This window comes from Tenrec ecaudatus, chromosome 18, assembly GCF_050624435.1.
Source record: "Tenrec ecaudatus isolate mTenEca1 chromosome 18, mTenEca1.hap1, whole genome shotgun sequence".
NCBI lineage: Eukaryota > Metazoa > Chordata > Mammalia > Afrosoricida > Tenrecidae > Tenrec > Tenrec ecaudatus.
This window is the reverse complement of record NC_134547.1, coordinates 18,487,617-18,616,345: the sequence shown is the minus strand read 5'-3', so window position 1 is coordinate 18,616,345 and position 128,729 is coordinate 18,487,617. Positions and strand designations below refer to the sequence as shown.

The 128,729-nt window shown below is 55.1% G+C and overlaps 5 protein-coding genes and 1 non-coding gene across 9 annotated transcripts; 3 read left to right on the top strand and 3 right to left on the bottom strand.

Annotated features, from left to right (window-relative positions):
* Nucleotides 1-14,956: 14,956 nt before the first annotated feature.
* On the bottom strand, nucleotides 14,957-43,935 carry NUMBL (NUMB like endocytic adaptor protein). 3 transcript variants are annotated; one of them, XM_075536342.1, is made up of 10 exons: nucleotides 43,735-43,935; nucleotides 40,528-40,612; nucleotides 39,042-39,181; nucleotides 35,753-35,827; nucleotides 35,579-35,653; nucleotides 34,226-34,366; nucleotides 26,887-27,076; nucleotides 21,134-21,436; nucleotides 17,153-17,275; nucleotides 14,957-16,333 (listed from the first exon to the last, which is right to left on the bottom strand). In XM_075536342.1, the coding sequence occupies exons 1-10, from the start codon at nucleotides 43,756-43,758 to the stop codon at nucleotides 15,687-15,689; spliced, it is 1,803 nt and encodes a 600-aa protein (XP_075392457.1). In that variant the 5' UTR covers nucleotides 43,759-43,935; the 3' UTR covers nucleotides 14,957-15,686. The 3 variants fall into 3 exon arrangements, with proteins under 3 accessions (XP_075392457.1, XP_075392456.1, XP_075392458.1); XM_075536341.1 differs by having other exon boundaries at nucleotides 21,134-21,439; nucleotides 43,735-43,934; XM_075536343.1 differs by lacking the exon at nucleotides 43,735-43,935 and adding an exon at nucleotides 43,480-43,631 and having other exon boundaries at nucleotides 21,134-21,439.
* An 824-nt stretch (nucleotides 43,936-44,759) lies between these two features.
* On the bottom strand, nucleotides 44,760-59,883 carry COQ8B (coenzyme Q8B). Of its 2 annotated transcripts, none has more exons than XM_075537208.1 (15): nucleotides 59,863-59,883; nucleotides 59,304-59,408; nucleotides 59,065-59,184; nucleotides 58,887-58,953; nucleotides 56,894-56,971; nucleotides 53,913-54,035; nucleotides 53,710-53,795; nucleotides 52,800-52,940; nucleotides 52,628-52,709; nucleotides 51,923-52,016; nucleotides 50,185-50,326; nucleotides 49,963-50,070; nucleotides 48,087-48,152; nucleotides 46,056-46,142; nucleotides 44,760-45,522 (listed from the first exon to the last, which is right to left on the bottom strand). In XM_075537208.1, the coding sequence occupies exons 2-15, from the start codon at nucleotides 59,403-59,405 to the stop codon at nucleotides 45,220-45,222; spliced, it is 1,599 nt and encodes a 532-aa protein (XP_075393323.1). In that variant the 5' UTR covers nucleotides 59,406-59,408; nucleotides 59,863-59,883; the 3' UTR covers nucleotides 44,760-45,219. The 2 variants fall into 2 exon arrangements, with proteins under 2 accessions (XP_075393323.1, XP_075393322.1); XM_075537207.1 differs by lacking the exon at nucleotides 59,863-59,883 and adding an exon at nucleotides 59,724-59,854.
* A 5,236-nt stretch (nucleotides 59,884-65,119) lies between these two features.
* ITPKC (inositol-trisphosphate 3-kinase C) lies at nucleotides 65,120-87,210 on the top strand. Its single transcript, XM_075538039.1, has 7 exons — nucleotides 65,120-66,288; nucleotides 73,714-73,813; nucleotides 78,512-78,725; nucleotides 80,730-80,934; nucleotides 83,578-83,679; nucleotides 84,427-84,498; nucleotides 86,059-87,210. The coding sequence occupies exons 1-7, from the start codon at nucleotides 65,266-65,268 to the stop codon at nucleotides 86,260-86,262; spliced, it is 1,920 nt and encodes a 639-aa protein (XP_075394154.1). The 5' UTR covers nucleotides 65,120-65,265; the 3' UTR covers nucleotides 86,263-87,210.
* LOC142432922 (small nucleolar RNA SNORA13) lies at nucleotides 69,967-70,100 on the top strand. Its single transcript, XR_012781008.1, has one exon. It is a non-coding gene; the product is annotated as a small nucleolar RNA SNORA13 (small nucleolar RNA).
* Nucleotides 85,204-92,619, bottom strand: ACTMAP (actin maturation protease). Its single transcript, XM_075538040.1, has 7 exons — nucleotides 92,396-92,619; nucleotides 91,680-92,010; nucleotides 89,920-89,988; nucleotides 89,534-89,658; nucleotides 89,139-89,268; nucleotides 88,982-89,052; nucleotides 85,204-88,430 (listed from the first exon to the last, which is right to left on the bottom strand). The coding sequence occupies exons 2-7, from the start codon at nucleotides 91,982-91,984 to the stop codon at nucleotides 88,093-88,095; spliced, it is 1,038 nt and encodes a 345-aa protein (XP_075394155.1). The 5' UTR covers nucleotides 91,985-92,010; nucleotides 92,396-92,619; the 3' UTR covers nucleotides 85,204-88,092.
* A 320-nt stretch (nucleotides 92,620-92,939) lies between these two features.
* On the top strand, nucleotides 92,940-104,114 carry SNRPA (small nuclear ribonucleoprotein polypeptide A). The gene is made up of 7 exons (XM_075538041.1): nucleotides 92,940-93,019; nucleotides 93,463-93,567; nucleotides 97,741-97,913; nucleotides 99,890-100,069; nucleotides 101,988-102,161; nucleotides 102,663-102,751; nucleotides 103,736-104,114. Exons 2-7 carry the CDS (start codon nucleotides 93,495-93,497, stop codon nucleotides 103,893-103,895), a joined length of 849 nt encoding a protein of 282 aa, XP_075394156.1. The 5' UTR covers nucleotides 92,940-93,019; nucleotides 93,463-93,494; the 3' UTR covers nucleotides 103,896-104,114.
* The last annotated feature ends 24,615 nt before the right edge of the window (nucleotides 104,115-128,729 follow it).

Below are 128,729 nucleotides of genomic sequence, written 5' to 3'. Positions count from 1 at the left end.
GTGAGTTTCTGAGAACGTCACTCTTCAGGAGTAGAAAGCCTCATTGGTTGCCCACTGCACAGCCACGGTGCCGCGGGGGCGCCTCCTCCGTGATGGCAGCACTAGGTAATTAAGACGCGCAAAGTCCCTTCTGCCGCCCACTCTCAGGAGTGAGTCCGAAGCCCACTCCGGTGCCAGGAGAGAAGACACAGAGCCCATTTCTCATGGGAAGGGCATCTAGGGTCCTAGAAGACCTAGTTGGAAAACAACCTGGTACCTGTTGGCGCTCAGTAAGCCTTCCTCCCACATCAGTGCCCTGCCCACCTGCCACAGCCTCCAGGCCCCGATTCTAAAGAGAGTTTATGGAGAAGTCTCAATTCCTTGGGATGGATAGCAGGATCGCTTTTCATGACTGCCCTGGTTCCCACTCGCCCTCAGGGTGCCCGCCTGAGGCTACAGGGAACCTTAGTGCCAATTTACCCACGTCCCTATTGGCTCATTTTAGGTCGCAGCCTCGGAGACTAGGTCCTAATGTTCGGCTTCTGGAGTGGCTCATGGCTCAGTTCTTGCTTCTCCACGTTGAAAGAATTCACACGGCAGCAGCATTTTTGAAAATCCAAGTGACTTTTATGAGGGAATGTGGGGGGAAATGCCAGCCCCCCACAACTAATCGTGGGTTCGATAGGCACAATTGTACGGTTGAGATATATAAAGATTATAATAAAGTCATTGAGAGCATGAGCGACTAAAGAGAGATTGAAATAATGGAGTCAGACACATTTCATGGCAGCATGCTCACCTCAGCCCAGCATGATGGTCCACGTGGAGAGAGGGGGAAGGGAAGGAGGACAAAGGGAAAGGGTACAGGGGAGAGGAGATGAGGGGAGGGGAGTGGAGTGGAGAGGGGAGAGGGGAGGAGAGAGGAGAGGAGGAGAGAGGAGAGGAGAGGAGGAGAGAGGAGAGGAGAGGGGAGGAGAGGAGGAGAAAAGAGAGAGGAGAGGGGAGGGGAGGAGAGAGGGGAGAGGAGAGGAGAGGGGAGGAGAGCAGGAGAGAGGAGAGGAGAGGAGGAGAGAGGAGAGGAGAGGGGAGGAGAGGAGGAGAAAAGAGAGAGGAGAGGGGAGGGGAGGAGAGAGGGGAGAGGAGAGGAGAGGGGAGGAGAGGAGGAGAGAGGAGAGGAGAGGAGAGGAAGGGAGGGGAGAGGAGAGGGGAGGAGAGGAAGGGAGGGGAGAGGAGAGGGGAGGAGAGGAAGGGAGAGGGGAAACCGATTAGAGGCCAAGAGGGAAGAGCCTGAGAGAACTCGTTATGGCTAACCCAGGACTATATACCTCTGGTGGGGGAGTGGCAGGCAAGCCCCCTAATTACAGGTAAAGACACCCTTCACAGGAAAGGACTGCACCATAGGTTATGCAACAATGAGAGGGGGACAATCTAGGGATATACACACAATAGGAAGAGGAGGGATTTGGGATGTACATGTGACAAGATGGACGGATCCTAGATTCAGGATGGCAGCCTAACTGGATGTCACTGAGCAGGTTTGACCTGTTCTCTGGCTCTCCATAGGAACCATGATCAATAGGGTGTGAACCCCACCTACTGGAGGAGCCAAGCTAATGGTCGCAAGCCTTCAGGGAGAAGTAACCCCTTGCCCTTAACAGCAGGAAGCAGGGCCTACCTTAGTCTGGGGACTGACTGCCTTCAGGGAGGATGGCTAAGCATCTGACCTCCCCCCACATGCTGGCAAAGAGCCCCTAATGTTTGGCATGTCTTTGGGGGAGACAAAGTTGGGGAAAAGTCTCTTTATAATCCCACAGGGCAAAGGGAAGTTTCAGGTGCCACAGTCTCAGAAAGTACAACCATCCCTGGAAGGGGTGCAAGGCTGCGTGGCAGGCCGTGGGCAAGTTTGCCACTGAAAGTGGCCATTTCATGAGGGAGGGGGACAGAACAGGAGCGTGGGCCCAGCATGTGGAGCCCAGGGAGAGAGGGCGGGGCCTGAGAGCTGGAATCTGGAGAGTGTGCCACGGGCGCTGGGGTGCTTGTGTGCCCCTCCCCCTCTGACCTGCAAGAGAACCCCCATCAAGCGAAGAGAGGGAGTCCTTCCCTTGGCCTGCTTTGATCCCCTCCTATGCCCCCTGCATGGGGAGGTGCGGTTGAGTTACTGACTGGCCTGATTGGTGGAGTTTAGGCGCACCTGGGTGATGTAATATTGTTGGTGCCTAACCTTGTGCCCAGGTTTCCCTTCACCTGGGCCTGGGTGACTTGGACCTGAGCATGCTCAGTTCTGGACTTTCCCATGGGGGTCTGAAGGGTGCCTGATTTCCTTCCAAACCCCGTAATATGGCCCTGGCAGCCTGTATCACTAGCGCAGGCATTCAGGGAGACAGCACCCCTTTACCCCTCATCCAGTGACCTTTCACGGAGTGATTGTTGATATTTGGGTGGTTTGGGGGCTGGTGGTGATGGAACAGAAGGTCCCTGGAGAAGGACATCATGCTTGGTCAAGTAGAGGGGCAGCAAAAAGAAGACCCTTGAACAGATGGATTAACACAGGGGCTGCCAGGATGGGCACAAACCAAAGAACAGTTGTGAAGATGGCATGGACCTAGCGGTGTTTTATTGTTGTCCACAGGGTCCCTGTGAATCAGAACCGACTCAACTGCCCTTAACAATAACAACAACAACAAGAGCATATCCTTATTCCTGAGGGTAAAGTGTCTCGGGAAGAGCGTTGGGATGTGAGGTAGTTACATAATCTGGTGTCAACTTGAGACTATTAGAGGTGAAGGGGGGGCGTTTAGCCTGTCAATCAGGTCACAGCTTGATGACCTAATTTACAGGCACTACGGAGATAAATAGCTCACTGGAGGCCAGACCCACCTCTTTGCTTCGTCTTCCTGTTGACAAGACCCATGGAGCTATGCTGATGGAAACAGTCCTGGAGCTGGAGGAGCCACGTGGAGACCCAGGCCAGTGCTGAGATGCTTCCCCCGCCACTGGATCCATAAGACTTTTCACCCACCGGCCTGTGATCTTCTTGAATTCAGTCTCATTGCATGGGCTGTGTGAGTCTGAAGAAGACTTAATAGACTAGTATCAGCCATACGGACTAATATCAGACTTAGGGACTTGATCTGGACTGGGCTGGGATGTTTTCTCAACATGCAATTGCTCTGTGAGATAAAGTTCTCTCTTACACTTACATGAGTGTCCCTGGATTTGTTTCTCTGGTCAACCCGATTAACACACGATGAGTTGGCATCAACTTGATGGCAGTGTATTTGGAGCTTGAAGATCTTTTTTCTCTATCTCTTATCTCTATCTCTAAATTTATCTTTCTCTCTAACTCTCTTTCTTTCTCTTTCTTCCTCACAACCAACAGAGCGCTGGAGGGTCTACACTGATGGTGAATCCAGTGGGCAGCTTCCTCTTCTGGGCCCACTGTTCTTACCCTATAACGCCGAGCGTGATGTTTTCATAACATTTAATTAAATGTATACATTAATATATATTGATAACTATCAAAGTAAAGAATAAAAACAAATTTTTCCTGAAATTAAAGATTCAGGCATTATAGGACTAATTGTACTCATTTCTCATTTCTCTTGTGGGGAAGGGTCGAATGGGCTGCTACACGAATAACAGGTGGTCTCCTGAGATTTGGAGGGGATTCCAGGTGTCCCCACAAGCCTTGCCCATTCTCATTATCATCCACTGCTCCTCATACAGCTGGCCACCTACAGGCTACCACCCAACTATTTGTACAGATCCTTTAAGAACCAGGACTCATGGGCGACCCTTAACCAGCCCATTGACTGCTTTGCCTTGAGTTGGTTTTAAACCAAATAGTATCCGTGAGGGTTGATACAGCCACGACAGCCCACCGTCTCCACCTGGCCTACCTTGGCAAGAACCATCTGTGTACCAGGTATCCGTGGGCAGCAGGCCTGCTCTTCTCTCAGTGGAGAGGGGACAGCGGCCTGCTTGCCTGGGCCGGGGGGGGGAGGGGTGTCACTGAACCAAGTACAGCTTGTAACTCTTGGGACACCGGACTGGCAGAAGGGGCACTGGGCTGTAGCTGTCTTGGGTGGTAGCTGATGGTGGCTGGGAAAACAGCGCATGAGGGCATCCATTCCTGGGAGAAGCCGTGCAAAGCCTAGTTCGTGGACCTACTTGACAGAAAGCATCATGGGTCAGTACCTGTTTCTAGAAGGGACGGTACCAATTTTCGGTTCCCTCCACAATTTGGGACCAGAGCCTTAGGGAGACTTAGTTCCATCCCGATCTTTCCACTAGGCCTAACCAAAGCAATCCTCAGTGCTTCCCACCTCTAACAAGGGTAGCCTTCTCATATGGTACCCTGCGTTCACAGGTTCGAGCAACACCCCTGCTGTCTCAAAAGCTTGCTGATGTTCTTTGCCCCCGTCTCAAGAGCCATCCTTTGTACCTCATTTTCTTTTTATTAAACCAGTTGGTAACGTGATCTCAAGCACTGGGCTGAGTGAGGTCTGAATCGCCTACACCACTCTCAAAGACCCACGAAGACCTGAGCTTCTTTTAAGGACAGCAGCGTGGGGTAAGCTCGTGTCTTTTTTTTTTTTTTGGGGGGGGGACAGTTTTATTAACCCTTCATCCACACGACATACAATTCAATAATCCAATCAGCCATATCAAGAAGAGTTGTACGATCGTCACCATATTCAGCTCTAGCACATTTTCTTCTTCTTCTTGTTATTCAATGTCGTTTTCTTTCTTTCTCATTGTGGCAGAAATGTACATGACGAAGCGTTCTCCAATTCCACAACTTCTATTTGTATAATTCAGGGCCATGGATTACGCTCTCATTTGGTACAACTGTTATTGATTCCCTTTCCTGAATTATTCCACCACCATTGACACAGACCCCACGCCCCCTAAGCAACAACTGTTTCCCCTTCACCCATGGGGACCACTGGTCGAGTTTGGCTTCCTCTTCCTGCTCCGCCTCCTTCCTTTTTAGTAGTTTTTGTGATATAGTATTCACATAGCATCTGCTTCCGTGGTTAAATTGATTTAAAAATAAGTTGTGTATACATCATCTCAATCAGCTCTAGTACTCTTCCTCTGGCCCCTTCCCCATAAACTCGTGTCTTATTGACTATGGTTTCAGGAAACATATGACTCTTACCTACCCAGATGAACCTTAGCTGTTGCCACTTTGGGGAGGTGTATGACTCATCTTCTGCCCTTTAGGTGGGTGATTTAGGAATTTAGACAATCCCATCATAGAAAAATATCTTCAGCAGTTATCACGATATCATCAATATGAAGAACCCCAAAGAGTAGCAGGGGAGGAAACAGAATTAGGTTTCTATCAGCCACATTCTGATATATGGTGGGGCTATGAAGATATCCTTGAGGCAGCATCTGAAACACCCATCGCTGTTCTTCTCAGGTAAAGACAAACTGGTCCTGCGGGGACAAGGCTAGAGGAATGCTAAAGAATACATTGCTCCATTCTAACAGCATGATGCATGCCCAGATCTCTACTAAAGGTTTACAACAGGGATGTTATGTTTGGGGGGAATCATTTAAGTTCCCTGTAGTCCATCCTGTAGTCCATGATCATATGCCAGGACCCATCTGGTTTCCTCTCTGACCACCCAAGGCAAGGAAAAGCAGTGTCGACCTCACAAACATGAGTCCCCATAGTCCTGGCAGCAGAAGCACTAGGTGGTGCCCCGCTACTGCTACCAACTGTCCTGAAAAGATTCATATTAGAAAGTCCTGGATAAAGTGGGAGAAAACTGTACAACAAAACCCCTAATCATAAAACAGACCAGGTTTGCTGGTCAGATAGAGACAGGTGAGACTCCCCTCCCCCCAAGACTATGGCCCTTAGTCACCTTTCAGGTCTAGAACTGAATAACCACTTAAAATCAAAAGGGCAGCCTTTATTCGAGGGCAAAGTCCAGAGGGCCAGGAAAGGAGGATGGATGGAAACAGGAAGCAAAAGGCCAAAGTGGGGTAAGGGATGGTACTTTGGAGAGGATGGCGATGAAAGAGTTGAAACAAAATGTGTGTGAACTGTGACATGTCAAACTGATGATCTTCACACTAAAAAGTTACAGACAAAAAAAAAGAACCGTGGGTTTCCTCATCTTCTGGGCACTTACGATGTCCGATATTTGCCATTCTTTGTAGTGGGGGTAGGGTCTGTGGTTCCCATGTATCACCCCCACCCCCTCAGGACTGCTTGCGTCCCTCCCATCTAGTTGGAATTCCCTCTCAGACAGAGTCAGAATCAGTCCTGTGAGGGCATAGGACCCTTAGAATATACTCCAGTGTTGGAGATCTATACACCTGGTCTGGTTTAGGGGTGTTTGTCCTATGTGTAGGGTCAGGAGTGCCTGATGTCTGTGGGTGGACTTGCTGTTGCACCCAGCAGTTGCCAAGAGGTGCAACCACCAGGATTTCCAAGCTAAGAGTGATTCTGTCCCTAGATCAAACAGAGCTAGCACCTAATGCTTATTCGTGACCAATGTATTTACTAGAGACCCTCTGCAGGGCCTTGACCTGTGAGTGAATGCCGGCCCCACCCCTCATCCCTAGGGACTGGTGGGGTCCACCTGGAAGCATGGGGGCACATCCTCCTGGGGGCCTTCGGATTCCTCCAAACTTTGACTAAAACCACAGTTGGTTATTTACCTATCTTTTCTACTGCTGACCTAGCAGCCACAAAGTCCAAATCCACAGATGCTTCCAGGTGGCTCTCAAAGTGCGTTAGGATGGTCATCCGACGGGATTTTCAGGGCTCTTTTATGCACCCCATCCCTCAGCCCCACAGCTTACACCAGCTTCTCTCTAGCCCTCTGTTCCACTTTGGTCAGCTCTCGTTTGCCACACCTGGTTGAGTATCTGGTCCAGGAAGAGACTTTTTAAGGCTACCAATGTGCCATCGGAGGAGCCCTGGCAGCTTAGGGGTTACATGTTGGGCTGCTAATTGAAAGGTCAGCCGTTCGAAACCACCAGTCACTCCAAGTGAGAAAGATGAGGCTTTCCGTCTACCCTGTCCTCGAGGGTGGCTGTGAGTTGGAATCGACTCAACAACAGTGCGTTTGAGTGTGTCAGCCCAGTCCAACAGAGTTGCCTGGATGATCTGCATTAAAATAATAATAATATAACAATAAAATCACTGTATGGCTCCATGAAGTTGTTGGCATAATGATGTGGGGCATACCACTTCCTGTATCAATTGCTGGAGCACCTTTATGGAGCCCCAAAGGCTCCACCCCCACAAATCCCTCGCTTGACCAGCCTTTTCTACAACACAGCATGAGCCAATTCACGAAGACGTTTAGACTCGCTGTGTTCCAAACCATGTGGAGATGTTGTTGGAAAGCCGGGTGGGGCATGATGTCATGCTATTGCCCATGATCTGAGCCTTGGCCTGTGGTCGTTACATAATCTGGTGTCCATTTGAGGATTAAGAGTGAAGGGGTGGAGTCTGTCTATCAGGTCGCAGCTTGATGACCTCATTTGGAGGCACTAAGGAGATAAATAGCTCACTGGAGGCAGGACGCATGCTCACTCTCTGGGAGACATCCCTGAGGAAAAGCCACATGGGCCTACCCTGATGCAGCCTGGGAGCTGGAGGAACCACGTGGAGACCCACACCAGCGCTGAGATGCTTACACTGCCACTGGATCCACAAGACTTTCCATTCACTAGTATCATTACATGTGTTGGGTGAGTCTGAAGAGGACTTTATTGATTGGTATCGGGCAGATGGGCTAATATCAGACTCATGGACTTGATCTGGACTGGGCTGGGGTGGTTTCGCAATATTCAATTGTTCTTGTACATAGCTCTTTCCTATATACATATGCATGTTTATGGATTTGTTTCTCTGGTCTACCTGGACGAACACATGGCCCTATGTGAAGAGACTCCCACTCCATCCCTGTCCTAAATCTATAACAGCCTCACTGCCATGGTCCCCTTTCCTGCAGTTGGAATTCCCCACCCAGCTCTCTCACCCAGTGGGGGTTTGGTCCCGGGTGGTCATGGAAGTGGCAGGCAGGAGACCCCATCTGCAGTCATCACACTCTCAGCAAGCTTTCATCAGTGGGCTTCCCTGCAAAGGTGGCCTCCTCGACAGTCACCCCCACATCTGAGCCGCTCCCAGACCAGCTCTCCCCAGGACTCAGGTTGTCTAACTTCAGTCAGCTTGCACCCACAGGACCCTGGACTTTACTTCTGGCATGTGCCTCTTTCCAGTTTTTCGCCCTCCGGGGTGGCTCAGAGTGCTGACAGAGACAGCAATTCAGAGCATGAGTGGATTCAAAACCACATGGCTGTCACACGTCTCTTTTCAGCGGTTGTCCCTCCTGCGATGTTCGTAGCCAGCCTTCCGTGCCCAACGGGGCCTGGATGGTCAGCCAAATGGTCCAGAGCCACGTCCCAACCATCAAGCCTTTCCTAGCCTCCTTTCCACACTTCTAAAGGGGCCCCTTGTTTTCTCAGTGGCCCCCGATTATTCCACCACTAATCTGTCAGCCGAGGCAGAACCGAGGACTGTCTTGATGGATGCGCTGTCTCCTGGGTTGTTGCTGCTACTTCCAAGTTGATCTTGAGCCGTAGATGTAGGCTGTGTGTGCCCCCCAAAAACCACATAGTCATGAGGGGAGGGGGGTTAAAAACACAATGAGATATCCCCTGGTCTCCATTAGAATAGGTATGCTCAATCACTGGAAATGGCCGGTGTTGGTGAGCTGGTGGAGAAACTGTAGACCCCATCTGGTGCTGTGGGAATTCACTGCGGTGCTGCCCTGTGGAACACACCTGGTGGTCCTCACAAAGTTGAACAGAGGATGAGCTCATAAGCCGGTCACCTCAACCCTCGGCATCTCCCCGGAAGAAGGGTGGGCGGGGACACCAACACAAACCTATATGCTTGTTGTATTTTCACCATAGCCCAAAGGTGGAAACAACTGGAATGTCTGTCAGCAGGTGAAGGGATGAGTAGAATGTGGTGTATACACCTGTGATAGTTAAGGTGTATTGTACCAACCTAGCCGATGAGCGCATGTAAGGTTAATTGAAGGGTGGAGAGATAAATGGCTCGGTGAACCTCGCTTTTCTTGTCTCTTGCTCTCTGATGGTCGGAGCAGGATGCGGCTGCCTTAGCTAGTTCCCTGCCTCAGCTGGCAAGGCTCACTTCCTGCAAGACATCCCTGAGAAGCCACATGGACCTACCCCGATGCAGCCCTGGGTGCTGGAGAAGCTGCATCCGCGTGGAGACCCCTGCCAGTGCTGAGATGCTCACACACTCACTGATTCAGCTTTCCTCCTGCATTCGGCATCATTGAGTGTGTTTTGTGAGTTTGAGGAGGACATTGTAGATTGGTGTCAGACATATGGGCTAATGTCAGACTCATGGGCTTGGACTGGACCAGGTTGGGATGCTTTCTTAATGTACACTTACCCTTTATATAAAACTCTTATAAACTATGAGTGTCTATGAATTTTGTTTCTCTCGTCTACCCAGACTATCACAACGCCCATGGAAGAATAGTCTTCCACTGTAAAAAGACATCAAGTTCTGACGGCTGCCACAACGCAAATGAACCTGGAAAGCATTGCGGAGTGAAATAGGCCAGTCACAAAGGACAACTACCGTAATCCCCTCACTTCCACGAACCAGCAACCACACTCTTGGTGAGCGCCATGGGGAGGGGGGAAGAGAGCCAGGCCAGGGCACTGAGCTGGGGTGAATGAACGCTGGGGGAGGGGTGGGATGAGGAGAGCAGCAACAGTGCCACAAAAGGAAAAGAAAATTAATGTCAATCAGTTGTGAATGTGGAAGTTGTTGTGTTGGGGTGCGTCTTTACCACAACACACACACACACACACACACACACACACACACACACACACACACACACGAGAGAGAGAGAGAGAGAGAGAGAGAGAGAGAGAGAAACAAAGCACCGGAGAGAGATGATGAAAACACTAATTGCAGGAAACCTGGGGTTGCTACCCTAATTTCAGACAAAGCTCGTGACCTTAATTGAATTAAACTATAATCAATAACAGAAAGACAGCTCGAAAAAAAATCTCTAAACATTTGGAGATTAAAGGACTTTAACAAACGCCCTGTGTGTGTGTGTGTGTGTGTGTGCAAAAATCATATGCACCAAAACATTCGCCAGGATAATTTTGATGTCTACAATTCGATGACGTCATTAAACAACACATTTTATGATAAGACATTTTTCTTTTCTTTTTAAAAAAATCACTTTATTGGGGGCTTCTACAACTCTTATCACAACCCATCCATCCATCCATTGTGTCCAGCACATTTGTACATTTGTTGCCATCATCGTTCTCAAAACATTTGCTTTCTACTTGAGCCCTTGGTATCAGCTCATTTTTCCCCTCCCTTCCACCTTCCCCCTTGATAATTTATAAATTATTGTTTTGTCATGTCTTACACTGTGTGATGTCTCCCTTCACCCACTTTTCTGTTGTCCACCCCCAGGGAAGGGGTTACATGTAGATCATTGTGATCGGGTTCCCCTTTCTCCTCCCACATTCCCCTTACCCTCCTGGTATCGCTACTCTCATTACTGGTCCTGAGGGGTTTATCTGTCCTGCATCCCTGTGTTTCCAGCTCTTTTCTGTACCAGTGTACTTCCTTGGGTCTAGCCATATTTATAGACTTGGGATCATGATAGCAGTGGGGAGGAAGCACTAAAGAACTAGAGGAAAGTTGTATGTTTCATCGTTGCTACACTGCACCCAGACTGGCTCATCTCCTCCCCAACGCCCTTCTGTAAGGGGATGTCCAGTTGCCTACAGATGGGCTTTGGGTCTCCACTCCACCCTACCCCTCATTCACAATATGATTTTTTGTTCTTTGATGCCTGGTGGCTGATCCTATTGACACCTCGTGATTGTACAGGCTGATGTGCTTCTTCCATGTGGGCTTTGTTGCTTCTCAGCTAGATGGCCACTTGTTTAATAAGACATTTTTCAATAATGAGGATCAAATAAGTGTCAAAGAAAAAATTTTAAAAATAATTTGAACTAATAAAGATGAAAATACAAACTATTAACATTGTGGGATTCAGCCAAAGCAGTATTCGAGGTAAATTTATAACATCAAATGCATACATTAGAAAACAAGAGAGATCTAAAATCAATATGAGTCCTGAGGAAACTTGAAAAAGGAGAGCCAATTAAATCTGAAGAAAGTGAACTCTCTTTCTCTCTGCCAGGAAGGTGCCCTGTCTTGTTTCTCTGTTGGTCAAGCCTCCCTGCCCTTGGGTCTCTCCATCAGGAGCTATTACAACGAGCCCTATTTGTTTTACTAACTGTAATTGCAGCCTCGGGAATTTCCTAAATTCCCAAGGGTTAAGAATTAGGATCAATATAAAATTGACTTCTGTGAATTAGAGAGCTGCCTTTCTACTCCTCTATACTTTCTGGCTCCAGTTAACCGTCAAATCGATTTCAGCTTACCCAGGCAATGTCAATCAATTAGGGGAATCCCCTACACAAAAACAACAAGCCCTCTGGGGTGACCAACAACCTGCCTTCTCCCCACCCCACCCTAGTTGCTCTTCTGAAGAACTATGGCAAAGGGAACTCCTCAGGGTGTAGGGGCAATATCTCCTAAACTGTCTTTCCAAAGAACCAAAGCCAAAGGCCACATAAAGGAACTAATTTCACCACAGTGGAATGCAGCAAAAGTGGTGTTTATAGGGCAATTTATAGCACCGAATGCATGTAATTGGAAAACCACCCACAACCCACCTACTGCCATTGAATTCATTCCAAGTCATAAGGCCCCTGCAGGGAATTTTTGACACTGTACATTCTTATGGGAGGAGACAGCCTCATCTGTGGGCCAAGAAGATTTGGGTGGGTTTGAACCGTTGACCTGGTGGTTGGTAGCACCACGTTCACCCGAGGAAACGTCAAGCAAGAACATATTAGATCCAAAGGCGGTGGACTCTCCTCTCTGCAGCTCCATCTTCCTCACATTGCTCCTCCCGCTGCCCATCCTTCTTTGTCCCCTGTCCTTGGGCTAGGCCCAATCTCTCCTCGAATTCCACCTTCACACCTCAACATCTTCAAGGTTCTGTTGTATGTTGGGTTGCTAGGAGTCGGAACGGATTGGATGGCACCTAACGGCTAACAACCCCAATGATCGCTGCCGCCTCCATCACGGCCACGGCACTGGACACTGACCACTGGCCACCTGCGGACCGTGAACCAGGGTGCTGTCAACGACGGGGCGCTAAGGGGCGCTGTTGTGCTGTGCTCGTGGAGCAGCTCCGTTGACCGCTGGGCATCCAAGGACTTGGGTATGGCGTCGGCGCGCGTGTGCGTGACTTGCGTGCGCGTGCATGGCTGTGCGTGCGCGCACGCGGTTGTGCGTGCGCGTGCGCGTTGCTCCAGGCTCCGCAGTTAACCGAGGTGCTGAGGAGGGACCAGTGTGGGGCAAGGGCAGCCGGGGCCCTGGGGAGCATCGTCCTATTGCGCGGCGGCGGCGGGGGCGGCACTGGAATTGTTGGGGACACCCTGCGGCTTCTAGGGGGCGGGGCTCCCGGGCTGAACGCACAAGGGGGTGGCGCGCTCCTGTGCGTGCAGCCCGAGGCTTGTGAGGCCCAGGTGCAGCGGGGCGGAGTTTTCCTAAGGGATGGGGCCTTCACTGGGGGGCGAGGGGAGTGTCCGCCTGGTGGCGGGGTGCACTGGCATATGTGCACCTTGTGGGGGTGGGGGTGGGCGGGGTGCGTCTTGTGGTGGGTGGTGAGCTGAGGTCATGGTGGGGGGACTTTAATTTTGCAAGGGCTCAGAGGCTGGAGGAGGTGGGGGGCTGGAGGTTCACCCAGATCTAATAGCTAACGGGAGGAACCTTGGGAAATTGGCTAAGTGGTGTCTGTCTGTCTGTCTGTCTTTGGCGGGAAACCAAAATGACCCAGACAACCCTAGCCCTGACCTCCCAGGGGGTAGACAGACATGCCATCCGAGTGACCCGCTTAGCACAGCGGTCCTCCACCTTCCTCATGCTGCCACCCTTTCACAGTTTCTCCTGTGGTGGTGACCCCCTCAAACCATAACATTATTTTCGTTGCTACTTCATCACTGTCGTTTTGCTACTGTGATGAATCCGGCGACCCCTGTGAAAGGGTCGTTAGACCCCCAAAGGCCTAGAATGACCAGGGCTCATTCCAGGACCAGCCGTGGGTAGGGATCCAAAGTGGGGAGAGTAGGCAACTGCCGCCTCAGCTGGAGGCATCAGAGAGATCTTCACGTGGACTGAAGGGTGCCGGGTGGGGCAGAGGAGCCTTGGGAAGCTTTGCCTTCTAAGAAGAGGCCTGAATGACAGGCACCTGTCAGAAAAGGGTGTTCTAGACAAAAACAACTCACTGGCACCGAGTCGATGCTGACTCAGGAACCCCATTCGACAGGGCAGAGCTGTCCCTGGGGGTGTCAGACTGCCATGCTGTACAGGAGCGGGAAGCTGCATCTTTTTCCTCATGGAGAGAGTGGTGGGTTCCAACAGCTGCCCTGCTCCACCAGGGACCCTCGGAGCTAGACAAAGCGACTGGCATATGTGAAGGCTTGGAGATGAGAGTGTGAGATCCATCTTTCCCAGAGACCTTTGCTCCCTCCTGGAGCCCGGGTGGTGTCGTCGTTAAGCATTGGGCTGCACTCGGCATGGTCAGCAGTTCGAAACCACCATCGGCTCTGCGGGGAGAAAGACCCCCTACTACTTCCATTACTCCCAGCAGAAATCCACTGACTGGATGGCCAGCGAGTGGTGCCCTGGCAGGGCCCTCAGTCACAGGCCTCTTGAATATGGGAAGCCAGAGGCCCAGTAATGTCTGCTAGTACCACCTGGCAGACCTCTTCAGGATGAGTTCTCCCACAGGACTGGCCGGAGGCCACCAGACACCAAGTCTGAATCCCTGCTGCCCCCTCTCTGGCTGACTTCCCCATCTATCAACCCCATCTGTCAAATGGGGATGGAATGTTAGCTACCACGAGCCTCACTTTAAAGCACTTAAAGTACTATATAGACTCGTGTACAAGCCGAGTTTTCCCAGCACATTTTTAATGCAGTTTTTGTGGTAAGATTAGGCGCCTTGGCTGATATTCGAGTTGAGTATATGGGTACGTAACCTATTGTATAAACTATATATGTAGTCTATACAATGTGTACATAAAACTAAAAACAAAAACAAAACACCCATTTCTGTAAAGCTGATGCCGAATCATGTGACCCTACAGGATAGAGCAGAGCTCTTCCACTGGGTTCCCAAGACTATTAATCCTTACGGGTAAAGGACCTCATCCTCCTCCCAAGGAGAGACTGGCAGGTTTGAACCCCCAGCCTTGCAGTTTTAGGTGACCAGATTTTAACATTGGTAAAGCGGGACACCATTGATAAAACTCATATCCTGGCGAAATAGCCACCTGGCAGCTGAAAACTATATCCTAGCTTGTCGTGCATTCTTTCAAAAAATCGGAACTTTTTAAAAACGCCACGGGACTTGGGAAAAATTGTTAAAAATCGGGACGTCTAGTCACCTTATCCTGGGTTTCAAGGAGTCAACAAACTGCCAGCTGCCCTGCCGGGTGGCCTTCTAGCCCAAGTCTCGGAAAAGGTAACGAAATTGCCAGCGCAATGATAGGCTACTGTAAGCCTGGTTATTTAAGATTTTCCAACGGAAAGAATTAGCAGCAATGTCTAATTTTTGCTTTTAAAAAAATTCCTTGCTTCAAAATTGGTAAGAAACAGACAGTGATCCCTTTTTTGCACTGTTTCGATTCAAGTGCTGAGCAGGCACGATCTGCTCCCCTGTCCCCATGCCCGTTTCTGACTCGGAGGGGATTCTGCAGAGCCACCCCCCCACCATCCCCCACTGCTGTAGTTGGCTTGAAGAAAGGCCTGTGCCCCCAGAAACACAGCCAGTCTCCCCGGGTCTGCATTATATTCTTCCTTTATTGGCTATCCTTGTATAATACAAACCCGCCAGTAGATAAAAAAAAATCTGGAAATCAAAGATAGAAAAGTACCTGCCAGGGACTCCTCCCCTTCTGACCGGACCCGCCCACCAAGTGGGTACAGACGTGAGGTAAGTGAGCATCTTCTTCCCCTCCCCCTCCCCGGCTTCCTAGGCCCCCAACTTGGCCCCTGCCCCTCATGTGATCTTGACCCAAGAGAATGGGGCGGCAGGAGGGGTGAGCACAACCTTGGCAGTGAACGCAGCGAGTGGGCAGGGGGAGCCCTTAGCTTGTGCTGTGTATGTGGGGACATGAATACACTCGTGTGGGCACCCTCCTCCATCCAGCCGGGCACTGGAAAGGGAGGAGGGGGAACAACAGAAACCGGGACTGTCGTGGGAACCGAGGGTGTCCAGGGGGTTGTGGTCACCCCTGTGTCTGGGGTTGGGGGAAGGGGCACTGCCAGGTGAAGTCTGGCAGTGAAATGAGTCCCTTAGCCAGGCAGGGCGTGTCCTGAATCCCATCCTGTCACACCCTGTGCATCCCAGTGTGGGTTCCGTAGTGATGGGGTGGGGGGGTGGCGGTAGAAGTGGCTAGAGAGACTGTGGAGGGGGGTGCAGCCCCGGCGAGCAGGATGTGGGGGGAGGGCTTGGCTTCCCCTCCCAGGAGTGGGGCACCTGGAGGTACTGGGTGAGCAGGGGCGGCTTGGGCTACAGTTCAATCTCAAAGGTCTTCTGCAGGTCGCCAGAGAAGGGGTTGGAAGGTTTCTCGGTGGTAGACTTGCCTTCTAACGCGGCCCACTGGGCCTCAAAGGGGTCCAGCTCAGGGGCCGAGGCAGGTGCTGGCTCTGGGGGCCAGGGCGCCCCATTGGGGCGTGGGAGGGCCTGGCCTCCAGGGGCACCGGGCACGACAGGGGGCGGGAAGGCCCCAGCTTTCCCAAGCAGGGTGGCAGGCTGGGGCTGGAGCTGGGCTGCGGAGCAGAAGGCGTTGGCCACCATCTGTGAGGGTGTGATGCCCACCACGGGCACCCGGGGCATGGGCGGGTACCCTAGGCCTGGGTACGGGGGCACAAAGGGAGGCTGCATATGTGGGGGCGGCAGGAACAGTGCCACCTGGGCAGGCGCTGCGTCAAAGGGCCCCACAGGGGCGGGGAAGGGCTGCAGGGCAGGCAGCATGGGCACCGGGGGACCCGAGGCTCCTTGCAGCTGCAGCTGCTGCTGCTGCTGCTGCTGCTGCTGCGCCTTGGCCACCTGCGACACCTCCTCCAGCCACCGCTCGGCCTCCGAGGGTGTCCGCTTGTGCCCGGGCTGGAAGGCAGCTGCAGGGGGTATGGAGGGCTCGCCCCAGGCAGAGGTCCCTGGAGAGGGGAAAGAGGCATGAGTAGTATGGACAGAAGCCCAGTTGATGCTGAGGTTCCAGAACGGCTCTAAGAAGATCTCAGAGTTCCAGGATGATTCCATAACTCTAAGATCTCATAGCTCTAGGACAATCCTTGGTTCTAAGAGGATCCCCTGGGTCTCAGATGATTTCGTAGCTCTAAGAAGATCCATCAGCTCTAAGCTGATCCTGTGGTTCTCATCTAAGGCCATCCCCTGGCCTAAGGTGATCCTATGATTCTAAGATGATCTTATTTATGGCTTTAGAATGATTCCATTTGACCTCAAGTAATCTCTTGGTTCTAAGACGATTCAATTGGACTAAGATGGTCTATAGCAGTGGTTCTCAACCTTCCTAATGCCCGTGACCTTTTAATACAGTTCCTCATGTTGTGGTTACCCCGTTGTGTGGGCGTATCTGCATGTGGGCAGACCCACCTGCAGATAGAGGAGCCGTGTCTCAGTTCCTAAGACCATAGGAAATATGGTCTTAGGCGACCTCTGTGAAAGGGTCGTTGGACACACGTCTGGTCTATAGTCTTAAGAGGGTCCCATCACCCTGTGCCTTGGTTCTACGACGGTTCCATGGTGCTAAGCCAGGCCCTAGCTCTGAGGTCATCTCCTGATTCTGAGGGGTTCCGATGGTGCTCGGAGGGCACCGGAGATGTAAAGTGACCCCATGGCTCAGAGCCCATGGGAGGCTAAGCTGTCTGGAGTCTCTGAGACCGCCCTGATTGGAGAAGGGGAGCGTACAGGAGGGACCCTGCAGGGGGCTCACCCAGGAGGAGGGTCCGGCTTACCTGTTGTGGCCGGAGGTGGCCCCGGTGCTGCCGCTCCGGCCCTGGCAAAGGACGAGCTGATCTGTGTGCACAGAGCATTGATGCCATCACTGTCACTGGGGGCAGGAGGCTCCATCTCAGGCACTGGGGGGAGTCAGGGGAGGGAAGGTCAGTGCCCCGTACCCGACGCCCCCCGAAACCCTCCCTCACAACCTGGGGGCCTTTCCTCACCAGGTGTCTAGGTTGGGGGACCCACTCCTACAGTAACCAAATAGCCATGGCCACAGAAATGAGCATTCCGTGTGTGTGTGTGTGTGTGTGTGTGTGTGTGTGAGAGAGAGAGAGAGAGAGAGAGAGAGAGAGAGAGAGAGAGAGAGAGAGAGAGAGAGAGAGAGACAGAGACACACCTGAGCGACACCACAGTCAAGTCTGGCGGGTGACATCTGGTGGCCGACTGTGACGGGTGAAGTAGGTGGGACCCAGAAGCAAGGCCCTTCAGGTCCGTGTTGGCCACAATGCGGAAGAAATACTGAGAATGGCTACAGACTGAATTGCGCCCTGCCAATGTGTCAGACATGCTACCCCCTCTCCCTGTGGCTCGCAGCCCTGCTGGCATCATGGTGGCACAGTGGACTGCTAACTGCATGGTCAGCAGCTCGAAATCACCAGCCACTCCGAGAGAGAAAGACGAGGCTTTCTACCGCCGGGAAGAGTCAGGCTCAGAAACCCACAGGACAGTCCATCCCGGTCCTCCAGGGTCACGATGAGTCAGACTGGACTCCTGGCAGTGCGTTTGGGGCTTTGGATGCCTGTGGCTAAAGTCTCATTTGGGAAACGGGTTTGTGAGGTTCACGACAGTATCCGTGTTGGGTGTGTCTTAAATCAATCTCCTTTGAAGCACAGAAGAGATGGCACAAACAAGTGAGCAAGCAGAGATGGGGGAAGGGAGCTGCCAGGAAGGCCACCCAGGAGGCAAGACACAGAAAGCAGCTAAAACAGAGACAAAAACACACGCCCTCCAGCCCGCCCACCAAAGCCTTCCCCTCAAGCCGGCAGCCAAGTGTCCACTTCCAAACTGTGAGAAACTGTTTAACTGTTTGTTAAAGCTACCCCTGTGTGTGGCTTGCGTTATAGCAGACAGAAATGAACCAGCCAGAGTGGACAGTGTGTGTGTGTGTGTGTGTGTGTGTGTGTGAGGGGGGTGGGATGCTACTCTGTTGTTTCCTGGCCCAGGATGTTTACTCTTCCTTCGGACTGGGCCCTGTGCACCCGACTTGGCCTGGCCTGCATGTCAGGAGCACAGAGCGCCCTGCCACACAGACAGCTCGGAGGTGGCCGCAGAAAGGGTTGGGGCCGGCAAAGAAACCGTCCAATCAGCCATCAGTAGCCAAGCGTGGTGTGTGATGCAGGCCCACGCAAATGGGACCTCCAAGGGACCGGGCTCCAGGGGTTGACAGGTGTGAGGAGGGCCCGCCAAGGGGGCCGGATCTGAGAGTGGCTGAAATCCAGGTGTGTCTGCCTGGTGGTACTCAGCTTCTAACGCCTCAGGGAATGAGAGGTTGGGATTTGCAAGCGTGATGCATGGGTGTGAAAGGAGTTATGGGGGTTGTGACTGTGGATGAGCTGGTGAGAAGTTGTGTGTGTGACATCGGAGAGGGCTCGTTCTGAGTGTCCATGTGCAGCGATGGCCTGTCTGGGTGAGTCTCCAGTGGGACACCTGGCACTGTGCCACCAAGTGCGTGCGAGACTGTAACAGCTGCTCGTGTGACTGTGTGTGTGTGTGTGTGTGTGTGTGTGTGTGTGATCTCTGGGTGGACATGACACTTGGACACCGGGTGTGTGACATCTCTGGGTGGACATGACACGGCGTGGGGTGTGACATCTGAGTGGAAGATTCCTGGGTGTACAAGACACTGGGTGTGTGATGACTTCCGAGTATGGATGTCACCTCTGGGGTGTCCATGACTCGGAGAAGGTGGCTTCCCAGTGTGTGTGGCCTGTTTGAGTGTGACAGCCGTCAGTCTGAAACCCCGGGCCCAGTCACCTCAGACTACAGGAGTGTGAAATTTCCCGAGAGAGCCTGGGGCCTGCCACCTCTCCAGAGGCTTGTGGGCCGGGCCTGCGCACGTCCTTGCTGTCAGGCTGCGATGAGTGTGATGTTGGTGTGAGGGTGGGTAGCAGCCGAGGGATGCTGCAGGGCAGGAGTGAGCAAGCATCTGTCATTCTCAGCCGGCGCTGGCAGCTGCTCGGTGGCTACCTCGGGGAGCAGCCCTGCCTCCTGGGTACAGACCGACACCTCCCGCCCTGCCGCTAAGTGTGGGTGTACCAGAATGGGTGGATGGCAGCAGGGGAGGCAGTCAGACCACAGGATGTCCCCGACTGCTGAGTCTCCCTTGAGCACAAACACGGTCCCATGCCAACTCTCCCTTGTCCCTTACCCATGACAGGCACTGCCTGTAGTGTATGACAGATACTACTTCTGAGAAGTGACTTCTCTCATGCGTGAGACTCCACCAATAGCAACAGGCTCGGAATGAGTGGCACACATGTTGATGCTGGGGGGTGGGGGGGGAGGCCTGGCAATCAAGAAAGCCCCCGGGGCCCTCTATTCATTGGTGCTGGGAGTCGGAAAGGACTTAAAAGCAGAGTTTGGTTTCCCTTCCTTTGCTGATGGCTGACATCACTGATATCAAACATGCTCCTTTTCCCTGTGAGCTCTCTGCTCACTTTCCTGGTCTCCTCGCCAGACGCCCACAGCTCCGCATGGCCAAATCCTCAAAGGGAGGGCAGGTGCTTGTAATGCCACGGCTCCTTCAAGCCAAGCAGGGCACTTGCTGCCTTTCCCAAGCCCCTGCCACATAGTGCTAATCAATCACTAAGTGCCACCTCTCCTGGAAGACGTGGCTAATCAACTACCACGTAGACCGCCTTTGCCTAACCCCTTGCTCACAACAGACATGGCAAATCCATCACAGTGCTCCTGGATCCTTGTGTAAGGCCACTGGTCCCCTTCAGTTCTTGCTTCCACTGGCCAGTTATGGACTCTTGCTGTTGACTCTTCAGCCTGGCCCATGGCAAACTACTAATTAGTCCTGAGGCCAGCAGCTGCTCTTCTGAGTCTTGCTCATGACAGACATTACTGGGATCACAAGATAAGCCAAGGCTCTATCTCAATCGCACTGCTCCAGGCAGACATCATGATTCCATTACAATCCTTCTTGACTTGACGGCCCTGTAGACTGTGCCTCACCCTTTTCAGAGGCAAAAACATCACATCTGTGCTGTCCGTCGTCCTTCCTGTACCCACGGCAGCCCACTCTGCCATAGCAGACATTGCTAATTGGTCATGAATTGCCCTACTTCTCCTCTTTGACACGTGCACAGCAGACATTGCTAATCGGTCATGATTTACCCTACTTCTCCTCTTTGACGTGTGCACAGCAGACATTGCTAATCGGTCATGATTTACCCTACCTCTCCTCTTTGCCGTGTGCACAGCAGACATTGCTAATCGGTCATGATTTACCCTACCTCTCCTCTTTGACGTGTGCACAGCAGACATTGCTAATCGGTCATGAATTGCCCTACCTCTCCTCTTTGACGTGTGCACAGCAGACATTGCTAATCGGTCATGAATTGCCCTACCTCTCCTCTTTGACGTGTGCACAGCAGACATTGCTAATCGGTCATGAATTGTCCTACCTCTCCTCTTTGACACGTGCACAGCAGACATTGCTAATCGGTCATGAATTGCCCTACCTCTCCTCTTTGACGTGTGCACAGCAGACATTGCTAATCGGTCATGAATTTCCCTACCTCTCCTCTTTGATGGGTGCACAGCAGACATTGCTAATTGATCGCAATGCCTTCCCGCGCTCAAGCTTTGGCTCGTGGCAGACAGCACCAATCGATCGCGGTGCATCCACCTCTTCAGTCGTCCTGGCCCAGAACAGACCGTGCGAATCGATCCCAGCGCTCCTTCCCCATGAGCTCGGGGCTCACCTGTGCCCTTCACCTGGAAGTCGGTGCGGCGCTGCAGCGTGGAAGGCAGCTCGTTCAGCCGCAGGCTCAGCTGCCGCTTGAAAGGTGAGTTTTTCTGGCTAAGGGCCGGGAACCCGCGGAAGGAGCCCTGGCGCACTAACTGCTCCAGCGGGGCGTGGCGCCGGGGGATGGCGGCGGCAGAGGTGCCCGCAGCCACCGGGGTGCCGGCTTCGCCTTTCTCGCCAGGGGACGTGGTGGCTGGCGTCGGGGATACGTGTCCAGGCTGGGCAGGGCCTGGCGCCACGGCGGGGGCAGCTGCTGCCTCTGCTGGGGACGTGGAGAGACAAGCGGTTAGAGACTCACGCTGGCACTGCCACCTCGCCCCCCCCCCCCCCCGGCGCCCTGGGTGGTCCCCCAGGCTCCTTTCTCACCTCAGCACCAGCTGATCCGCCCCAACCGCCCCTGCCCCGTTCACGCCGTCCAGGTCAGTGGTTCCCCACCTTCCCCGTGCCGCGACCAGTTCCTCAGGTGGCGGTGACCCCCCAACCATAACGTTAGTTTCGTTGCTACTTCATCACGATAACTTTGCTACTGGTATGAATCGGGCGACCCCCCCAAAAGGGCCGCAAGCCCCAGGTTGAGAGCTGCTGCTTTAGGAGGTCCCTGAGGGCCCTTCCCTCTGCCTCTCCCTTCAGCCTCTGAGTCCCTCTGGTCACAGGCTGGCGCCCTGCTGGCTTAGCTGTTATGTGCCAGGCTGCTGGACCGCAGGGTCAGCTGTTCGAAACCACCAGCCGCTCTGCGAAAGACAGACCAGACTTTTCACTACGGTCCAGGAAGCCCACAGGGCAGTTCTGCCCTGTCCTCTAGGGTCGCTCTGAGTCAGCGCGGGCACCGCTGTGCAGCCCTGTCCCGAGTGTTCTCCAAGCCGGCGCGCATCCCTCTGCCAGCTGCGGCGAGGTCAATACATTGTTGTCCTCCCAGGTGAGGGGTGTGGACCGAGCGGTGCGGGGACGCGAACTCACTAGCCCACCACACGGTTGGAAGAAGGAAGCTTACGGCCCTCAAGTTTTCCTAGGCCCTCAGCAGACCGGAGGGGGCCGGCTTAGCATCGCCCCCCTTTCCTCGGGGCTTCTCCTCCCCACCCTGGGGTCCACTCTCCCTTCTGACTCATAGCGCCATGGTGTGTTCAGGGTGGCACTGTGCTCCCTAGGGTCCTCAATGCCATTTTTTGGGGGGTGGGGGGGAATTGCCAGAGGTGCCACGGGAGAAAGGTCTGGCTGAACTCAAACCTCCATGTTCTCACTTAGCAGCCTAGGCGTGCCTTCCCAAGTATAATCCTGGGGAGAGCCGCCCCGTGGTGCAACTGCCGAGGGGCCCTGGTGGCACTGTTGGTTAAGTGGTGGACTGCTAACCTCAGAGTCAGTGGTTCAAACCTACGGGTTGCTCTGAAGTAGAAGGATGAGGCTGTCTGCTTCCCTGGTGATTCACAAACTATCAGTAAACTCTAGAGCAGGGGTCCTCAAACTTTTTAAACAGGGGGCCAGTTCACTGTCCCTCAGACTGCTGGAGGGCTGGACTATAGTTATTAAAAAAACCCAACAAACTATGAACAAATTCCTATGCACAATGCACATTATCTTATTTTGAAGTGAAAAAACAAAACGGACAAAAACACCCGGTGGGCCGGATAAATGTCCTCAACAGGTCGCATGTGTGTGGCCCGCGGGCTGTAGTTTGAGGACCCCTGCTCTAGAGAAACGTTTTTCAACCTGTGAGTCGGACCCCGTTGCGGGTTGAACGACCCTTTCACAGGATTCGCCTAAGACCGTAATTCTGATGACTTTGGGAACCAAGACACCGCTCCTCTATCTGTCTCCAGACGGTCCGCCCACATGCAGATATGCCCATCTATGGGGTCACCACCACATGAGGAACCGTCTGAAAGGGTCGCGGCATGAGGAAGGTTGAGAACCCCTGCCCTAGAGGGTTGCTGTGACTCAGAATCAACCCAATGGCAGTAGGTTTGGGGTTTTTTTTTGGGGGGGGGAGGGATTGGTATAAACTGGGGGCCTCTGGAGAGGGTCAGTTGAGGTTGTGAATGTTAAATGCTTTGGGATCTGTCAAAGAAAGAGGGAGGGGAGGGGAAGGGAATGGAAGGAGAGGGAGAAAGAAAAGTCTAGAAAGCAAATCCCTGCTTTTGTCAGTCACCCCAGAGTGAACCTTGTGAGAGCCGACACACCGCGCGACACCCTGCCGGTCCCGGCTCACTGGGCGAAGCGCCCCTGGGGGCTCCGTGTGAGGCAAAGCCCCTGGAGCGACAACGGCCTTTTGGAAACAGTGGCAACCGGTGCAGGTGACAGCGCTCCTCAGCGAAGTGTGACAGCCTGCGCAGCGGCGAAAAGCAGGTCTGAATGTGGGAAAGCTGTGTGGCAAAGAGCCCGGCCCACGGCGCCCTCGGTCAGCTTTGTCCCCGTTGGTGGTAGCGGCTGGGGAGTCGGCTACGACCCAGGTGACCCATGAGAGGACAGAGTGAAACGCTGCCAGCTGGTTGGTCCTGGGCCGTCGTCATGAACGTTGGCACATTGGCATCCGTTAGTCTGTGCTGCCAGGGATGAAATCAGTCACACGTGTCTGTGGCCACGTTACGTAGACGGCGCTCCGTGCGCTCCCAAGAATCGTGCCTTTGGAATCGTGTCACGTAATGGGCGAGTGGAAATCTACTTCGCCAACACGGGTCTTCTAGGACGCAATCAAAGCGCGTTGTCCTCACTTTTGATTTAGGGGAGGAAGATGAAGCCTCCCCTCTCAGAGCATTCAGACGGCCCCCGAGTTAGCAGGTTCGTGCGTTTACCTGCCCAGGGCTGCTTCCGGTTGGTGCCCCTGAGAATCTTGCAGACAGCTGACCCGGCGGGTGCCAGAATGGAGCTATGCATCGGCAAATTCTCAGTGGGTGATTTCGGGGCGGGGGGGGGGGGGAGTAGATCAATTCACAGCTCTGAATTGACCACCTTTTGGTCCAAGGTCAAGCCCTTAGCCGCCTGGGCCACTCAGAAGTCGACGTCACGCACTGCCGTTGGCGGATTCCGACGCCTACAGTCCCCGCGTAGGGTTGACCAGGCCGTCATTCTTCACGGGAGCAGCGAGCCTCCCGTGTCTCCTACAGCACGGCTGGTAGGTTTGAACGCACTAAACTCTTCCTTCTGTCCCTCCTGAGAACTGGGCCATCCTCCGACAGAATCCCACAATCCCGATCTCATCCAAGGCCACATTCCAGCTTCCCCGGTTGATTATATCCTCCATCAAGATCCAGGTCAGGATCCCACCGGCAGGGGTCTCTCAAACTACAGCCCACGGGCCACATACGGCCCGCCGAGGACATTTATCCAGCCCGCCAGGTGTTTTTCCCCCTTTTGTTTTTTTACTTCAAAGTAAGATATGTGCAGTGTGCATAGGAATTTGTTCGTAGTTTTTTTTAAAAAAAACCTCTAGTCCAACCGTCCAATGGGTCTGAGGGACAGGGAACTGGGCCCCTGTCTAAAAAGTTTGAGGACCCCTGCCTTAGAGTTTGTCAGACCTCTCTAACTCGCTCCCTGCCACGGAATCTGTGCCGACTCCTAGGGACCCGACAGGACAGGGTAGACCTGCACCTGTGGGTTTCCGAGACGGGGTAACCCTTTCCGGCAGAATCTGGATCAGTTCCCAAAAGTAAACTCTTTGTAAATGGGCACTGGCGTTTCCCCAGTGTTAAAGAAATGGCCGTGTACAGTTGAAAATAAAAACTGTATTAGTTACTCAGCCCCTACATGTTAAGGCGCACAGGCATGATTTCAGAGTTCACAGAGGACTGACCATGTATGGAGGAGCCTGGGCATGTGCTTGGCCCCTAACTGAGAGATGGGGGTTTGAGCCCACTAGCCGGGCCCTGGGAGAAAGGAGACTTTGTGCTTCTGTAAGGACGACAGCCTTGGAAACCCCCGGGGGCAGGTCTCCTCTGTCCTCCAGCGTTGAGGTGGGTCAGAATTGGCTTGCCAGTAACAAGTTTGGTTATGTTAATTTTGGATGGGTTCATTTACATAGCATTAGCATTTACCAGGAGTGTTTCAGACATTTTGCTGGGAACCCAGAATAAGGAAAGCTTTTGACATGGTGAACTGGTCCACCCTAGACATCAATCTCCCTGCCGTGGACTCGATGCCCACACAGAGGGAGCCGACCCTCTAGGAGAGGGTAGAACAGGGCAAACGGCCTCGCCTGTCTCGCGAGGAACAGCTGTTGGGTTCAAACTAATGACCTTGAGGTTAGCAGCTCAACACGCAGGAGCCCGCAGCACCTCCAGAGCTCCTACATATTTCACATGGGCACACCACTGTGAGGGGCTTCAACGAGTAATGGGAAAGTGGAACGAAACAATCAAGGGAAACTGTCGTGTGTGTAGTTGTACATTGACTAAAAGCATCGTTTAAACTCCAGCGACCACCTGCTCCATTTGACCAACGCTGATATTTTCTACCCCCGTGTCTTTTTTTCAAGGCGGCAATCCAGTGAGCTGACTTTACAGCACACGGCATCCCTCTTGATACCCAAAAAATAAATAAAATCCAAGTCCGGCTGACCCGGGTGCTATGGAGTAGGGCTGCTCCGTGGGATTTTCCTGGCCATGTTTCATGGCCACGATCTTCAGGGAGCCTGGATGGCCGGCTATGCCAGGGAAGAAACCCTGGCCACCGGCTTCGTCAAGGTCACAGGAAGCTCTATGGAGACCCTGAGATCAGAAGAACTAGATGGTGCCTGGCTACCATCGCCAATGGCTCTGAAAAGGTGAACACTAGACATACCTGGGCAGAGCGAGAGGCACAGGTGGGAAAACTCAAAATTGTTGCACTAAACAAAAACACAAACCAGGTTTACTGGTTCAAGAAAGGCGAGTGGGCCCCCAAGACTATGGCCCGTAGTCACCCTTTCGGGCCCTGGACTGAACTCACTCACCCCCAGGGCTCAACGTTCATCCAAACAACAGGCAGGTCTACAAGGGGGGCACTAGCACCAGGGAGGTGCATGCTCCTTAGGAGAACCAGCCATTTGAGATCTAAAGGGCAGCGGGTACCCATGGATAGCACTCAGACGGGCTGGGAAAGGGAGAGGAACGGAAACTGGGAATACCAGGAGGAAGGGCAGTCAGGACGGGCGCTGAGGGGCTGACAACAGATGGCCTGTTGACTATCAAACGGATGAAACACTTGTACCCAAACTCACAATCAAACCGTTAACACAGAAACAGCCCCCCTGTCGCCCACAGAGCAGTTCTACCTTTGTCCTTTGAGCCGGGGTGGGGGGGTGGGGGGTGGGGGTTGGCTGACTAGATGGGAACGCACAACACGGATCTTTCCAGAAGCAAATCACCAAGCCTCTCCTTCAAGGAGCCCCTGGGCGGGTCTGAACCCCCAGAAAACCACTTATGCCACCCGCACCCCCACACCCCTCCCACCTTAACACCCCTACAGTGACTCCCCTTATGGTTTGGAAATCCCAGGACCCTCTCGGACTCAACAAGTGCTTGGAGATTTGCGATCCGGGGACTATTCCGCAAAGAATTCCCAAGCTGTAACGTGTTGTACCGGAAGTAGCAGTAGCAGAACCTTGAAGTCATGCCCCGCTTTATAAGTTGGGGGGGGTCCCTGTTCCCCTTGCAGCTCACCTCACCCTCCTAAAATGGATCCCCGGGGCCCACCACCACCCACTCAGGCCCAGCACCCCCTCCTCCGGGCAGCACCCACCTTTCTTTTTATCTGAGGCCTCACGCTCAGCGGGCCGCCCACCTCCAGAGAGACGGAAGGAGCCCTCACGGGAGAAGCTGGTGCGGCTGGCATCGAAGGCAGCTGTGACCCCGCATTCCTTCTCCCGCCTCTGTTTTCGTTCCAGGCAGGCAGCGAAGGCACAGCCCACTGCGTGGCTCAGCCTCTCGCCCTGTGGGAAGGTGCCAAGCAGGAATCAGCAATGTGAGCTGCATCCCCCGCCCTACACACACACACACACACACACACTCACACTCCACCCCCATGCAGGGTGGCTCCAAACAAGCCTTGTCACCGGGCTGGCCTCACTACTGTCACCTTTCTCTTTCAGAGCATCTAGTGGGGTTTGAACTGCCAACCTGGAAGTTGGCACACAGCCCAATGCTTAACCCACTACGTCACCCAGGAGCCTTTAGAGTTAAAACACACTCAATGGGGGAGAGAAGCTGAATGCTTTCTCCCCAAGATGGGGAATCAGGTCAAGGTGCCCCTTTCTCAATGCTTTCAGTTGGCACCTTACCCGATGTTCTAGCCAGAGTCATTGTCAAGAAATAGCATCCAACCAATCACAGTGATCGACGCAGAACCCCCGCCCCTGCTCCCAGGGGGATGAACAACAGAAACGTGGGTGAAGGGGACAGTGGTCAGTGTAAGACATAAAAATAATAATTTACAGTTTATCCAGGGTGGGGGAAGGTAGAAAAGAGAGGAGCTGATACCAAGGGCTCAAATAGAAAGTCGAATGTTTAGAAAATGATGATGGCAACGCACGGACAGATATATTTGATACAATTGAGGCACGGATTGTTACAAGTGCTGTGAGAGCCCTCCATAAAGTGACCTTGGTTTTCAAAAAAGAAAACACGTCCAACTTGGAAAGGCACAAGTAAAACACTCACAGATGTTATGTGTGACCTTGTGGTCATCGCTAGGAACTCCTCAGTCCGAGAAGACACTGTTCGCACCAACATCTGTGCAGTCACGTTTCGACATTCAGGACCAACACGCGAAGATCTGTTGTGTTTCTACATTACTAGCAACAGACGACCCCCAGAGCAAGTGAAGACGACGCTTCCATTTACCACAGCACCCAAAGCAATACAATACTTAGGAGTAAAGCTAACCCAGGAGGTGGCACACTTGTCCATCGAAACTGCAGTGTTCCCAAAAGAAACGAGAGGCTTGAAGAAATGGAACCAGAAGGCTGACTCTTGCGGAGGGAAGGCAGTATTCCACAGAGCAATCTAGAGGATCCGTGACAGCCCTGTCACTAGCCCAAAGGCATTTGGGGCAGAAATGGTAGCGCTCATCCAAAACTTCATGCGGAATTGCAAGGGAACCCCAAGTAGCCATCATCTTGGAAAAGAAGCGCAAAGAAGGTGTCTCGGACTGCCTTCTCGAGAGTCGCAAAACCAGAGGCTTCTGTACACACACAGATGGAGATGTATCTCAGAGATGCCTCACATGACTACCAAGCAGGGCAAGTTCCAAATCCAAGAGTCAAACAGCTGGCTGGAGCCAGGCTTCTTCCAACTCATGGCTGTAAGGGCTGACCAACTCAAGAGTAGCAGGTTAGAGGACAGGCTGCTGGCTCACAGGCTATGGATGCTGGTGAATCATAAGATTAATGGGTCCGTTGGCTCAAGTCCCCCAACCCGGAGGTTAAATGTTGAGCCAGGGGCAGGATCCAAAGTGAGCAAAAGGCTAGAGAGTTTTGCCGGCACGTCCTCAGCAGTCAGATGCAGGCCAGTACCTGAAGGACCTCCCTTTCATTGGTGGGCTGCTCACAGCCTACCTCATCATAGAAGTGATACATTGTATCAGATCTCATAAGGGGAGCCGACAACACTGTTACAGAACTACCAGATTACATCCTAGGAGGCAAATCATGGAGCATCTTGAACCAGCCAAGTTGACACACAACCCTAACCCTCCCAGGAGACCCCAACCTTTGTTTCCAAAACATACTAACAGTCATCAAAACCGTGTGGTCTTGGTATAAGGATAGACAGATTGAACCATGAGATAGAATTGAGGACCCAGAAATAAACCTCTCACCTTGTGGTGAGAGCAGTCCCTTTATGTGGTCTTTTGCCTGTTCTTTGGTCAAACCAAGCCAAACTCACTGCCATCAAGTTGATGCCGACTCATAGCAACCTTATAGGACAGGGTAGAACTGTCCCCGTGAGCGTCCGAGACTGTAAGTGTTTACAGGAGCAGAAAGCCTCACCTATGGAGAAGCTAGGGAAAGAAACACTCATCTTTTCAACAAATGGATTTTCATACGAAGAAAAATAAAAGTTGTAAGTAGTTGGGATCCCTACCTTACACCATCTATACAAATATACTCAATACGGGTTAAAGTCCTAGGTATAAGAGCTAAAACTACGCCACTCTCCTAAGAAAACCGAGGGGTACATCTTCAGGACCTTGGATCTGACGCTGGGTGATGTGCATGCCGTGAAAGCAGGTATGCGTGATGCTGGTACGACACCTGTGAATGTCCTAAAGCTGCTGAAGCACTAGAGTCAGATGGTTAATTTTACGTTGGGTGAGTTTCACCTCCATTTAAAAAAAATTTTTTTTAAGCTAAGTTTGGAAATTCCACTGCTTACTACTTAAAACCAGAAGTGGGAAAGTGGGCAGAGGCTCCCCATCCAGAGTCCCTCGCTTTCCCCCAGAGATGCGCTTGCTGTCCCCTAGCTGTTGATTCTCCTCCCCGTGGAGTTTTCGGATGGCCACCACTGTTCCTAGGTGTCCACACTTACTGTCCGACGCTGCTGAGAACTTCCGTGTGCCAGCCCAATACCTCCCACAACACCGGGAGGCCACTGCTTTCTCATCCGCATTTCACAGAAGAGGGGAGCAGTCCCTCGCGCCTGAGGTACCCCTGGGCCATTTGGTGTCACATGAGCCTGGCGGCAGAATGTCTTTTCCAAAAATGGTGGCAGTCGACGTCAGGCCCCAGGTGCTCTTCCAGAATGCTGGTACTCCCCGCCACCCCATCAAGAGGCAGAGTGTGTGTCCCCTCCACCTAGCCTGGGAGGGGAGGACCTTGTATTCCCTCAGGTTTGCTTGCACCAGGAGGCTTCATCTGGAGCCTGAGTCACCAAGTGGGAAGCCCATCTATCTTGAAACTGCAGCACGGGACAGATCAGAGACGCCCGAGACTACAAGGAGCCAGCTAACTGGCCAGCCGCTCCCTGTTTCTGCTCCTCGCACAGTCTGAGTGCCACCCTGCAGCCAGACCCCAGAGTCAAGCCCTTCTGAGACATTATGCATGTCTGCATATTAAGGCCAGTAGGCTTAGGGGCAGGAGCCCTCATGGCGCTGTGGTTCCGAGTTAGGCTGCCAACCGCAAAGCCAGCAGTTTGAAACCACCAGCTGCTCCTAGGGAGAGAGGTGAGACTGTCTACTCCCATAGAGTGACGGTCTTTGAAAGTCACCAGGGCCGTTCTACCCTGTCCTAGGAGTTGGCATGGGCACCACAGCGGTGAGTCTGAGTTTTTTTTGACGGCTTAGGGGCAGTTTGTTACATAGAGATTGGTAGCTGATGCAGTCATCATACTGTGGTCATAAAAGGTTCGGTTGTTATGGGTTCTGGAGTCCCTATGGGAATTCCAACGGTGATGGTGCTTGACTGCTAACCGGAAGGCTGAAGGTTCAAGCCTGCCCAGGGGACTGTCGGGAGAGAGGGCTGCAGGTCTACTTCCCAGCACTTCGCCAGCCCCCCGGAGACGCCGAGGGACACCGCTCTCTGCTGACAGGCATGGAGATGGTGTCGCTGGAGCCGACCTGGCAGCAACGGGTTGGGGGGGGTGTTACCAGTCCCTCCACACCAGTCCCTGCGAATCCAACCTGACCTTTGTGTGTTACCTATAACTTCACATCTGGAGTTGGGGTGCAAGGAGGGGGTCCTGACCAGTGTTGAAGGCTCAGGGCCATCTGGGGTGGAAACTTCTGAATGACGAAGGGCAGGGGGAGAAGCCCTTGAGAGGAGACTCGGTGTCTGCTTCCCTTCTCCAGGAGCCACTGCCCCCCCTGTGCTCCCCACTTCGACAGCAGCACCTCACTTTCTCTTTCGGAACTCCTCCTCAACAGGGTGTAGGACAGACAGGGGCCCCTCCTTCCCTGCCCAGTGGCCTCAACCCAAGGGAGGCTAGCTCCCTGTGAGGCTGTGAAGCCGGAGGGTGTGGAGGGGGAGCTGTACTTGTCCCCAGCGGGGGCCTTCGGGGGCTGCCCTGCTCACTGCCCTTTCTGATCCAACTGCCCTTCAATTGTGTGAGATTCTGCAGACCCTTCCAGGGAGCTCCTGTCCTGTTCAAATTAGCTGGATTCATTTTGATCCTGGGGACCAAAGAACATGGGCCGACGTACGTACGTGAGGGCTTGAAGCTTCCTACCGGAGTAGGGAGGTGTGAGATGTGGGGAGGTGTGAGTGGGCGGGATAAAAATGACACTTCATAGTGTCTTTTGTGGGTGGGTCTGACCAGGCAACCTGGTTTCTGGCCAAGGAGATGTAAGGGGAGGTGCTGTGACCGTCCCCCAAAGGGAGGGCATGCTCCTGAGTATGCCTCCTTCCTTTGAGCTGGCTGGAATGAAGATGCCAAGGCTGGGGCAACCGCGGCCCTCCTGGGTCGTGGAGTGGAAGCCCCAGGCTGGGAGGATGGCAGTAAAGCACCAAACACGAGGATCGGTAGAACCTGGCGAGCCCAGAGACGCCACTCCAGTGCTGCCAGCGCTGGACTGCCCACCTCTGGTTCCCTCCCCCACGAAGGAGAAATGAATTTCTATCTTACTCAAACCGCGGTTGCCTGCGGGGTTTGCTGTCGCCAGCCTTGGCGTGGACGGCCGCAGAGCCAATGCTTCTGAGAAGCAAGCAGGTCCGTCGAGGACCCACATCAGATTGTCAGAGGGGACTCTGACCCTGGGCCACAGGCAAAATGGACAATGGCCTGAGACGGCTGGAGAAGGGTCTTGGGAGAGGGCTGGAGGGAATCTGCCAGGGGCTTGCTCTGAGTGGGATCCGTCTGCAGACAGAGGTTCACCTGCGAGGCTCAGAGGCCTTTGGACTTGATGGTGGGTCCCTGCCACTCAATGGGAAAAAAAAAAGAGGAACCCCTTAATTGATTGAGAACGAGGAGGAGGAGGAGGAGGAGGAGGAGTACTGTCGTGAGTGCTTCACTGTTTGAAATATTCGCCAACTCTGGATGAACTATCTGGAGGAAAAACAACAGGACCGACAGTTCCGGGGGGACTTGGGGTGGGGGGGTAGGGGGGGTAAGGAAGTGGTGTTAACAAACACAGGGACAAGGGAAAAACATGGGACCCCAAATGGTAGAGAGGGGGGAGTGGCAGGCCTGGTGGGAAATGATCAAGGGTAAGGTTGCTTAGAGAAGAGGTATACTCTAGCCCAGGTGGCGATGAAGCATGGTAGTAGGGCAAGAGGAAAGTCAAGGGAGATGGAGGAAAGAGCTAGGAGTCAAAGGGCATTCATGGAGGTCTAGACAAAGACATGTACATGCAAATATATATGGAGGATGGGGAAATAGATCTATGTGTCTGTATTTATAGGTTAAGTATTAAGGTGGCAGAAGGACCTTGGGCCTCTACTCAAACACTCCCTCAATGCATGAATACCTTCTTTTATTAAATTGGAACTCTATGATGCTCACTCTCCCGACACAACGGCTGGAGCCAAAGTGGGTGAACAAGTAAATGTGGTGAAGAAAGCTGATGGTGCCCGGCTATCAAAAGAGATAGTGACTGGGGTCTTAAAGGCTTGAAGATAAACAAGCGGCCATCTAGCTCAGAAGCAACAAAGTCCACATGGAAGAACACACCAGCCTGTGTGATCGAGTGGTCCCGAAGGGATCAGTTACCAGGCATCAAAGAACAAAAAATCATATCATTGACTGCACACCTCCATGATAGGATCGCTGAAGACAAATGGGTGCATAAGCAAATGTGGTGAAGAGAGCTGATGGTGCCCGGCTATCAAAAGAGATAGTGTCTGGGGTCTTAAAGGCTTGAAGGTGAACAAGCGGCCATCTAGCTCAGAAGCAAAAAAGCCCACATGGAAGAAGCACACCGGCCAGTGCGATCACGAGGTGCCCAAGGGACCAGGTATAAGGCATCATGCAAAAAAAAAGAAAAAGATATAAGTGTGTGTATGTATGTGTATATGTATATATGTATATGTATATATATACCATATTAAATGAAGGGGGAAGTGCAGAGTGGAGACCCAAGGCCCAAGTGTCGGCCAATGGAGATCCCCTCATAGAGGGGTTTAGGAGAGGAGATGGGTTAATTAGGGTGCGAGGTAGTACCGATGAAGAACACAGCTTTCCCCCAGATCCTGGATGCTTCCCCCCCCCAACTACCATGATCCGAATTCTGCCTTGCAGGGCTGGATAGGGCAGAGGCTGTACACTGGTACATATGAGGGCTGGAGGTACAGGGAATCCAGGGTGGATGATACCTTCAGGACCAAGGGTGTGAGGGGCGATGCTGGGAGAGTGGAGGGTGAGTGGGTTGGAAAGGGGGAACTGATTACAAGGATCCACATGTGACCTCTTCCCTGGGAGAGGGACAGCAGAGAAGGGGGGAAGGGAGACTCCGGATAGGGCAAGATATGACAAAATAACGATGTATAAATTACCAGGGGCACATGAGGGAGGGGGGAAAGGGGAGGGAGGGGAAAAAAAAGAGGACCTGATGCAAGGGGCTTAAGTGGAGAGAAAATGCTTTGAGAATGATTGGGGCAGGGAATGTATGGATGTGCTTTATACAATTGATGTATGTATATGTATGGATTGTGATAAGAGTTGTATGAGTCCCTAATAAAATGTAAAAAAAGAAAAGAGGAGAAAAAAATTAGGGCAAAAACTGTACAGATGTGCTTTATACAATTGATGTATGTATATGTATGAACTGTGATAAGAATTGTATGAGCCCCAATAAATTGTTTAAAAAAAAGTTAAAAAAAAAAAAGAAATATTTGCCAACTCAAGACTCGGAATCATCTTCTCAATCAGTACCCAAGATGACCAGTCATCTGTGGCCACTGACTGGACTCCTGGTGCCCCAGGTGTCCCACGAAAGCAGAACTGGGCCCCCTCGGGGTTTCCATTGCGGCTTTGAAGGGGCAAGTAGCTCGCCATGTGGACCTGCCTTCCAACGTGTCTTCAAACCCCCATTCGTTCCGCCAGCAGCGGAGCCCAGGACCAACACGCTCCTCCCAGGGTCTCCGGGAACAAAGGCCGGGGGCTGGGATGACACCCCTGTGGGGGACGCGGGCCTGCCCTGGGGTACTCACAGAGTCCTTGAGGGCCAGGAAGCAGTGGCAGATCCAGCGGCGTGTGGTGCCGTCGCGGCAGATGTAGGAGAAAGCCTTGTCCAGGCTGCGGTCGGGGGCACAAAAGGAAACCTTCTCGATGGTCTGGTCGACTAGCAGGTCCTGGAGGAGGGCCAGGGGGGCCGGGGAGGCACGTCAGCCCTCTCTGCCGTAGCCACCCAGCGTCCCCTCAGTCTCTTCTCAAAGGCCAACCTGGTGTGGGGCGGGGGACTGGGCCTTCACGGAGCGTGGGGCTGCCCACATGGGCCTGCTACACAGGGCAGCCCAGGGTCAGAGCAGGCCACAAGGGACCAGGCAGGGGTGTGAAGCCGGCCTCGGGGAGGCTCAGGCAGCAGGGTGGGGCTCTGCGGGGGACAGAAAGGTCAAAGTCAGGATGGGGAAAGTGCAGGCAGCGTGTGAGAGTTGGGATAGGGAGATGTAGGGGCTGGAAGAAGTAACCAAGCAATGCTTCCCGGAGGAGGAATTAACTAAGCAAAAAGTAGGGAGCAGTTGTTCCGGGGAAGAGGGCTTCCTGTGCAGATGTTTCTTCGTGAGCCCCACTGCCAGCACCTCCTCTGGGAGGCATTGAGCAAACAGGCCTCCTGGATGGTAGCCCCAGGGACGGGCCGGTCCTCTAGGTCCAGCTGAACAGCCTGGCCCCCACTGAGCTGCAGGCGTACGAGACGCTACACACCGATCTATACATGTGTTTTTCTCATGAATGGCCGGGTCTCTCTCTCCCCATTTCATAGATGAGGCAACTGAGGCATGGAGGGATGAACCCTTACGCCCAGGGTCGCCCAAAGAATAGACAGGTGAGCTCTCCCTCACAGGAGTCACCTCTGAGCGAGGACTGAGGTGGGCTCAGAAGGTGTCACAAGAGAACAGGGCTCAGTCTAGGGCAGGCAGGGGAATGAACGCGGCGCTGTCGAAGGCCAGCTCCCATCCCACATGGTACCAAAGAGAAGCCTCTCCATCCTCCCTAGTGAAATGCTGGGCCAAGTACAGCAGCTCATGTTGAAGGGGGTCGTTTTGTACGGCCTGGTACAAAGGTAACAGGCATCCAGATGGCTCTTTGCAGCAAAGGGCCCCACCAGCCCTGTACCAGAACACAGGTTCCCAAGCTCATTTGGCCTAAAGCTCCTTATCAGGAAAACCAAAAAAACAAGACCCCACCCACCCCTCCCACAATGAAAATCGTCTGTCCTGCAGCCATCACATCCAGGATAAAGTGTAGGCATCTGCTTCTACAGCGCCACCCCCATCCTTCCCGTGCCCACCAGGGGGCAGGATCACCCACTTCAGAAGCTCCCCCACCCCCTGCAAGCCCCCTACCTTGGTCTTGTCATCCACCACGCGCAGTCCATCGGCTGACACCCACAGGACAGACTTCACAGACTTGCGGCCCATCTGGGGTGGAGGGGCGGGGGGCATGCAGAGGCCTGGTCAGAGCTGCCTGGATGGGCCTGAGCTTGCTCCCCCCACCCCTGGCTCCAGCCCTCAACTCACCGCCTTCAGCTTCTTCACAGCGTCTTCACACACGTGCATCCCCCGAGACTCCTCCACCTCCACGTGGCCCAGGTACTGAGGGAGGGAGAGTGGGGGAGAGAGGACCAGGAATCGGCCGTTATCAATGATGCCTGCCTTCCCTGAGCACAGGCAATGCACAAAGCCCACTGAACACGCGAGCTGATCGGCTGCCTACTTGACCTCTAAGGTCAGGGTTCCGTTTGGGGCCCCGTGACACAGATGAGCCCCAGTGGCTCAGTAGCAAACTGCTTTGCTGAAGACAGAAAGGCTAATGGTTGGAACCACCTGGTCCTGCACAAGAGAAAGAGGTGATGGCGACCAGCTCTTGTAGCGACCACTTCTTGGAGACCCTTGGGGGCTCTGCCCTACATGGGTGTCGCCCTGGGAACCAACCCAACGGCGATGCGTTTGGTTTTCTTCATCATCTAGAGGAAACTGAGGTGCACGATGAAGCCGCGGGCCCCTGTGCCCTGTCCGATTCCCAGCCCTGTGACAATTACTGCTGTCCCTCAGGAGCCCGACCTGTGCCAGGGTGTCAGGCCCACCTTTGCAGCAGCCAGGTCCCCAAGCGGAGCGATGATGGCTGATGGGATTGTGCTCTGGCTCCCTCAGCCAGTGGGATGGCCCAGGTGTGTGGTCTATGGTGTTTCTCAGTGTTCTTCACCCATCCCCCCAAAAATCTCCCTACCGTCGAGTAGAGGCCAAACTCTACGGGCCAGGGTGGAAAGGCCTGTGGGTTCCCAGGACGGTCACTCTCGGCAGGAGTGGAAAGCCCGGTCCTTCTGCAGAGCAGGGGGGGGATGATTTGTGGATTGCAGTCCGATGCGTAACCGCTGCACTTCCGGGGTTCCTCGTGGGATTACGTGCCCGTTGTTCACGGCAGCCCTAGTGGCGGGGCGGTGGCACTCCGATCCGTAAGGTCAGCAGTTCGAACACACTGGCTGCTCCCCGGGAGAACAATTCCACTCTCCCCTCTCAAATAGTTCCGGTTTCGGAAACTCACGAGGCAGTTCTGCCCTGCTCTACGACAGGGTCACTGTGCGTCAGCATGAACTCGAGGGGAGGGCAGGGAGTTCGGTTGGGGTTTGGTCCACAATTTCAGCTTTGGTAACACAACAGAATGCCAGCCTTCCCTCACACCAGCATTTCCGGCCCCTCCCAAGCGAACCCCTCACACTCAGGGGCTACTTCTAGGGGGGACGGGTATGAAGGCAGATGGGCTATGATGGTCATTTGTTTTCACACAGCCAGGAAGGGGCTGAGTTGGGGGTTGAACCCACATCTGCTGAGCCCCTCAGCCCTGAATCCTGCTCTCTCATATGTACAAGTGCATGCTGGTTGTAAAGGATAAAGGTTGCCACAAACAGGAAAGCATTAATGTTGCAGAATTGTTGTGTCTTTGGGAATGTGGGGGACTTCTTGTTCCACAGGTGACACCGTCTCTGCCCCGATGTCTCCCGGTATTATTTCTGTGGTACAAGAGAATGCCTCTTCAGTTCACCTAATACAAAAACTCAGAGCCAGCAGTCAATGCCGGCTCACCGTGACCCACCCCCTCGAGGGCAGGGCAGAGCTGCCGCTGTGAGTTTCCGAGACCGTGGCTCCCTAAGGGAGCAGAAAGCCTCGCCTCTCTCCCGAGGAGCAGCTGGTGGTGTTGAACTGCTGATGCTGTGGTGTGCAGCCCAGTGTGTGCACCACGATGCCACCAGGGCCCCATCTCACCTAACATGACATCCCAATCAACAAACACATGAGGAAATGCTCAGGGTCACTCGCCACCTGGGCGATGCCAATCAAGACGACGAGGAGAGACCAGGCCTTACCCCTACCGGGACAGCTGAGTTTACACAACAACCAGGCGGTAACAAATGCTGGAGAGCCCGCCGGAGCCCTCACACCTGGCTGGTGGGACTGCCAATCTGCACAACCACGGCGGAAGGTGAGAGGGGGTCGCCTCAAACAACTGGGAATAGAAATTCCACAGGACCCAGCAATCCTGCTGGAGAGCCACCCTGAAGTCAGAGCCATACCATGAACAGAGAGATGCGCCCCGCGTTCATGGCAGCGCTGTTCACAGGCTGGAGCAGACTGGGTGAACGCTGGTCCGCACACGCACGGGACAAGTACGCGTCACAGAAAAGTAACCACCGAACCACAGGGCACCCCACCGCACAACGTGCCTGGGAACGTTACGCGGAGAGAAGCCAGCCACTCACAAAAGGATCATGCTTACACGAGACACCACTGCTCTAAAGGCAGACAAATAAAAGCAAGGACTTTCATACCAAAAAAAAGAAGCAGCAGCAGAGTGGGTGAAGGGAGACAGCGGCCGGTGCACGAAAAGAAATTATCAAGGGTCTGTGGGGGAGGGGAAAAGAGGATGCCACGGCTCAAGTAGGAAGAAAAAGTTTGGAAAATGACGATGGCAGCGCAGGGACAAATGTGCTTGACACAGTGGACGTGTATGTGGATTGTGACCAGAGCTGAAAGAGCCCCCAATAAAATGACCAAAAAAATAAAGAGTATCTCTTTCACATTTTCTTATACCATCTTCAAAAGCCTGTGAGGAGTCCTGCACAAGTCGGGTTCCACAGTTCTTTCAGAATGTAAGTCTCCTGTGGGTCGCAACCCCTTTGGGGGTCCAGTGACCCTTTCACAGGGGGTCGCCCGATTCATAACAGTTGCAAAACGACAGTGATGAAGTAGCAACAAAAATAATCTTGTGGTTGGGGGTTCGCCACCACACAAGGAACTGTATTCAGGGTCTCGGCAAGAGGAAGGTGGAGAACCACTGCTCAATGAGACTTCTCCAGCACGCTGGGCCAGGTGTATGAGCGCCTCAGGCCCCGCCCACATGGAGCAGCCCCGCCCTCTGCCCAGGACCCGCCCTTGCACAACCGCCCCGCCCACACGGAGCAGCCCCGCCCTCTGCCCAGGTCCCGCCCATGCGTCCCCGCCCCGCCCACATGAAGCAGTCCCGCCCTCTGCCCAGGTCCCGCCCATGAACGACCGCCCCGCCCACACGTAGCAGCCCCGCCCTCTGCCAGGTCCCGCCCTTGCACGACCGCCCCGCCCATATGAAGCAGCCCCGCCCTCTGCCCAGGTCCCGCCCACGTGCGATCGCCCCGCCCACAGTAGCAGCCCCGCCCTCTGCCCAGATGCCGCCCTTGCACGACCACCCCGCCCACAGTAGCAGCCCCGCCCTCTGCCCAGGTCCCGCCCATGCACGACCAGGCTCCGCCCCTCCTCTCTGGCCCCGCCCACTCACCCTGACCGGGAAGCTGCACGTGCCTTTGCGCACCGCGTCCTCATCAGCCTGCCACTGGTGCGGGCGCGAAGCCTCTGGGACGTAGGCTGGCTTCCTCCGCCGCAGGCTCTGGCGCAGCTTGTTCATGGTGCCCGCACCGTCTGGGGACCCAAGGCAGGGGCGTGGGGATCAGAGGTCGAGAGGGCACCGCCACTCGCTCATGACTGTCTGCTCTGAGATGGAGCCTGTGTGTGTGCGTGTGTGTGCACCTGCCCGTCAGAGGCATGGCTCTGTGTGCGCGCGCACATGTGTGTATGAGGTGACCTGTCACCAGGCCCGCCAACACACCGGCCTCCCTTTTGACTGATAAGCCACACTGAAGCGTCCTGTGAGGAGGGTGGGGGACACCCAGCACTGGAAGCTCAAGCGGCAGCAGAGGACCGTGTGTCCCAGTGCAGGCGGGCGTGTGGCTGTGGTCCCGACGTGTGTCATCTCAAACGGTGTCTGCGAGGGTGTCCTGTGAAGGCCGTACATCGGATTTACGGTGTGCCTCCAGTGTGGCCCACAAGGGGGTCTGGACCCTAACGTGAGGCTGCTGTGTGTGCCTGAAGACCATCTATGTCCATGAGAGCTTGTGGGCCAGCGAATGCTGTCCGTGACAGGTGTCTGTGTCAGCACCAGGCTGTTGTCTTTGCATGTACACATCCATCACCACTGTCTGGGACACCGTCTTCGGGTGAGTGTGGAACTCCCGTCTTTGATGGATGTAGCCTGCGAGGGTGCTCAGTCCCTGAGAGGCGGTGTCTGTGTCCAGGGGTGCGGCTGTTGGTGGCGAGACTGTCGGGAAGGTGATCTGTGGGGTGTGTCCGCGTCTGGGGTTGTGGAGGGGCTGCCCTGCGTGGCAGGACGCCCCTGTGCGGCTGTCTGAGAACATGTCTTTGAGAGTGTCCACGAGACTCGTACGTGACGCCGTGGCGGTGTGAGAATGCGGCTGCCGTCGACGGGTGTGTGCGGCTGCATCTGCGCGCACAAGCAGAGCTGTTGGTGAGAGCGGGTTCCCGGGGCTGGCAGTGCGGCTGGGCGTGTGAGGCCGTGAGACTTTCGCGGGTCACCTGTGAGTCTGGCTGTGGTCTGGCAAGGCGTGTCTGTTTGGGAAGCGTGTCTCCCATTGCGCCTGTCATCCCTGCCAGTGTCTGACTGGCGGTTTGTGGGTGTGCCTGGGCCCTGGGGCTATGCGGTGGTGGTGGTGTCTGGGTGCTCCAGGTGTGTGTGTCTGTGAATGAGTGTGCCTTTGAGGGCCAGTGGACGGGCACATGGGTGTGAATACCCTTACGTCATTACATGGGCACTCGACCCCAGCAACCACACCATCAAGGCAGTCAGTCCATTTGGTCATGAGCGTGCTCAAGCCTGTGTGCTGATAGGGACACTCCCTCCAGTCCTGCTCGGCCGACCGACCCCCCTACCCACTCGGCCCTCCCTGAACTATCCCAAGCTGGTCACTCACCAGGCTCCGTCCTGGACGTTGCAGGGGGCCCCGGGGCCCCGCAGGGGGCTGGGGGCAGATGCTGCTCGGGCCTCCTGGGTCCACCCTGCCCAAGTGAGGAAGAAAGTGGAACGCTTGCTTGGGGTGGGGCTGAGTCCCCTTCTCCACCCCACCTTGGACAGCAGCCAACCCCCTCTATCTTAGGCTTCCTGAGATGAAGACTCTGGCTGCCATGGCAACCGTAACCAGGGAGATCAGCCACCTGGTTCCAAGAGCCCAGGAAAGAGTAGGTGTGCCTGGGGCGGGGGGGACATTTGTTGGGGATCTCCTGGCCTCAGGAGGCCTTCTGTGCCCAAGGGGATGATGTAAGGATGGAGGCGCCTTGCCTTCTAGACATACATCCCCGGGGCTGTGCCTGCACTTGCTCACACGTGCCTCCAGCCATCAGCACGCAGGCACGGCTAGTCACACTCAGTCCCACACAAACACAGCAACACACAAGGATGCGCACGCACACACGCCTAACAGTTCCAGCCTCAGAGTTACCACTGCAAACGCCTGGTCCCATGTCCACATGCCACAGTGTCTGCTACAGGCGTTGTTCAAACACGTGTCCACACACGTGTCACCTGTAAGAGGAGTCACCGCCCACCCAGGTACGGCCACGCACATTGGGCACATCGGCTACTTCTCCATTTGGTCACTCCCATCTTCGCAGTCAGAAGAGCTGGGCCCAGGCACACCCACCCGAGCTGCCCCACCCCGCGGGGCTCCCGCTCCAGGCCCACCCAACAGAATCACACCCAATCCCCGCTTGCCCATGTGGTCACCCATAACCACCTGGTCACACCTAGATGCGGCTACACGTGTCATACGTGCCCACCGGCACACGCTTGCCCGTAGCTGAGGGCATGCTCAAAGACACGTGCCTGCAGTCATCCGGAGCCACATCCGGGCACAGGCACATGCGTGTGCGAGCGCCCACACAGTGATCCGTGGACAGTCACAGCAGCACACACTCGTTGCTCACCGTGCCGGTCACACACAGTCGTGGAGGGCGGCCACACTCACGAAGGCGGTCATCTACGCACCAGCACCCAGGGTGCCAGTGGCTGAAGGCGGGTGTGGCTCGGAGGAAGGGGGGGTCACTCTGACCCGGCCAGCTGTTCAGTCACAGCTGCGCACGACACCAGCTTGGTCTTCAGAAAGACGGTGTGACGTGTGCCCACTCCCAGTGTCAGCGTCCACATGACCCAGACAGATCGGCCCTGCTGCCACCACACGATGCCCCGCCCCCTGCCCCCGCCCCCCCACGTCACGTCCTTACAGAGGCACACGTGCTCCTCTTCACGCAGACACACGGAGAAGGAGGGGGCACCTGGCAGCACGGCACACAAGGTCACACCTGGCAGCCACGCGCAGCGTCTCCCACCTGGAGGCTTCCACACTTGGTTTCCCTTTCACGCGTCATGAGGCAGTCAGGTGCGGGCACAGAGCACAGACACCTGGGGGTGGCGCACACGCTGGCTGGGTTTACCCGGCAGACGCAGTGCCTGACAGAGGCACGCACATCATCAGGGTCCTGTCAGCCTGGCACCGAATCACACAGATTCAAACACACGTTGCCCCACGCGCACACGGAAGCACATACAACAATCACAGCCATGCAGTGACACATGTATATTCAGCTACCCAGGGGCACAGACACGCCAGTCACACGGACATCGAGAAGCCGCTGTCCCCCGTAGTAGCCCTGGCATGCACAGAGTCCACAATGACACACATGTTGCCTTAGCACCACATAATCCAGCATGCCACACGGTTGTCAGGGTTTCGGACACTCAGTCGAAGACTTGACCAGAGGCCCACAGTGACAACTTACACACGCCATCATTCCGCGCAGGCACACACAGATGGACTGAGTTGTTTATCTGACCCCAGTCTCACACACACACACAGTACCCCCCCTCCCGTCACGTAGCCCAGCACGACTTCACACACTGGTGTATCAGACATGTGTGACACACAGCACCATGGATGGGCACTCCCCCGGGGAAGGGGGAGTCACACAGGGACAGGGTCCAGGCCTTGTTATCTCCCGTGAGGGACATGCCCAGCCTAGACTTCACATCCACTGTCACAGTCCTGGTTCTGATTAGCAGGACACACACGCGCACACACACAGAGGCCACAGAAGACAACATCACAGACCTCCCCACACACAGTCACACAGAGACCAACAGAACCACCACAGGCCCCCACACAGTGAGCAGCTGTCACAGATAGACACACACAACCATGCACATGCACACGCTCAGTCACCAGCTGCAGGGCGTGCAAGCACACGCACACACACACGGACCCTGGGTCATGCTCCCAGCCACCTCCCCATCCATCGCACGCCAGCCCCCCACCCCCAGGTACCACACACAAAGCCACCATCACCGCAAAGGCACACCAGATACACGGGGTTCCCTGGGGAGCCGACCCTCCCACCCCCACCCCCGCCCTAGTCTGGATTCTGGGAGGGAGGGAGAGGCAAAGCATTGTCTGCGGGTGGGGCTGCTCCTGGACAGCTGGGCAGCCCTGGGGACAAAGGGGGTGGCCCAGGGAACCTGTGCCCTGGAGCCCTTGACCAAGCCCTGGGGGTAGAGCGGGTGTGTCTAAAATCCCCCTGACTCAGGCCTGGGGGCTGGCGGGGATGTCAGGCGAGGGACTGGGGGGGGTCTTGCTTGATGAGGGGGCTGTGCCTGGGACACCGCCCAAGCTTTGGGAGGGGATGTTACGCCCTGGATGTCCCTGAGGCCCGGGGTGGGGGTGAAACTGTGCCTGGAAGCGCCCCAGGCCTTGGGTTGGTGAAGACCCTTCAGGACCTTCCTAGCCCCCTCGGGTGGGGAGCGGCGGGGAAGGGAGAGATGCTGCCGAGAGGCGGGGGTGACTCCATCCCGAGAACCTTGCCTTGGGGCGCTGTACCTCAAATGCCTATCCCGCTGTCCTTGGCTTCTGGGGGGCGGTGTGTCCTCGACCCCTGCCCCCGGGTCTGGGCAAGGGAGGGCCAGTCCCCGAGACCTTCATCGCCTACGCTCTGGCTTGTGGGGCTCCCGGACCACCCTCCCTCCGCGTTGGCACCCTCTCCCCACCCGGCCGCCCGCGGCCGCCTCCCATCCTCCGCCACATCAGCAGCGGCGCCGCCGCCCACCCCGAGCCCCCCTCTCCCGCCCAGCTCACGCTGGCCGCTGCGCTGCGGGACATCCAGGGCCCGGGCGCCCCCGCCTCCCGCGGCCCGGGCCGGGCCCCGATCCCCCAGTGCGGCGGCGGCGGCGGCGGCGGCTCGGTCGGACGCGGGCCGGGGCCGGTGCGGGATGCACACGCGCGCGCCTGCTCCGCTCCCCGGAGGATTCCGTTCCGGGGGCGGGGGAGCGTCCCTCCTGCCTCGGCTCCCGCCCCGGCCACGCCCCCCGGCCTGCTGGAATCGCGGGAGGCCCCGCCCCCGCGGCAGGACACGCCCCCGCCGGGCGGCCCCGCCTCCTGGGTGCGGCCACCGCCCCGCCACGCCCGCCGGCCACTCAGTCGCTGAGTAGGCGAGGAGCCTGGCCGGTGTCCACCCAGCCGTGGGTTCGCTTCGCCTCCGTGACCCCTCGCCTCAGGTCCCCTCCGTCCCGCGCCCAAAATAGTTGCTTCGAGAGGCGCCCCGTCTTCCCTTACCCCCAAGCCTCCCAGCTAACCCCGAGGTGCCCCCGGCGCGGCGGGGGCGGGGGCGGGCAGGAGCGGTGACGAGGCACTTTTGCAAGGAAGGGGCGGCGGGGGGCGGGGGGGATGAGCAGACCCCGGCGGCTGCGGGGCGCGGTGGGCTCGGCTTTGTCGGGCGGAGACCCGCCGAGGTGCTGGCCGAGCCGGGGCAGCCGCGCCCGGGCTCCCCCTTCCCGCCCCCCCAATCCTGTGGGCTTGGCGAAGCAGCTGGCCGGGACATTAAGGCCCATTAGCGAAGCGAGGTTGCTGGAGCCGAGGCGGCGTGGGGGCAGTCGGCCTGCTCAGCTGCCGTGGTCCTCCGAGCAGGTGGTCAGCACGTGGGGGGGAGGGGCAGAGGGGAGCAGGAGGTCCCGTCAACAGATGGCGCAGGCAGGACGGGGGCTTTCAGACTAGGGAGCTAGGGGCGGGCGGAGGGGGGGGCAGCGGCGGCCATCTGCACCTGGAGGCCGCCCACTAACTCCTCCTCCCCCAGCACACAGAAAAGAGCTGGGGGAAGGGGCGGGCCGGTTTTATTCAGACTGAAGGCTCAAACCCCTCCCCAACGCGGAGTGGGGGCAGCAGCAGCTGGTGGCAGAGGGAAGGGGTGAAGGTGAGAGTCCCCTCCGCCCAGCACCGCTCCTCCCCTTCGGCTAGAGTCTGGGAGACCGGACACTCCCAGGGGCCCCCTCCTTCTGGACCCCCCTAGAGGCAGTTCTGGATCTTCATGGGGAGGGCTTGTCCAGGGGCTCAGGTTCCTTCCCCCGGAGGCAGAAATCAGCTCATCGGTTGCCAGCGGCTCAGGTCTCCAGGATGCCCACTCTGGCGTGGGGCGTGATCTGGAACAGGAGGGTTCCCCGATCCCAGGGTTCGAGAGCCTGGAGGGATGGAGGCGCCACAAGGGCGGGCTTCCCAGGAGAGCCCCCCTGATGGAGGCTGTTGTCCTGGGTCCATGGGGACTCGTTGGTGCCCAGAGGTCTGCTGTGGTCAGCAGGCTGCGGGCTGTGGCTCTCCTTGGCGACTGGCCCAGTAGCGGCGGTAGGTGTCCTGGAAAAGGTCTCTGCAGTCGATTTGGGCACCCAGGCGGGAGCAGGCCAGGAATGCCCCCGCCAGCTTCCGGTGCAGGGCATAGGTCTCCTCGGGCGGGGGGCGCAGCCGGTGCTGCAGCAGCACGGGGATGAGCCCCTGAACGCGCCGGGCGGTGTCCCCGGCCCCAAAGTCGTAGGGGCTCCGGCTGGCGAAGGGCTCTCCCAGGATCATCACTGCCTTCACATGGGCATCGGAGAATGTCTGGGGGTGGGGGACACACAGCCTTCTACCCAGCCCCAGCTCAGCTGCCCCTAAACCTTCAAGCATAAGAGTGTCTCCACGCCAACCCCCACCCCGAGACCCCCAGAGAAATAAGCTGGACCCCTTCTTACAGAACTTCTCTGAGCTCACAGAGCCCCTTTGGTGTTTGTGGATGCTACCCAGTGATTCTGATCGCACCCTGCCTGACAGAGTTGAACTGGCCAGACTGCCACATTTTCTTCCCGGGGAAATCCTTCCCTCAAGCACGTGAGTGCTCCAACCACTGGGCCAGAAGGCCTCCTTTGCAGCCCCGACTCTTCCCAGGATAACCCCTCTACTTCTCCCCCAGTACCTACTCCAAAGACAGCATTCTAGAACAGACCAGCAGCACCCACTCCTCCCTCCTCAGCCCCTCCCACAGCCCCCTGACGTACCCCCAGTATAGACACAGAGGATCGCCTCCCTCAAGTAGAAACAAGCAGCTCCCACCCTGCCACCCCCAGGAGTCCCAAGGGCAGACCCTGGCCCCCAACCTTGGTTTCAAAGCCTGTGAGGAACTTGAGGTCTCGGGATTTCTGCAGGACACGGTCTTGGTCCCCCTCGGCTGCTGCCTTCACCACCTGTGGTGACAGAGTGTGGGTACAGGGTAAAGCTCAGGAGGGGGCTTGGTAGGGTGGACTGGGGAGCTGGCCTACTGCCCTGGTACCCACCCCCATTCTGAACCCACTCACCTGAGCCCACACTCAGAAGCCTCCCCTTGCCTGCTCAGCTGTCTTTCCCTGTCCCCCACCGACAGTGTCCCCAAGTCTGGGGTAGATGGCTGGGGGTTCTGCCCATATGCCTAGGTACACCATAGTGAAACAACACAGGGAAAGCACAAGCCAGGTGCTGCTCCCCTCATCCAAATACCCATCCTGAAGGTGATGTGACCTCCACACCCCCGCCGCGCACCGGCATGCCACTCAGCCATATGGAGTCCTTTGGTTGGGACTGTCCCACCCTCACTCCAAGTTCCAAGGAGGCAGGAAGCCCTGCGGGTGGAGTCCTACGGCATGGGGCCTGCCACTCAGAAGGCCCTCGGGGGACCTGACCTATGAGTGGACCCAGGTCCCCTCTGTAACCCCACACTCCTTTAGCGGAGCAGACACCTCTCCGGGACTGCCATAGTCCTGTCTCCCCCATCCCAACCCTGACCCACCCCGGGCCATCCCTGTGCGTCCTTGACTGGACAGTGAACTCCGTGACAGCAGAGTGCCTGCAGGACTGCCCCGGACAGGTCTGGGCGCAGAGGGCACCCCGGCTCCCGGGGAAACCCAAGCTGAATGTTCATTCCTGACAAGTTACCGAGATAGTGTTCTCTGAGGCAAGGGCCACCCAGGTGCCGGTGAGTGACCAGGCAATGCAGGTGCAGCAGCACTTCCATGGGTGGGGTGGGGTGGGGGAAGCAAGCCCTGGGGGAGCACCCTGTACATGTGGGGAGGATTGGGGTGGGGGAGCTGATCAGCTGGCCACGGTGAGGCTTTCTCTTAGGAAGGGAGGTGAGGGCTCCCGACCCAGACTACTGTAGTTTGAACCCCAGCTCAGCCAGTTACCTAACCTCTCTGCCCACCAACTACTTCACTCACAGCAGGAGGCTAACTACGGTCCCCACAGTGGCTGGCGGCATCACGGTGAAAGCCTGCAGCCCTGGTGGCACAGAGGCTCACCACCACCAGCTGCTCCTCGGGAGAGGGCAGGATTTCTATGCCCTGTGCACAGGGTGGCCGCAGAGTCAGTGTTGACTCGATAGCCGTGACCGTCAACATCTCAAGGGGAGACTCTGCTCCTCGATTCAAAGTGCTCACAGAATGCCGGCCTCAAGATGAAGTGCGGGCAACTACTGGGGGCGTAGTGGGTTTCCAGTTGGGCTGCTATCTACGAGGTCAGCAGTTTGAAACCACCAGCTGCTCTGTGGGAGAAAGAGGAGGCTTTCTAATCCCGTAAGATTGACAGTCTTGGAAACCCACCGGGGCAGTGCTACCCGCTCCCATGGGGTCCCCAAGTCCGAACAGACTCAAGGTCAGTGACTTTGGTTTCTTTGATGGGAGCAAGTTTGATTTTTTTTTTTTTTGAGAAGGCTGCCTGGCGGCACTGTGCAATAAGCCTGGGCCCGCTGATCTCTGGGTCAGTGGTTCAAGCCCACCGACTGCTCTGAGGGAAGAGGAGGCTACAGGGATCGACAGTCTATAGAAGATCATTAGGAGTCAGAATCAACCACGTTGCTGTGCTTCGATTGCTGGGGGCCGTAGGACGGAGTAGAATGCCCCCCAAACCCCCCCATCCCAGGCTTTCCTAAACTGACAGTGCCCAGGGACAGATGGGCAGGCCTTTTCTCCTGCAGTGGGAGCTGCTGCTAGGGGGGTTAGCGGCTGGGCACTTCACTACGGGGTCACCAAGGGTCCTCTTAACACCACTACCACTGTCACTCCTCACTGGCAGCCACTGTGTGTCTCTCTCCCTCCCCAGCCGACCCCAGTGTCCGGCCTGGGCCTTGGCCTTTCAGGGGTCCTGCAGCTGGGGCTTACCTCGATGTAATGGTCTGTGAACTCAGTCTGAAACTCCCGGCTTGCCCCAAAGTCCAGCAGAGTCACCTGGGAATGGGGATGAAGAAATAAATACTGGGGGTCCACCTCCATGCCCCCATCCCTGTGACCTTGCCTGTCCTGCCAAGGCCCCCGCCCACCCCCCCCCCAGGCTTTTAGTCTGTGTCCTAACCCACTCCTTCCGCTTCCCCCTGACCGCCCCCCCCCCACACACACACAGTGTAGTCGGGCGGATATGTCTTTGATCTTCTGGCCCTAATAGGTTTTTCAAAAATATATTCTAGGTGTGCAAATTCCAGAGAATAACAAAAGTAGGAGGGGGCGTCAGAAGGCTTGTACGCAAACACAATGAGGAGAAAGGGGTTTTCCCAGAAACCTCCTAACACCCCTTCGTACCTACGTGAGTGGGCGTCATCGCAAATAGACACACACAAGGGGGCAGCCCCAAGTTCACGGAAAATGGGATGGAAAGATGATGGAATTTCAACCACCCCCCTTTCCCCTGCCCTTCCCCCCCCCCACACACACACACATGCTCTCTCTTTTGGAATAAAAACCAAGCAAAAGTGTCCTCAGATCTTGAAACCTTAACCCCGGAATATCCCCTCAAGTCATCCTAAAAAGGAACCGCGACGGAGCCAGTTCAGAAAGCCTGCCTGCAGTGGGCTGCTCCTCTAAGAACAGCCCCGGGGTGTAAGGCCAGGCAGTTCTCAGAGGGTCACAGTGGGGGGGGGGGGGGTGATGACAAAAACGCATTGAAGGAAAAAGAACTAGTGTCCCGACGCCTGAACCCCACGAAACTGGTGCTTGCCATTCTGTTCGTGTTTTTACGGGGGTGGGAGGTGGGGCCACGCTACTTTTGGGACCCAGTGAATTCGGGTCAGGATTTCGGTCACTTCTGGGTGTTAGAAAACCTGGAGAACACAGGATCCAAGCCTTTGCCAGGCCTCCGAAACTGTCCGGAGGCGTCAGGAGCAGGGAACCTGATGCTGCTGCCGGCTGTGAGTTTTGTTTCCCGGTGTTTCCGCGGGGGCGGGGCCGCAGGGAGAGTGGGGCATGCTGGGAGGAAGGGGTAAAGGGGTGGCGAGGGGCTGAGGGTGGCCAAGAAAGGGCTCTGCTTTGGGGTGGTGGAGCGGGTGCTGCGGGGGCCCTGGAAGGGGCTTCTGGGCCAGGCTGTCCTTGAGAATGACCCCTGGGCAGGCCACTGTGGAGCACTGCCTGGCATCCCTGGTAACGTGGGAGATGTGGGCAGCAGGCTGGAGGCCTGCCAGGCCTGGCCCTGCACCTGCCAGTCTCGAGAAGGCTATCGCCGTCTCCTCCTCTGCTATCACGGAATCTCGGCAAGGACGACGGACCCGGTCCCTGCCTGAGTCTCCCCCACCCTGCCCGCTTTGGCCAGTGTTCCCGGGCACCAGACTAACAGCGTTAAGACATCATCGCCTCGTGATGCGTCCGGGCGCTGCTGATGGCCAGGAGCGCTAGTCTGTCGGGGGCAGAGTGGCTGCTTGGTGCTAAGTGCAGGGAAGCAGTGGGCCGGATGGCTCCCTGCCTTATGATGGGTGGGCTCCCGCTTCCATGGGGTCGCATAGCCACTAGGAAGCCGCTACCCAGCCAGGGAGCGCATTTCCCAGCATCCCTTGCACCAGGTCACTAGTCTGCCTCACCGGAAAGAAAGGTAAAGGAAACGATGGGTCACTTCTGACAGGGGCAGGGGCCAGAAGTGGACAGTGTGAGGCGAGTCAGCCCAGCGGGGCACCCCTGGGAGTATTAAACCACGACTGCTGTCAGGCTCCGGAGACACCAGGGGCTGTTTGTTACAGCGGCTCACACACTCCCATGCACACAGCAAGGGGCCAACCTGGTGGCTGGCTGCCTCATACAGGAAGTTGGCCCAGTTGGGGTCCGTCTGCATAAACCGGAACTCAAACAGCTCTCGTAGACAGAGTTTCAGGAGTTGGAAGCAGATCTGGGGCGGGGAGAGAACATGGCAGCTCAGCCTGCCACCCAAGGGGCCTCTCTGGGCCAAGAGGGGCCACACTTGGGGGCAGCACCCTCCCTCCAGTCCCTGGGGACCCTGTACCTCATTCCGGATGTCCTGGCTCAGGCCTTTGCACTGGTCCAGAGGGACCCCCTGGGCCAGCTCCATGCCCAGCACCCGCGCCGTGCTCAGCTCCGGGATCACGGCCGGCACCCGGAAGAAGGGGTCATCGGCCAACAGCTGCCTGGGGCAGGAGCGGGAATAAGAATGAGGGCAGCTGGCACTGCCAGCTCGAAGCCTGTTGGGGAAAGCCCTCCAAGCAGGCCCCGCAAGCCTAGCCTGCCTACTTTTCTTGCTTGGCTGGAACCGACGGCCGGGCCCATGGTCCCTCAGCTGCCCCTGAAGGCATCTCTGCCAGAACGGGGCACGGGGGAGACCCAGCTCCCACTCGAAGGCCACCTCAGGCATTTCGGAGGCTGCTGGCTGCCCCTGGAGCCCAGAGCGCTTGACCTGATGTGTGTGCAGGACTGGTCTCCCCAACTGACTAGCCCATCCAGCGTCCACAGTGATGTGCACAGGTTGCTCCTCAGGGCTCTCTGGACAGTGGGCAACCCTGAAAGGGAGAGTCCTTTCATCTCAGGACCTCCTTCCCTGTGCGGGACGACTAGGAGGTAGGGAAGGGCAGAGGCGTCGACTGGCTGGTTTCAGGGCACAGCTGTTGCGAGCCTGATACTGTAGAAGACACTGCTGCCTCCGACTCCCAGGGACACTCCAGGGCAGAGGGTTCCGAGACGGTAAGCCTCTATGGCAACAGCCGGCTTCATCTTTTCCCCTGAGAGTGGCTGGTGGGTTTGAACCGCTGGCCTTGGGGTGAACAGTCCATGGTTTAGTTCTCACTGCCACCAGGGGCTGGGTGGTAGGGTAAGTGAATAATGAGCCTTTTAAGACGATGCCAAACTGCTTTTCCAGAGCGGTCACAGCCACGTCCCTCGTGTCTGCGTGACATGCGCGTCTGGATCTCTGCAGCTCGCACACCACCGAGGGAATAATGCTATCTCACTGCCTAATTAACCCCTTGTTGCTAAGTCCATCACCCCCTTCAAACCAGGTGGTCACGAGTCCCATTTGTCAGGAAACAGATACAGAAATGAAGCGACCTGCCCAAGCTCACAGAGGATACAAGGGAATTCAAGAGGAGAAGGATGGATGGATGGATGGATGGATGGATGGGTGAGTGGATAGGTGGGTAGGTGGGTAGGTGGGTGTGTGGGTAGACGGATAGATGAACAGATGGGTGAATGGGTAGATGGATAGATGGACAGATGAATTGAGTGGGTAGGTGGGTGGATGGATGGACAGATAAGTGGGTGGGTGGGTGGACAGACAGACGGATGGGTGGGTGGGTAGATGGATGGATGAACAAACGGGCGAATGGGTAGATAGATGGATGAATGGATGAGTGGGTGGGTGGATGGATGGACAGATAAAGGAGAGGGTGGATGGATGGACAGATGGGTGGGTGGGTAGATGATGGATGGATGAATAGATGAGTGAACGGGTAGACGGATGGATGGACCAGTGGGTGGGTGGGTGGATGAATGGGTGGAGGGATATGTGTGGGTGGTTGGATGGACAGATGGATAGATGATGAGATGGGGAGGAAGAAAGGAAGGAGGGATGATGAAACAAACCAATGGAGCAAGAACAGGAGCTGCCGTCCACCCCAGGGCTCCAGCTGTTAGACTGAGGGGCCTCCACTTCCCACTTGGCCTGGGAGGGAAGGACGTGGGAAACAGAAAGGAAGGGGTCCCCGGGGCCCCCCTCCGGAGGCTCAGCTCACCGGAAGTTCTGGGCACAAGCTGCCTCCCGACGGTAGTCACACTCCCAGGCCAGCTCCTGCTGCATGGCCTGCAGGCTCTGCTCAGCGAAGAGGCCTGAGAGAAGCAGCCCTGTCAGCCGGGCGGCCTGCTCCCCAGCCCCACGCAGGTGTCTGCACTCGGCAAGTCCCTTGCTTTCTACACACGCGCGCACACATGCACACACGAACACACGCTCCCGCTCTATTGTTCTCGGGCACTGTCTCCCGCCCTCTCGCAAACATGCTAGCCTGCTGCAGGCCCCTTCTGACTCTGTGGCTTTTCCCCACTCCTGCAAGTCCACTCGGCCCTGCTCACCCTCTGTGTCTGCTTCTGAGCTCTGGCCGAGGCGCGTCTCTGACTCGCTCTGAAGCTCTGCGTTGTCCCCTTCCCTGCTACGGACTCTCTGCCTGGATACCTCTCTCTCTCTCTTACAACATGTGCACGCACATTTCCACACACCCAGCCCACGCACAAACAATACTTCTCACGTGCATACAGGCTTCCTCATATGCATGTGTGGAAACACCCCACGCACACACTTCTCCCGTGCACCCATGTGTATGCATACCAAGCACACACTTCCTCACACCTACACTCACACCCCTCATGCACGCACGCAGACCCCCTGCGGTGCGAGGGCGGGGAAGCTCTCCCCGCGTCAGTCCCGTGGGAGGGGGGCGCCTCACCCTCCGGCAGGGCCACACTCATCTTGAGCACAGCCAGCAGGTTCTGCACGTCACTCTCGATGCTCTGGGCAACACCCGGGTACTGCAGGGGAGGACGCGGGCGGAGAAGGCTTCAGTCCTTCCCACCGGGAGCGCGGGGCCCTGTCCACTCCCGCCTCGCTGACCCCCTCACCTGGATCTTCACAGCCACTTCCGTTCCATCCCTCAGTGTGCCATGGTGCACCTGCCCAATTGAAGCGGCGGCAAAGGGCACCTCCTCCAAAGAAGCCACCTTCGTCCGCCAGTCGCTGCCCAGCTCCTCTTCCAGAACTCGCTGGAGGGGGGAAGTGGGGAGCCCTCCGTGTCAGGCAGGGGCAGCTGCCTTTGTCCAGGACCCCAGTCCTCATGATGGGATCCACATGGGGTCCTAGTGAGAGCTCTTCCCTGCGACCCCACTTTACAGAGGAGGAAACCAAGGCTCAGAGTCACCTCTAGCCCAGGTGACTGACCAGCCAGGGGCGGCCTAGAGGCCCAGACCAGCTCGGGTCTCTTAGTGTGCACCATGCAGGTTACTATCTATGGCAGACCAGCGACAAGGCTTCACGATACTTGGACATCTGGAGGAAAGGGGGCGAGGGTGAATTGGCAGCCCTGGGTGGAGGGGCTTACCCATGGCTCCACCAAGGCAGGTAAAAAGAATTCTGAGTGCATCCTGAGACCGGGAGGGTTCAGAGGAAGCAGAGCACAGACTCGCCAGACACTGGGATGGCAGGGCCGCCCAAGGCCTAGGGGCAGGGACTGAACCTGCCGCTGGCTCACACAGTGTCCAGGCTGCTCCCAGGGCCCTCCCAAGACAGTGCTCTCAGCTCTACCACGGGGGCCAGTGGCTCTAACTGCCCCTAGTTTGCAGATGGGGAAACAGGATAGGAGGGACTGGAGCCCACCCTGCCTAGCCCCACACCAGGTGCCCCTGCCCTTCACAATACTCGGCCTAGAGTCATGAGGTCTGTGTGGCAGTCATTTCCGGCGAACAGCTGGGACAAGGGAGGAGGAGGCCGAGTCGGGCATGGATCCACGAGGCCCAGGGGCCCGTGGGCACTCACCATCATCTGCCAGCGGGGCATGAAGTCCGCACTCTGGCGGACCCGCTCAAAGACATGCTGTATCTGGGGGCTGATGAAGCTGTTATCTTGGGAGACAGCAGAGGACAGGAGTGGTGAGGGGAGGGAAGAGGGTGGCGTGGGGGGGGGCAGGTGGGGGGAGTTTGTGAGGGGGTCTAGAAGCGGGGTCAGGGGTCGTGCTGTACCTTGGATGCTGAGCATCTGGCCGATCTTGAGGGCGGCGCCGCGGACGGTGCACAGCGTCTGCACAATCCGCTCGGCGTTGGCTTCCGACAGGAAGGGGCTCGAGTCTGGCCCGGAGCTGCCCTCTGGGGGAGCAGGGGGGCATCATAGGTATTAGGGTCTGTGGGCTTCCGAGTCTGCAACTGTTACGGGAGCAGAGGCGTCATCTTTCTCCCAGGCAGTGGCTGGTGGTTTCAAACCACTGACCTCGCGGTTAACAGCCCGCCGACACCACCAGAATCTCAACCAAACCAAACTCACTGCCATGCTGACTCATCGTGACAGGTTAGAATGGCCCCTGTGGGTCTCCAAGACTGTACTCTGTATGGGAGTAGAAAGGCTCATTTTTCTCCTGCTCAGAGGCTGGTGGATTTGAACAGCGGACCTCCTGGTTAGCAGCCCGGCCCGTAACCACTATGAGACCAGGGTTCCCAGGACCGCGAGAGTGCGGGACAAGTCGGTACAGTGAGTGGGAGGAGGTGGGCGCAGGCTTGCTAGGGGGTTGTGAATTTCAATGCGTGTGTGTGGGGGGTTGTTTTAGAGGCTTCCAAGTGTCTGTGAGAATGGAGTTATTTTCAGAGAACAGTAAGATGCCCCCCTTCTCCCCTGGGTTTCCCGTGAACTTCTCCAGAGGTTCCCAGGCCTGTCAGACAGCGCTGCTCTGACGCCGGTGGAGCACATGTGTGTGCACGCATGTGCGTGTGGGTTCTTGTGCTGTAAACCCCTCTGTGCTTCCATCTCTAATGTGGCAAACACCAGCGCACACCACCCACATGCCCAGCCATCTCTCTAACCTACAGACCCAGGAGGTCCTCCGGTGCAGCTTCGCCGAGATGTAATTACACATCTACCATTGGGTGGCTTTTAGGACAGCCTGAGTGGTTGGACCACCACACACACACACACACACACACACACACACACGGACCTTGGTCCTTGAAGCCCGTTAGCAATCACTCCCCATCATCGTCTCTCCCTGCATTTTCACATCACCGATCCTAGAAGTCAGGGGAGAACTGCCCACAGGGTCGGCGGTTCGAATCCACCAGCTGCTCCCAGGGAGAAAGACATGTTGCTCTTATAAAGATTTATCACCTTGGGAACCCGGAGGGGTCAGCTCTACCCTGTGCCATGGGGTTGCTATGAGTTGGGATTGGCCGGAACAGGCAGTGGGTGTGTTTGTTGCTCTTGCTTGCTCGCCCCGTGGCAGGCAGCAGCCTCCTCCCTGTGAACACTCTGCTTTGGCAGCTAGAACCACTAATGCCTCGACTTACCAGGAGACCATGGAAGAGACTCAGAGAGGTACAGTGCATGGCCCTGGGTAACACAGCACGTAGGCGGCAGAGCCGGGTGCCGGTTTGGGTCTGCCTCACGCCTCACCAACCAACTTGTCATTTTGAAAGCGTCCAGCCAGGCAGAAAAGGCACCTGCGCAGAACCAGGAACGATGGCCTGGGCCTCTCCCCAGCAACACCACACGCGGCCCCCTCTGCTTCCCGGGGGGTGAGGGGGCTGTGACTGCGGTTATTAAAATTCTTACTGAGCTCAGCCCCTTGAATGTAATTGGACGCCGGGAGTCAAGGCCTGAAATCTTCCCCGGTCTCTTCCTACCAACAGCGGCATTGCATTTGTCCGGACCATCCATCATAGCCCCATGGTCGTGAGCTCAGAAAAATGAGCCTGTGATCCTACATATCATCTTCTATCCAGTCCTAAGGACCCCTGGTGGCACGAGGGGTTAGGCGTTGATGGGACGAACTGCAAGGTCAATGGTTCAAGTCCATGGGAAAAAGCTGTCCATTTCCATGAAGATTACAGCCTGGGAAACCCTGTGGGGCGGCTCCATTTGGTCCTGCAGAGGGCACTGGGAGCCGGGACCACCTGCCCAGCAGCGGGTGGAGGTGGATTCAGCCCTCACTCACATTGCCCCAAGACCCCGCCCCTCCAAGTCTATTCTGATTTTTCTCTGCTTTTCCCCAAACGGGATCCAGTGATGGTTTGCTTACACATTCCACGTCGATCAGTGTCCCTTTAATCTAGAGCAGTGGTTCTCAGCCTTCCTCACGCCGTGACCCTTTCATACAGTTCCTCATGTGGTGCCTCCCCCCCCCCCCAGCCCTAACATTATTTTCGTTGCTACTTCATCACTGTCATTTTGCTACTGTGATGAATCGGGCGACCCCTGTGGAAGGGTCATTCAACCCCCAAAGGGGTCGCGACACACAGGTTGAGAACTGCTGATCTAGAGTGTTGTGACCCAGAAAGAAACACAATAGAACCAAACGCCGGGTCCCCGGGCGCCACTCTCCCAAGTGTAGACCACTGTGGCAGCCCGGGTGTCAGTCCATCTCCTCCAGGGTCTGCCTCTTTTTGGCTGCCCCTCTGCTTTACCAAGCATGGATGGCGTCCTTCGCCAGGGGCTGGTCGCTCCCAAACACATGTCCAAAGCATGTGCAACGAAGTCTCACCATGCTTGCCTCTGAGGAGCATTCCGGCTGTACTTCTTCCGGGACGGATCTGTTGGTTCTTCCGGGTGGCAGCGGTACCTTCGATATTTGTTGCCAGCATTGTAATGCAAATCCACTGCTTGGATCTAAAGCATTTCATTCTCATCCACCTTTTGTGTGAAGGCACGGGCCTCAGAGGACTTTGACCCACCAAGTCCTATCTCCCCACATCTAGCTCCACCTCAGCCAGACCAAAGACACCCCCGGCACCCCTGCTCCACGTGAGAAACTCCGCGTCCGCTGCCTACAAGTCTTTCTCCGGAGACACGTTGCTATTAAGCCTAGCCGCGGCAGCAGCTTAGCACTGGGCACTGGCTCTCAGAGGTGGACACCTTATCGTCACCTTCATTTTCCAGACAAAGCTCGGAAAGAAGCCCCTTGTCCAAGGTCACACAGCAAAGGCAGAGTCAGAAGCCAAGCAGCCTGTGGCTCACTCACCTGACTGGAGGTATCTTCCAGGTAGGGTCTTCTTGGCCACCTCAGCCAGCGCTCCCAGCCCCAAGCCTACAGCCAGTCCTGATGGGGGTTGGGGGGAGTAAGAGAAAAAGCTGACTGATGGTCTGGCAGGACCCTCACCCCCTACCCTCTGTCCCTCCTCAGGCCTCCTCTTAGCACTGATTTCCCCCATTCTCTGCATCCCCTAGTCCCCATCTCTCTCTTATAGCCTCGATCCCTGGGAGGAGGGGGGTTGTCCCTGTTAGCTGAAGTGACTTTTCTCTAGCTCTCGCCTCAGCGTTGGCCCCTGAGCCAGCAGTTCTCAGCCCTAGCTTCACAGTCCGTCATCTGAGAAGCGTCATCTGAGAAGCTTGATATACTATGCCCAGGTTCTCCCACTGAGATGCTGATCTGAGCTAAAGCTTGGTGTTTTTTTTTGTTGTTTTTTTAAGACTTCTGGTGATTCTAGGGTACGCACAGGCAAGGTTAAGGTGGTCCCAGCAGGATGCCCTCGTGTCTCTGTCTACCTGTGACTCCTTTTTCTCCGTCTCCACCTCCTCTACTTCACATTCATTCCCCACCTGGGCCCGAGGCGGCTTTCCCCATCTTGCCCTTCTCTCTACCAGGTCCGTCAGCTTTAGCCTCCAACCCCTCCCTTTCTGCTCCCCCTCCAGCTCTGACTTCCTCTCTCCGTGGCTCTCTCTGCCTTCTTTACTGTCACTACCTCTGGAAACAGAGTACTGCTGGGATGCTTGGGAGAGCTTGCTACATGGCAGGTACTGTTCCCAGGGCCTGGTGGCGTCGTGGCCTGCTAACTGCGAGGTTAGTAGTTCGACTCCACCAGCCGCTCCCAGGGCGGAAGCTGAGACTTTATACTCTGTAAAGACTGGTAGTAGCCTTGGAAACCAACAGGGGCAGTTCTCCTCTGTCCTACAGGGGGCGCTATGAGTTGGCATCGACTCAATGGCAGCGAGTGGGTAGAATGAGTGAGTTTTCAGACCCTGAGTTATGGGCATGGATTCAGCCTGTCTGTGGCAGATGCTTTTTTGTTTTTAACAGGAAAATGTCCACTTCACAGACAGGAAAAAAAAAACCGAGGCTTGGAGCAGCTTGGTGAAGTTGCCCCAGGGCCACAGAGTGGGGCAGGCACCGTGGAGTTAGACCTGGCAAGCAGCCAAGTGCCAAAGCTCTCACCACCGGCCCTCTACTGCCTCTTCAGTTTGAGAATCGCTATCTGCCCAACTTGAACCATGATCCACAGTAAATCTATCTGCATCATCCAACACAGAGAGAGGGGTGTGTGTATGTGTGTGACCAGTATTTTCCATGACTGCCAAGGAGGCAGACTCCCCTTCTCCCGTTTTCAATGCTGGCTGCAGCCCAGAGCTTGAACAATCCAGCTGCGTGGCCTCAAGGCAAATGAGCTGGCCTCTCTTGGCCTCTGTGTCCTCACCGCTAACAAGGGAACAAGCGCTCACAGATTCAGTGCAGCCAAACAAAATGGGCCAAGTACTGGTCCTGATGGTCCAGTAAGCGCTGTGTCTGGTACCGTCCTGTTTCTCAGGTTTGTGGGTCTCACTCGGCCTTTGGCCTCTTTCCCCGCGTCTCTATGTGTCTGCCTCTGCCTCACTCTCTCTATCACCTGCTTCTGTAAATATCAGTCCCTCTCTCCTAGGTCTGGGAGCAACCAGTTCGACCCTGCCCTAGACGGTCCTTATGAGTCAAGGTTGAGTGAGTGGTTTTGAGTGGCGGTTTAGTTTGGGTTTTTGTTGTTGTTGTTGTTCTCCTAGGTCCTGACACCCTACTAAACCCAAACCATACTGCCAATGAGAGTGTCTAGACTCACAGCGACCCTATAGGACGTGGTAGAACCACTCTCCCTGTGAATTTCCTGAGGGGAGCAGAAGACCTCCTAGTTTCCTCCCGAGGTAAGCAACCCAATGGGTAACCTGCTGGTCCACCTGGGTTCCTCTCCCCCCACCCCAGTCACACCTACCCCCAAAGTTGGCCAAGCGGCTGATGCGGGAGGCAGGCACTGTGCGTTCTCGAGCGCGGTCACTCAGCTGGGAAACGAGGGGGAGTCAGGACAGCAGGGGAGGTGCACCATGTCCCAAGTCCAGGGGTCCACCAGCCCCTGTGGAGTGTCACCTGGGGAAGGTGGGAAGCAATGATACCTGGGGCCGAGGTGTCTTTCTGGGCCGGGCCTCCCGTGCCTGGCGAATGTCCTCCTCATTCAGGCCTCTACGAGGCCCATCCTGGTGGACCCTTTGGGCCTGAGAACGCCCGTAAGCCCCCTGGGGGAGAATGTACTTTGGTAAGGACTGGAGGACACAGGATCCTTTGAGGCCTCTCCCCTCTCCTTCTACCCTCCCCCCAACTTTCTCTTAGACTTAGGGACTCCCTTCTCTCTTACCCACCAGTAGGGCCCTGGCTCCAGAGCCCCACAAGGCAAGCCAATGGCCCGGGCCTGCTGCCCACAGGTCCCCCGCAGTAGGACCCCCACCTCCAGCCACATTGCCTGAGGGAAAAGAGGTGGGATTATTATTAGGGTGGGGGAGGGGTTGTGGGTGACCCTCTGTTCTTCCAGGGTCTCAAGTCCTGGACCCATCTTCTGTAAGATCCCCTCCCCCATTACCCTCCACCCACCCAGGACCTCCTTCCCCCTTCGGATTCCCCCTAGTTTCTCCTGACTCCTATTCTCATTGCTGGGAAGCCCCCTAGCTGTCCCTGTCCCTCCTCAAGCCCACTTTCCACCAGCTCCCCCCACCCACCCACCACGTTGCTAAGGTCCTTCCCCCTGGTTGCTAGACACCCACAAGTCCTTCAGGGTCACCTTTGCACTTCTCCGAGACTCTCTCGTTGCTAGGAACTGCCTTTCCCTGTCGCTTGGCACCCACTATCCCTCCCGTGTCCCCCCAACTCTGTGGCTGGGAGGTGGGTGCCCCCGCCCCACCCCGTTGCTAAGTACCCACAGCTCCTTAGCGCCGGCTCCACCACGCATGGGAGCCTTTGTACTTCCGGGAGCCTCCGAACACCCGCCCCCTCCGGTCAGCTAGCCAATGGCGGAGCAGCGGCTCCTTGATTGGCACGAGGCCCGCCCCGCGGCGTCAAGGGGCGGAGCCGAAGCGCCGTTGCCAGACCTCCGAGGGGGTTTGGGGGGCGGTTGGGACTCGTTGGGCCGCGACTCGAGCACGCGCGTGACCTTGCATCTCTGCCCCTGCGGGCAGCGGCTCTTTCCGTTCCCGACTGCTCTCATTTTGCGGCCGTCACCTAAACACCCGTCCCCGCGACCCTAGAGGACAGAGCAGCCTCAACTTTCTCCCGGCGACAGCCCAGCGGGCACCCTCTTCTGTAGAAATCCCTCTCCACACCGCCCCCTGCTCCTTTCCCCTTGTTTGTTCCCCTGGCTTGCTCTACACACACTTCCCGGCAAGCGTTCCTCTTGTAAGCAGCCCCCCACTTGGCACCCCTCCTTTCTGCTTTACACACCCACCTCCTGGCATCCAGCCTCCTTCCTTGGCTTCTCTCCCACCCGTTTCTCCCATACACATGCACCCCGGCGGCCGGGCTCCCTCCTACCACCTCTCCCCGCCCAACAGGGGCTTGGTTGGTGTTTCCTGCAGGCCTCCTATTCCCCACAACACACTCAGAAACCCCCACCCCACCCCCGGGAAGGGAAGGAGACAGGGCGAGGTAGAAGTTGGGAGAGAGGCAGGGATGGAACCTGCTCCTCCAAAGGCTGACTCACCCCTCAGTCTGGAATAGAAGCAGTTGGCTGGGAGAGCAAGGAGGGACAGCTTCCCCAACGTCCTCCCGCTCCTTCTGGGGAATCACTCCCCCTTGCCATGCTTGGACGGGGTGGCCTCAGAGAGAGGAATCCTTAACCCTCTCTGGGCTTCACAGCTACCCAGCCTGTATCATGTGCCAGGTGTGTGTATGTGTGTGTGTGTGTGGGGGGGTATTCCTGCTTCTGAATTCTCACTGGTATGGGGGAGTGGTGACTCATTTCCTAACCTCAGGTGTCCTTTCCTGCCATGACTCAGTCTGAAGACAAACACACCTCCCTTCCCACCACCTGGTGACAATGAGGGTCTGACTCAGGAGTTAGGTGGCAGCTCACCTTTAGGAGAAAAAATAGAGAAGCATCAACGACAATACCCAGCCGCGTAGGGGCGAGGCAGGCTGTATCAAACAGCCCAGTTGCCGAAAGCAAAAAAGCTTGAGGTGGGTCGACCGCTCTGCCTCTGTGGTTCACATCTGTAAAATGGGCTGCGGCATTTCCCTCCTGCTCGGTGTTGGCCAGACAGAGCTGAGCACACAGTATGGGTTCTCCCTGTAGGAGAGAAAGAAAAGGGGTCTTGGTGGTATTGTGGTTACGCATTAGGTTGCTAACTACAGGGTCAGGAGTTTGACTCCACCAACCGCTCTGTGAGAGAAAGAGCAAGGCTTTCTGTTTCTTTACGTATTATGGTCTCAGAAACGCAAAGGAGCAGTTCTTCCCCGTCCTATAGAGTCACTAGGAGTAGCCATCAATTCCATGGCAGTGAGTCCGAAAGAAAACTCCTTTTGAAAACTTGTATTAAGCATTCACTGAGTGCTTTTCTCATTGGAGCCCTGGTGGCATAGCGGGTTCCCGAATTGGGTTGCTAATCACAAGGTCAGCCGTTCAAAATTACCAGCTGCTCCGGAGAAAGACGAGGCTTTCTGCTCCCATAAAGATTCATGACTATGAGGTGTCAAGTCCACATGGAAGAAGCACACCAGCCTGTGGGATCCAGGATTTGTAATGCAAATCCGGAAGGAATGGCGTCAGAGCTGAAATGGTGGACACTTGGTTTGAAGAAGGCTATGAATGACGCTTGAAGCCCCAACTCCATGTACATAGGTTAGGTGTCCAGTGAATCTTTGTTGTCAAAGAGTAGAGAAGATGATAGGTGTGGTTAGGTTAAAATGTAACATCTTCTTTGATGGCCCTTTTGGCCAATTTTACAGTTCTTTCAGTTAAAACAAAGGGAAAAAATGAAGGGGAATTGCAAGTGGATTAGGCCACTGGTGAATCCCTTCTGAACACAGGCCAAGGATGTGGACAGCCTTGCTATCGTGCAGAGTGCATTGGAAAGTGAATTACAACAGATGTAGGTAGGTGAAAATTTAACATTTTATCATTTGATCTCCCTTTTAACCATTTCATTTTTAATTAAAAAATCATTTTATTGGAGGCTCTTACAGCTCTTATAACATTCCATACATCATTTGTATCAAGCGTATTTGTACATAGCGTCATTTCCAATATTTTTTCTACTTGAGCCCTTGGTATAAGCTCATCTTTTTCTCCCCCCCTCCCTCCCATCCTTGTGTGAATCCTTGATTAATTACATATTATTTTGTATCTTACACTGTCTGTTGTCTCCTTCATCCACAGTTCTGTTATTCATCCCCTTGGAGGGACTATATATCCAACTTTATGATGGGTTCCCCTTTTTTCCCCCTTCCCCCTCCCTGGCCATCCCCTTACCCTCATGTTATCCATACTCCCACTACTGTACCTAAGGGGTTTATCTGTCCTGAATTCCATGGGTCCAGAACGCTTATCTGTACCAATGTGTGTATTCCGATATAGCCAGATTTGTAAGGTAGAACTGGGTCATGGTAATGCGGGGGTGGAGGGTGGAGTAATCAGGAACCAAGGAATGATGTGTGTTTCATCGGTGCTATACTCACCATGGTTGAATCATCCCTTCTTTATAACCCTTCTGTAAGGGGGTATCCAATTGTCTACAGATGAATTTTAGGTATCCACTCCAACACTCCCCCGCGCCCCGTTCCCAACGCTATAGTTGTTCGTTTTGAATCTTTTGATACCTGATACTGTCGATACCTTATGATCACACAGGCTTGACCCATTTTAAAGTTGCTTTACTTTTTATCTTGTCTGCTTTCTTTTTGATTGAGGTTTTCTATAATTTTATTTTGTTGTTGTTAGCTTTTTGGTCTCCCGGCTTTGTATGTTTTTCAGTGTATGAAATCCAGGGTGGGTGAATCTACAGACAGTAACTGGATGGTTTCTTGGGTGTATGGCAGGGTTGGGGAGAAATGGGGAGCTAATAACAAGGTGTACAAGAAAGAAAATGTTCTAAAATTGTGGTAATTATTGATATAACTATTGAATTGTATGATACTTGGATTATGTGCCAATAAAGCAGTAGAAAAAAAAGTTGACAGCCTTAGGAACCCCCTGGGGCAGTTCTATTGTCCCACAGGGCCTCTAGGCATTGGACTAGACTCGTTTTTTTGAGTCCTTTTCTAAGGAGCCTTGGTGGTGCGGTGGGTTAGGCACTGGGCTGCTAATGCCAGGTCTGTAATTCAAACCCACTAGCCGTCCTGTAGGAGACACATGAGGCTGGCTGCTCCCATAAAGATTTATAGTCTCAAAAAAAAAGATTCATAGTCTCAGACACCCTATATAGGACCGCTATGAGTCAGAATAGCCTCCGTGGGTTGGGTTTGGTATGCGTCACAGCAGGGAATGAAACCGGTCAAATGCCCTTGCTCTAGTGGTGCTGGCTTCTGGCAAGGGACACACAAGGAGGTACGTCACAAAGTGCATGGAAAAATGGAATGAAGACAGGTTAATGGTATTTTGCCAAAAACTTTTTAAAGCCTTGTGGTATAAAGGAGGTGAAGGGCAGGGCAGGTTGTGAAGCAAAGAGTCAGACTCTGTGTAGTCACCTCACCCAGGTGAACAAAAGCCTGAAGGAGGTGAGGATACCTGGGGGAAAGGCATCCTGGGTAGAGGAAGTGGCCAGTGCAAAGGCCCTGTGGTGAGAAGGTGCTGGATATCTTGGGGGAATAGCAAAAAGATCGGTGAGGGGGAGGAGGTGAGATAAAGGTAGGGAGGTTATTGGATCCAAACCATACTTGTGTGGCTTTTACCCTCAACGGGCTGGGAGCCATGGGAAGGGAGAGGGCAGAAAGAGTTCTCACAGAGAAGGATTGCAAAAGGATTCACAGAAGATACTTGATGTCCTCCACCATGCCTTAGACTCAAAAGCAAACTATCACCCAGTAGGACCCCAAAGCCCAGACTTTTGATCTGATGGAGAAGCCCCTTCAATGAGATGACGCACACACTAGCTGCAGCCGTGCGCTCAAACATAATGATTTTAAGGAGGATGCAGGTCCAGGCAGGGTTTTACCACAGGGTGGGTCCACCTCTTTGGGAGGGGGTGTCTTTCAATGTTTTCCGACCCTCTACTTCCTCTAAAAGCTGGCCCAGCCTGAAAACATTCCCAAAGTATTTACGGGGTAGAATGTCACCAGCCTAATTTCTATGGAGCATTCTCGCTGTCATTCTTCCAACACAGATGTGTTTCTTCTTTTGGAAGTCCACGGGAGTTTCGATACTCTTCATCAACACCTTCGATGCTTCTACGGTCTGCCTTACTCCTTGCCCACCTTCTGCATGCCTAGGAGGTGCTTGAAGACACCATGGCTTCCCAGCAAGAGCTCCTTAGTCCTCCACGTGGCTTCTTTGCTAACACTTCAGAGTTCTCTTGCAGCAGTCTTGCTGTTTCTTCTCATTTGAGCGGAGCCCCCATCTGGGAACGGCAGTCCTGAACTGTGTCTACTCTGAGGCTCCTCCTAAGATTTGGGGGATACAACGGTCAATACAGTCCTTGCCACAACGCGGGAGTCTGAAAGTAAACGAACGAATTTCCCGAGTCAGTTAATATCTGCTAGCCTGTTGTGACAGGCTCAGGCCGAGTCTCCGCGGGGTCAAGTAGTCCGTTGAGGAAGACCTTGGCAGTCGGAGCCGATCTTTGGCGACGATGGAGTCGTGCTCGCGTCTCCCCGCGTTCCGGGTGCGGAGGGGCGGGGCAGAGGGAATCACCTGCCCACAGGTAAGGCGCCCTGCGGGAGCGTGGCCCAGCCGGGACTCCAACTTCCATCCGGGTCTCTGAGGGGGTGCCCCAGGCCGGCGAGAAGGACGGGCGTGCGGTGGGGCGTGGGGAGGTGGAGCCGGTCGCTGGAAGTGGACCGACCCTGTGGTCAGTAGTCACGGGGGCCGGGTCTCCCGGATCCCCTCCTGGTCAGCGCACCCGGGAAGACGCCGCGCCCCACGGCGCGCCGGAGCCTCGGAGCGACGCCGAGAGGCGGGGCCCGCGTTCGCCCCGCCCCCTCCTGCGTCACGTCCGGTGGGCGGGGCCTCGGGGCTTTCCCCACAAGGGGGAGTATCGGTTAACCCCTGCGCGGCCGGCCGGGAGGGCGCAGCTCCGCGGCGGGCCGGAACCCGCGCGTCGGGGCTCCCCCAGCCACACCCCTCGCGGGGCTTAAAGGGGCCGGGTCGGGCCAAAGTCCGGACCGAGCGAGCTGGCATGAGGCGCTGCCGGTGCCGGGAGAGTCTGAGCGAGGCGGAGGCCGGGGCGCTGCCCGCAGCGGCCCGCAGGGGACTGGAGGCGGCGCGAGGGGGGCGGCGGCGGCAGCCGGGGCAGCAGCGACCCGGGCCCGGCGCTGGGGGCCTGGCCAGGCGGCCGGAGGGGGGCGGGCCCCGCGCGGAGGCCGCCGAGTCCGACCCGGAGCCCGAGCCCGAGCCAGCGCCGCGGACAGACGGCCCTGGGACCGAACCCTGGACGGCCACACTGGCGGAATGTGAGGCCACCGGCCTCGGCGTGGAGACGGAGAGGCCCGGCCTCCGGACACATCCAGAAGGGAGCGGCCCCTGGTCGGAGCCCGAGAGAGCCGATGGCTTTTGGACTGACCCACAGACGCGCGACCTCGGAGCCCACCCAGTGAGTGCCAGCCCCCGGGCACAGCCAGGAGCTGCTGAGCCCTGGGCAGAGCTAGACGTAGATGGGCCCCAGGTCCTGCCAGAGACGGACAGGCTCTGTGCTGATGGCCTCACAAGCCACAAGAACTGTCCCAGTGTCCCCCCTCCGCCGTGGTGGGGCTGCCCCGCAACACACCCAAGTACTGATGGCTGCAGGACACCGCAGGAGACGGAAGGCCACTGGACAGAGCCAAACGACCATGGATCCCAGACACCACAAGCCTCAGAAACCGGCTGGCAGCAGCCTGGCCTTGGGGGACCCTGGGCAGGGCCTGGGACAGACTGCAATTGCCAAGAGCCCCACCGAGAGGACTCCGGAGAGGAACCAGAGACTGAAAAGCTGGTGACTCACCTCTGCGCTCACCTGGGGTCTAGCCCCCCTGGGGGCGCCGTGCCCCGCCTCATCATCACCCCTGAGACTCCAGAGCCGGGGGCCCAGCCAAGGGGACCCCCCTCCCAGTTCGAGGGGGGCAGTGGTGGCTTCTCCTCTGCCTCCTCTTTCGACGAGTCTGAGGATGACGTGGTGGTGACTGGGGGCGGAGGTGCCAGCGACCTGGAGGATAGGTCTGGGGTGAGTGGGACCCACCTGCCCCCCTCCTCCCTGAGCCACAGGCCCAGGCTGCTTATCCCCTGTCCTACATGTAATGGAGCTGCCCTCAGCTCCCCAGGAGCAGCCTCCAGCCACTGGCTTCTTCCCTCTGGCTCCCCCTTGGTTACTAACCCTCTACAGTTGGGCCTCTCTCTATGTCTCTCATTGTCTTTTCCCCACCCCTCTAGTCCTGAGTTGGAAAGCGGAGTTCAGGGTGCCTGGGAGATGCTGAGACTGTGTGTGTACTTATGTCTGCAGCAATTCCCTGTGAATTCTCCGTGCGGAGGTCTGTGGCCCCCCAAGTCTGAAGAACACAGTCATGGGGAGACTAAACGCACAGCCATCGAGTTGATTCCGACTCACAGGGACCCTTGGAGGACAGGCTAGAACGGTAACTCTTGACGGGAGTAAAAGGGCTCATCTTTCTTCCTCTGAGCGGATGGTGGCTTCGAACTTCGGACCTTGCGGTTAGCAGACCAATGTGTAACCCTCTACACCATCAGGGCTCCTCATAGGGCAACAGACAGGGTGTACTTGCTGCTCTAAGTTTCTCCACCTGGGGCTTGGGGCTGCCTTCAGGAGTCTGGGAAACTTCTCTCACCATGTAACCCACTTGCACAGTTTTCTAGGGAGCAGGCCCCCAGATGCCATCAGATTCTCAAAGGGCTGTGTGTACCCAAATGCTAAGGGACCCCAGCCTGGCCCTCCTCCCTAGGGACCCCCCTGCAGATGCTCATTTGCGGGCCCCCACCTTGCTCCCAGCGTGGGTGCGGCTCTTCCCTGGTGAAATCAGGAGGGCCAGCCGGGCAGGTTTTTGCCTCACGTGGTCTGGGTGCGCCCTGTCTGCCAGGCTGCCCGCCGGGTCCTCCCATCCTCTGGGACCCCCTTGGTGGAGTTGGCCCTGGGACGTGTTCACACACGTGGCCCTGTGCATGAGAGCCAGAGACCTGCCTCTACTTGCCTGTGCTGTGACACGGGAGCTGATCCAGCGGGGCTTTCTGCCTTTGTTTTTTTCTCTCTCTGTGGATTCACTCCCCACCTTGGCATCTCAGAACAACCCATCACTCCCCCGCCTCCGAGTTCAAAGTGAGTCAGTACCGCGCCTGCTACTCCTGCTAGCAGCTACCAAGCACTCAAGCCCAGCCCGGGGCTGAGAGCTCAGAGCGCATTTCATGCCCCCAGGAACCCCATGAGGGAGACCCCAGCCATAACCACCCCCATTGCACAGATGACGAAACTGCCAGTCCAGGGACACGCACTTTGCAAGACACTGTGGGGATTCGAACCCAGGCCAGCTAGCTCCAGAGTCCACGCTTTGAAATTCAGCATCGCTTTGCCTTAAGGAGCTTTGGGTAGGGTGGTGGGGTACGTATCGAGCAGGGTCAGCAGTTCGAAGCCACCAGCCCCTCCGGAGGGAGCCCGACGGGATGGAGACTGCTCTCATGTACCACCGCAGTAACGCCAAGGGGCAGGTCGACTCTGCCCTAGAAGGTTCATCTGAGTCGGAATCGACTTGAGGGGTTTGTTGGTAGCGCTGCAGGTTAAGCACTGGGCCACTAACTTGAAAGGTTGTGTGCCCCCCTCCCCCAGATGCTCTATAGAAGCAAGGAGTAGACTCCACTTCCTGATGGCATGGCAGCATGCTGCCTGCAAACCTGGGGGTCAATCAACTCACTAGCCAAGGGTAGGATTTTGTTTGGGTTTTTTTTGGGGGGGTGGAGGAGGGTGCTCTTACTACGGAGCCTTGGTGGTGCGGCAGGTTACTCGTTTGGCTGCTAACCGATAGGTCCCCTGTTTGCCCCACTGCTCAGCTGCAGAAAGGCGAGGCCGCTGGCTGGCTCCAAGTGGTGAGAGCCGGCCTCTGAGACCACGTGGAGCTCATCGGCTCTGCGCAGTAGGGCCACCGGGAGCTGGAACCAGCACCAAGGCCATGGGGGTGAGGGTTTGTGTTTGGCTTCTTGGTGCGGATGCCTTTTGCCATGAAGGACCATCGCCAACCCTTCCCGAGCACTCCCGGGTGCGGGCTCGGGCCAGGTCTCTGAGAGGCGCCCTCAGCCACTGTGGGTGTCCCTGCTCAGCGCGAGAGGCTGGGGTGTCTGACCTTGGTCTTCCAGGTGGCGTTGAGGCAGAGAGGGGAGGGCCTCTGCTCCGGATTGGAACTTGGATCTGGCTGCATTGGAGCACCAGATGTGGGTAGCTCAGTCTCATCTCTGCTGTTTCCTTGGTCCTTCCAGGGGCCCCCTCCTTGGCCCAGCCCCCTTCTCCCTCGTGTATCCAGGGCTCCCCAGGGCCTCAGGTAGCCATCAGGAGCTCCTGTCTCTAAGGCCTCTCTTGTCCCCCCTCCACTGCCGTGGAACCAAAGTACATGCTGTCCCTCCTGCCCACAGCCGTCCGCCCCGCCCTGCACACACCATGCCCACTGCCCATTACCCCCTCACCTCCCTGCCCTCTGGCTTTAGTCTGCAACCCTGCTCCGCCTTCCAAGCCTGACCCTCTTCCCGCTTTTCCCCTGCCCACCTCTCTTCTCACAGCCTGGATCAGACCGCATCCCTGGGAATACAGCATGGACCCCCAATAGCCCTTGCTCCGGCCTCTGTGGGGTTCCTAAGCCAGGAACTCTCTGTCTGGACCGAGACAGCTGCAGATAGTGATGGCCCAGAGGAACCAGGGCTGGCCTGGGTGGAGGCCCAGGGGCTTGTGGGGCTTGTGAAGTTGAGTGACCAGTCCCTCGGAACCCAGGAGGGGGCTTCCCTGAGGAGGGGACGGGTGCACAGAGACCATCCTAAAACCACTGGAGAAGGCCCCCATTGACCCCCCCCCCGGTGGGCGTGGTTAGTTACATCCCCCATTGACCCCGTGGACGTGGTTAGTTGCGGTGGAATCACAGGCAGGTGACTTCACCCCTCTGGTCCTGGGCTTGGCCTCTTCTCTTCGTGTGTAACCAGAGACACCCACTGGGAGGAGGGGTTGGAGGAGGTTTTGTGGTTTGAGGGGTAGTTAGGTTATGGCACACAGAGGCTTTGTCCATGGCACCTGGAATGCTCCAGGTGTTTATTAATCACCTGCCCCCCTTCTCAGGGTGGAGGGGGCGGACTAGCCCTTCCGGGATTCTGCAGTCTAGTACCTCCTCGCACCTGCTTGGCAGGCGGGCTCTGAAGGGGTGGGGACAAAGAACACAGAATGTCCCTGGTCCGGGGGAGCAGGAGGGGTATGTGTCGTGGTAAGAGCCACTCAGCTTCCTCCTGGAGCGAAGTGGGGAACCTCTGCTGTCAGGCCTGCCGCGTTCGGCCCCGTAGGAGGGCAGCGCCCCACCAGGTGTGCAAGGGGGCACGGAGCTATGGGAACAGACCGCCACACCTTTCCCCTGAGGAGTGGCCAGTGGGTCCCCCATCAAGGGCTGACCTTTCTGCCGAGCACGTAACCACTGTGCCACCAGGGCTCCTCAGAGGAGAGCGCCCTCCTCAGACTTGCTCAGTGCCTGTTAGGTGCTCAGGATAGAGACCGTGTGGGGGGGGGTTGAGGTGTGAGTGTTTTGGAGGATGAGTGTCTGAGTGTGACTTGTGCATGAGTGTGTGGACTGCGTGTGTGAACTTGAGTTGCCTGTGTGTGGTGCGTGAGAGAGAGTGTGTGTTTTAGAAGTGTGTTTGAGAATGAGTGTGCGGCCTTTGTGTTGCCCGTTCGCTTTTGGAAACTGGTGAACGTGGTGTCAAAAAAGGCGCAAATTGAACACCTGGCAGCAACGTTCTGCCTCTGAGTCCGGTTTCTTTGGCGTTGGAGCTGCATAAGGAACAGTTAAAAAAAAAAAAAGAACGAGTGTGAGTTGTGCATGAGTGTGTGTTAGAGAATGAGAGTCTGAGTGTGAGTTGTGCATGAGTGTGTGTTAGAGAATGAGAGTCTGAGTGTGAGTTGTGCATGAGTGTGTGAGAGAATGAGAGTCTGAGTGTGAGTTGTGCATGAGTGTGTGAGAGAATGAGAGTCTGAGTGTGAGTTGTGCATGAGTGTGTGTGAGAGAATGAGAGTCTGAGTGTGAGTTGTGCATGAGTGTGTGTTAGAGAATGAGAGTCTGAGTGTGAGTTGTGCATGAGTGTGTGTTAGAGAATGAGAGTCTGAGTGTGAGTTGTGCATGAGTGTGTGAGAGAATGAGAGTCTGAGTGTGAGTTGTGCATGAGTGTGTGAGAGAATGAGAGTCTGAGTGTGAGTTGTGCATGAGTGTGTGAGAGAATGAGAGTCTGAGTGTGAGTTGTGCATGAGTGTGTGAGAGAATGAGAGTCTGAGTGTGAGTTGTGCATGAGTGTGTGAGAGAATGAGAGTCTGAGTGTGAGTTGTGCATGAGTGTGTGAGAGAATGAGAGTCTGAGTGTGAGTTGTGCATGAGTGTGTGTTAGAGAATGAGAGTCTGAGTGTGAGTTGTGCATGAGTGTGTGAGAGAATGAGAGTCTGAGTGTGAGTTGTGCATGAGTGTGTGTTAGAGAATGAGAGTCTGAGTGTGAGTTGTGCATGAGTGTGTGTTAGAGAATGAGAGTCTGAGTGTGAGTTGTGCATGAGTATGTGAGAGAATGAGAGTCTGAGTGTGAGTTGTGCATGAGTGTGTGTGAGAGAATGAGAGTCTGAGTCTGAGTTGTGCATGAGTGTGTGAGAGAATGAGAGTCTGAGTGTGAGTTGTGCATGAGTGTGTGAGAGAATGAGAGTCTGAGTGTGAGTTGTGCATGAGTGTGTGTTAGAGAATGAGAGTCTGAGTGTGAGTGTGCATGAGTGTGTGTTAGAGAATGAGAGTCTGAGTGTGAGTTGTGCATGAGTGTGTGTTAGAGAATGAGAGTCTGAGTGTGAGTTGTGCATGAGTGTGAGAGAATGAGAGTCTGAGTGTGAGTTGTGCATGAGTGTGTGTGAGAGAATGAGAGTCTGAGTCTGAGTTGTGCATGAGTGTGTGAGAGAATGAGAGTCTGAGTGTGAGTTGTGCATGAGTGTGTGTGAGAGAATGAGAGTCTGAGTGTGAGTTGTGCATGAGTGTGTGTGAGAGAATGAGAGTCTGAGTGTGAGTTGTGCATGAGTGTGAGAGAATGAGAGTCTGAGTGTGAGTTGTGCATGAGTGTGTGTGAGAGAATGAGAGTCTGAGTGTGAGTTGTGCATGAGTGTGTGAGAGAATGAGAGTCTGAGTGTGAGTTGTGCATGAGTGTGTGTGAGAGAATGAGAGTCTGAGTGTGAGTTGTGCATGAGTGTGTGTGAGAGAATGAGAGTCTGAGTGTGAGTTGTGCATGAGTGTGTGAGAGAATGAGAGTCTGAGTGTGAGTTGTGCATGAGTGTGTGAGAGAATGAGAGTCTGAGTGTGAGTTGTGCATGAGTATGTGTTAGAGAATGAGAGTCTGAGTGTGAGTTGTGCATGAGTGTGTGAGAGAATGAGAGTCTGAGTGTGAGTTGTGCATGAGTGTGTGAGAGAATGAGAGTCTGAGTGTGAGTTGTGCATGAGTGTGTGAGAGAATGAGAGTCTGAGTGTGAGTTGTGCATGAGTATGTGTTAGAGAATGAGAGTCTGAGTGTGAGTGTGCATGAGTGTGTGTGAGAGAATGAGAGTCTGAGTGTGAGTTGTGCATGAGTGTGTGAGAGAATGAGAGTCTGAGTGTGAGTTGTGCATGAGTGTGTGTTAGAGAATGAGAGTCTGAGTGAGTTGTGCATGAGTGTGTGAGAGAATGAGAGTCTGAGTGTGAGTTGTGCATGAGTGTGTGAGAGAATGAGAGTCTGAGTGTGAGTTGTGCATGAGTGTGTGTAAGAGAATGAGAGTCTGAGTGTGAGTTGTGCATGAGTGTGTGAGAGAATGAGAGTCTGAGTGTGAGTTGTGCATGAGTGTGTGAGAGAATGAGAGTCTGAGTGTGAGTTGTGCATGAGTGTGTGTTAGAGAATGAGAGTCTGAGTGTGAGTTGTGCATGAGTGTGTGAGAGAATGAGAGTCTGAGTGTGAGTTGTGCATGAGTGTGTGTTAGAGAATGAGAGTCTGAGTGTGAGTTGTGCATGAGTGTGTGAGAGAATGAGAGTCTGAGTGTGAGTTGTGCATGAGTGTGTGAGAGAATGAGAGTCTGAGTGTGAGTTGTGCATGAGTGTGTGTTAGAGAATGAGAGTCTGAGTGTGAGTTGTGCATGAGTATGTGAGAGAATGAGAGTCTGAGTGTGAGTTGTGCATGAGTGTGTGAGAGAATGAGAGTCTGAGTGTGAGTTGTGCATGAGTGTGTGAGAGAATGAGAGTCTGAGTGTGAGTTGTGCATGAGTGTGTGTTAGAGAATGAGAGTCTGAGTGTGAGTTGTGCATGAGTGTGTGAGAGAATGAGAGTCTGAGTGTGAGTTGTGCATGAGTGTGTGTTAGAGAATGAGAGTCTGAGTGTGAGTTGTGCATGAGTGTGTGAGAGAATGAGAGTCTGAGTGTGAGTTGTGCATGAGTGTGTGTGAGTTGCTGTATGTGTGAGGGTTGTGCATGGGAGTGAACTGAGTGGCAGTGTGTGTGTGAGTCACACTCTCGATCTCAACTCAAGGAGCCCCTGAGTGAGTCCATGGTGGTGGAACCAGAACCCAGGTTGGGGTTTGCTTCCGTTTTTTTTTTTTTTCCAAATCTTTTCTGTCTGTCTGTCATTCTCTGCATCTGCCTCTTTCTCCTGTCATTACTTTCTTGGTATCACCTTGTCTCTCTCTGCCATTTCCAGACTCTGCTTTAGTCCGAGCCAGCCTGCCACTTGGGGAAAGAAAGGGCTATTTGGGCTTTGGTTTTCCCACTCCGCGGTGGCCGGTGTTGACCTCGGGTCATTGGTGGGCGAGGGGCTCACACAGCGTGGAAATCACATGCTGGCAGGCCCTGAGCTATTCGACACACATTGGTCAGGATGGACTCGCTCTCGGCCCTGCTCTTTGTCCGCCTCCAGCCATCCTTGCCTGCCTCTGTCTTTGTCCCTGGAAGATGTGACTGGGTTTCTGGACTGAGATGGGCCTTCCACGTTTTCAGTGAGTGGTGAGTGAGTGAGTGAGTGTGTGTGCGTGTGTGTGTTGGGAGGAGGGAGTTGTGGGGAGATCAGGAGGTTGCTGGTTATCTCAGCAAAGCTTGGCTTCTCATCCCTCACACCCTGCCTCCCTCTCACAGCCAATGGGAGCCAGTGAGGAGGACAGAGACTTCGAGAGACAAAAACATGAAAAGCAAGGAGGCGGAGACAGAACTGGGGAGACACACACAAAAAAACGCTCCCCTGCCTTTACAGAGGCCTTTGGGAGGATCCCCTGAGTGCCGAACTAGGAGAGGTCTGACGGGGAGTCCCAGGAAGCCCCCTGCCTCTAGAAAGACCCCAGGTCCGCTTCTGTTCCCGCTCCGCATCAGCACGCGTCTGCCCTCCTGCCCCTCCGTGGCGTTGGACCTGACTCCCCCCCTCTGCCCCACACAGAACAAGCCGTGGAGGAGGCTGAAGACAGTTCTGAAGTACTCTCCCTTCGTTGTCTCCTTCCGGAAACACTACCCGTGGGTCCAGCTGTCCGGACACGCTGGTGAGAGCTGGGTGCCGTGGGCCGAGATGCCAGGGCTGGGGCCTGCCTCGGTTTCCCCCTCTGTCAAATGGGCTTGGCGACAGTCCCCAGCTCATGGGGCTGTGGGAGGGAGCAGGAAGGCCTGAGCCCTGCCTGACGAGCCTGGGGCAGAGGGCTGGACTCCGCTGTCACGGTGTCAGGTGGGAGGGCATCGGTTCTGGGCAGATTGCTTTCTCCTCCGGGGACAGGCCGACTGCTTCTGAGGGGCCGCCTGGTGAATTGAAATCAAAAGACATCTCGGAGCTGAGGCGGAGGCCTCTCATCGTAGACCGAATTTGTGGTTCCCTGCTCTCTCCCTAAGGAGCCCCTCGGTGTAGTGGTTACGAGTTGGGCTGCTAACTGCAAGGTCAGCAGTTCTAAACCACCAGCCGCTCTGGCTGCTCAGTGGGAGAAAGGTGAGACCTTATGTCTCAGATGCCCCCCGGGGGCAGTTCTGCCCTGCCCCGAGGGTCATGGTGCATCACAACGGACGCAATGGCAGCCAGTTGGATTTTGCTTTTAGTTGCCTCTCCGGGAGCTCCGGGAGCACTGGGGGCTAGACGCTGGCTTGTAACTGCGAGGTTGGCGACTCAAACCCACCAGCTGCAGCTCAGGAGAAAGACGAGACGAGGCTGTCTGCTCCCTCAGAGATCGGCCATCTCAGGAAATCCTGTACAGGGTCGAGACTGGCGCCAGCCTCGGGCCTCGCGGTACCGCAGGGAGGGAGATAGGCTCCTGCCCTTTTCCAGATGAAGCAAGCGGAGCAGCTCGCAGAGCTGAAGTGACGGCTCTGCGGGCCCACAGCTGGCCAGGGGCAGCCCCGCCGGCTCCTCCTTACGTCACCCTGTCCTCTGGCTTCTTGAGCAACAGCCCCGGAGCGATGCAAACGTCTCACACACACAAAAGAATGTGATGGAAAAACAGGAAGAGTGAGACACTACGGGCGTTTGTTCTATTCCCGGACTCCCGCTTGCTCAGCGCTTCCCACAAGCACGGCAGCTCTCAGGACGGAAAGTTGGTGTCACCTGGGGCCAGTGGGAATGAAGTCCCTGGGTTCCAAGCCACCCTTTTCCGCTTCCTGGCTGTGTGACGGAGACCCAATGACTCAACCCCTCTGCGCCTTGGTCTTCTGAGCAATGAGTGGAACATGGGGCTGGCAGCCTGCCGGGGTGAAGACTGAGCTCCATGGTCATCTCGGAGGGTTCAGATCAGGACAGGGGTACCCAATCAGTGCCACCTCTCCGGCCCAGTGACCACCGCCCCCCTCACCTCCCGCCCGGAGGTAGATTTAACTAGCCGTCCCATTTCCCAGATGAGGACATTAAGGCTGTGTGTCTCACAGCCGGTGAGGAGTCGACGGGACCCAGACCCAGACCTGTGCTCTCCACAGGAGGACTCTCATGCTAGTCTCACTGCCAGAGGCGGGGAGCCAGACAGTGAGACCGACCAGATAACGTTTTCAAAGATTCCACTTGTGTTTTTTTGTTTTTTTAAAAAAGGGAGAGATCTAAGAAAACCCCCAAACCAAACTCACTGCCTCCCAGTCGATGCCGACTCAGTGATGCCCACTAAGCGCAGAACTGCCCCCGTGGGTTTCCCAGACGGCAACTCTTTACGGGAGTAGAAAGCCCCGTCTTTCTCCCGAGGGTCAGCTGGTGGTCTCACACTGCTGGCCTGGCAGATTGCTCCCAGACCTGCGGCCACTGCGCCACCAGCGCTCCTGACACAGAAAAAGCATCTTAAAGCAACAACAGAGCTCAGCTAACGGAGGACGATGGGCCTCAGGGGCCACCCAGTGAGAACCGGAACCAGGGTGGGTGCTGATGGCAGAGCTGCGGGGACTGGCTGGGCTTGACGATCCATCCGGGGCGCGGTTCGCTGGTTATCAGCCTGCTGCCCAGCCACGGTCACACACAGCGGCTCAGAGCACCATTCTGGGGTTCTCCCCCCGCACCTCAGTTGCCTGGAGATGAGCTTCCCTCAGTTGGACGTGGCTCTAGGCCGGGTGCAGGCCCGGGTACACCTCATCGGTCACTCGTCCTCCTTTGCTGCAGCGGGACAACTGAGGTAGGTGTTTCTCACGGCTGGAGCAGACCTTTAAAAGGACCAGCAGACCACTCAGATAGAGTTCAATGAGATGCTAATATCCTATTGGCTAAAGCAAGTCATGTGGTGCCTCCAACGTCTGTCAGTGGGCAGCAAGTATATACACCCCTCTTTTTTCTTTTTTTTTGGAGTTGAGGGGACTGAAGACCGACCCCGGGGGTTTGAATCCTGATTCTACCATTCCCTGGCTGGGTGACCCTCAGCAAGCGCCTGTCCCTCTCTGGACCTCGCTTCCCCCTTTGAAACATTGGAGGATCATCCACGTGGACCGGCAGGATGTAGCAAGGACGAGAGAGAACGTGCATTTAGGACTTTGGTTCTTGATCAGTGGAGGTTCTCCGTGCTGCCTCCAGGCCAGTACAAGGTGGAAGAGAAGCTCGGCACGGGGCGCCCTGGCACACAGCCAGGGTGTGAGGCGTGAAAGCGTAGACCCCAGTAGAGCTCAGCCAGCTCGTTCTGCAGAGGACTCCATGATACATCTCTTAGGGCTTGCCAGCCAGACAAACACGAAAGTTGTTGGTGTCGCTGGGCGTCCCTAAATGGGTCCCTACTCCCAGCCACCCCCTGCACCATAGAACAGAACACTGCCTGCTTCTGTGCTGTCCCCCGGTCATTCTCTGTTTGAGCCCATTGTCACGCACCACGTCCCATCTTGTCGAGGGCCTCCGTCTTTTACTGCTGTTCCCTCTGCTTTACCACGGACGTCCCTCTCTAGGGACTGGTCTCCCCTGATCACCTGCCCAGCGGCCTCAGGACGACCTCTCGAGGATGGCGAGTCTTGCCTCTTAAGGCGCGTGCCCGCCTCTACCTCTCCAAGACGTGTTTGTCCGTCGGCGGTCGTGGAGCTTTCAGTATTCCTCACCAGCACCATGAGTCACACGCGCCGCTTTCTTCCCAGTGTCAGCTTCCAGCGGCCACGCCGCGCGTACAAGGCAATTGAAATCGCCGTGGCTCGAGTCCGGGGTGCGCCTCACAGTAACATCCTTGCTTTCCAACACTTCAAAGGGCTTGGGGAGCAGATTGGCCCAGTGCAGTGCACCCAAAAGCAGTCCTAGGAAATAGGTACCGCATCTACTCGAGTATAAGCCGACCCGAATATCAGCCCAGGCACCCGATTTTACCACGCCAGTGGCATGCAAGGTGTGCTTTTCAGCTCGGCGCACACGCGAGTCTGTAGGGTACGTCCACGGCCCCGTGTGCCACTGAAGCGAGCCGCGGGTTGAACTAGACAACCTGTGCTCAGCAGCTACGGGAGACAGACCGGGAGCCCGTGTGTCTTGCTCATCCTTAGATCGAGTTGTAGAAAGCAAGGCCCTGACGAAGATTGTGTCGGCAGGCCTGCGCACGATCTAGGTGCCGCCGCAGTGAAATCCACCACCACCCAAAACTCGGAAAACCTGGTGGCTTACAAAGCCAGGGTAGTGGAGGAAACCCTCTTTCCATCGGATTATCCTTAGGGGGTTTCAATCAGGCCTTTAAATGAGGCCCGAGAAGGGGAGGGCCGAGGGGGGTTGTCTCTGGAGTTTCTGGGAACTCAGCTTGGACAACTAGCAGGCTGGAAGCTGGAAACCCGGCCCCCCACCTCCCACCCCCCAGATGACTGGCCTTTCAGTCGCCCTTTAGGTCTGGAACTGAACTGCCCCCCACCCCTGGTTTTGTGTTCACCAAGTCTACAAGGGAACCAGCACCCTCGGGAGATGTGCAGCCTCAGAAGAAGAGTGCTTTGAGATCTGCAAGGCAGAATTTGCTTAGGAGAGGAGGAGGTGTGAACCTGGGAAGCCGAGGGCGGCCACGATGGGGACAACTCCTCTACGGAGCCGAAACAACTGTCCGTGGGTGCAAATTGTTGAATGGAAAACAGGCTCTGCTCCGTAAACCTCCATCCACTTCGCCCGGAAAAAGGGAGACGTTTTTTAAAAGGCTGGGAGTTGGAAACTTTGGGAGGTTCATGCAGTCACATGCCTGGCAATGAATAATGATTCTTGTCTAGGGCCTCAGCTGGGGCCTCCCACCTGGAGATCCTAGATCGGGAAGCCACAGAGCCTTCCCAGATGGCCGGGGAGAGGAAGTAGGCTCCACTCCTTGATGGACTGTGGCCCCGGAGATAATGTGTGGCCCTCCCCAGGCAGTGTAATCTGAAACTGCAATCTGCCACAAGAAGAATTTGGCATTTGAATCTCACTCTCAGTACGGCCCAGGGAGCCCCAGCTCTACGAATGCCATGAGCACATGCCCCGGGACTCCAGACAGAAGCCGTGACACATCTGCTCTGAAGAGTCACGCTCTGACCTCACACCATCCCTGTAAGGGGCCACGTACTCACAATCCCAAACGGCAAAGGGAAGGAGGAAACGACCTATTGTGGGCAGGATGACCTACTGTGGGCAGGACAGGGTTTAAGCGGCTGCTAGAGAAAGAGGCCCCTCCCTCCGAGACCCTGGCCAAGGCCTTGAGAGCCAGCATGGCTGGAGGGGCAGGGAAGACGGCTGGTGGCAGCCAGGGCTGCATGTGTACTGGGGGGTGGGGGTGGGTAGGTGGGCATCCCTTCCTGACCCAGCGCTGACTCTCCCGCAGGGAACTTCCAGGCCGGAGAGGATGGCCGGATTCTAAAGCGTTTCTGCCAGTGTGAGCAGCGCAGCCTGGAACAGCTGATGCAGGACCCCCTGAGGCCTTTTGTGCCAGCCTACTACGGTACCGTGGAGCAGGACGGCCAGACGTTCAACCAGATGGAAGATCTCCTGGCTGACTTTGACGGCCCCTCCATCATGGACTGCAAGATGGGCACCAGGTGAGGTCGGGGGACTCCTGCAGGCCCGAGCAGAGGGCTGGGGGGTGGGCAGACTTGAAGCCAGCCCAGTACACTTTGACCTCAGGAGCGGACCCAAGTTCCAGGCGTCCCAGATTCTTGGTTTCAGTTCTCCTTTTCGGGTGGTCAAAGGTGACCTTTCTGTACACTGGCCACTTGGAAAGGCCTTTCTGAGAAGGGTCGGAGTGTTTTGCCATGTGCCAATTGGGCTGCCTTTCTGACTGGCAAATCTTGATATAGCCAGAACACAACTCTTTTGTCGGAGAAAGCTCCCAAAGCTAAACCCACGGGCACAGAGTCCATCCCAGCTCGTAGGCCAGCGTAGAACGACCCCGAGGGGTTCTGAGACTGTCAGTCTGGACCGCAGCAGCAGCAGGAGCCTCGTCGTTCCTCCCGTGGAGCAGCTGGGGTTCAAACTGCTGACCTTGGGCCCAGCAGCCCGACCACACCCCCCACTCCCTCCAGCCATTTCCCTCTCTCTGTTGCCATTCATTCCACGAGGTGCTTTTATTTGCTTTCAGCATAAACCATACATTTTTAAAATTTATTTTTTATTAACAGATCATTGTACTGGGGACTCGACTCTTGTCGCAATGCACCCATCGCTCACATCAGGCGAATTTGTACATAGGTTGCCGTCATTCTTCTCTACTTTACTTTCTGTTGAGTCCTTGGTCTCAGCTCTTTTCTTCCCCTCTTTCCCCTAAACCAGGTACTTTTAAATTTTTTACATTTTATTAGGGGCTCATACAACTCTTATCACAATCCATACATATACATACATCAATTGTGTAAAGCACATCCATACATTCCCTGCCCCAATCATTCTCAAAGCATTTGCTCTCCACTTAAGCCCTTTGCATCAGGTCCTCTTTTTTACCCTCCCTCCCCGCCCCCCATGAGCCCTTGATAATTTATAGATAGTTATTTTGTCATATCTTGCCCTGTCCGGAGTCTCCCTTCCCCCACTTCTCTGTTGTCCGTCCCCCAGGGAGGAGGTCACATGTAGATCCTTGTAATCAGTTCCCCCTTTCCAACCCACTCACCCTCTACTCTCCCAGTGTCGCCACTCACACCCCTGGTCCTGAAGGGATCATCCACCCTGGATTCCCTGTGCCTCCAGCTCCCATATGTACCAGTGTACAACCTCTGCTCTATCCAGTCCTGCAAGGTAGAATTCAGATCATGGTAGTTGTGGGGAGGAAGCATCCAGGATCTGGGGGAAAGCTGTGTTCTTCATCGGTACTACCTCGCACCCTAATTAACCCATCTCCTCTCCTAAACCCCTCTATGAGGGGATCTCCATTGGCCGACACTTGGGCCTTGGGTCTCCACTCTGCACTTCCCCCTTCATTCACTATGGTATATATATATATATATATATATATTTTTTTTTTTTTTGCATGATGCCTTATACCTGGTCCCTTTGGCACCTCGTGATCTCACAGGCTGGTGTGTTTCTTCCATGTGGGCTTTGTTGCTTCTGAGCTAGATGGCCACTTCTTCACCTTCAAGCCTTTAAGACCCCACACGCTGTAGCTTTTGATAGCCGGGCATAAACCAGGTACTTTTAAAAACAAATAGATGAGCAAAACTTCTAGTCTAGTTTGAAAAAACATGTATCTCTTTCAACGTGAAGAATACTCTTGTGTTTAAGCAATCTCTGCCCTCCCCAAGGTCCCACAAGGTTTTCTTCCATGAGCTTTGTTTGCACATTACTTCTGCGGCCGGTCCAGAATTCATTCTGGTGTACGGTGTGAGGTCGGGGTCCAGATGCCTTGTATTTCCATCTGTCTGTGCAACTGACCAGTCCCTGAACAGCAGTGTCTTTTTTGCCACACCCTGGGGGAGGGTGTCTGTGTCTTGGCTGTGGCTTCTGTCCTGAGCCAGTAGTGTGCCGCCGCTCTCCGATAGGTCTTGGTACCACTGTGCACAACTCTCTGGCGCTGTACTTCCTAACCACCTGGTCACCTCTCGTGTCCCCAGGACCTACCTGGAGGAGGAGCTGGTGAAGGCACGAGAGCGGCCGCGGCCCCGAAAGGACATGTACGAGAAGATGGTGGCCGTGGATCCTGGAGCCCCCACCCCCGAGGAGCATGCACAGGGCGCAGTGACCAAACCCCGCTACATGCAGTGGAGGGAGACGATGAGCTCCACGTCTACCCTGGGCTTCCGCATCGAGGGTATCAAGGTGAGAGCCTGCGCCCAGAGGGCTGGGACCAACCAAGGCCTGACTGGACGTCCTCCGAGCTCCTCCGGGAACATGGGCGGGAGAGAAGCAGAGGTGGAGCCGGAGGGAGGCTGCAGGGGCTGCCAGGGCCCGGGCCCAGCTCTCTCTTCCTCCCGCATCCTCCAAAACCGGCTTTTGTTTCCCCACCCGCCTGACCACCTCCAGCTCCGTCTTCTTCCTCCCTCCTCTTCTCCTGCCCCGGGTAGGGGGCGGGCCCTGTCCTCTAGTCTGGTCTGTGCTCCAGCACAGCAGCTGGCAGGACCCCACTCTCCTCTATCAGGAGGGAGTTCCTTCTTCCCCTTCTGGACCTGATGGCACGGGGGCGGGGGGACCCCATTGGGCTGCGGACTGCAAGGTCCACAGCTCGACGCGACCAGCTGCTGCCTGGGGGACAGGCGAGGCTTTAGACTCCTGGACACTCACAGCCTCAGAACCCGCGGGGCCCTTCTGCCCTGCCCTCTGGACTTGATGGCAGTGAGTCCGAGTTCTTCTCACCGGTCCCCCGGGGGCACCAAAAACCCCACTGCCATCAATGGAGTCGATTCCCTCTCAAACCTCCATGGGTGCGGCCAGCCCCGTTTTTCTCCCTCGAAGCAGATGGTGACTTTGAACCTGCAATCTCACGGTTGCCCAATGAGTAACCCACACCACCACCAGGGCCCTTTAGCTCCTACCGAAAGGCTAGCTGGTCAAGGAACCCACGAGGTTCCTGGTAAGAAAGCCTAGTGATGCTCACCGTCAACCAGAAGCCTCCGCCCCGACCCTGCTGGCCTCCTTCCTGTGCCCTTTCTACCTGCCACCTGACTGCCCACACCCACGGCCAGCGAGTGGACTTGGCTCAAGGTCTCTGTGCAGGGCTTCCGAGACTATCGGTCTTGGAGGGCGCAGGCAGCCCTGTCTCAGTCCCTGGGAGCAGATGGTGGGTTGGAACCACCGACCCTGAGATTGATAAGCTGCCCAACAGCACCACCAGGGTCCTTATGGGAAACCCATTTATTTGTTCCAGGGGCTCCTTTCTGCCAAGACGGGCCACGAAATGCCCTTGTCTGTCGGGGGGGTCTTCCCTCACTTGTATGAGCCCTGGTTCATCCCTTGCACTTTTCACACCACCGTAAGCTCCCGGGTTTCCCCTCTTGTCTCATCCAGAGCTCCTCTAACCACTTCACCTGAGCGGGTGCGTCTTTGTGGCTGGACTGCAGGTCCCTGTAGGTGTCTGCTTGGGTGTCTGTTGGTGCCTGGGTGACGTGTCCTGTACACACGCCACTTTGCAGGGCGGAGTTTGCGCTGCAAACTAGAGCCCTAGAAGCAGGACTGCTGGGACAGCGCTCAGAAGCACTGAAGACCCCTGGTGACGTAGCGGGTGACCAGGGTTACCAGTTGGCCTGCCCACTGCAAGGTCTGCAGTTTGAAACCACCGGCTGCTCGCAGGGGGCGCAGAGAGATGAGGCTTTCCCATACGGTAGAGTTACCGCCCCGGAAGCCCACAGGAGCTGTTCTGCCCTGGCCGGTAGGGTGCTACGCACCTGCAGGAGTCGACAGCAGGGAGTTTGGTTCAGAGTTGAGTAAGCAGTGCGGGAATCCCACTGGTAACCAACCGCAGGCCCAAGAGTAGAGAGGGGCGGTCCACCCGGCGTCAAGCTGCAAGTCCGACCCTGTTGCTCTCCTGCTCAGAACCTTTCCACAGCCCCCTGGTGCCTGCAGGAGGGGTCCCGAGGTCTGGAGGGCCGTCCATCTGGCACCTCCCAGCCCTCTTCTTCCTTCTCTCCAAGCTGCAGGGCAGCGCGCTCATTTCCTCTGGAAGGTTCCGCCCAGGCCTTTCCCACCTCCGAGGGCCCTGTCCCTGCGGACTCCTGTTTCCCTGTCTCCTTTGACATGTCACTTCCCCAGGGATGCAGTCCCTGCCTGCCTGCCTGCCACCCTCCTTAGCCTGGGCCCCAGGGCCCTCGCCTCCTCTGAGCTCTCTGCACCTTCCTTCCTTCCTCCTACTCTGAGGTTTTATAGGACGCCAATCCCCGCCTGACAGACCTGACCCACAGAGCCACGTTCCTCCAGTTTCCTGAGTACTCACTGCGGCCACCTAATGCAGTGTCACCCAATCCCCGTGCTGGCTCTGGGAGGTACACGGTCCCCACTGTCCACTTGAGAACACCGAGCTGTGGCAGAAGGGGCGTGAGGCGCACACTAGGAAGCAGCCGAGTCACAATTCATAGCCAGGTCCACTCCCCGTCCTCCCCTGGCTCAAACCCATGCCCACTGCCCTCGAGTGGATGCCAGCTCATGGTGGCCTCTAGGACAGGGTGGACCCGCCCTGTGGGTTTCCCAGACTGTGAACTCTGTACGGGAGCAGAAAGCCTCACTCGCCTTCCTCCTGCGGAGTGGCTGCCCTCGCGGTGAGCAGCCAACCTCGTCACCCACTAAGGGGACCGCCAGGCGCCTTCGCCAGGCTACACTGGTGTCAAAGGACCGTTGCCCAATTGGGTGACTTCAGGCGAGGTGGACTCGTTCCCCCAGAACAGCAAGCAAGCTGGAGGCGGCGGGGAGGTACCTGAAGCTGCTCCGCTGGGGGTGGGAAGGAAGAGGCCTGATGCACACTGGCCCTTGCAGAAAGCCGACGGGACCTGCAACACCAACTTCAAGAAGACCCAGGAGCTGCAGCAGGTGACCAAGGTGCTGGAGGACTTTGTCGACGGAAACCGTGGCATCCTGGTGAGGGGACCCTGCGTGCTTTGAGCCCGTCAGCTGCTGTCCTCTAGCCAACTTCCCCCGAAGGTGGCAGCTCAAACCACCACGGCTCACCACAGCCTCCTGAGGCAGGCCATCTGCCCTGGACGGGCCTTGGCTGATGGGGTGGGCTGCTGTCAACAGGCTGGCCTGGCTGCAGTTGGCCTCACCCTCGCATCTGGCTGTTGGCTCAGCAGTTCGGCTCAGGGCTTGGCCACACGCCTGCCGTGACCCAGCAGGCTGACCCAGGAGTGGTCTCTTTGTGGACGCATGCAGCCAAGGGAATGAGCAAGCCAAAAGGCCGCTGATGCCTGCGCTCAGAGGCTGCCTGCTGTCCACCATGTTCTCCCGGCCAAAGCAATGGCCAGGTCCACGTTAAAGCCGGCAGTTGCCCTGCCCTGGGCCTGTGCTCCATCCTCCGGTTTCCAGAGACTCCTCTGGGCGGATGGACTCGAACCTCCTACTCTCTGCTCACCAGCTGAGCACCTAGCCATCTGCACCACCCAGGGCCCAAGCCTGGCTTAAAGGGGACACTCATCCTACCCCATCATGGGACACCCAGGAACTGTGGGGCTCCCTGCCACTTACTCTCCTCTGGGCCACCCTCTTCCACTTTCCCCATAGCTCCGCAAAGCCCATCCTGCCTGGCCCCTGCCCTGTCCTTGGGGATAGGGGTCAGCCCCCCCCCCGTGTCCCCCTTGCTAACCAGGAAACCCTCCCTCTCACGCACAGAGGAAGTACGTGGCACGCCTAGAAGGACTGCGAGACGCCCTGGAGGACTCCCCCTTCTTCAGGACCCACGAGGTGTGAGCCTTGGCCAGCAAGGGAGCTACTGGGGGTGGGGCAGGGCGGGGGCGGTTTTTCCCCAGGTCCAAGTGTCCCTAAGTGGAAACTGTTGGGAGACATGGGCCAGGGCTGCAAGCAGGAGGCCCCGTGCTTTGTGGGGGTTGTTAGTCTGGTCAGCAGCAGAGGGGGGCTTCACAGATGTCGAGCAGTTAGGGTGGGCAATGGGCCCCTCCCTGGCTGTGACCTTGGGCCCTCTCCCGGGAAGCAGCATAGCGGTCTCCTCCTGGGTGCGTGTGGGACGGGGGAGGTGCTGGGGGGGGTGATGACCAGTTGTCAGGGCTGTCTGAGCACAGCCACTGGCCACGTCTGTACCCCTTCCCTTGGTGGGGAAGCCCTGGTGGAGTCGGGGTTTCCAGTTGGGCTGCGATCGGCAAGGTCTGCAGTTTGAAATCACCAGCGGCTCCTCGGGAGAAAAGCGGGGCTTTCTACTCCCACAAAGTTCGTCTCGAAACCCACAGGGGCAGTTCTGTACTTCCCAAGAGGGCACTGCGTTAGCACCGACTCAATGGCAGTGAGTGGGTCTTCCTTGGTGGAAGACTCTGGCCTGCCCCCCACTCCCCCCGAGCTATATCCCTCGGAAACGTCTCCCTCAGGGCTGGCAGAGGGACTCCCCCCTCCTCTGCCCACCCTGACTCTCTGAGCTGAGCGAGCACCTGGGCCCGTCTCCATGCTCGCGGTGGCCTCGTCTGCTGTCTGTAGGACGGGGGTCCACCTCCTGGGCCTTGTCAGGCCGAGCCCGGCCCTGTGGCTGCTGCCCAGGAATGGGCGTTCTCACCAGTGTCGCCTGCTGCTGCTCTGGGCTTTACACAGAAGGCGTGATGAGGTGGCCAGGGTCCCCATCCTGTCTGTCCTCCCGTGTTAGATCTCGTCAGCCTGGTGACGCTGCCCAGGGTTAACCGGGAAAGGCTTTCCACCAAGGTCGGGGACTCCCAGCGTCCCTAGCGGATGGGGAGCCCATGGTGACACCTTGCCTTGGGCCAGTGTTGCCTGGAGCCAGGAAGCACCTGACAGTGACCTGTCCGCCTGTCCTGGAGCCTGTGGTCTCTGTGACAGCGGTGCTGGAAACTTGGCTCAGGAAGAGGGAGGAGTAGGAAGAGTTAACCAAGGAGAGGAAGCAGCCAGCTATTGCTGGCCAGGGCAGCCAGCTATTGCTGGCCAGGGCCACCCTGCTGAGGCCTTTCCTACTTCCCAGGGAAACTGAGGCCAGAGGAAGGAAGCCACGAGCCTGTGGTCACCACCAGCAGTCCTCCGGGCAGGCTAGCTACTGCCCATCTCCATGGGCCTCCTGGGTCCCGCTGTGCTTCTTCAGCAGCCTGTAGGCATTCTGAGTTATAGCCTTTGCTCTGTGCCAGGCACTGGCCTCAGAGCCTCCGAGGGCCAAGTCAGGGAGCCTTTGAAGTCAGTGCCACCCAGAGAGGGCAAATCAGCCGCCCCAAGGCACACAGCCAGTGAGCGAGTCAGGAAGCCGTCTTGTCTTGTCTGTTGGGGAGGGAACTCACCGCCCACCTCTCCCTGCAGGTGGTGGGCAGCTCCCTCCTCTTTGTGCACGACCACACCGGCCTGGCCAACGTCTGGATGATCGACTTTGGCAAGACCGTGGCCCTGCCGGGCCAGCAGACTCTCAGCCACCGTCTGCCCTGGGCCGAGGGCAACCGCGAAGACGGCTACCTCTGGGGCCTGGACCACATGATCCGCCTGCTGCAGGGGCTGGCCCAGAGCTGACACACCCGCCCACCACCACCTTTTATTTATTGGGGGGTGCCAGTCGACTAGGGGTGCAAGTTGCCATGGGGGCCGAGGTGGACAAGGGGAAGCCGACCTTGGGGTGGGAAGAGACTGTGCTGTTCACCCCACAAGACCTGTGTGGAGAGTCCAGGGGGCGCCAGCCCTTTTGTTCCACAGGGTGGGAAGGACCTGAGCAAGCTCCTAATGAGCCAGTCGAACCAGAACCGGGTCCCGACAGCCAGGGCGGGGCTGCCCTCAGAACGCATGCCCCACGTCCCTGGGCGCAGCTTTGACAGTCACCGCGGCCCCAGCAGCTCTCCCTGGCGGAGCAGTCCCTCCCTGAGTCCCCAGAAGACCAGCATCCATCCTGTGAACTGCGGGGAGAGGCCACCCTCTGCATTTGGAGTCCACTCAGGGCTGAGCGGAGGAAGGCGTGACCACCTGCAACACTGTCCACGGGCCCTGTTTGCTGCCAACACTAATCGGGGTCCCTCCAGGCCCCCAGGGCACTACCTGTGGACCCCAGCCACAGCAGCCTGAGCCTCCAAGCCACCACTGTGACCCAACAGCCCTGTTCCTGGGCCCCACTGGGGCCTCCGGGACCCCTGCCACCACCCTCTGTGGGAGTGGAGGGCCCCACCTGGGGCGTGCCGGGCTCACCGGCCCAGAGCACAGCACACACTCAGGCCCCACTGCTTCCAGCACCTGCCCTAGGGCCTCAGGGCGGCCAAGGGGGGGGCATCCAGCACCTACCTCTTCCCTCACCTGAGGGAGCCCCCCTGCCCTGATGACCTGCACTATTTATCAGGCAGCCGCTGTTGGGGGTGGCGCACTGTCGGGGGTGGCTGTGACAGGAGGCAAGATGGCACCAGATGCCTTCCCTGGACACCACACTGCAATAAACAGGCCCTCAGTCAGCTGGTCGTCCTCCTGAGCTGCGCTGCCACAGCCTGTGCACCAGGGACTGGGGTGCCCAAAAGGGAACCTGAGGGGTGGGATGGGAAGGGGACAGAGACTGACAATCCCCTAGGGCTTCCCAGGCCAGTGGGGCAGGGAGGGGCGGGGCCAGGGACTGTCCCTCTTTACTTCCTCACCCACTCGCTACTCTGTCCTATCCCTTTTGCATAAGTAAGCAGTTTGCTGGGCAGTGGGAACACAGCAGACTCAGGGAGACCGCCTCTCCCCATCTGGAGCACCCCATCCAGTGGGGCCATCCCCCCAAAACCCAAACCCACTCATGGCAAGCCTACAGTGCAAAGTGGACAGTTCCCAGGGGAGGCCGGCGGGACCCTGATGGGGGAGCCAGGGGTGTGTGCTCCCAGAGCCTCTGGTGGGTTCAAACCACTAACCAGCGCTTAACCACTGTGCCACCAAAGGCCGTCTGTTCCATAAAGAGGCCATCACACACACTTAGGTGCAGACACATCTGTATGGAAGCAGGTGAACACAAGCTGGGGGAGGGGCTTGATGGGGGGCTCAGGGAAGCAGAATGGTGGCTGGTGCTAGCCTGGGCAGCAGCTGCCCCATGTGAGGCCTGCCCTGGCCCTGCCCCCAGGCTGCTGCTCCAGACACCTGTAAAACGTGGGGCTTCTGCAGCACTCAGGCCGGTGAGATGACAGTGGACTTTAAGTGGGGCTCACCAGCAGGAGACCTGACACAGGCGTGGTCAGCAGTGGGGTGAAGGGCCCGGCAGGGCTGGCACCGTGCCTGGACTCTTGGGATGAGAAGGGGTATGGGGAGCCCACGTGCGGGGATGCAGAGCGGAGGGACCTGGCTGTGCCCCAGAGGGGGCCAGGCCCACTTGTCCACAAGGGGCGGCAGAGCGGGCTAGCAGCCAGCACCATGCAGTCGAAGGAGCAGGGCCTGGCCACAGAGGCCAGCCTGCACCCCGCCAGCAGGCACCACGTAGGACCTGCCGTCCTCGGCCCGCGACGGCGAGAAGTCTGTCAGCTGCAGGTTGCTCTCCTGGACCTGCTCATAGTCCCACAGCTGGTAGTGCCAGCTCTTGCCCTGCTTAGAGAGCAGGTAGACAGTTCCCGGGGAGTCTGCCTCTGGCAGAGGGGGTGGCTGACGGGGTGTGCCGGGCACCGGGTGGAACAGGCCTGCCAGCTCAGGATCTTCAGCGTAGCCGGGACCCGGCTTGCCTGGTATGCCCAGCAGGACCCCTGGTGGGGGGGAACACACAGGACACTGAGCGGGACTCACTCAATTCTCCCACAGCCCCCATACCGAGTTAGTTACAGGGACTCTAGCAGAGGGGAGGTGTCAAGGGCTGGACTGGGGCCCCCCGGGGCAGGAAGGCCAATGTTAAGCAGAGCACACACCACAGCCACTCCATGGAAGGCGGGCAGAGGGGAGCCTGGCTCCTGCTCCTTTCAGGCGGGCAGGGTGTCACAAGTGATGAAGACGTTGCCTTGACCCCTTTGGTATCAGGGGCCAGGCACCAGCCGACTGAGCCTGATTCGGAGTAGCTGCCCCACCACCTCCCCCAGTTTCAGGCGGAAACTGTAGCCCCAGAGAGGCGAGGTTACTTGCTTGGGGTCACAGCATCCAGACATGGCTGGGCCAGCCCTGGAGCATTTGGGTGCTGGATGCCCCGGCTGGGCTCGGAGTCTGAGTGCCGGGTGCCAGGCCTTGTGCCTTCGTCCCTGCCTCGAAAGCACATGGTGGGGTAGGGAGGGGGGTGCTCCCTGGGACTGGAGGGGCATGGATTCACCTGTGCTCACTGCCCAGTGGGCCTTGTGGCCCTTCCTCTGACAGGGCGCGTGGTTGAAGTCCTCATCGTAGCTGGAGCTGGTGCTAAGGTCAAAGCTGGGGTCTGCAGTTTGGCCCCAGGACCCCGGACCCCCACCCAGTCTCTGGCCAGGGGATACGGGATGAGAAGGGGCTGTCCGGAGACGAGGTGCTGCAGGACGCGGTCTCTGTTGGGTCCGCCCAAGCCGCCACGGAGCAGCTCGGTGTGGCAGCCCAACACCTCCTGGGCCAGCCTCCCCATGTCGGCCACTGTGGGCGAGGGCAGACACGGGGAGGGGGGGAGAGGGGCTCGTTGCGTGCCAGGCCTCAAGGCCTCAGCCCCTACCACTCTCACCAAGACGCCTGCACAGGCGCAGAAGCTGACGCATGGAGAAGGGAGAAGGGGTTCTGCTTGCCCCTCACCCACAGCTTGGAGGTGTGCACCTCAGAAGCACTGCATATAGGGCTCCTCTTGGACATAAGCACCGCCCCCCAGCCCACGCACAGGGGAGCCCCTCCTGTCCCATCAGCTCACCGGAGAACATCTCCCCCTGCGCGGTATAGCCCCGCTCCAGTGCCACCTGCACGAGTCTCTCCAGGGGGACACCGCTGGGGGGCACCAGGAGGGTGCCAGCCATCCACAAGGCCACCAGCCCACACCTGCAGAGAGAGGGGGCCCAGTCCCCACCCCCAGCTCCTTAGTGACAGGACCCCCTGCCTGCCCTAGGGGAGTTCGGCGTTTAGATTCATTTCTTCATCCAACTGTTGTTCATTCCCTCATTCATTCCAAGCCCCTCTTCTCGGCGCAGTGCCCCTGGGTCCACTCCTGGCTGGTCCCCCTCCCGCTTTCAGGTTGCTGGGATCCCATCCCAGCCTCCCCGCAGAGGAAGCTCAGCATGGGCAGAGACTGGGAACACCTACTGGGGACCTTCTTGGATGCAGGAGGGCAGGTCTACACAGAAGAGGATCCATCGCAAGTCTCTCCTGAAACTGGACCAGAGCCACCTGTCAGGTGGACAGCGCCCACACCACCCTTCCAGTCTAGGTGGCAGCAGATGGCAGCCAGGCCAAGGCAGCCGACCCCCTTCTTCCCCAGGAAGGCCCTGGTCCTCTCCAAGGCTCATTTCCTTGGGTGGCCAGGGGGCACCCCCCCCCTTCCTCAGAGACTGCTGGGGGAAGGGAGAACATCAACAGCAGCCTGGGCCACAAAGGGAAGTCTGCACCTGAACTCAGGGACATGAGCCGAATCTCTCCCTCGAGCTCCTGCCCTCCAGCGACGTTTACCAAAGGGTGTGTGGGTTGTGATAGCTAAGAGCCCCCAATAAAATGACTTATTATTAAAAATAAAGTTACGTTTAGCCACTCATACATCATCTGTGGGTTTTGGAGACTGTAATTCTTTATAGGAGTGGAAGGCCTCATCTTTTTCCAAGGAGCTGCTGGTGGTTTTGAACTGCTAATCTCATGGTGCACAGCCCAATGCTTAACCACTACACCACCGGGTCTCCTTAACAGCCTACTCAGTCTGGACTCATCTAGACTCGTGGCCCAAGGTCAGTCTCTGATGGCCTGGCCTGGCCAGTCTCACCCTTGGGGAGGCCACTGGGAAACCCCTACCTCCCTGCACCAAGGACTCAGAAGGGGGCAAAGCACCATGCCCTTGATTTTCACGCCCAAGCCTGGGATCAGGGTAGGGTGGGGGGGGGGTGTAGGGGCCACCAGAGCTCCTGGTTCCCAGTGTGGGACTTGGGCACAGCAGACTGACTATAGGTGTGAAACCACGCCACCCAGCTTCACGGCAGGCTTGTTCTCAGCTTCCTTTTGTGGCTCTGCCGCGCCACTGACCCCTGTGGGGTCCGCCCCAGCAGGTTGCTGACCCGAGACACAGACAGGAACAGCCGAGACCCCCTGGAGAAGCGCAGGGCAGGTCCCAGGCACACAAAAGCAAGTGGCGAGTTGAACTGACTGACTGCAGCGTGGTGGGGTCTCTGAGGACAGATGACACACTCCTGAGCAAAGCGTGGCCCTTTCTGTGAGTCTAGGCAAGTCGTGCCCCAAAGACCCACCCCAGCCAGCCAATCAGCCAAGGAGGGTTCTTGTCCCCTCCTGCCCTGCGCCCCGACCAGCCATGGTCCAGGGTCCTCCTCTCCAACTGGGATGCCCCAGCTTGCAGCCCCCCACAGGTATCTCTTAGCATGCAACTAGCTCTACTGCAGGGCTCCCCAAAGGCCTCAGACAGACAGGGTCTGAACCCCTGGACGAGTCCCACCAAGCGGCTTCCTGTGTGATCGATCTGGCTCCTGCCACCTCCCTGTCACGCTGAGGATTGAGTGGCAGTTTCTCAACCAGGACAAGTCCTCATGCCACGCTGGGCCTGGACACCAGCTGTCTGCTCGGCCCCATCATGCATCCCATTGGTGACTTGCTCAGTCACACCCAGAGTTACCTTCCTCTAGGAAGCACCCTGGCCCCAGGCTGGGACAGGTACCCCCCCACCCCCGCCCCTCTTGGCTATTGCTGTTTGGGGTCCGTTTCCTCTGGTGAGAACAGAGCCTTCTTCATGGCTGTAGAAACCCTAACAGGAGGCCTGGAGGCCACTGCACACCCTAAAAGGAGCCGGCTTGTCATCTGGGGACAGGTGGTCTAGGGCGATGCCTGGGTGGGTGAGGCGGGGTCCCTACCGATCCTTGTGTAGCTTCAGCAGCCTCTTCACATCCTCTCTGCCAGTGGGGACGGGGCCAGTCTTCTCCAAAGCCTCCTTCAGGAGCTGACTCTTTTCCAGGCCGAAGACCAGCGGGAGAGCAGGCCCCAAGGATGCCGGGAGTGGGGGTGGAGGTGGAGGCGGTGGCAGCGGAACAGAGACCTGGAGGCTCAGGGGAGTCCGCAGAGACTTGACATCGGGGGTACTTGGAGGCAGTGGAGCAGGAACGAGGGAAGCTTGGGCTGCAGGGGCTGGGGGTTCACAGGGACAGCACTGAGATGTCATCTTGGAATTTTTGGAACCAGAAAAAGCTAGGTGGAACCAGAAACGGAATAGATCCTTTAGAATGGGGTTGGAGGCTGGCTTCAGGAGTGGGGACAGGGGGAGCTGAGCCAGGCGCCGAAACAAGGCCCAGACGTGAGTCTCGGGCAGAGGCAAGGCCTGGGGGATCTGGGAGTTACCAAGGTCGGGAGGCTGCTGATTTCGTGGCCTTCGTAATCTTACATTTGTGGCATGCCCCCCCCCCCCGGGGCAGGTGATTAGTGGTTCTTAATTTGCCCAGGTCAAGATTGGGAAACTCGTGGGTTAATCTGGGGATGTGGGGTGTGACGTCTACAGGGTGGGATTTGGGGATCTCAGCGGGTTGGGTTTGGCTTTTCCCACCCCCACCCCCACGGAGTTCAGGTTGGCGCTGACCTGAGTCAGAGGTCAGAAAGAACACCTAGCGGGGACAACTAGTTGCGAAGGTCCTATAATACTAAAGAGAAGAAAAAGTCTGGGTTAAGGGGGGCTCAGGCACAAGAGTGGGAAAAGCGCAGACCCCCCGTGGGGGGAAAGAAGCCAGCTGAGGAACGAGCAGCACCCCGCCCCCTCCCGCAAAATGGCGATCGCGGCACCCAGCTTTGTCGCATCACGTGGAAGGGACTCACCACTTGGGCCCGCCCTTCCACAATCACGTGGCAGAACGGGCAGAGGAACGAGAGGTGGGACTTTCAAATCGAGGGCCGCCGGAAGCGACTCCGGAGCGAACCGCGTCTCGATTGGCGAGACGCGCGTGAGGGGGCGTATCCCTCACTGATTGGTCCACAGGTCCGGACGCGGTGGAAGGCCGTGCCGTCATTCTGCCTCGGCGGGAACCCTAGCGCCGTTTTGATAGGCTACGTAGTGGCCCAGGGCGGGACCTACCGTGATTGGTCAACCTATCAAGTTTCCGCGCACGGATTGGCTGACAGGACGGCAAAGGCGGGGCCCGAGAGGAAGCTTTGTGGTCTGAGCTCAGCAACTCCGCAGAAGCTGCGTGTTGGAGTTCTTGCCCACTTGGTGAGTAATCTCGGGCCGGGGTGGTCATCGGCGTCGAGCGGCTGGGGCGCGGTGGAGGTTACGCCATCCCGCACCTCTTCTTGGGGAACTTCCTCGCCGCACGGGGCCAGGTCGCCCCCAATTTATCTCGCCTTCCCTAACTGGCTTTACATCCGGGTGTTTTCTCTCGGGCCGCCTTCGGGCGCGCGGGCCAATGGGAATCGCCGCTTCAGACGCTCCGCCCACCGGGCCCCGTAAAGCCTCTTGGGACTTGTAGTAAACCCTCCAGACTCGCCTCAGCACGCGGACCGCCGTCCGCGAGTTCTCTTTTCGCGGCGTTACCCAAACCGTCCCGCCTTTATTCCCTCTACTTTGTCTAAAGAGTCCCCATATCCGCCGCTAAAGGGGCGTCGGGACAAAGGACTTGGAAACCCAGGTTTCAAGTCGCCCTTTCCTTTCCTCAGCGCTACCGACCTCGGCGCCTCTACCTCGCTCCATGGCAGTGCCCGAGACGCGCCCCAACCGCACTATTTATATCAACAATCTCAACGAAAAGATCAAGAAGGATGGTGAGTTCCCGGGAGGGCCGCAGCGCCCGCCTGCCGCGCGCGAGCCGACCCCTTCCCCAGCCGGCCCCTTGGCCGCCGCACGTGCCGTGCCCGCTCGGCTGCTGGCTCTTCCGAGCGCCGTCCGCTCCCAGAACCCTTCCACCGTGCTCACGCTGGGCTCTCGGGGGGCGGGGGAGGGTCCCCAATGGCCATTGACTTGGGTGAGGGTACCCCTGGGGCCCGCGAGGTCACTGCCATCTTCTCAGTGACAATGCACCCAAGCGACCAGGGCCCACACTTCGGCCCCCGTGCTGAGCATAGGCCTTTTGTATCAAACCTCGATGGCTAGTTTTGGTCTTGCCACAATGCTGGTGGTGGGGAAACAAAACAAAACAAAACAAAAAAACCAATTCCCCTGTCCCAGATGAAGACATTTCGACTCCAGGATGACTTGACTAGCTCAAGGTGGGTCACGCAGCAGAGAAGCGTGTGGCTGAGGCCAGCCGTTGAGGAATTCTGCTGAAGTGTGTGGGTCCCATGAGACCTCTCTACCACCTTGAACAGCACCCACAGCTGCTCTGCAGGGGTGTTGTGGGGGAGTGAACCTGTGAATTAATTACACACTTCTGCTTTTCGTGGTACCTCGGGGGTGGGGGGGGCTGGAGAGCAGTGAGCTCTCCTTGGAGAACCTCAGGAGCGCTGGAAATGAAATTCGCAGTTACTGATTAAAGCTGCTGCGGAAGAAATGGAAGACAAGGATGGCGGCTCCTGCATGTGCTTTCAAAGCGTCCTGTCCAGCCATCTAGGGGGCGAGGTGCTGGAGATGCAGTGGGGATGGAGACAGCCCTAGCCCTGCCTTCCTGGAGCCACAGGCCTGTCATGCAGACGACAGGGCCCTCCATGGTGTGCGAGGGACAGGCCAGGGTGGGAGAGAGCGTTTCGGAGAAGCTCTCCAACTCGATGTACCTGATGGAGGAGGGGAGTGATTGTGATTTCGAGAAACACAAAAGCAACCCAGAGTTGACATCAACCTGTGGCAGCCCCATGAGGACCGAGTTGAACCGCTCCCTGGGACTTCGGAGACTACATTTTCACAGAAGCAGACAGACTCACCTGCCAGAGCACCTGGTAGATTTGAGCCCCGCACCTAGTTAGCAACTCACTGCCATCGGGTCGGTGCTGACACATAGAAACGGTGTAGGACGGGGTAGAATGGCCCCTGTGGATTTCTGAGACTGTCTATGGGAGTAAAAAGTCCTGTCTTTCTCCTGGGGGGTGCCTGGTGGTTTTGAACTCCTACCCTTTCAGATCGCAGCCCGGTGCATAACTGCTACCAGACCTTGTGGTGAGACCAAGGAACCTAGTGGTGCAGTGGCTTGTGTGTTGGGTTGTTAACTGCAGGGACCCACCAGCTGCTCTGGGGGAGAAAGAAGAGACCTCCAAGTCTACCTTACAAATCCTGCTAGACCAGATTTGTAGATTGTACTGGTACAGCTAAGGAGCTGGAAACACTGGGAATCCAGGAGATAAACCCTTCAGGGCTAATAATGAGAGTAGAGATACCAGGAGGGTAAGGGAAAGGTGGAGGGGGAGAAAGGGGGAACTGATCACAATGATCTACATACAACCCCCTTCCTGGGGGGTGGACAACAGAAAAGTGGTTGAAGGGAGACATCGGACAGTGTAAGACATGACAAAATAATAATTTATAAATTATCAAGGGTTTTGGGAAGAAGGGAAAAATGAGCTGATAGCAAGAGCTCAAGTAAAAAGCAAATGTTTTGAGAATGATGGTGGCAACAAATATACCAATGTGCTTGACACAACGGATGGATTTGTGGATTGTGGTAAGAGTTGCACCAGCCCCCAATAAAATGATTTTAAAAAGAGACTTTCTGCTCCCATTAAGATTTACAGCCTTGGGAACTCAAAGGAGCAGTTCTCCACTCTCCATTCCATTGCCGAGTCGGAATTGACTCAGTGACTGGGTTTTTGGTCTTTGTAGGACTAGTCTTTCCTTTGTTGAGCTAAAAGCCTGCTTGCTGCTCAGGGGCCAGTTTGCTTGAGTTGGTGCTGGGTTTGGGTCGCCTTGAGCCCTGGTCGCAGATGTGCCTTGACTTCATCAGCACCCCGTGACACAAAGCCTGTGAAAGAGGAGAGACAGCCTTTGGCAGAGGCTCCGGGGGCTACTTGAGAGCTGAGGGAAGTTATCTTTTTTTTTACATTTTACTAGTGACTCATACAACTCTTATCACAATCCATACATACATCAATTGTGTAAAACACCTGTACATTCACTGCCCTCATCAATTTCCAAGCATTTGCTCTCCACGGAAGCCCTTTGCATCAGGTCCTCTTTTTTTTTCCCCCTCTCTCCCCACTCCCCCGTCCCTCATGAGCCCTTGATAATTTATGAATCATTATTTCGTCTTATCTTGACCTGTCCAACGTCTCCCTTCACCCCCTTTTCGAGTGAGGTTATCTGTACAGAGCACTGTGCGGTGTTTATTCATTTTGTAGTTTGTGGAGAAGTTGGTAGGTTGGAGCAGACAGTGGCTCACGCTCAGCTGCCATCAGGTCCAATGCAGTTCATCGGGATCCCACAGGACAGAACTGTCCCTGTGGGTGTCAGAGGCTGTGGCTCTTTTCTTTTTAAAAAAAATCATTTTATTGGGGGCTCGTACAATTCTTATCACAATCCATACATCCATCCATTGTGTCAAGCACGTGTACATTTGTTGCCATCGTCATTTTTAAAACATTTGCCTTCTACTTGAGCCCTTAATATCGGCTGCTACTTTCCCCCACCCCCGTCCCTCCCCACTAGGCTGTAGCTCTTATCAAGAGTGGAAAGACATGTCTTTCTTCCTCAGAGCAGCTGCTGGTTTCAAACTCCTGACCTTGGGGTTAGCAGCCCAATGCGCCCACGACACTGCCGGGGACCTAGTGTGGTAAACCAGTTGGGTGGATAGGCTTTGTGCCCTTTAAAAGTGAGAGGCAGCTAAGTAAACTGGGTGTGGGGTAGGGAGCAGTCGATTGGTGGGTGAGGGCAGGGTCTCTGAGGTGGCGTCTTCGGAGACGACCTTGGGGGTCAGGAGGAGGCAGACTGGCAAGCATCCGAGGAAGGGTATTTCCGCCAGAGGGCACTGTCCATGCGAAGGCCCTCAGGTGAAAAGGGCGGGAAGGTGAGTGTGTCGAGTGTGGAGTGAAGGCGCACGTTTGGGGAAGGGAGCTGCGATTGAGGTCACCCAGGCCGTTTGAGGTGCTCAAACTCACACCCACTGCCGTGGAGTGAGTTCTGACTCCCAGTGACCCTGTAGGACATCATAGACTGTCCCCCTCCTGTGGGTGTATGAGGCTGCCAATCTTCACTGGACTGTAGCAGAGCGGCTAGTGGGTTTGAACTGCCAACCTTATGATTAGTAGGCCAAAGCGTAGCCCACTAAGCTTCCAGAGGCAGACAAAGCAGTGCTTCTGTTTGCTGACTGTTTACTCTGTGTCAGGCCATAGGGCTTCTAAACCAGCGGTTCTAAGCCTGTGGGTCTCAACCCCTTTGGGGTTCAACAATCCATTCTCAGGGGTCACTTAAGACCATCAGAAAACACATTTCCAATGGTCTTGGGAACCAAGATACAGCCCCTCTATCTGTCTCCAGGCAGGTCCGTCCACATGCAGATATGCCCACCTACGAGTGCCCGGCGTGAACACTTACCCATACTACACCATCCTTCAGGACAAAATTTCACTTATTTGTCATTAGAAATGAATATTTCACAACATATAACTACATAGTGTTGTGGTTAATCACTGCTTTAATTATGGTCAAATTGTAACCTTGAAAATACATCTTGCATATCAAATATTTACATGACGATTCATAGCAGGAGCAAAGTTACAGTGATGAAATAGGATGAAAATGATTATATGGTTGGGGGGGTCACAACCACATAAGGAACTGTATTCAAGGGTCATGGCGTTAGGAAGGTTGAGAACCACTGCTCTCAACCCTTTGCCTGTAGGAACTCTTCAGCAACCCTCCGTCCCACTGGGCTCTGGGGCGGCTTTCGGTGGCTGCTGTCACTGTTGGGGGTTTTCTGACCCACGGCATTCTGGGTACTCTGCCTTAGCTGTTGGGCTCCAGGGCGCACTGCCCAGATCTCCGCTCACTGGCGGGCCTGTCCTCCCCACCTGCAGAGCTGAAGAAGTCCCTGTACGCCATCTTCTCGCAGTTTGGCCAGATCCTAGATATCCTGGTGTCGCGGAGCCTGAAGATGCGGGGCCAAGCCTTTGTCATCTTCAAGGAGGTCAGCAGCGCCACCAACGCCCTGCGGTCCATGCAGGGCTTCCCCTTCTACGACAAGCCCATGGTGAGCACTGGGGCGCTGACAGCGCTGTGGGAGACCAGAGGGGGGCGCGGTGGGCCTCTGCGACTGCCGTTGCTTGACTGGGGGTTCAGGGAAGGCTTTCTGGGTGAGGTGATTTTTAAACTGGACCCTTCTTGGCCGAAGTACGGGAGACCAGACGCTGATGGTACCTCTCCCAAGCCAGGTGTATTTGTTCTTTCTGTAGTCCAGGTACACGTGACATTCTTGAAACCATGCTTCAAAGGCCTCCTGTCTGCTCTGGCCCTCCGTACTCACCGCCCAGCTTTTGCACGCAAATGTCCAGCTCGGGAGCTGGGTTTTGCCATGAATGGAACCTTTCGCCTCAAGAGTGGAGGGTGCCCCTGCCTGCTGGGGGGGTGAGGGGTGCAGGTGGGGGCGGGGGCAGTCAGAGAAGGGAGACTAGCCTCGGGCTCCAGGAGGGAGCACGTGGGGCAGGACAAGGCAGGAAGAGGTTCGTTGTGTACACTGAGGAGGCCAAGCAGCCGGCAGAGGGGCCTGGTCTGCAGAAGTGAGGCGTGGTGTAAAGGGGGACCTCAAAGTACAATTCCTGACTCGTCCCCTGCAGGCACCGCTGGTCCCCTGGCCATTTTCTGCTGTGTCCTCATCAGTTTCCAGTTTCATTGGATGGCCGTGTGCCTCCTGGCTCAGCTCCCTTGTGTCCGTAGCAGGTGACCTCCGTGTGGGGAGCAGTAGATGGCCAATAGTTGTTACTGCAGCCTCTGGGTGCAGGAGCCTGGAGCTGCCATGGCTTCCGGTTGCCTGTCACGTGCAGTAGGAATGGGCACTTGGGGCATAAGGGTATCTGATTTCTTTCCTTTGCCCTGTCGGCCCTATTTTTGTCCCCCGACCTAGACCATATCAAGGGCTCAGGCCATCCAAGTTGTGTCTGCTGTACCTTCAAGACAAGTCCTCTGTCCGCTGCTTCTTGGTCTCCCTGCTCTGCTCCTCTCCCTCAGGCAGCCAGTCCTCACCATGGTCCTCCAGCTTCCAGGGTGCCCCCCCCCTCACGTTGTCCCCTCTGCTTGTTTTGAGTGTGCGTGAACGGGGGAGGGCTTTCAGAACAAAGCTGGCTTCTGTTCGGTAGCACGTACACGTTTTGTTTAACACCTTTGACTGCAGTCTACACCGTGGAACATCCCTTGGCCCGCTCCTTCCTCCTCTCCTCGCCCTCTGGACTTTGCCCCCTTGGTCAATGCTGCCCCTGTTATCTTATGACCTGCCTCTTCCCCTGAAAACAGCCCTGGGGCTGGGCTCCTTTTCCAGAGCTGCAGGGTAACCCACAGACTGGCTCGGCCTCTCCCTTCCCAGGAAGCCTGCTCTTTGAACTTTGTCCCTTCTCCCTCCAGGCCCTTCTAATGTGATTCCTTGCCTTCCAGAGCTCTTGGGCGTGATCCTGCTGGTTCTTGAAGCACGCTGGCTGGCCACACCCTCGCTCTCTGCTAGAGCAATTCCCCCCATGTGCGGGGACCCCTCGCTGCGTGCCTCTGCACCAGTGGGAGCCTAGGAGGCCTGTCGCAGCCACCCTTTCCGAAAATCTCAGTGCCTTACAGTGTGTCCTGTCCCCATCACCGTCCATTAGTCTTCCTCTTACCTCACACGCTGACTGGGCTTCGGGAGGCAGGGACTTTGGAGTGGGGCCGGTGCTGGCCAGGTGAGGGAGAAAGACCTTCCGGGAAGGCTGTGGGGCTGGAAGACCTGCATTGTTCCCCAGCTCTGGCGGCCGACGCTGCGGGCTTCCACCCCTGGCCGGCCTCGTGCTCTGAGTTGCCTGTCTTCCCTTAAAGCTAGCAGCTCCCTGACAGTGGCTGGTGGATGCCTGCCCGTCCTTTGAGTGGGCAGCCGGATGCTTTGACCTCTGCTATCGGAGCACTGGCGACCCCCAGGGTGGCTCCTGTACCCCCACTTTGCAGACAGGGTCTCCATGGCGTTCCTCCAAAAGCCCATCCTCTGTCCCACAGCGGATCCAGTACGCCAAGACGGACTCGGACATCATCGCCAAGATGAAGGGCACCTTCGTGGAGCGCGACCGCAAGCGGGAGAAGAGGAAGCCCAAGAGCCAGGAGACCCCCTCAGCCAAGAAGGCCGTGCAGGGCGGGGCCGCCGCCCCTGGGGTGGGGGCCGTCCCGGGGCCTGTCCCAGTAAGCCACTGTCCCCTGAACCTTCATCCCTTCTCAGCCACGTGGCTTGGTCACAGCATGGGTGGAGGGCTTCCTTGAGGATTGACACCTCCCTCCTATTTGTTCCTTGATGCGGGCGTCAAACCGCCACGCGGTGGGCTCTCCGCCCGGTACCTGGGCACATTTCTCGATGGCTCTGTCCCTCAGCTCCTTTCCTGCTCCTCGGCGCTGATTTTACTGCCTTCTTTGACTCAGGAACCAAGCCCTGCTTGTAGGCTGTTACCTACAAGACTGGCAGTGTGGAACCGCCACCAGTGGGAAAAAGGGAGGCAGTCTCAGACACCCGCGGGGCAGTGCTTCCCTGTCCCCCCATGGCCGGGAGTTTGGTTTGGGTGTGCTGGAAATCCGGAGAGCAGGGTGAACGAGTGCCCCGGCCAGGCCAGGCGGCTCAGGGATGAGGTTCCAGGAAAGAGCGAGCCAGGGCAGGTCTGCAGGGGTGGGGGCTCCAGAAAGCGCCCGGGAAAACGAAATGGAAAGAGAATAGAGTTCTCAAACTCAGCTCCACCTCACAGCGACCCTGTAGGATAGCGTAGAACTGCCCTGTGGGTTTTCAGGACGGTGGGTTTTACAGGGAAAGGAAAACCTCATCTCAGCGCTGGTGGTTTCAAACTGCCGGCCTTGCAGAGCCCACTGCACCACCAGGGCGTAGCACTAGAAGGTCCTGGGGTAGGGGAGCCCCGACAGTGGCTCGCTGGGGGACCCGGCGATGCTAGGATGTCATTTTTGTAAGTTCACTTGTCATTCGATGTAGTTCCTGTCAGAGTCCCCGCAGTGCTGTCTGTGGGAAAGGGTGGTCTGTTTTTCAGCTATCGGGGCCAAGGCAAGGCCCCAGGCTGGCAAGTAGAACAAAGTTAGAGGGACACCTTCTATGCGAAATGAGCAAGCTCGTGTGGTGTTGGGGTACAGAGGAGAGAGACTGATGGACAGGCTAGGAGTCCACTCAGAACAACCCTCCCCCCCCCCCCCCCCCCCGTGGCCTCTTAACTTAGCGAGAGGACTTTTCCTTCGAAATGACGTCGGCTGCCTGCCCTAGGAGGAGAGGAGGGCAATGAGCCCAGGCCTTGAGCTACAGATAAAAAGTGATGTGAGATGACTCACAGGCCCCCCGTGTGGCAGCCAAGGCAATGAAGGTCCTAGAAAACAACACAGGAAAGTGTCTCCCCGACACTAGTGATGGCAGGAACATGGGAAACATCCTGTTTTCTAAACAGGATGCAGAAAGCACAGTGGGAACTCTCCCAGCCAGCCGGGAAGAGCATTCCACCCCCTCCCCCCAATCACCTGACCGGACTCGCTGTTAGTCTCGTGATTGGATCTGGCTTCCTTTGTCCCGGCCACACCCCCACATGTCAGCCGGCATCTGGGCTCCTCACCTGGCTTCCCCATTGGTGGGGCCCAGCCTTTCTGTCCACATCTGACTGCTGGCTCTGATTCCCACGCGTTTCCACTGTCGTCTTTTCTCTCTCTCTCTGTTGGGGCCCATTATTCCTTCCCCACTGAGTTCCCTTTGGAATGAACATACCCCTTATTGCATTTCTGGCAGATACAAGAGGCCTGCTGGAAGTGGGTGTCAAAGCCGTTGTAAAAAAGGGCGATTTCCACAGCTTGCTGAAGGTTCCCCCCCCCAAGTGCTCTCAGTTTGGGTCCCTGGCATTTTGTTTTGTTTTTCTATTCATCTGTCTATAAGCAAGTTCTGGTTGGGTTGGCAGGTTTTCTCTTGATTCCCCCCTTCCCTTGGGTCTGCTCTGGGTCTTCTGTACATTTCTCCAGGCATCCGTCGTCTGCTTCCCTCTGTCCCTTCCCAAGCCTGGGTCAGGCAGCGGGTCTTCCCCCACCCCGTCTGCCAACCAAGTCTCAGTTTCGCCTCCTCTCCCCGCAGGGCATGCCACCCATGACGCAGGCTCCCCACATCATGCACCACATGCCCGGCCAGCCGCCCTACATGCCTCCCCCTGGCATGATTCCGCCACCCGGCCTGGCCCCTGGCCAGCTCCCTCCAGGGGCCATTCCTCCACAGCAGCTGATGCCAGGACAGATGCCCCCTGCCCAGCCGGTAAGTGTCCGATGGTTTGGTGTTGGGGGGCGGTCTCTGGAGAATCCCGGTGACCATTGGGTGGCCTGGCTGAGGGGGTTGGTTGGAAGTGTCCTATCCCCTGCTCTCTGGAGAGCTTTGTTCGAATACTGTTGCAGGCGTGGAGAGTTGAGCTCTGACATGGCTCAGGAATAGAAGAGGACTTGGGTTTGCTCTAAGGAGAGGGTAGGGGCGGGCTTGGGAAGGTCAGGTGAGAGTGAATGCAGACCGGGGAGTAGGAAGTTGGGGGCGCAGAGTCTGGCACTCCTGCTCAGGCTCTGGGGGCACAGTGGGGACCTGACTAGAAGCCTCTCTGGCCGCTTGTGGCTCACTGTAGTGGTGGCCCCAGCAAAGGTGCAGTGTCCGGTGGTGGTAATCGCTGTTAAGAATTGAAACAGGATTCATCCGAGCAGGGGGACCCAGGGGGTGGGGTGGGGGCGTCCCATCAGGCTCCTGTGTTCACGGGCCTGCCCTTTGTTGCAGCTTTCTGAAAACCCGCCGAACCACATCCTGTTCCTCACCAACCTGCCTGAGGAGACCAGCGAGCTCATGCTGTCCATGCTGTTTAACCAGTAAGTAGGCCCGTGGTGGCGGCAGTGCACGACCGGGCACCACGGGAGCAGGCCTCCGAGCTGAGTCCTGGGTTGGCTGTGGCACGAGGGGTGGTGTCTGACGGTGTCGGTGGGGCGGGCAGACCTGCCTGTATGTTGGCAAGCATCTGGGCTCCACTCCGCTTGTTCTGAAAGGGAGAACCACGGGGGCCTGTTAGAAGCTTAACAAGCTGGCGTTGGGTGCGGCAGAGTCACCGCTGTGAGAAATGTGCTGTGCGAGTGTGTGTGTGTGTGTGTGTGTGTGTGTGTGTGTGTGTGTGCGCGCGCGCTTCTGCTAGAGTCTCGCACACAGTGAGACACCGTGTACGTGGTACGTGGTGCGGAGGCAGCCTGGGGCGGTGAAGGCAGGCCGGGAAGTCTGCGGTTTGACTCTGGGAAAAGGAATAGACGGGAACTTAGGTAAAGAGAGGGAAAAAGCCCCAACCCAGACTCGGTGCCGTCGAGTCGATGCTGATTCGTAGCACCCCTGTAAGAGAGAGCTAACTGCCCCCTGGGTTTCCGAGACCAACTACAGGAGAAAGCCCCATCTTCCCTCCCAGAAGTGTGAGGAGCATTCAAAGCAGCTTCACGTGGACGTGTAGGCGGGGGTTCACCTGGAGGGGCGGTGTTCTGTTTCTCAGTCTGCGTGGGAACAGAGCTATTTTTACATGGCTCGGGTTTGCCTGTTCACATTAGGGGTTTTCTGCTCCCCACTAAATACCTTGCGGGCGGGCTGATTCCTGCGTGTCGTGGCCTCTGCCCCCTCAGACACGGCAGCACAGCCCCCTTGCATGATGACAATTTAAATGTTTCAGAGGCTGTAGATTTGTGTGTGGAGAGGCAGGCAGCCCTTCCTGCAGGGTGGCTCATGGGTTCAGGCTACCCAGCATGCAGCTGCACCCCTCGGGTTGGGTCCTGTGTCTGCCCGTGTGTGTCCCTGAAGGCTGCCCCCTTCCCTTTTCTCAGGTTCCCCGGCTTCAAGGAGGTGCGGCTGGTGCCCGGGCGGCACGACATCGCTTTTGTGGAGTTTGACAACGAGGTGCAGGCAGGGGCCGCCCGCGATGCCCTGCAGGGCTTCAAGATCACCCAGAACAACGCCATGAAGATCTCCTTCGCCAAGAAGTAGCGCCTTTTCCCTCTTGCCTGCCCCTGTCTCTGCTCCTGGGGTGCCCTTCCCCGCCCCGGCTCAAGCCCCTGAAGGTAAGTCCCCCTCGGGGGCCTTCTCGGAGCCACGTGTGAGTGGATGGTCGCCACACAGCATTGTACCCAGAGTCTGTCCCAGACATTGCACCTGGCGCTGGTAGGCTAGAATTAAAGTGTTTCTGTGAGGTTTGCTTTTTCACGAGCCTTGGCGTGTCGTTTCTTCCATTCTTGTCCTTTGAGGTTTGCAAGCGTGGGAAAGCCAGAGATCAGTGTCGTGTTACTGTCCGGCCTAGGAGCCCAGGTAGCAGAGGAGGGCAGCGTGTCCTGCGCCCTGCGGGGACGGATGGGGCTGTGCTGCTCCCAGAAGGTTGACGGTCTCGGTCCTTTAAGTCACCTTGAGGATATGTGTGCACTGTCCTAGTTCGGCTCGGTCGGCAGCAGAGCAGGAAGCAGACGCCCTGCCACGCCGTGTGCAGTGGGGGCAGGCTGTGGACTGCGCAAAGACGTCTTGGCACACTGCATCATGAGCTCCGTAGACTCGGATTTGAGCCCAAGGATTTTCTCATCGAATACAGAGTGCCCTGAGGAAGAAGTTTTTCCTTTTTTTTTTTTTTTCACGTGTCCCAAAGTGCCAGCTACCTTGGCCGCAGTCCCACCCAAACCACTGGGGTCCCAGGTGGGCAGAGATGGCACACGGGAAGCTGGGTGCTCGTGGGATCCTTGGAAGGATAGGAACGGCAGTTGGGGTTTGGGACACCTGGTTCAAGTCGACAGGCCCCGGATTGAACTGCAGTCGAAGGCTCAGGCAGATGCCGCTTGCTGGCAGGCCTCAGCGCCCACAGCCATGAAGTCAGTTCTCTCTCAAGAGTGGCCCTGTGCAGAGTGTCCGGGACAGAGTCTGTCCAGGGGCAAACAGCCTCACCACCTCCCTCGGCCCAGCTGATGGGTGAGAACCTCCGGCGTTGCCGTCTGAGGCCCAGCACCTGCCTCCCCTACAGCACCACCAGGCCTCCTGGTGGCCCGGACACACAGGTCCTACCGGTGAGGGTGCAGACACAGAAAGGTGGCCACCTCTGACCCTGACTTTGAGCGCTGGCCTGCTGACAAAGGGGGGTTGGGGGGGCGCATGGGAGAAAGACTTGGCATCTGCGTCTGAAGGGCCAACGTGCCCGGGCACATGGGCTTCCTCAAGTCAGAATTGGTTTCTTGACACCAAGCAACCCTAGCTCGGGGACTCAAAATCTCGTTGCTGGCTGACTTGGCAGCCTGGCGTCCCGCTGAAGTTAAGAGTGGGGGTGGGGTTAGTATGAGTAGGCTAGAGAAAATTCATAGACACTCATTTTATGAGTTTGATATAAAGGGTAAACGTACATTGAGAAAAGGCATCCCAGTCCAAGCCTGTAAGTCCAACATTATCCCAGATGTCTGACACCGATCTACAAAGTCGTCCTCAATCTCACAAAACATGCAGTGCCACTGCAGGACGATCACAGGCCAGGGGGTAGAACGTTTGGATCCAGTGCTGGTGGAAGCATTTCAGCATTGGCAGGGGCCTCCGCGAGGCTTGTCCAGCACCCAGGGCTGAAGCGGGAGGAGCGGTGAGGCTGTAACGTCAAATGCAGACCCCCCCACCCCTTTGGCATTGATAGGGCACAGGTGCCCATCACAGGAAGTGCAGAGCCAGCTTGTCTGTCCACCCTGAGAACCGAGGGTCTGGGGCTTACGTGCCGGCGTTCTGTGGCTGGTGACACTGGTGCGGTGGTTAAAGACAAGGTTCAGACAGCAGTTTGAGCCCACCAGCTGCTCCTCCCTGGGAACAGGAGGACCCTGGGGGTGGGGGTGGGCGCAGCTGTGCTCTGCCCATCGGGTTGCTGTGAGTCCAAGTGGGCTTGGTGCTCAGGGCAGTTGATTAGATGGTCATGGTTCTGCTCAGTTGCTGTCACCGTGGGGGCAGGTGCTACCACTGCCCTAAATTTATGCTTTTCCAGTAGTAGCCTCTGGTCTAGACATGAGGTAAGTGGTGGAGAAGTAAGAGAATCCGGTGACTTTAGTCCATTGTGGCCTGAAGGAGTGCTGAGTGTGGGGTGGCCAGGGGAGCCCCTGATAGAAGACTTGTGAGCAGAGCTGTTTGCTGTCAGGAAGTTTAGTGCTGGGATTTACCCGCAAGGCTCAGGCCCACATCACTCCAGATGTGCCTTTACCCCAGGCCTGCCGAAAGCTGCTCCCTTATCTCTCCTCCCTGGAAGAGATGTCCGCCAGCCCTGGGGGAGAGATGGTCCCCGATGAGAATCACAGCTTTGAAGGCCAGGTCAAATCCACAACTTGCTCGCCTTGACCTTGGGTACAGAGGCTCAAGCCTCTGCCAGGCCTCTGGCTCTTCCTTGGCTCCTGTGTTAGTCCGGGTTGACTAGAGAAACCAGTCCAGAGGCACTCGTGTGTAAGAGAACTTTATATCAAAGAGCAGTTGTACATTAAAACATCCCAGTCCAGATCAATCCCTTAAGCCCGATATTAACTCGTGTCTGATACCAGTCTATAAAGCCCTCTTCGCTCATGCAACACATGCAATGCACCGAATTCAGGAAGATCACAGGCTGGTGGGTGGAAAGTTGTGGCTTCAGTGGCGGTAGAAGCATCTCTGCTGGTGGGGTCTCCACGGGGCTCCTCCAGTGCAAGGCCTCTGGTTCCATGAAGGCTCTCCATGTGTCTCGTCAGCAGGAAGACAAGCAGTGTCGTCAGCTGTCACTGCAGTGCTTCCAAATGAGGTCATCAAGCTGCCTGATTGACAGCCAAGGCTCCACCCCTCCACAAGTTGAAAGGAGATTATGTAACTGCAACAGCCAGGGAACATAGGTGGACACTGAAAATTGGGTGAAGGCGTAAACATTTAAAATTACGGTGTAATGGAAAACATCAGCCATATTACAAGAATAGGCCATTGAACCGCGGGGTCTTCCCTTCTACCATCCCCGGGAGCAGTCTGGTCAACGGGTGTTTCCTCCAAGCCTCCATCCACTCCCCACCAGAACGGTTTGGGAGCAGATCCCAGGCGATCTCTAATTTCAGTGTAATTAACGGGAAATCAAAAAGCACTGTCGTGAGGGTTGTAGTTCATACATGCAGTGTCTCAGCGATCGGTGGGTGGCTGTACTAGCATGTCAGCCGTCTGCCAGACAGTTGTGACCCCCGGGACGCAATCCTTGCGCACCACCATGCCACGCCGCCCGCCCCACGCCGTCCCCACGTTGCTACGTTTCCCCAAGCCCTTTGTCGCAGCGTGTGCCAATCCATCTTGTCGGGGGCCTTCCTTCCTCTTTTTGCCGCCCTTCCACTTGGCCAAGAGGAGGCCTGCCTGGTGGCTATAATGCTTACGCACTGAGTTGTCATCCCAAAGGCCCCAGTTGGTAACCACCAAGCTGCTCCGAGGGAGAAAGACGGGGCTTTCTACTCCCGCAGAGTTCCGGTCTCGGTCTGCCCTGCCCTCTGGGGTCTCTTAGGAGGGGGCATTGACTGTGGCCGTGAGCTTTTTGAGTCTACCCTACCAAACGTGAGATCCTCCTGCGGGCACTGGCCTCTCCTGGCAGCGCTCACAGTCCACAGAAGTCTCGCCATCCTCGCCTCTAAGGAGCACTCTGGCCGTACTTCTAAGAAAGACGTGTGTTCTCGTGTGGCGGTCCATGGTACACTGAACATTCGTCACCAGCACCACAACTGCAGCACGTCGCGGCTGCTTCAGTCTTCCTCATCCCACGTCCCATGTTCACATCATGCAAAAAACCTCAAAGCAGAAACAAAGAAAACACCATGGCTTGGATGCTTTGGGGGGAAAACAAGGCAGCCCGGTCAGAACTGGCTTCTGAGATACGCTGGGCCAGGCAAAATTCCAGACAAAAGCTCAGGTTACAGAGGCTGTTTTGGTGGTGGTGGTTGGTTCAGGTTTAAGGACTTAAAGGGGAGGTGCTTTTGATAGGTTTTCTTGAAGGGCACAAGATGAGGACGAGGAAGAGGATCATGAGGAAGATGGAAAGCTCATTGTGGAGGAAAAGGCCCGGAAAGTTGCCTGAGGGATTTTTCCCCAGGGACACTACTGCTCATTCTGCCCTGGTAGCTAGGACGGTTTTTAAAGCCTCACACCATCCGCCTTGCAGCCCCGAACTTGCTCCCTCAGGCTTTTCTTGTTCTCAGAACCCCACTTTCAGTGGGAGACAATGGACGTCCCTTAAAGATGTCAAAACCGTCCTGTTGATGCGATGACCGCCAGGGAGCTCAGAGCCTAAAGTGGGGAAAGGTGAGAGATGGGAACATTGCTCTCAGAGGTGTCCAGACCAAGATGGGGGGCTGCTTTGAGAAGTAATTGCTTCACAGTCTGATAACTTCTTGTTTATCCAAGGTGCTGTGATTTTGAAGCAAGACTTTTGCACTTAAACATTCCTAAAGCTCTGAAGGATTTATAAGACTATTACCGAACCATCAACAGCACCTTTCAAAATAACAAGAGTCTAACAATTCTTCACAGGACTCAGGCATGCCGTTCATAAAATTGATTGGCGCTCTCTTGAATATGCTGCAACGATTAAACTGTAGGGTGCATGGATTGTATGTCCAATAAAGCTTGTTAAAATAAAATTGAAAAACTCGGTCGCTCATGTTTCAATAGTGTATATCATGGATTCCGATGGGTTTTGTTTTAATCAGGATCCAGACTAGGTCCCCTGTTGTGACTGGGTGGGACGTCCCTTGAGGCTGTTTTTCTAGAACACCCTCCAGCCACATTTATTTCCTCAGCCCAGGCAGTTTAAGGAAATTGGACTGGTTGTCCTGATGAGATTCCCACTGACTGACTCTCACCTGCATTCAATGCCTTGAATGGGCATGGTGAACCCTTGAAAGAGACTGATCAAGCCACATGCACGAAGTCACAGCAGACCCCAAACTCAAACATAACTTATAGAGACAGATTGATGAAGTCTTAAACAGGACAAAGACGACAGACAATTCATCCAGATCAGGGAAGCCTTAGGCAAGAGGCCACAATGTGTCCAGGGATTTACAGAAACACAGTGCTGCACCTACTTATTCAATCATATACGGAACAAATCATCAGAGAAGTTGGACTATATGAAGGATGAGGCATCAGGATGAGGGGAAGACTTATTTACAACCTGTGTTATAGATACCTTGCTTGCTGAAAGTGAGGGGGGCTTGAAGCACTTGCGGATGAAGACCAAAGATTGCCACCTTCAATACAGATTCCAACTTAATGTAAAGAAACCCCAAATCCTCACAACTGGACCAGTAGGTAATGCCATAAGTGGATTAAAGGTGGGAGATGTTAAGAATTTTGTCTTGCTTGGATTCACAATCAATGCGCCTGGAAGCAGCAGTCATGAGATCAAAGGACACATTGCACCAGGAAGACCTCTTTAGAATGTTGAAAAGCAAGGAGGTTACTTTGAGGATTAAGGTGTGCCTGACTCAAGCCCTGGGGTGTGTGTGTGTGTCCACACTCACCCCCCAAAAAGTAAAAAGCTCTGGTAGGTGGAGCATCAAGCAACTCCCTCTGAGTTAGCGCACTCAGTGGCGTTGCCTGGGAAGGTTCTCTGGTCACAGTGAATTTTTGTGTAAAAGCAGTTTCACTCCAACCTCGTTTTATGAGATGGCCCATTTAAGAGAACAGCGTGCGGCTGTGAAATTTTGCTTCCTGCTCAGGAAAAATGCCACATAAACTGTTGTGATGTTGAACACAGCATACGAGGGCAGCACTATGGGAAAAACTCAAGTGCAGAGTGGTTTTCTTGTTTCCAAAAGGTGAAGTGTCGATTGATGCCTAACCTCCTTCTGGATGTCTGTCAACTTTCTGAAAAGGTCAAGATGATGCTCGTTTGTGTTTATTGATGGGAGGGGGATAGTGCATTTGGAGTTCATTCCGCCAGGTCAGACTGCTGGTCAAGCTTTCTATTGAGAGGTTCTGAAAAGATTGCCTAAGGCCTGATCTGTGAAAGATGGGTGACTGGTATTGCCACCACGATAATGCACCTGCTCCCACAGCCTTCTCAGCGCACCGGTTTTGTCGGGAAAACAGCATGCCTCTCTTGCCCCTGCACCTTACTCACCTGACCTCGCTCCGTGGAACTTCTTTCTATTTCTGCAAACAAAGGGGGACCTGAAAGGACAGCGGTTTGTAGAAGAGGTGAAGGGAAAAATGGAGCCATCCAAACAGATGAGTGACAAATGTTTCCAAGAATGGAACGGCAGATTTGACGAATGTATTAAGTGCAATGTAGGGTACTTTGATGGCGATAAGGTTGTTTTGTTAAAAATATATAACTTTGGGGAAAATATATTTTGGTACCTCTGTGTGTGTGTGTGTGTGCGTGTGTATGTATGTATGTGTGTGTGTATTAGGAGTATTTTATCGCATACCTTGGGTTGTTTTTTTCAGAAGAAAAAGATCTACATTGGCTTGTCACATTCAGTCTTTTAAAAATTGTAAACCCTTTCTTAGTCTTGGTATTTTCAACCACTTTGTACACCTGTGAAACATGGACATTGAATAAGGAAGACTGAAAAAAGAGTAGAGGCATTTGAATCAAAGCTGCCAAAGAATATTGAAAAACCCCCCGGGCGGCCAAAAGAATAAACGCATCTGTCTTGGAAGAAGTACAGCCAGAATTCTCCGTGGAGGTAGGATCAGTGAGCCGGCATCTCGTGTCCTTCAGACATGTTTTGAGAGAGACAAGTCCCTGGGGTCGTGGACAAGAGGAAGAGCCTTCCAGAAGATGGACGGGCACAGTGTCCACTGTCCAGCTCCAACAGGACATTGGTGGTGAGCCGGGCGGGCTGGGCAGTGTGTCATGCTGCTGTCCGCAGGTCGCTCTGAGCTGTAACTGGCTCGGGTATCCAGCAACAACACGGCACTTTCCATGAGGCATGACATACAAGGGAGGCTGTCACTTGTGGGGGGGTGGGTGGGATGAAGACATCGCAGGTACAGACGGGAAGGAGCCTTGATGGCGGCTCATGTTTGAGGATCCTCCAGCGACGTCATGATGTGCCTCCTGGCCACGTGGACCCTGGTCCCCCAGATTCTCTCCAGGGCGCAGGCAGGCAAGACCCTAAGGCTGCACTGCCTCTCCCTGGACGTGCCAGGGCAGGAATAGTCGTCCCTCTTAAACACACTGCCCGAGGGCCAAGCTCTTTAATGATCAGAAAGAAGTTAAAGGACCCCTTTGGGGGTCAAATGACCCTTTCACAGGCATCGTTCGATCCATCACAGTAGCAAACTGACCGTGATGAAGTAGCAAGGAAAATAATGTTATGGTTGGGGGTCACCACCATCTGAGGAACTGTATTCAAGGGTCACGGTGCTGGGAAGGTTGAGGACCACTGCTCCAGGACTTCAAAGGGGGTAATCTTGATAGAAATTTTTGAAAGACCTGATGGTCAGGTCACAAGATCTTACGAGATCTCACGAGGAAGAAAGTAAGAAAATTGAAAAGTGCATTGCTCAGAAAAGTTGCCCGAGGTGTGTTTGGAGACTCCAACGTGAACTTAGGGCTTTGAGGATACAAGTCGCCTTCTGCAGACTCAGTGCTTGGAGCTCAAGTTCCAATACAAGGTCTATTCTATGGCCTTAGAAATTAGAAACCTCGCGGGCCATTCTGCTCTGCCTCACAGGGTTGTCACGGGACAGAATTGGGGGCGATCACCTTCCCGGCATTTGCCATTTCCTCAGCTCACTGTCATCCAGTGGATGCTGACTCACAGCGACCACAAGGACAGAGTTGACCTGCCCTTGTGGGTTTCCTAGACTCACTTCACGGGAGCAGCTCAGGGAGTGGTTTGGAACTGCTGGACCACTAAGGAACCGCCATGCCACCAGGCTCCTCGTTAGTGGCTCAGTCTCAGAGAGCTCAGCCGTGTACAGTTGGGCTGGTCGCGGACTGCACCCTTAGGGCACACCGCACGATTCACTTCAGCAGTTCATATATTTGTTCCAAGGATTCCATAATAGAACAAAGAATGTCCTGAGGAAGATTTCTTCGTCTTTTAAAAACATGAACAACAACAACAACAAAAAACATGAACGAAAGTGCCCATTACCCTGGCTGCTGGCCTACCCCAACCGCCCCAGGAGATCAGACTGCAGGGGGTAGGAAAGGGCCGTGGTTGAGACCCCTACACCAGGGGACGATTGGTGGAAGAAGGAGGCAGCCATCCAAGGGAGGCCTCAACTCAGTCCACATGGAAGAAGCACACCGCAAAGGTGACAGTAACAATATCTCACAAATCTGGTGGTACAGATAGGGGCTTTTGACACACAGAACCCAGGACAGATAACCCCCCTAGAAACAGTAATGGTAGAAGCACTACCATGAGTGTCGGGGTAGGGGTGGGGGAAGGGGGAGAAAGGGGGAACCAATAACAAAGATGGATGTATAACATCCCCACCCTCGTGGAGATGAATAACAGAAACATGGGGGAAGGGATACAGCGGATGGTGTAAGCTATGAAAAAATAATAATATAATTTATCTAGAGTTCAATAGGGAGGGGAGAGAGGGAGGGAGAAAAGAGCTGATACCAAGGGCTCAAGTAGAAACATAATGTCTTGCAAATGATGGCAACATATGTGTAAATTTGCTTGATTAAATTGATTTGTGGATTCTTCAAATATCTGTAAAAGCCCCCAATAAAATGATTAAAATAAAATAGAAGTTCAGATTTTTTTTTAAAAAGATGACAACAAAATCCACATTTGACAAAGGGAAAGTATCAGAGCTTACATGTGAACACCCAGTTTGCAGAAGGCTGTGAGGGACCGTGGGAGACCAAAACCCATGTAGTCAGATTCAGCCTCTGGCACATCCCCCCTAGCCACAGTCAAGGGAGAACAGCTTCATGGTCAGACTGAAATTCTTGTATGTGGGAAACAAGGATTTCTCCCAAGCTGTTTCCCCCAAATAGATGCCAAACTTAGCTGCTTGCGAATGACCATACACTTGGAGGTCATCAGAAGTAGGTCAGGGGTCATTCTCCCTGAGAGCTATCAGCCATCTAGAGCAAGCAGACACCACTGTTTATCCCACAAGTAGGGCCCACTCCCTTCTGATAAGGAGAGTAGTTGTCTGTTTCCGTGTAGGAGAGCCCTGAGAGGTCAAACCTGCCCTAGGATGACCAAGGTTAGGCCGCCATCATGAATCTAGGATCCGCCCATCTTGTCACATGTGTACCCCCAATCCTTCCCCTTCCTATTGCGTGTATGTCCCCAGACCATCCCCTCTCATTGCTGTATAACCTATAGTGAAACCCCTTCCTGTGACGCCTGTCTTTACCTGTAATTAGGGGCCTTGCATGTCCCCAGAAAAGATCAAAGCCTGGGCTAGCATTAAATCTCTCTCTTCCTCCACGTGGACCACCAAGCAGGGCTGAGGTGAGCATGCTACTATGAATTGTGTCTGACTCCATTTATTTCAATACTTTTTTTTTCTTGCCGACCCCCCCCCACCATCAATACTTCTATCTCTCCTGCTCTCTGTAACTTTACTATCATCTTTACTTACTATAGCTGTACAATTGTGCCTATGGACCAATTATGATGTATTAGGGGCTGGCTTCCCCCCACACTTGTAAACTTGATTATGGTGGATGGAACAATATACCTGGTCAGATGACCTCCCTCTCGACCCAACCTGAATTTGCTCTAGGTTTATCTATTTCTCGCTTGTTCCACAACAGAAATTTCCTTTCTGGCTTAAAAAAATATTCATTGTTGGTAGTTTTTTATCTCTTACTCTTTATCTTTTGCATATATATATATATATATATATATATATATATATATATATATAGTTTTTTAAGGTTTCTCAGGTTTCCCAGCTTTTGAAGCACAGAAGGGATGAATGCGTAGAGATCATCGCTGATGCAGTGGTTTAGTGGGGATAGGGAAGGAGGGTGAGGGGATTGGGGAGCAAATAATGAATGCAGGAGAGGTGAGGGAGCACTAAAACTCACTGTGATCAGGAGCATACACCCCTTTTTAACAGCAGCTGGATTGTGGAAGTGTACGATATGTGAATTTTCTATCAGTAAAACTATTTAAAAAGATTAAAGGGGGAATAGATCACAATGCTTGACACATCACCACAACCCTGCCCCCAGGGGGAGGAACAGCAGAAATGTGGGGGAAGGGAGACGGCCATCAGTGTAAGATATGAACATAATAATTTATAATTTATCAAGGGCTGTGGGGTGGGCAGGGAGGGAAACGAAGAGCTAATTCCAAGGGCTCAAGTAGAAAGTAAATGTTTAAAAGAAAGAAATTAAATATTTGGAAAATGATGGTGGCATAAATACAAATATATTTGATACAGTTGATATGTGGATTGTTAGAAGAGCTGTAAGAGCCCCCAATAAAATGATTTTTTTAAAAAGACTGGTTGAGTGTCCTCCAAACCAGGCAGGTGGCACATGCATCTGGCCTTACGGACCCTTGTGGAGACAGAGCCTCCATCCGGGACTGGAGTGCGTATGAAAGTTGTACAGACAGGAATGGCAGTTGAGCTGTGACCTCGAGATCCGAAATAGGCTCGGAGGATCCCAAATCCATGCCCATTGCCATCAGGTAAGTCTGCCTTGGGGAAACCCCATCCAGGGGATTCAAGACCAGCGGGGCCACAGGTGAAGCTGCCAACCGGATGCAGGTACAGGACATGGAGGTGCCTCAAGCCCAGCTCTTTGGACCCCGCTGGCAGCTGTGGGCTGGGAGCCTCCAGAAAGTGGTGGTCAGTTCCCCTGCAGGACTTTATTGACAGCACGTGGAGCGCTACACTGCTAACCGAAAGGTTGGAAGTGTTTTAGGGGACCCTAATCTCAAGAAGGCAAACACGTATTAAGTCTCAAAAGAGACAGCCAGGACTCGGCACAGAAACGTCCTCCAGTGACGGAGGTTATTGATGGGAGGTCAAAAGGCGTCCAAGAGTCCACTGAGAGACAGAACTTCAACAAGGACGCTGGGAGGACCCAGGGAACTGTCACTAAAGCATGATGGGCGGCAGATCAGGACATGACCATGTGGGTGGGGCCAGAGGAGCAGAAACAGGGGACCCACACATGGTGGGATGGAAGGGTTGACAAGATGGATCCAGGTCCTTCCAACGAAGCCAGTCAGGGTGGACTGATAGGACACGACTCATGACTATGGAACCCCTTGTATGTCCCCAGTAGAGTGACTTCCATCAAGGACACACCCAGGCCAGCCTCTAAGAGACTGCCCCTCCGTGGGCTGGCTGGAGAGGGACAGAGACCATCTTTCCCCGGCACTGGGAAGATGATCCACATCCTGGCTTAGAAATCAGAATTCAACGGAGGCTTGATCTACGTGGGGACTCTGCAAATGGATTTGGGGCGATCGCTGTCATCCACAGCTTTCTGCCAACCCGGTATGTGTGTGTGTGTGTGTGTGTGTGTGTGTGTGTGTGTGTGTACAGTTAGAATCCCTCTTCTGGCCCCATGGGAGGAAGACATGGGGTTTGCCTTGGAGCATCGCTGCCAGGTTCCCTCTGACCACTAGGAATCAAAGGCAGCCTTAAAGCACCCAACAACCCGAGCGGCAGTGGGATAAGTGTACTTTCTGGCTGGGCAGATTCACACCCAGCTGACATTAAGTAAAGGTGGCAGTCTGGTACACCTGTCCTCAATGGCACTGTGATACCCTGTTAAGTGAGGAGGCTGGATCCTTTGCCTCAAACAGAAACTAAACACACACACACCCTCCCCACCCCACCCCCAAATGACCGTGTTGTAACTCTCCATGGGCTGGAAGCCCACTCTGCTCTCCTGGACAAAGAGAAACCCGCAGAAAGGCACGATGCTGTGGGGCCTTGGAGGCTCCCCACAGCCCTGGAAGGAGCCCTGGCGGTGGAATGATCACGCACTGGGCAGCGGGGCTCACGTCAGCAGTTCGAAACCACCAGCCACTCCACAGAGGAAGAGGAGCCTTGTTACTCCCCCCAAAAGTTCAAGAATTGCAGGCTCAGGAACTCCCAGGAGCAGTTCTACCCTGCCTGTGAGTCAGCCGCTGACAGGGGCAGTTCTTTCTACCCCTGACTGTGAGTCAGCATCGACTCGATGACAGTGTGTTTGTTGGTTTTCTGTGGACCCAAGTGACCCCATGCTGCCCCACCAGCCTGGCCACCATGGACTCGGTGGTTAAGCCTGGGATTCTGTGGTTAGGAGACCTGGTAGCTCAGTGGGTAAAGCACACGAGGCTCTGAACAAAGCACAGCCGTTGGAACGTACCATGGGAACGAGATGACGCTGTCTGCTGTCATGAAGCTATACAGTCTGGGGAACCCTGGGTTGGGGGGGGGCAATTATCTCTCTCCTCTGAGGTCCCTTTGTGTCAGAATTGACTGATGGGCTGGGGGCTGGCTTTCTTTGGGTTTGGTCAGATGATCCTGTTTCTCTTCAGGTTGCTGGGACCCCAAGGGGCGTGGGTGCCCTGTGCTTCTCCTGACTATGGTAACGTCTGTTCTCCAAACACTACCAGGCACTAAGCAACCGCTCCAAGTCAGCAAAAACGTGCCTCTCAGATTCGCTGCCATCAAGTCGATTCCAGCTCATGGTGGGTTAGGCGTTGGATCAATAACCGCGGGGTTAGAAGCCACCAGCTGCCCCACCAGAGGAAGATGATACGTTCCACTCCTGTAAATGGTGACCATCTTGGAAACCCATAAGGACAGTTCTATCCTGCTGAGTCGGAATTGACCCTAAGACAGTGAATTTGGAAAACGTGCCCGTTACCGATCATGTGTTAAATACTAGAGAATTAAATAGATAAGGTAATTTTCTTTTTTTTAAATTTTTAGATGTTTTTATTCTGAATTATTTTAGCCACAAATATGAATAATAGTACAGTAATAATACTCTTGTACATTGTACCACAATTTAACAAATGTCAATATCTTGTCATTAAAAAATGCTTTTATTGGGGGCTCTTACATCTCTTATCACAATCCATACATTCATCCAGTGTGTTAAGCACATTTGCACATATGCCTCCATCATTTTCAAAGCATTCTCTTCCCACTTGAGCCCCTGATATCCGCCCCCCATTTCCTACCCCTCCTTACCCCACCTGCCCTCCCTCACGAACCCTTGATAAGTTATAGATTATTTTTCCACATCTTACATCACCCCTCACCCACTTTTCCTTTATTTGTCCCCCTGGGAGGGGGTTCTAGATTGATCCTTATGATCGGTTCCCCCTTTCTCCCCTCACCCTCCCCTAATCCTCCTGGTATCTCTACTCTCATTGTTGGCCCTGAAGATTTTATCTATCCTGGATTCCCTGTGTTGCGGGCTCTTATCTGTAGCAGTGTGCATGCTCTGGTGTAATCCAATTTGTAAGGTAGAATTGAGGTCATGATAGTGGGGGGAAGGAAACACCAAAGAACTAGAGGAAAGTTGTGTGTTTCATTGGTGCTGTATTGGACCACGACTGACTCATCTCTTCCCTGTGACCCCTCTGTGAGGGGATGTCCAATTGTCTATAAATGGGCATTGTCTCCACTCCATGCCCGCCGCCCCCCTCACCTTGGGTATGGTTTTTATTCTGTGTCTTAGATACCTGAAACCTTTTTTCATTGACACCTCATGATCACACAGGCTGGTGTGATTCTTCCATTCTCAGTTAGATGGCTGCTTGTTTGCCTTCACACCTTTAAGACCCTAGACGCTATATCTTTTGATAGCCAGGCACCATCAGCTTTCTTCACCACATTTGCTTATGCACCCATTTTGTCTTCAATGATCACGTCAGAAAGCTGAGGATCAAAGAATGTCAGATTGTTAGAACAAAGGGTTTTTGTGTTAAGGTGGAACTTGAGTTGAGGCCCAATTTCCATCTACAAGATAAGGTAGTTTTCAATGCTGTTGGGTAAGCATTGGGGTGCTAACCGCAAAGTGGGTGGTTCAAACCCACCAGCTGTTCCAGGGAAGACAGATGAGGCTTTCTGTTCATCCATGGAAACCTTATATATGGTTCACCCTGGTGGTTTCACAGTTCCCTGTGGGATATAAAAAGGGTTTCCCCCAGCTTTCTCCCCCAAATATATGCCAGACCTAGGACACTGCTAGCAACTAATAGTAAATGATTGTCAAGTTCTCTCCCTGAAGGCATCAGCCATCCTGAGCAAGCAGACCCTATGGTCTCTCCCACCATAGGTTGGGCTCACTGCCTGCCCTTAAGGACAGTGGATTGCTTCCCCTGAAAGCTTAGAATAAATCAAGTCTCCAGCTCAAGGACAATCAATGTTAGGCCGCCATCATGAATCTAGGATCCACCCACCTTGCCACATGTGTACCCTTAATCCCTCCTCTTCCTATTGCCTGTACACCCCTAGATCCATCGTTCCCCTCCCATTGCTGTATTGCCTATGGTACAACCCCTTCCTGTGATGTATGTCTTCGCCTGTAATTAGGGGGCTTGCATGCCCCCCAAAAGATAGAAGTAAATCTCTCTCCTGTGCTCTCTCCCCAGGGATCCCACATTGCCTCTCCCTCCTTTTCCAGTCTCTGTCTCTCCTGCCCTCTCCTCCTCCCACATTCCCATGTGGACCACCAAGAAGGTCTGAAGTGAGCATGCTACCATGAAATGTGCCTGACTCCTTTATTTTATTCTCTTTCCTCTCTCTCTTATTCTCTACGACTTTACTATAATCTTTATATATCATAGCTGTACAATGGTGCCTACTGGACCTATAGTGATGTGTTAGGGGCTGGCTCCCCTCACAGTTCCCCTTGGGCTGATAACCACAAGGTCAGCAGTTCAAAACCACCAGCATCCCTGTGAGAGAAAGAAGGGGCTTTCTACTCCCCTAAAGAGTTCCCATCTCAGAAAGCCACAGGGGCCGTTCCACCCTGTCCTACAGGGTCACTGTGAGGCGGCATCCACTCAGTGGCAGGGACTTGTGTTGTTTTTCATCTTGATAGAATTTCTTGAAGGACCCAGAATGATCCCAGGACCCTACTTGGAAGAAAACGTAAGAAAATGGAAAAGTACATTGCTGAGAAGGACCGGGACAGTTGCCTGTTTCCCATCCTGACAGGGTGCCCCCTCATTCACCGTGATAGTTTCAGGCTGTCGAGAAGCAGGTCTGTGGAAAACCTTACACCGTCTACCCGGCCACCCACCTTTCCCACCCACCTTTCCCACCCACCTTTCCCACCCACCTTTCCCACCCACCTTTCCGGGGAGATGTCTCTGTAGTCCTCAGACTACAAGGGCATTCCAAAGGAGCAAGAATGCCTTAAGAATGCCAAGCGAGCCCTTTGAAGTGGTGCAGATCCAAGAGCTCAGAATTCTCCTGAGGGGAGGATGAAAGAGATGGAAACACTCCCAGGATGTAGACCTGAATGGAGGGCCGTGTGCAGAATCAATCCCTTCACACCCTGATATTGTTGTTTAATAAAGGAGTCTGTGATTTTGTAGCCAGACTTTTGGACTTCTCTCAAAAAGATGTTTTTAAAAAAAAACCACCACCGGACATGAACACACCTTTTACAATCACGAGAGTGTCAAAATTCGTTCACCGACTTCAGAACTCAGCCAGCCCACCATGTTTTCAATCCTGTACCACACAGATTCAGACGTACTTTGTTTGAATCAGGGGCCAACGTAGGTCCCCGTGTTGTCGCCGGCTGAGAACACCCCGCAATCACATTTCTTTTCCCCTACTCTCCTGGCGGTGGCACTGAGGAAATCAAGTCGGTTCTCTCGATGAGATTCCCACTGGCTGACCTTCGCGGTTCTCTGCTCTGTCCTGAGTGCCCCACAAGGCCAGAGAGCAGAGGGCAAATGCCTCTATAGCCAAATCCACTCTCTCCTTCTAGGGGAGAAAAGAGGCCCCAGACTCAACTATGATCCGTAGAGACGCATTTATTAAGTCTTAAGCGGGATAAAGAGAAGACAAGGGCCATTCAGCCAGATGAGGGAGGCCTTAGGTAAGAGGCTATGAGGACATCCAAGGATTTGCCGAGGGCCTGGAATATAACGGACACGGTCACAAAAGCCTGCCTGGTGGTGGATCGAGGGGCCCGAGTAGTGCAGCGGCTGTGTCACGTTGGGCTGCCATCCTCAAGGTCGGCTGTTCGCAGCAGCAGCTGCTCCTCTGGAGAAAAGCTGGGTTTTCTATTCCTGTAAAGAGTGACCAGTTCGGAAATCTGTGGGGGCCATTCCACCCTGTCCTACGGGGGTGCTATGAGTCAGCATCGGCTGGATGGCCGGGGGTCTGGATTGGATCAGTACATGCCGGGTACAGGGCGGGACCACAGAAAACAGGTGAGGGACCACTGATTAGGACACATACCCTAGTGTAGGCGGGAACGCTTATAAGATTGGCTGAGGGTCCTGCACACCAAGTACTCAGGATAGGACTCATGGCCATGTGGACTCTGCCCCCCAATCCTCTCCAGGATGCAGCCACGTGAGCCCCGCCCTGGATCTGCCAGGGCAGAGAGAGCCACCCACTTACCAACACACCGCCTACGGGCAAGGTGCACACGAGTCAATGGTCTGAAGTCAATGGAGGCCGAGTCTATGCGGAGACTCAGAAATGAACATCGGGCTTTCACGATAAATGTAGCCTTCTGCAAACGGAGAGCTCAGGGGACAGCCCTCACCCCAGATTGGCAGACGGAGAGATTGGAAACGTAGTGGATAGTTCGACTCTGCCTAACGGGACCCCCCACAAGTCAGAACCCATGGCCAGGGGCGTTTTCGACCAATCTGTAAGTCCCCTTTCCAGGTTTGCTGCTTTGGCCCCATCCGCCTAGGTGCTGGAAATGGAAACCAGCTCGGTCAAGTACAGCTGGGCAGGTTGGGCACTGGGCAGAGACGTCACCCTCAAGGCGTGCCACGCGATGGGCTTTGTAGACTCGCCAATTTATTCCCCAGACTTCTTACTGCAGCGGTTCTCCGCCTTCCTCATGCCGTGACCCTCGAGTACAGTCCCTCACACGGTGGTGACCCCCCAACCATCACATTATTTTCATTGCTACTTCATCACTGTCATCTTGCTACTGCGATGAATTGGGTGACCCGTGTGAAAGGGCCGTTCGACCCCTGAAGTGGTCACGACCCACAGGTTGAGAACCGCTGGCCTAATCCTTCTCCCCGTGCCCCCCACCCCACTATCATGATCCCAGTTCTGCCTTATAACTACTGCTCCCTGCCAGCAAGACAATGCTGCCTCCTAGTGGCCATGTGGGGCAGGGTACAGGTGTCCCTTTGCGTTTGCAAGCCTGCGTCCTTCCTGAGTGTACATTCTCATCCTCCTCCTGTGGCCCATGACAACCACTCACCTGTGGTTAGCAGCCTAACCCACAATGCACTGCTCCTTAGCAGACGACGTCCAAGCTCACTTCCTTTGGGTTGATGCCAACTCACAGCGGCCCGGCAGCACAGAACTGCTCCTGTGGGTTTCTAACATAGGGAATCAAGGGTGGATGATCCCTTCAGGATCAGTGGTGAGAGTGGCGATACCGGATGGTGGAGGGAGGGTGAGGTGGAAAGGGAGAATTGATTACAAGGATCTACATATAACCTTCTCCCTGGGGAGCGAACAACAGAAAAGTAGGCAAAGGGCAACGTCAGATGGTGTAAAACATGAAAAAATAATAATTTATAAATGATCAAGGGTTTATGAGGGAAGGGATGGCAGGGAGGGAGGAGGAAAATGAGCTGATACCAAGGGCTCAAGTAGAAAGCAAATGTTTTGAGAATGATGAGGGCAACAAATGCACAAATGTGCTTGAAACAATGGATATATGTATGGATTGTGATAAGAGTTGTATGAGCCTCCAATAAGATGATTTTTTAAAAAAGAACTTTTATGGTAGTAGAAAGCCTCAGCTTTCTCTCATGGAGGCTCTAGTGGTTTCGAACTGCTGACCTTGTGATTACCAGCCGAACACACAACCATGGCTATGCCATCAGGGCTCCTTAGAGAGATGGAAACACTACCTTCACAAATGTAGAGACCTAGATGGAGTCTATTTTGACTCCATAGCTTCACATTCTGTTATTTTTGTTTAACAAAGATATCTACCATTTTGTAGTAAGAGTTTGTGACGTACGTGTGCTACTCGATAAACAAATCACCGCAGACCATGAATACACCTTTCAGAATTGACCTTACTTAAATAGTTGGTCCGTCTGTCGCGTTTCCAATCATTTTGTACAGAACGTGATATACTTGGTTTGTATCGGGACCCACGTTAGGTGCACAGGTGAAACTGCTGACCTGATGCAGGTAGGAGACACGTTCTTGTCGTTGCTAGGGGCCCTTGAGTCAGTGCTGAGTCACAGCGAGTTGAAGGATGACAAAATGAAACAGCACCCCGTCCTGTGAGCCCATGGTTGTGACCACTGTCAATCCATTGCCTGGAGAGCTGTGGAAGTTTTATCATCTGGTGTCAGTTTGGGACTTGAGAGGATTAAGAGTGAAGGGGTGGAGTCTAGTCAGTGGAGTCTAATCGGGTCATAGCCAAGGAGGCCTCTGTGTGGGCGTGGCCTTCTCCTGAGAATTCTTGGAACTCCTGTATTTCCTCCTTGGAGGCCGGAGACTATCTCAGCTCACTCCCTGAGAGACGCTTTATTGACAAGGCACACGGCACTAAGCCCTGGGATCTGGAGAAGCCACGTGGACCTACCCTGATGCAAACAGATCTCTGGAGCCGGAGAAACCTCCTAGAGACCCCTGCCAGTGCTGAGATGCTTACAACGCCACTGGATCCACAAGACTTCCAACCCTCCAGCCTGTGATCCTCCTGCATTTGGCATCATTGCATGTGTTTCATGAGTCTGAAGAGGACTTCATAGATTGGTATAGGACATATGGGCTAATATGGATTTGATCTGGACTGGGCTGGGATGTTGTCTCAATATTCAATTGCTCTTGTATATAAAACTCTTTTTAAAAAATAATTTTATTGGGGGTTCATACAGCTCTTACCACAGTACATACATACATATATCCATTGTGTCAAGCACATTTGTACATTTGTTGCCATCGTCGTTCTCAAAACATTTGCTTTCTACTTGAGCCCTTGGTATCAGCTCCTCATTTTTTCCCCACTCTCCCTCTCTCATGAACCCTTGATAATTTATAAATTTTTTTTCATATCTTACACTGACTGTCTCCCTTCACCCGCTTTTCTGTTGTCCAATAAAGCTCTTTTTTACACACATCAGTCTCCCTGGCTTTGTTTCTCTAGTCTACCCAGACTATCACAGGTTCAAACTTTCCAGTGGCTTCATGAGAGGCAGACCTGGGGATCCGTTTCTGTAAAGATTACAGCCCAGGAAACATGCTGGGGCAGTTCTGCCCTGTCACAGGGTCCACTATGAATCAAAATCCACTTGGTCACACCTAATTGCCCTAGCTACAAGACACATAGAGGGTCCAGGAAATGTTTGGGGGCTTGCCAGCTTGGCACTCCAGCTGGTGCTATGCAAGAAGGGGGAATTCAATGAGGGGCAACGCTTCCTGGCAGCCTGCCACACAGCCATCCAAGATGCCAAGTAGGACCCTGTCTAAAACCCTGTTGCAGTAGAAAGTGTACCAGAAACAAATGACAAAATAAATCCAACCATTCATGCTGTTCAACTCTCTCTGGGCTCAGAATCTGCCTGATTCCCCTGGATAAAGGGAAACATCCAGAAGGTAGGAAGAGCAGAGGCTGGTCCAAGCGAGGCGCCAACTGAGTCCACATGGAAGAAGAGCACAGCCAGTGTGATCCAAGGATCATAAATAACATCATCCAAATCCAAAGGAGGGAATGGTACCCGAGCTTAAATGGCGAACAGCTGGTTTGCAGAAGGCTCTGGGTGAGAGGGGAAGCCCAGAATCCGTGTGCAGACTCCACCCACGGATGCAGCCTCCTGTGAATTCTCCTCCCACCATAGTTGAGGGAATGCGGATAACCCTGCTTTCAGGCAGAGAGCAGTGTAGTCATTTATCGCAGACAAAGTCAGGTCAGAGTGCAATAGCTTATCATTTGATCTCCCTTCTGACCCATCTTAAAGCTGTTTCAATTTTTTTTTTAAGTGGGGAGAAGTAAACCTGAGTTAAGTCCTTTGTGAATTCCCTCTGACCATGGACCAGGGAAGTGAATGGCCTTCCTATCAGGCAGAACGCCATCAGAAAGTGGATTGTTGTAGATTCCTTTAGGTTGAACTTGGCACCCTATCATCTGATCTCCCTTAGGATCCATTTAAATGTGTTCTAGTTTTTAATGTGTTCTGTTTTCTTTTCGATTGAGGTTTTTAGCTGCTTTCCTTTGTTATTCGCGTTATTTTTGTTTGTTTTTAAATGTTTTTTCTGTTTTCTTCTCGATTGAGGTTTTTATCTGCTTTGCTCTGTTATTTGTGTTGGTTTTGTTTGTTTGTTTTTGAGTGTTTTTCTCTGTGTGACATCCAGGAGAGGTAAATCTATACAGACAGTAACTGGATATATGGTTCTTTGCGGCTCCGGCAGGGGAGGTTAGGGAGCTAATAACAACGACTACAAGAATGAAGAAAATGTTCTAAAACTGACTGTGGTGAGGATCGTACAACTCTTCTTGATGTGTTTGAATTGTATAATAGGTGGATTCCATGCCAATAAAACTATTGGGGGGGGGGATGCGGCTGTCACACCAATTACAGACTCCCTATAGCAGCGGTTCTCGACCTGTGGGTCACCTGATGTCTCAACCTGTTATAAATCGCCCGAGTCATCACAGTAGCAAAATGACAGTGATGAGGTAGCAACAAAAATAATTTTATGGTGGGGGGGGTCACCACCACATGAGGAACTGTAATCAAGGGTCGTGGCATGAGGAAGGTGGAGAACCACTGCCCTATAGCCATTGACGTTGAAAGGAGACCACTTTTACAGACAGGACACGCAGCCATCTTGCCTGGCCACACTGAGGACCATGGGCCTGGGGTTCCCCGTGGGCTTTCTGTGCTTAAGAGCCCTGGTGGGTGCGGCAGTGGTGAAAATTCAAGGCTGGAAACAGAATAGTTAGCAGTTTGAACGCTGTTTCCGTCACGATTTACATCCTTGAAAACCCGGGGGGCTGGTTCTGCTCTGTCCTAGGGTCGCTCTGAGTTGGAACGGACTGCAGAGCAGTGGGCTTGGTGTTTGGGGTTCGGTTAGATGGTCCTGGTTTCTCCTGGGGTTTCTATGACTCCGCAGGCAGTTGGGGTCACTCCTCTGAGCTTTAGTTTCTTCTTACGGTGTAACCTGAGAATGGGGTGACCCAGAAGAGCCCCTCAGAAAGGGCATTTGAGCTTTGCCACTTCCTCATGATGCTTAGTGTCAGGCACTGGGGATTGTCCACATGGCTCAGCCCACTCTTGACTCCTGACGTCTCCGTGGAATCTCTTAAAAACGAACGTCAAGTCCGAACTGGTTTCTGAAGAAATCTGGTGGATTAGTTGAGATTCCAGGTAAAGAAGTCAGCTCAGAAGAGGATGGCAACTGGTATATGGGATTCCTGAGTGTGGCAGTCACATAATCTCCTGTCAACTTGCGAAGGGGTGGAGTCTAACCTGCCAATCAGGTCGCAGCTTGGTGACCTCATTTGGGAGTTGCAAACAGAGATAAATAGCTCACGGGAGGCCAGACCCACACACTCTCTGCTTCGTCTTCCTGCTGACAAGACACATGGAGCTACGCTGATGGAAAACAGTCTTGGAGCTGGAGGAGCCACATGGAGATCCATGCCAGTGCTGAGATGCTTCCACCACCACTGGGTCCACAAGACTCTCTACTCACTGGCCTGTGGTCTTCCTGCATTTGGCATCCTTGCATGGTTGTGTGAGTCTAAAAAGGGATTTATGGACTAGTATCAACCTATGGGGTAATATTGGACTTACGGACTTGATCTGGTCTTGGCTGGGATGTTTTCTTAATGTAAAATTGCTCTTTGATATAAAGTTCTCTCTTACATATGAGTGTCTATGAATTTGTTTCTCTAGTCAGCTGGGACTAACATGCTGGGGTAAACTGGAAACTTTCTTGAAGGGCACCAGACCATCACGGGATCTTATGAGGAAGGAATTTTAAGAAAATTGAAGACTGCACTTCTGAGGCACTGGCCCGAGGGTTTTTCTATCATGTATATGAATCTGATAATTCTTAGATGGGAATAGGGCTGTTTTCTGAGAGTTAGTTTTGAAAACCTGCCCCAGCTACCCTACAGCCCTGATCTTATCTCTTCGGATTTTGATTTGTCTCTAAAAGTCAAAGGACATTTCAAAGAAACACAATTTGTGTTCCTCAGGGGGAAAGGGTTAGAGAGATAGCTGTACTTCCTCCAGAAGTAGAACTACACAGATGTTAGGTTGAGAGAGGTTGAGGCAATTACATAATCTCTTGTCAACTTGAAGTGTAGGGCTAGAGTCTAGCCTGTCAATCAGGTCATAGCCAATGAGGCCTCTGTGTGGGTGTGGCCTTCTCCTGAGGATTCTGGGAACTCCTGTCTTTCTCCCTGGAGGCAGGACAGACACTCTCTACTTGGCATCCCTGTTGACAAGCCACATGGAGCTACAGTGAGGGAGCCAGAGCCCTGGAACTGGAGGAGCCAAGTGGAGACCCAGGCCAGGGCTGAGATGCTTCCACCACCACTGGATCTGCAAGACTTTCCACCCATTGGCCTGTGATCTTCCATTGCATGTGTTGTATGAATCCAATGAGGAACTTATAGGCTGGACATATGGGTTAATATTGGACTTATGGACTTGATTTGGACTGTGTTGGGATTTTCTTCTCAAGACACAATTGCTATTTTATATAAAGCTCTTTCTTAGACACATCTGAGTGTCTATGAATTTGTTTCTCTAGTCAATCCTGACTAACACACTGATATATATTTTCCTTTTTTTATTAGTTGGAATTTGATACATATAACATATCATTCCATATTTCAATCATGTCAAGTATGATTGTACAGTGGCTCCCACAGTCTCCAATCATTCTTTTTCTACATGGACTGTCTGACATCGTCTCCCTTTCACCCCCTCCTCCCACCACTGTACTCCCTCCTCCTGAACCCCTTAGTCTACTTGCTGCCCCTATAGGCCCATCAGTCCCGGGTTTCAGATACCAAAACACCAGAAAAGCATATTCTGATAGTTTTGTTTAATAAAGAGGTGTAAGAATTTTAAACTGACACTCTTAGATCTCTAAAAGCTTTTAAAAGCAACCGCGAACACGTCTTTTAAAATAACAGAAGTATAACCGTTCTGTAGCATTACTTAGGTATTCAGTGACTCGGTCAAGTGTTCAGTATGCTGGTGCACTTCGAGTCAGGATCCACAGGAGCTGCGTGCATGGTGATTGGCCGAAGTGCCCCTTGAGTCTGTTAATCTGGACCACACTTCAATCTCAGGTGCTCTTCCCTGCTGCCCGGGGTGTTTTATTAATGCAATAAGGCTAGTTCTCTTGACGAGATTCTCACCAGCCGGATCTTGCTGAGAGCATCCTTGTATTGAGCGTAAAGCGTTTCTTTCTCCGAAGTTCCTTGAATGGATGTATTTAACCCTTACCAGACCACGCAGAGGCCAGATAGCAGAGAAAGCAGAGTGTGGAACTGCTGCCACTGTAGGAGAGAAAAGAGAACTCAAGACCAAACGTCACTTGGGCTGCTCTTCTGGTGGCTGTCAGGTGCCATTGAGCAGCTACCCTGTGCCCACAGAGCAAGACAACACCCAGTCCGGCACCATCTTGACAACGCTCCCTGTGCCGGGGTCAATTGTTGCAGTCACGGGGTCAATCAGCTTCCTCTGTGTTGCTGCCCCTCCACTTCACCAAGCACGATGCCCATCTCCAGGGCTGGCCGCTCCTGACCACGTGTCCAAACTCTGTGAGACCAAGTCTTGCCATCCTTGACTCTATGGAGCACTCTGCCTGCGTTTCTTCCAAGACAGACCAATTTGTCCGTTTGGCTGTGGATGGGACTTTCAATAGTCTCCTCCACTCCCACCATTCACATGCATTGATTCTTCTTCTTCGGTATCCCTTATTCGATGTTATGAATGTCCTCTTGCTTGAATCCACCACCGATGCTCATGGAAGCGGCAGTCAAGAGATCGAAAGACGCCTTGCATTAGGTACAGCCGATACACAAGACCTCTTCAGAGTGTTGAAAAGCGAGGGTGTTGCCTTGAGGGCTAAGGTGCCCCTGACCAAAGCCAAGGCATTTTCACTTGCCTCGTATGTATGTGAAAGTGTGACATTGAATGCCATTTACAGAGCACACCTATTACGTCCTAAACCAAAGACGGTTTATCAAACAAGGGAGACCGTGAGCGCTAAGCCATCGTGGCGCCCGAGGATTGGCAGAAGTGAAGCACTCTGTAGGACGTCGAGGACAAGGAAAACTGTTGCAAAATCATGACCGGTGATGGCTCAGGACATGCCAGTTACAGGTGGGACCACAGAAGCAGGAGAGGGATCCTGATTAGGACACAGGCGCGTTTCTAGGTAGAAAAGCTTATGATTGGCTGGAGGTCCTCCAGATCAAGTACTCAGGCTATGACTCACACCATGTGGACCCTGGTACCCCAATTCTCTCCAGGGCACAGCCAGGTAAGTCCTTAAGGGATATGCTGTCTCTCCTGGATGTGTGGGGGCAGGGGGAGGGAGCTAGTCATTCACTTATAACACACTGCCTAAGGGCAAGGCTGTGCACATTGCCTTCACGTTGGCTGCTCACCCAGTTTAGCGGTTAGGAAGAAGTCAATGGAGGCCGAATCTACTTGGAGA

What these genes read in the sequence shown, in the direction of transcription:
- COQ8B (XM_075537208.1), bottom strand. Translation starts at nt 59,405, where the DNA reads ATGTGGCTGGAGGTGGGGGTCCTACTGCGGGGGACCTGTGGGCAGCAG. An exon ending in GCTTGTGCCCAGAACTTCCG is followed by an intron (nt 50,327 to 51,922) that starts GTGAGCTGAGCC and finishes CTCCTGCCCCAG; the next exon opens with GCAGCTGTTGGCCGATGACC. An exon ending in GCCAGGACATCCGGAATGAG is followed by an intron (nt 50,071 to 50,184) that starts GTACAGGGTCCC and finishes TCCCCGCCCCAG; the next exon opens with ATCTGCTTCCAACTCCTGAA.
- ITPKC (XM_075538039.1), top strand. Translation starts at nt 65,266, where the DNA reads ATGAGGCGCTGCCGGTGCCGGGAGAGTCTGAGCGAGGCGGAGGCCGGG. An exon ending in GACTGCAAGATGGGCACCAG is followed by an intron (nt 78,726 to 80,729) that starts GTGAGGTCGGGG and finishes TCGTGTCCCCAG; the next exon opens with GACCTACCTGGAGGAGGAGC. An exon ending in ACGGAAACCGTGGCATCCTG is followed by an intron (nt 83,680 to 84,426) that starts GTGAGGGGACCC and finishes TCTCACGCACAG; the next exon opens with AGGAAGTACGTGGCACGCCT.
- NUMBL (XM_075536341.1), bottom strand. Translation starts at nt 43,758, where the DNA reads ATGTCCCGCAGCGCAGCGGCCAGC. An exon ending in CTGTGAAGAAGCTGAAGGCG is followed by an intron (nt 35,654 to 35,752) that starts GTGAGTTGAGGG and finishes CCTCCACCCCAG; the next exon opens with ATGGGCCGCAAGTCTGTGAA. An exon ending in GCCACCTCCGGCCACAACAG is followed by an intron (nt 16,334 to 17,152) that starts GTAAGCCGGACC and finishes TCCCCTCTCCAG; the next exon opens with GGACCTCTGCCTGGGGCGAG.
- ACTMAP (XM_075538040.1), bottom strand. Translation starts at nt 91,984, where the DNA reads ATGACATCTCAGTGCTGTCCCTGTGAACCCCCAGCCCCTGCAGCCCAA. An exon ending in CTGAAGCTACACAAGGATCG is followed by an intron (nt 89,989 to 91,679) that starts GTAGGGACCCCG and finishes GCTCTGGTCCAG; the next exon opens with TTTCAGGAGAGACTTGCGAT. An exon ending in TGCATCCAAGAAGGTCCCCA is followed by an intron (nt 89,659 to 89,919) that starts GTAGGTGTTCCC and finishes CTCTCTCTGCAG; the next exon opens with GTGTGGGCTGGTGGCCTTGT.
- SNRPA (XM_075538041.1), top strand. Translation starts at nt 93,495, where the DNA reads ATGGCAGTGCCCGAGACGCGCCCCAACCGCACTATTTATATCAACAAT. An exon ending in CGAAAAGATCAAGAAGGATG is followed by an intron (nt 93,568 to 97,740) that starts GTGAGTTCCCGG and finishes CCCCACCTGCAG; the next exon opens with AGCTGAAGAAGTCCCTGTAC. An exon ending in CCTTCTACGACAAGCCCATG is followed by an intron (nt 97,914 to 99,889) that starts GTGAGCACTGGG and finishes TCTGTCCCACAG; the next exon opens with CGGATCCAGTACGCCAAGAC.